This window comes from Argopecten irradians, chromosome 9 (assembly GCF_041381155.1).
Source record: "Argopecten irradians isolate NY chromosome 9, Ai_NY, whole genome shotgun sequence".
Lineage (NCBI taxonomy): Eukaryota > Metazoa > Mollusca > Bivalvia > Pectinida > Pectinidae > Argopecten > Argopecten irradians.
In genome coordinates, this window is record NC_091142.1 from 36,995,071 (window position 1) to 37,103,617 (window position 108,547).

A 108,547-nucleotide genomic window follows, 5' to 3' on the forward strand; every position below is an offset into this window, starting at 1 on the left:
AGACCCTGTATGTTGTATACCATATGTTACTTGTATAAGAGTTTCCTGTCCTAGACCCTGTATGTTGTATACCATATGTTACTTGTATGAGAGTTACCTGTACTAGACCCTGTATGTTGTATACCATATGTTACTTGTATGAGAGTTACCTGTCCTAGACCCTGTATGTTGTATACCATATGTTACTTGTATGAGAGTTACCTGTACTAGACCCTGTATGTTGTATTCAATAATGTGAATAAATTTCACATTACATAGTCATTTATATAAGGTCCTCTATATATCCTATTTCAGATCTATAGTTAAAAAGGATTCGTGATTTTGCCAATGGTTATCCAGTCTGTTTTTAAACGTTTCTATATTTGGTTCTAAAACAGTGATTTCTGGAGGCTTGTGTCATATTTTTACAATTCTTCCAGATGTGTACACACTTTAAATGGATGTCCCCTAACTCCATGTTTGTGTGATTAATTTGTCTATATCAATGTGTGTTACACAGTTATCATATACAATGCATATTGATTGTTCCATACTTATTTTGTTCTTTGTTTTTGTTCTAAATCTGGCTTTCTGATTGACCGAATCATTTTTTTTTCAAACCACTATGTAGGTTACAGTAGGTCACAGTAGAATGTATAGCCTTTCTCATTAAAATGTGTTCACATATTCCGTAATAACGAATTTTAAATTAAAAAAGTGTTATTCATAAAATAAAATATGTTATTCAAGATGTATTTGATTTGCATATGCTTACACTTTTCGAAGGCCTTTAAATTGATACGAGTCAGTGGGAATTCAGTTTAGAAACGTTTAGTTTCGAGGTGTTTGTAATCAAATGAGTTATAATACTGAATCTTGCTTTCCAATATTTTTTTGCATACACTATGAAAACAAATTCCAGGAAGGCGCGAAACTCCGACATTATCGTGACCTTACAATAGAGACATTGACGGTGCGTATTAATGCGGAAAAAGAATCCCTTGAAAAATCACTAGAATGGTACATTTAAGCATACTTCATATTATCAAATAGTTTAAAGAATTCATTATAAGCATATATGTCAGTATATTTTTATTATTTCAACGGGATATGAGAATATTCTATATTCTTACGTTCTAAACATCAGAAATCATATTTCATGAATATTATAGAGTCAGGGTTTGAAACATAGTGAACAGTTTTATCAAAAATTGATTATTATGACTGATCTTCCGAAACAATAATATCAGTGCTCACATTCCTTATTTGATAAAAAAAATACAAATTCTTATGACAGAGGCTGGTATGTCGTTATAAGCAAATTATTTAAAGAATATTCAAGCGTTTATACAATTACAATGATAATCAGGAACCATGCTATTAGTATCACTTGTTATGATTTTTTAATTAGATAATAAGTTTAGCAAATAAACATATATCGAACTTCATTTGAGGAGGAAGTAAAATAAGCCATTTTAGATACAACAGGATATCACGTAATTTTGTAGATAGAGTGCAAAACAATATTGTATTATGAGTAAACATGTACACTCTAAATAGGATGTGAATAAATTTCTTCCTGTGAATCCCCTGACGTCATAGCACATAGTCAATATTGTGTTTACAGTACTCACGATCCAGTTCATAGGTATACCTAAAACGTAGTTTATACACAACAGAGTGGCGTGAACACTCAGAGAGACGGTTGGTAGATTGAAATTGTATAAAAATAACAGCCAACTAATTCAACAAACACTGTTTAGATATATTCCAAATAGATTCAGAAACTTTCAGATCTTGTAGCGTAATTTTTATAATATGTTGCTATTTCAAAATTATTGACAATCTAACCTAGCTATAAGCTGAAAAAATATGCCATAAACTTGTTTAAATAATTCAAAATCGTATAGTTTTCTTCAATTTAGGGAAACTAAAACACTTTGAAAAGTCAGCAATATTGAATTTATATTTACATATAGGAGAGAGGGGGCAAATACTACATTTAATATAACAAAAATATCACAGCTCATTTGATAAGAAAATGTTATGCATGTATATGCCGTAATTATCATACCGGGTACTAACGAACCTTTGATAAGGTTTTCATACCACCACCACCAATTCAGAATTACAATACTTACAATGCATAGGGTTTAATTTTACGCCAAAATATCATCATGTTTTCGTGTATAATGGAGAGGAATGAGTACATACCATTAAAGTGATTTAAACAACAAACCTGTAAATGTTTTTAATAAAGTCTGAAGAAAAAATAAAACGTAAAACTTTTCGTCCAGTTTTGACATATTTAATTTGTATACGTCCGATATGATTTTCATTCATTAGAACAATCAGGAAACATACATTATCTGTTATATTACATATATTATCTGTTATATTACATATATTATCTGTTATATTTCGTTTTTTACATATATTATCTGTTATATTTCCGTTTTTTACGAAGTAGGCACCCCTGCATAGGAAGTAATTAATTAAACTATATGCATGTATCACAAGGAACAACAAAATATGATGTAATTTTGCACTGAGAAAGGATACACAGTTTTTCTTTTATTACTTTGATGGGGTATTGTCATATATGCAAACCCTTAAGAACTGGAATAAATAATCATAAACGATTTTATACTATACTTAGTACAGTAAAATAGTTAATGTGTGTATATGGAAAAAATACCTTGTGGGGAATCCCCTGACGTCATATATTTATACCAAATATAGGCTACACCCCAGTATTTCGATAATGTACAGTGTCATTTGAAGCATTGATTTGACGGGAGTGTATACCTAAAGAGTAGAAATCTTACGACGGCTTTTCGGAGACAAGACTTTTTACTTAAAAATGAAAGAATTGTGATAAGTCAGGTATGTATTCAGCGGTACCAATTTGAGATTTTAAACATCAATTCTCGTCTGTCGACAATGCATACAGTCAAATATTTCCACTCCCTACTGATAGAAAAGTTGTATCTATTCTTTTTATTTCATTTTTGTCGTCAATTTTGTGAGTATCTGCAACGAATTGTGGCATTTATAAGCTTTTCTAGACTGATAAATTTAACCGTCAATTAATAGCCTGATAAATTCAATAGTCCATTCTGGAACAGTCTAAATTTAGCTTTGGAAGTTTTTGCATTCTTGACCTACATTTATGTCAATACATCGATGTAGGCGAGCTATTGTAGCTTGAAATTAATTGTTGTATGAAAATTACGGCCAATTAATTGAACAAACACTGTTTAAAAATATGTCTAATAGTTTCAGAAACATTCATTTCTCGTTGTGAAATTTTATATAGAGTGTTTGTGATTTCAAAAATATTGCCAACATTACGTAGCTATATATTAGCTGAAAAAGATATGCCATGAACTTGTACATTTTATTCAGAATAGTTAAGTTTTCTTCAATTCAGGGACACTAAAGCACTCTGAAAAATAAACATTTATAAAATATGTATTTATAGAAACACAAATGTCACAGCTCAATGACTCATTTCCGCAGGGTTGTTGACATACATGATTTAATGCATAAAATACATAAAACAAGAATTTTAGAACAATCAGTAAACTTACTTAGCACAGTATATTATTTATTATATTTCCATTTATTACGAAATAGTTACCACGAGTTAGGAAGTAATGAAACTTCCGGAATTGAATCTGCTATCACAAGGAACAACAGAATACGATGTAATTTTGCACTGAGAAAGGATACATAGTTTTTCTTTTGTCACTTTGATGGCGTATTGTCATATACGCAAAACCTTTAAAAAATTGAAAAAATAATCAAAAACGATTTTATACTATACTTAGTACAGTAAAATAGTAAATGTGTGTATATGGAAAAATACGTTGTGGGGAATCCCCTGGCGTCATAGATATGTACCCAATATACATCCCAGCATTTCGATAATGTACAGTGTCATTTGAAGTATTGATTGATCGGGAGTGTAGAACTAAAGAGTAGGAATCTTACGCCGACACTTACACTTTTCGGAGACAAGAACTTTGTACTTGAACTTGTTCGATACACATGTTTAAAGTCAGGTATGTATTCAACGATGCCTATTAGAGGTTTTAACCATTAAATCTCGTGTGTCGATATCGCATACAGTCAAATATTGTCACTCCCTTCTGATATAAAAGTTGTGTCAAAAGTTTTATTTCATTTTTGTCGTCAATTTTGTGATTATAATATTCAACGAATTTGGCATTTATAAGCTATTCTCGACTGCCAGATTTAACCGTCAATTAATAGTCTGATGAATTCAATAGTCCATTCTGGAACAGTCTAGATATAGTGTTGGAAAGTCTCGTCATGGGTGACCTACATTTATGTTAACACACCCATGTAGGTGAGCTATTGTATGTTATGCATTTATGGCCCCGATGACAGTGAGACGTGAAGATTTATTTACCTGAAGGTTTTTCCTATTTCCTAAGCCCTATTTCCCAAGGGCTTGCCCGATAGAATTATTACATCTGCTTGCAGATCACATTGATATGTGAATTTAATAATCCACTAATCTGTCATATTTTCCTCTACAGGAAAACTCCGTGGAATATGAGGAGACAAATCTACTAAACTTTTTACATGATTCATTGCTATAGTTTATTTGTTGAAACATGGCAACTTCAAATTCCAAAAAAGGTAAGCATTTCTAGCACACGGGCTATTAACTAAACCAAATGCATAAAAACATCTTAGCAAATATGTATATCATAATTTCATGTTTATCAAAATTATTGGAAAATGTTTTAGAACAAAAATAAAAGATTTATAAGTATGTAATCAAAACTGGCCAGGCGCATGTTAAGAAATGAACAGATAAAAAATGAAATGTTCTATCAATGTGTCATTTAACCATGAAGAGACGGTCAGTAAAATAATAAAGGAGTACATGACTCAAAATCACATTGTATTTTGAAATTTAGGAAGAAGCTTATCTTAGAAATTAGAGTTTAAAGATGCTCCACCGCTGACAAATGGTATTTTTTCACTATCAAAAACAGGAGCTGACGATTTAGTATTTTTCTTCAGTTACAAACGTTACGTACTTTACACCATTACCACCATCGAAAAGTTTGAGCTTCTAATTTTACTTCAAGTTGAAAATATAAGAAATAATTAATTGCATCCCGAAAACAATCCGTGGCACTATATCCTATATGAAATGAAGTACTGATTGCGCATGCACAAAAGGCAAAATAAATTATCTTATATATTTTTTTGTGTTAATTAGACATAAATATTCAAGATTAAACATCAATTATTTTTCTAATGATGAATGCCATTTATGCTCCGTCGGCGGTGGAGCATCTTTAATAAAATAAAAATTACAAATAATGTTAATTTAAAAGTGGACACAAATGAGATATGCATTTGTTTTTTTGTACGGAATAATGCTTTAAGTTTTCTATTAGGAGGAGTGGTTTTCAATATCACAAACTATGGTCAGCAGGGAATTCAAATAGGAGACTCCAACACTATGCAGATATCTGAACTATTATCAGAACAAGCAGGTTTGTACTGACCATTGCATAAGTGAGTGGTTTATTGTCTACATGAGATATCCGAACTGTTATCAGAACAAGCAGATTTTTACTGACCACTGACCAGTATATTAGTTAATGGTTTATCGCCTGCATAGATATCAGAACTGTTATCAGAACAAGCAGATTTTTACTGACCACTGACCAGTATATTAGTTAATGGTTTATCGCCTGCATAGATATCAGAATCGTTATCAGAACAAGCAGGTTTGTACTGACCATTGCAATAGTTATTGGTTTATCGTCTACATGAAATATCTGAAATGTTAACAGAACAAGCAGATTTTTACTGACCAGTAAATTAGTTAACGGTTTATCGCCTACATGAGATATCTGAATTGTTATCAGAACAAGCAGGTTTGTACTGACCATTACATTAGTTAGTGGTTTATCGCCCACATGAGATATCTGAACTGTTATCAGAATAAGCAGGTATGTACTGTTAGTGGTTTATCGCCGAAGTGTCAGGATGACATATAGTCATAATGTTTATTCGTTGTCGTCCGCCGTGCGCCGACCGTAAACTTTCAAACTTTTCAATCTTCTTCTAAGTTCTACCAGTACGATTCGGCTGAAACATGGTCCCATCAAAGGGTTGTTATTTTTCGGGTAGATCCGAAATCCAAGATGGTCGCCACAGCCGTCATCTTGAAATCACATTTTGAACTTCTTCTCAAGTTCTACCTGTGCGATTTGGCTGAAACCTGCCTGAAATGATCCTAAAATTGTCTCAAGATTTTTGAGTCGATCCGAAATCTAAGATGGCCGCCACAGCTGCCATCTTGAAAACACTTTTTGAACTTCTCCTCAAGTTCTACCTGTGCGATTTGGCTGAAACCTGCCTGAAATGATCCTGACATGATCCAGACAAAGTGTTGCTATTTTTCGGGTCGATTCAAAGTCCAAGAAGGCCGCCACAATTAATTATCTGTACGACTATTGCCAAGGTAGTCAGATGACCGTTAAGGCCCTTGAGCATCTTGTTCCCGTTTCGAATCTTCTTTGTCAGTGTTTAATCATATCATTTCTTCATCAGTAATAATCTGCATAAGACAATACCTCGCTTCCTTAAGGTAGCAGGCTTCCTTATAAGAATTTTGAGCGATGGCGAGTCGTTGATATTGATGTGTTTTTATAAAGCTTTTGATACATATATTTCAGGGAAAACATTGAGTTTTTACAGATAAGCGTAGATTCATTTCCTTTATACAATTGATGTTGATAGATTGATTCTGCTCTGGATTTATTGAGTAAAGTCTGAAGGATTCTCCATTTTATTACTTACGTTAATCTCCTCTGTTCCGTGTTTCGTATTTATAGTTGGATGGAACAGCTGTCCGATATATCGCAGGTTACTCTCTATACGATGTATAAAGTCACATTGATTACTAGTATGATATTTATAGGTTGATAAATTTACATTTTCCAGATGTCAAAAAGGGAGGATTAGAGAAAGATGGAATTCTCAAGGGTGCACTCGGCATTATTCTAAATCCGAGACATACTCAGGCTCTGAACCCAATGCCATTGAAAATGTTAGAACAGAAATTTACAGAAACATTTGGAAACCATCTAACCGACGGGAAGAAAACATTTACGGATGCATCTGGCTTGTCCCTGTTGTCATTCCTACAAAACAATACTGACACGTACGAAATATTCACAACAGCAAAGGGGAGAGTTATGGTGAAGCAAAAACTAATTCGACCTGAGACAGACTGCATGCAAGGTCGCAGTTCCGAACCACAGACAAACGCCTCTGATGGTCAGAGCAGGGACACGCGCTGCAGCAATAAACAGAGGAGAAAGGTAACCGAAACAAATGAGAGAAAACCCAAGTCACCTATAGAGCATACACGTCAAGACGACAATGGTTCTGATGAGTGGACGGTTGTGTGTAGAGGCAAGAATAAAAAGACGAAAACAGTCAAAGAACAAAAGAGTGAAAATACTCAGGCTGATGAAAGGACAAGCCTCAGAACGCAGAAAAGCGGAAATGAAAATGAGGATGCAACATTTATAAGCACTCTTGTAAAGAGCAGAAACAGGCATGACTTAAAATGCTTGCAATCTGAATTGGTTTATGTAGGGAATTATCTGCTGTTTACCATAGATATCGTAAGTATGTGGAATACGCCGAAAGAGGCCTCTTCATTCATACTTCTTGGGGCGGTTGACAGCGGGACAGACAATTTACCTTCTATAACAGGAATAAAGAAAAGTTACACGCCTGCACACTTTAAAGGGTTCTTTCTTACCGAATGTGTAGTTGGCAGTATCCCAGACTTTTCGTACTCTGAAGTCACTGTAGGGTCTGATTTAGTGGGTGTGATTGAGATATTCAGATGCCAAGGTAATACATCGCCATCTGTTTTCAAATGCAACCGAGCAAACAGCACCATTGCAACACGTGAAGGAGATATGTGGATTCGAAAAGATAATGTGCCTGTCGTTTGCAAACCAACCGATGACAGATTTGCAGAAGTGTATAGTTGGTTTGCGAAAGATTATGGAGAAGATAACTGTCATGAACCGAACTCTGAAGCGAAGCAGTGCACAAGGCAAGGTATTTCTCTTCCACAACACCAAGAGCCTATTTTGAAGACGAAACGAAATGAAGCGACAGTATGCACAACCGTGAATCAAATGTTAGATGCGGTAAACTACTTTCGAAAGGGTCATTTCATTCTATTGGCAGGTGATGTACCAAGTGTGTCCACAAATATTGGGGCAATCGCATCTGTACCCTGGTTGACCGTCTTTGACTTTGATCCTTACAGCAGAGATTGTGGACTTCTAGACTCTAATGAAGAACTGATGTCCAAATCGACATCACTTCACATCACAACATGGAAGACTATCGATAAACCGGTATCGGAATACGGAACAAACTGGTGTTTCATATGCGGATCTAGGGATGATCCTGAAAGTCGGCCATGTACAGAAATTACAGAAGATGTGCGAAGTTGGAACCGAAAAATCAAACAGTTTGTTAATCCCTACCTGGGCGATATACAAGACTTTATTGCGGATTCCACCGTGCTGACCTCCATTGTGCTATGGCCAAATGACGAACGGATGGTACCTTACATCCTAAAGATGGTAAACAAGTTAGATGAAAATATTGATCCGCCCCCAAAACTTGTCATCGTTCTCGAGTCAGAACCCAAAACAGAAGAAGGAAAATCATGTTTCCGTTCATTGTGTCAAGAACAAAACGAAAACCTTAGTCTCGTTCAAATAAAAGTAACGGACTTTCTCGAGGGGTTAAACAAAACACTGCGGCAGCGTAATGATACCAACAAAAAGACATTTGATCTTCCAGCATTCGAGCAAAAAGATGCTTGTATACCAGAAAGAGATGCGTTGTGGCTCCGCGAGCATTTGAACGTATTATTTAAATTATGCCCATTCGAACAAGACGAAAACGAATTAGAGTTCCTACAAGAGGAAAGCGACAATTTTTATCGGGGCGGGACATTGCATTGGCGGACATGGTACACTTGTGAAGTGGGTCATTTTGATATAGAGAGAGACATTCACAAGAAAACGAAAGCTGTCATTGAGATGAAAATTCAAAAAAACCAAATCATGCATGGTGACATTATGTCATGCTCCGGGGGCTGGAGGTACCACACTTGCCCAACGTCTCGCCTGGGAATTTCACGAGAAACTTCCAACTGTACATGTACGAAACAGCATTTTCAACATTGTAGACGTTGTCCCCAGAATCGAGTATATATACACCAAAACTCACAGACCTGTTCTTCTTTTTATCGACGGGGAAGATGATCAGAAAGTATTCCATCTCCTACAATATCTGAAAAGCAGCGGCTGCTGTGCTATTATTCTGCACGTGAAGAGATGTCTTTCCAAACCTGACATTAACACAAATGACGACGATAGCGTGTGGCTAGGTGGTAACGTTTCGCCAAAAGAAGCCAAACAGTTGACTTTGAAGTTAACAGGTCATTGCGAAGATGATAGCGGAAGGAAAAGAGCCCTGCACAATTTGTGTGAGGAGACAGCCCAAGGAAATCGACATCATCTTATCAATTTCGGTCTAACTGTTTTTCTGCACGAGTTTAAGGGTATATCATCCTTCGTAAAAAGTTATTTGCCAGTGTCAGAACACGACGTAGTGACAATCGCGGACCAGAGCATACTCCTTTACTTAGCACTTGCCTACTATTATGGACATACATCGATCCCTTGCCAATTCTTCGCCGAACTTTTACACCTACCACCAAACTATTGCGTGGACATTGATGACTTTCCACTGTCGGTCCAATCATTTATAGTGGAAGATGGGACAGAAGGAAGAAAGTCGAACATTCGAATTTGTCATAATTTGGTTGGCAAAGAAATCCTGGAGCATCTTCTATCACGAGGGAAAACTTCAAAAGATAGGGCACAGATAGGATTATCCGATACTGCCCGACACCGACTCTCGTCACTTTGCTTGGAATTTATAAGCTACGCTAGTAGGAGGGAAAGAAGGGGTTACTCCTCATCAAACGTCATTGTGAACTGTTTAAGACGGATTTTCATTGTCCGGGACCCCATGGATATGTGTCATGGATCAGAAAATCTTAACAGAAAATCTCCTATCTCTAATGTTCTCAAGGACATAAAATCAGCACCGCCTATGTTTTGTGAACGGTTGGAGGTTTTGAAGAAACTTGTTGAGGTTTTCCCAAAGGATCCAAATTTCCTAGCACATCTTGGAAGATTTTACGCCAACTGCCTTCCACAACAAGAAAAAGAAGCTGAGAGATGTTTTATCATGTCTCTTGAGCTCTGTGAAGGTCCTGCCAAAGGAATGAGTGATGGGAAACTAAATGACAGATTTAAGCTTCCGCTCATGTACATATATCATATGTACGGCATGTTTCTGCTGAAGCGAATCAAACGCATGACCGGCATGGGAATCTTAGATGATGGCCACCAAAGTAGTTCAAAAACTGATTACTCGTCGTGCAATATAAATGACCTTCTTTCATTCGTACATCAAGCGTGCTTGTTGTTTGAAAAGTCCCGCATGTATACCCCCGTTGGCCATGAGAGTGGATATGGATACACCGGTGAGATCGAAGTACGTCTTCACTTTTGTGATTTCCTTCAGAAGGAAGAAAATGTCGCTTTTCTCAACAATACAGCCATCCGTGAGAAAACAAATGCGTTTGTCCGAAAAAGTATTCCAATCATAGATCAATTGATCCATGAATGCACAAAGGAATCTGTACACCAAAAGGAAATAAGCTATTTCCTTAACAAGTACAGTCGGTGGTATGATCTCCTGTTTAAAGGAAAAGACGTGGCGTTGGAACGTTTGGATGACTGTCAGGACGTCGACTCATGTCGGTTAGGAATAGCCATGGCAAAACTCAACAGCAAGTCTGGCTTCAGAAGTCCGTTTAACATTATCGACAACATAAAGGAAAAGGAGCAGATCCACGTCATAGTCAACTTGTATGAAAGGATTTTTGAAATGGTCGATGTCTGTGACAGCTACAGGGAAAAGAAGGCCTTGGAAACAAACTTGGTTGACTGGTTGAGAGCAATTCGGCACAAAGAGATGACCACGGAATATGGGCTAGAGCATGTTTTGGTACAGGTGGCCAAACTCAACAATCTTATTACATCCCCAATTTCTAAATTTTACATGTTCATCCTGAAAAGTCTTCTTGGTTTTGGTGTCGACTCAGCGTCCAGACAGGTGGATACGAGTTCCCTTTACGACGCGAAGCAACTGAAGCTGGAACTCAAGACATCTGGGAGATATGTGATGGAGTCCAAACAGCCAAGAGAATGGGTAGGCATTTCTCAAAATGGAATCAAGCGTTTGTTGCCTGGATCTCAGTGTTCATCCTTGCTGCCGGAAAACAGAGCTACCAGACATTTACCACAGTTGTATATCTTCAAGGGAACCATCTGTCATCCTAACAAGAAGAAATTGACAGGATTCATCAACCTTGACCTTGGAGAAAACACATGCCCGGTAGAAGCCTTCTTTATACCAGACGTTGCCAATATGTCTGGACCACAAAATGCTGGACGAAGGGTGGAGTTCACTCTCGCATTCACATTTGAAAATGGATACGAGGCTTTTAATGTGACTTCTCTTAAGAAATTCACATGCACGAATTACCCATGCGGCGCCAGCGTGGAAATAACTTCTGCTGAAGAGTTCGGTGTCTGTTGTGCTTGCAGAAAGACAGTATCCAGAAATGATCTTTATGAGGAAGATATCTAAGAGACAGGTACTGCATTTTATATAGATTGAAAAAATACATCGAACGATTCTTTAATACAAACTGATGTGTTATATTTGAGGATGACAGAGTCGAACCGGTCCACCTTTTGGTGCTTCTTGTTTCTGTTATTTTCATATGTTTTGCCAAAACTGTAGACTTTATGACACATTCGAGCCATTTTTTTTAAATTACAAAAACATGTATAATCATTACGAGCGACGTGGATGTATGGGACTAATAAGTATTAACACATCTTTGTAACATTCTGTAACAGAACTCGGGTGACCGTTAATGCCAGGGAGCCTCTTGTTACAGTATGATTTAAACTTACTCACTTGAGATAGTATGCATTGTTTTCATTTTAAAAGATATCTTTCCTACATGTAGTTTCAATGAGACACCACTGGTATTGATACGAAATATAGGGCTCAAATGTATTCACTCCATCTCACTGCATAAGGAAAACCATTACCTGTTTTATAGTGTTATCGCACTGAAACATACAATATGTAACAAAAACAAAACGATAGATAAGAGTAAACCAGTCATTCCACTTCCTATATGTTAAAGTTAAAGAGCAAAACCCATGTGTGCTATTCTGAAAAACTACATTGTCTAAATCAGGGGACAAACCCCAGTGCTCAACCATGACGTCTTTTTCAATAGGTGAATGCTTAATCCGATGTCAAAATTGAGATTCTGTTTATGAAAAAAAAGTAAGAATAGAAAGGCAAAGAATAAGAAAATAAAAAATAATGATTATTATTATCTTCTGAATTTATTTTTATAAATCATTTACTATTCACAATGATTACAAAAATGGAAACTTAAAAACAGGTAATCAATATATCTAAAGCATGAAATATACACAATGCACATTATCAAATTAATATTGAAATAAATATATACTTATAAATAAACATCTACTTGTATATATGTTAGCTGTATCATCAATGGGATTTTTGTTATTTTGTCATCCAAGATAAAACAGTGAACGGACAAGGCTCACCATTGAAAACAGCCTATATAATGTACAGAAAATGGTATTGAACCAGTCTTGATTTATAAGAAAACTGTCGTATCGACAACACTGTTTCTTTGTTCCATGATTAATAAGGTTTGTTTTAACAAAATACAGTTAAGATAGTTTTATATGTGACTTCAAATATAAAGCTATTTCTTTTTTTAGATGATAGATTTATTTATATATCATTTTCGAGGTGTGTCATTATAACCATAAAAAAGAGCTTTAAAGTTGAAGTTATAAGTCTTATTTTGTATTCAACATTGCTTACTTCAAGTAGAAATATATGCAATTTCAATTTGCAAAATTGCTAAGATATATGAAATAACAAAGGAAACACACAAAAAAAAAGTAAACAGTTATATCACAGAAATATTATTCCATATACAATGTGTATTTGTACTTAATGACATACAAAACAATTCTTGACAATAAAAGAACAAAACAATAACAAATACACCACACCTTAACAAAACAAAAGATATTCCAATGAAATCCAAATTGTTACACTAACCAAGCCGATTTGGCCTCACACTAGCATTGTGGACGGCTGATTAGTACAAACTTGTACTAGTATATTCCTCACACTAGCACTGTGGACGGCTGATAAGTACAAACTTGTACTCTATATTCCCAAATTTTAAAAGATGTATACACATATTTACATATAAAGTATAATATACATATGTACAACATGATGATAATAGGATGAGGAAGTTCATGAACACTTGATGAGATCAGTAATTTGGATCTTCTATTTGTGTTGTTGCCGTTCCAAATAAATATTCCTCAAATTTGGAAAGCTGATGGATGAACCCTCGATTTGGCCGAACTGTGGGGCAGCATTGTGTTAGGTGAGAATAAGCTTCCTGAAAACACAACACGTTTATATATAAAACCTTTATGGGTTTTTCTAGAATCATTTCTACAAGAGAAACTAGAGGGCCTAAATCCCCATTTGTTAAGTGTTCTCTATACAAAATATAGTCCTCGGAAAATGTCAACAACACTTCCAAATGGATGATTTTAGAAAGCAAATCATTTGTCACATGTTTCTTAAATTCTGTAATGATATTTTTCACATGGAAGTTTTATTACTTTTCCTCTTTCATTTCAATACATGTAATGGTTTTGTACAAGTGAAATATATGACCTTTATGATGCTCCGATGCAAAAACATTGTGATGTCACAATTTGAAGGCTTCGAAACAAAATGTCTTTTTTGTGGTTATTCATTTAAGCATTGATATCACTAATTTTAATTTCATAAGGTTATGAAAAATCGGTTTATAATTTTTTTGTTAGAACCTGCTACTTCAGAAGCTGTTTGTATATGCATGAGAGATTCTTGTAATGTTTGCAAACAATTTACTTAACGTTACGAAATTTAACAATAGTGATAACATGGCTTTGAGATTACTTAAAGATGCTCCACCGCTGACAAATGGTATTTTTTCACTATAAAAACAGGAGCAGACGATTTAGTATATTTCTTCAGTAACAAAAGTTACTTACTTTACACCATTACCACCATTGAAAAATTTGAGCTTCTAATTTTACTTCATGTTAAAAACATGAAAAATAATTTATTGCATCCCGAAAAAATTCCGTGACACTATATCCTATCTGGAATGAAGTAATGATTGCGCATGCACCAAAGGCGAAATAAATTATTTTATATTATTTTTTGTGTTAATTAGGCATATATATACACGATTAAACACCAATTATTGTTCAAATGATTAATATCATTTATGTTCTGTCGGCGGTGGAGCATCTTTAACAAAATGAATTGTTTTAATTCATCAATCCATTGATTTATAGAGGGATTTTTCCAAATCAATACACAACGTCCATCGCTCTACTTTGACATCACTATCATTTCACTTTTCTCATGTCATTATCAATTTTTTTCATCTGGACTATGTATGGAAGAAAAATACATTTTAGTACGAAAACAAGATGTTAATGATAACGTTGTGACTTTATACGGTTTATCGGAGATGAGAATGTGTATTATTGTTTAATCATTATATTGTATGAGATTTTATGTGTTTATCTTCACAAAATAAAAACTTTTCATATTTGATTTTTAAATCTCAGAGCAGCAAATTAAATCAGTAAAAGGTTTTAGACCAAGTATATGTATATTTAAGGCAAATTATGGCTATCACAATAACAAAACAACATACACATTTGTACATGTACTTTTATTATTAACAATGATGTCAGATGTTGAGGTAGACAAGAATCATCATTTAGCCTATTGACATTTAATTTCATTGTTTTATATTCATTAGCAGTGTCAAACACAGGAGTTGAGATTTATTATAAATCAACACTAAACTGCATTAAAACAATAAACTGCATTTACATACTTTTGATATCGTATGAAAAAGATGTGTATTTCTTTACAGAAAATTCGCTAAAATTATTGACTTGCCACTTAACAGGTTTTGACTTCTACAAATTTATGTGGCTTGCCAAAAACAGCAAGTGCCATAAATTTGAACTTGTTAAAACATCTTTTTACTAATAATTAAATCTCCATTATATTCAAATCATAGTTTTGTTGTAAATAATATGATTTAATACACAGGTATATTAACATTATAGTAAGAACTGTGTCTCCATATTCAATTAAAATCAATTCATTCACAAACATTATGTCATTAATACAGTTGTCCCCAATGAAAGCATTTGCTGAAAAAAGTAAACTGTGCATATTTTTCCCAATTGCTATTCTGGGACACCTATTTGCGATTAGCAAGTAATCTGAGGCCTGCTTAATTCAAATGAATTATGAAAACGATTCATGTATCAGAGATTTTTTGTTATAGTTATCCATAAATGTATGTATAAATTAAAATTGTTATTATAAATAAATATACTGTATAATTGACCATTGTTGTTAGTTTTAATGTATAAAGTATCACGTACCTTGAGAGCAAATTTGTAGTGATGCATTAGATAGGCCACCACCACGGTGGCACTACGACTGATTCCCAGACTAGAGAACACCAGTACAGCTTCATTCTTCTCCTTGTGGGTATCTGAAGTAACAACGATGGATTATATCCCCTTATGAATGATTTACTATTACATCAAGGTATAAATCGTGTTTACTTCCTTATTAATGATCTCAATACCAACACAATTATCTCCCCTTACTACTGGGTATCAGAAGGAACAGAGAGGACTTGATTTACTAGATTTACTCTCGAAACTAATATATCAACAAATGAAATACCGGTATCACAATGTAATCTCTCACCAGATTTGTATAAATAGGAGGAGTATCACGGGATTTTCCTGCCTTTCAGGTGGATTTCTATAACTTGTAATACATGTACAGTATCAGTGCATCTTCTTTCCTACTGGTTAGTTAAGTTAAATATCAGTTAAAACATTTTATTTGAATTATGATCTTACATATAGTGATTTACCTGACAAATCTTTCATATTTCATGAGAGAAGAAGAAAGAATAATATAAACAGCAGTTTGGCTCTTACCAATGAAGGCACATGCATTCTGTAGTTTACTGTAGAGATCAGCTTCCACTTCATCGTTTACCTGTAGGTGTAACAGGTGAGGCCCAGGCTCTGAAAAGCTGTACATGAAAGTAGGTTTACTATATATAGCCTTCAACATAAAACAGAATTGGTATTTGATATGGAATATGATAGCAATGTAAGCATAATATAATTAATCTTCTCAAACAAACCAGATATACAGAGTAAATAAATCATAAACTGCAGTTTTACATCACAGTCAGATCTTTTATCAAAAGGAGTGACATTATTAAAGGATCTGTATTATAATCATTTAGCTAGACCTCATTCGTACTCTCTGAGAAAGCGACAAAATCCAAGATGGCTGCTGTCTACAAAACACACTTTATACTTAACTTACAATGTTTTGAACTACAGTTTACAACATTTAATACTTAACTTACAATGTTTTGGACTACAGTTTACAACATTTTATACTTAACTTACAATGTTTTGGACTACAGTTTACAACATTTTATACTTAACTTACAATGTTTCGGACTACAGTTTACAACACTTTATACTTAACTTACAATGTTTTGGACTACAGTTTACGACATTTTATACTTAACTTACAATGTTTCAGACTACAGTTTACAACATTTTATACTTAACTTACAATGTTTCGGACTACAGTTTACAACATTTTATACTTAACTTACAATGTTTCGGACTACAGTTTACAACATTTTATACTTAACTTACAATGTTTCGGACTACAGTTTACAACATTTTATACTTAACTTACAATGTTTCGGACTACAGTTTACAACATTTTATACTTAACTTACAATGTTTCGGACTCCACACAACAGTTGACGTGGCCTTTTATTTTCAGGTCCTTCTGGATATATGATGCGTTGCCCTGTCGCCAGTTTCCAAGGTATAGAAAACCGTGTATGATTTCAATTGGATAGGATTTCATCTCATCCATTTCCTGTCAAACAGCAAACAAATGTATTAGTTCATCATTAACTGAATTCACATTTTTACGCCAAAGAATAAGTAAAATGGCAAAATAATATACAATTTGAGAAAATTTTCTGAAAATAATTTTTATAATATTGAAATAAATTGACAGAACATGAGCAGGTCTTAACTTCCATGTTATTAATTGGACTAATGATTTTTATGTGAATGGTGTCTGAACATTAATCGGTCATTAAAAAATATAAATATTCAAATTCAAAAGAACTTTTTTTCTCAGTCTGCCAAGATAAATCATTCCCAATTTACAATTTATTCTCTTGATAACTAAATTAAAAAAAACACCAGCAAAACTATAAATATCATATAAATTATATCTGTACATGAATCACATATTTTTTGATAACTTAATATTACTAATACAAACCTTTGGCATGAACATAATTTTCTGTGTTCTGAGGAAAGGATAAAGTGCTGAGAATTCCTCATAACCACCTGTTCAGTGGGAGAAAAGCATGCTACATGTCAGATGATTAGATATAAGATTCCACATCATGCATTGGTTTGTTATGTTTGTTGTCTTAAAATTAGATTATAATCTGTTAGCCTTATTAATCTAATATATTATAACTTGAAGATAGCTATAACAGGCTATTTAATGGTAATTTACCTGTAAATAAATCAGATACCGATCAATTGTGATTAAGGTTTTCCGAAATGATGATTTTTAATAATACCAATTATAAAAGATCCCCCAGTAGTAACAGAATATCATTTACATAATTTATTAACTGTAAAATGTTTTTGACAAGCAAGCTTCATATTTGGGTGAAATTGCAGATATATATGTGTGCTATAATATTGTCCAAGGATATTTGTTACATAAACAGTGAATGTTTCTGAAGTGATTGTGTAATGACTACTACCTTGATCAAACTAATCCTAGTTAGTCAACAAAATGTCAAATACAAAACATTCACTAGTTGTATAACAAATATCCCTACACAAACCACATACTTTGCAACCCCAAGAAAATGTTTAGAAAATATATAGGGGGGGGGAGTACTTGAGTACTTATTTCTAGACTAATTTAGAACAGGACACATCACATAACATTAAAATAGAGTTTAATGATTAATTAGCCTCAAAAGTAATTAAAAAAAAATATAAATCAATTATCTACACTTACTTAGTTAAGTCTACAGGATATTATATATATATATATATTTTTTTTATTTTTAATTGATATTTGTCAATATGTTATTGTTTAAAAAATTGTTTTAGTTTTTGCTCCAGTTAGAAATGAACACAGTAATGACTCACCTTTTAGTAATTTAACTCTGTTTCTACTTCCCTTTTCCCATAGCATCGTCCCGCAGTCTATAGCTAGACCTATAAAACATATGTATTCATGTAATGTATCTTTAATTTAATGTATTTTTGAAATAGATAAAATTTCATGTAAAATTGTGGTAAGAAAATCACTGTCATCACTATTTGCAGTGGGGTAGCGCCCGTGCATGCTTGCATGCTCGAGCATGCAAAAAATATATCTGACTAGCATTTTTGTATAGTCAGAAAAAAATACAACATTCGTATACACTTAACGCTGCAGAATATAAATGACGTAAAAATACACGTCATATGACCGGCTGTATGCCTAACATAACTTTGTGCACATTTGAAAGACTTAATGTATTGGCCATCAAGGACATTTATTAGAATAGTCAATATATTTCCCGTTACAAAGTTGTTAAATGTGGTTATCTTTGAATCGTGTCGAAGAAAATATTAGATCCCTCCAGCAAATGAGGATTTTGAATCGACAAACACTTATGATCACCAAAATAAACAACATCGCCTGAAAATTAGAAATATTCTAAAAACAAATAATTATATCAAATGATAGCAAAACATCTCAAAAATAGCACTAACATGTTTTTTTTGTCTTAATAATAAAAAAGTGGGTTTTTTTTTTTTCATTTTGGTTCACTTCCAGCCTGTTTAACGTGTGTTAACCAATGATTTCTGTGGTACGAAATAGTTGGCTTTGTTTTTTGTCGAATATGAAGTTCAGGTTGTGGATTTAGAGAGGTATTTTTTGATGTTGATTTTAAAAAGAAAAAAAAAATCTAAATAGACCAGAATAGGTAGAAATCTTGTCATAAATATAATGTTTCATTTTTTTATTGACGTGTTCAGGGACTGGTCTTATGCAATTTCCACCATTTTGACATTTGGTCTTTGACTTGCTATCGTAAACAAACCAAACACGCAAACTTAATCTTAATTTTGTTAAAATATTCGCCAAAATTTTTGTCCTAAGTTGAAATAATACAAAATTCAGCCATTGCTTACTATTTTCTTTTTCACAGCCAAAATCCGTGTTTTTTTGCTCGAGCACTGGTCAGGGGAGTCTAGTATAGTACGATTATACAGTGTAGACAATATAAAATTACCACTGTTCTAATTTTGTATATTATTTTCGCATAGTTATAAACCTTAATATCGTGACCTCCATTTAACCATTCATATATATACGTTTATAGAATTCGAAATGAGATTTTTTGGACAATGAGATCGCCAAAATGCCGATATTTTTTTTCATAAATCTGCCGTAGAACGGCATTTCAAAATATATATCTAGGTTTTCTTGTTATAATTTTGCAACTAGCATTGGCGATTTTGACATCTCTCTTGTTCACATCGTTTAACGACATGGAACTAGTCAATATATACCAAGTAAAGAGATACAAATGTAGTCAGTAGACATGAGAACTCGCTTAATTCGAACACTCGGATAACTCGAAGATTTATCTCGGTCCCTTCGAGTTCGTATTAACCGAGTTCCACTGTATACTTTTATAGAACTTCACCAAAGAGGTAAAATAGTTATTACATTATAACAGCTTCCCGTCAGCTTCTGGGGGGCTTCGCCCCCCCCCCCATACCCCCTACCAGGGCTTCGCCCCTGGACCCTGAAAATACTACTGGTAGTACAATAATCAGGTTTCATAGAAAGTCTTAAGCTTGAAATGCTTCAGACACCATCCTTATGATTCTGTAGCTGTAAATCCAGATTATAATTCTACTAACAGGAGATTTTTAAATAATTCAGACGTACATCAAAGTGCCAAGTGATTTTTGTATATATATAACTCGATCTTTACACTGATGCAATTGTGTTTTCTTTTTCTCTGTATACAGTTTGTGTGTGAGGGTGTGTGTGTGTTGTGTGTATGAATTTTTGACCGATATAAAAGACGCAATGTTTTGTTTTTTTTTAAATTGATGAGCTTCTTAGCTCAAGGTGATGAAGAACTTGGACATATTTTAATAAAATCAATAACCCACCTCCTTCTCGCAGAGTTTTGGTGTTACTGTCATAAACAACAACATTTTGTTTACATTCCAGCTCCGCATCATATGGTACTCCAAATGAACCCTCAGCATCCTAAAACAAACCAATACCTAGATATGTTTATGCAAATTATTTATGTAAATTATCTGTACATGCATTTCTTTTAGTCATCCAACTGACACCTTAACCTAAGGAATTTTTCGATAAATTTGTATGCAAGATACATAATAAAAATGACTTTGTAGCTGTACCTGTAGTTATTCTTGCTAAACTCTCAGAAGCATTTCAAAATGGGATCTTGGCGCCCACCAAAGAATGATCTATGTCTGACAATGGAAAGAGGGATCTTTTCCCTGCTTTTCAACTTTTTCAAACACGACTACACATAAAATTTGAGACAGATCGCTGCAGTACTTTCTAAGAAATAGTGGTAACAAACTTCAACAATGAAATCCAAGATTGCGGCCGTGCAGCCATCTTGTTGACCTATCAGTTACAAAATGCAATATGCACAACTAAGGCCCTAAGGGAACCTACAAATAAGATTTGAGAGACATCCTTTCAGTACTTTTTTTAGAAATAGCAATAACAAACTTTAACTATCAAAATCCAAGATGGCTGCCAGACGGCCATCTTGTTGACTGATTGGTCCCAAAACGCAATACATTTGTATGCATAACTAGGGCCCTAGGGCAACCTATGTATGGAATTTGCTTGAGATCCCTTCAATACTTTCTGAGAAATAGTGGTAACAAACTTCCACTACCAAAATCCAAGATGGCCGTCTGAATTGTTGACAAATCAGTATCAAAACACAATATGCACAACTAGGTCCCTAGGGGAACCTACATATGAAATTTGAGAAAGATCCCTTTTGTACTTTCTCAGAAATAGCGGTAACAAACTTTAACTATTAAAATACAAGATGGCCGCCTGGCAGCCATCTTGTTCACCGATCGGTCCCAAAATGCAATATGCACAACTAGGGCCCTAGGGGAACCTATATATGACATTTGAGATAGATCCCTTTAGTACTTTCTGAGAAATAGCAGTAACAAACTTTAACTATCAAAATCCAAGATGGTCGCCTGGCAGCCATCTTGTTGACCGATCGGTCCCAAAATGCAATATGCACAACTAGGGCCCTAGGGGAACCTACATATGAAATTTGAGAAAGATCCCTTCAATACTTTCTCAGAAATAGCGGTAACAAACTTTAATTATGAAAATCCAAGATGGCCGCGTGTCCGCCATCTTGTTGACCGATTGGTCCCAAAATGCACTATGCACAACTAGGGTCCTAGGGGAACCTGCATATGAAATTTGAGAAAGATCCCTTTAGTACTTTCTGAGAAATAGCGGTAACAAACTTTAACTATCAAAATCCAAGATGGCCGCCTGTCGGCCATCTTGTTAAGCGATCGGTCCCAAATTGCAATATGCACAACTAGGGTCCTAGGGGAACCTACATATGAAATGTGAGAAAGATCCCTTCAGTACTTTCTGAGAAATAGCGGTAACAAACTTTAACTATCAAAATCCAAGATGGCCGCCTGTCGGCCATCTTGTTGACCGATCGGTCCCAAAACGCAATATGCACAACTAGGGTCCTAGGAGAACCTGCATATGAAATTTAAGAAAGATCCCTTCAGCACTTTTTGAGAAATAGTGGTAACAAACTTTAACTACCAAAATCCAAGATGGCCGATCGGTCCCAAAATGCAATATGCACAACTAGGGCCATAGGGGAACCTACATATGAAATTTGAAAAAGATCCCTTTAGTACTTTCTGAGAAATAGCGGTAACAAGAATTGTTAACGGACGGACGGACGGACGGACGGAAGGACGGACGGACCACGGACCACGGACGAAAGGCGATTTGAATAGCCCTTTGTTTAACATTATACAACGTAAAAATATGTTAAATTAAAGTTATAGATCCTTGGAGCAACATCTGATTGTGCCAACACACAAACTATAAACACATAAATACCTTAGGAGCTTTTTTGGCAGTTACCACATGACTTTCATTGTATTCATTTTTATTCCGAGCATCTGAAATTAAAACGAAATTTGAGATATATGTGTTAAAAGATACATACATGTTTTAAGTGTGTATCATAAGTGTATTATAAAAAAGACAAATGCAAGATTATCAAAAAATGTCTGTGTCCTATACTGCACTAGGAACCAAGAATCTAATAGGTTGCAATTTCAATACCTGATTTTATGACTCATATTTAAGCATTAGACAATCTTCATAATGTGCGCTAGCGCATTATGAGATGATTGTCTGCAAAGCTCTGGCATCTATATAGACCAAAGATGCCATGTGAAGATAGTTCAATGCTTATATTTAACATTACCAACTCATTTTTGGGGTCTGTGTATTAACATTGTTTAGACCAGGGAAACCGTTTATCAACAATGATTTGATCCACGAGATGGAACAGCCATTTTGGCGGTGATCAGTTGACGTCACCATGTCAACATTTGTGACGTCATAATAGTCACGTTTTGGGTGTCGGTCATATCCACATATACTTGTACTTCACTTTTACTCGGCTAGTTTATATAGTAGAAGTGACAAGTAAATGTAAATATATAATGGTAGAACTGAATGTCATACAACAGATACATGTAATTGGTAAAAATTTGGTTTGTTCTGATTTGTGTAACAACTGTTCTCAGCAGCCAGGCCAAGGATTGAAACCTCAAGAAAAACAAGAAGAGTAGTGCAAAAGGAGAAGGTCAGTGTAGTTTGTACATAGCTACTTCCTGATGTATCGGAAAAGATAAAAGTCCGTCAGAAGGTATCGGAAAAGATAAAAGTCCGTCAGAAGGTGATATCTTTTCCGTTACAACAGTTGCTAGTTTGAACATATTGTTAAATATGTCTCTGTCACTTAGCTGACGGAGCATGCTTCTTTGACTCAGTCAGCAGAGCCATAATTTTTCACAATGGAGACCGTCAGGACAGGAATCATGTGTATTTTTCCCTGTTCTTCAACACATCTTAACCACTTGGCCATTACCTGCATGGGTACACTGTGACTGGTCGTAGCGCAGTACAAGTTAACATGTATACAGTATAAATGTAGAGCACTAAATGTTAAATTGTATAGTGCACTAGGGTGTAAATGTAAGCTTACAGTAACTTTTTTGAGTCAAAAGAAGCATATATATGCTCCCTCAAACAGTGACAATTAAAGGCCCACTTCCTATCCGAAACAACTTTAATTTTTAAATTGGGTAAGTAAAACGAGATTGATAATCCTGTAGAGCCCATAAGTTATTAAGTTACTGTTAAAACTACACTCATCATCATCTTCTGAAAAATTGATTAGAATAAATAAAATGTAAATTTTCAAAATGCGGGTCGTCTTATGTTCCTGTCGTTATCCTAAATACCATGCGGTAGTTGACTGCAAAACAGTGAAATGAATCTCCAGATATCATATATTACGCAGGAAATCTTGTATTTGGTGTTTAGTTTTGAACCGCTAACAATGGTGTCATGACAAAGGTAATGAAGGTAAAGTGTTGTTACCTCATCTTAGGTCATCAATATGTATTTTCTTATGTTAGATCTAGTAATGTTTAAAGAAACCTCCAAATAATGCTCATGAAATGTAGTGGGCCCATTGAGACACTCCTTTGACAATGAGCCCTATCAGCAAATAAGATAACGCTCTGCGCTGATGACATCCATTGAAAACGACTGCACTCACAGGAGTTTGATCTACCAAGTAACGTTAAGGTACAAAGTTAGTGCTTCAATTTTTCTTACCTATCAAAAGTAAATAATTTGGGTCACTTAAATTAGAATAAATAGTAGACTGCTGCAGCATATTATAAAGATCCGTTGGCTCTAAAATATCTAGCCCTTCCGCTTCCATTTTGGCAGATGTTCGGATTTGTTCAGAATGCAGTCTGTCTGTTTACTTCCAACATGTGCTGAAACCCAATAACAGTTATTGTAAACAAATATCATTACGCACCTAAAATATAGTTAGGTCAAAATAAACTCCAAAATAGGAAAAATAACATTCTAATGTTATCTTATTCAAATATTACAGAAACAAACTTTATTTTAGATACTTTCTGTTGATAAGCATCTCAATGAAGACATAAAATTACAAAAATAGTTTTAACGGTTGTCAAGTGCGTATGGATATGAAAATCTCAGCTGACGCATGCTAAATAAAAACTGTACGACTTCCGTTTTGTAGTACAGTATAATATTGAAAATTAATTCCGTTCCGGAATGGATAATACCATTAAAGTAAATATTTTATGAATTCTTATTTTCTTAGAAAAAATCTAATATTTTCAAATAAAAAAATAGTCATAAATTCGTATAAAAATTTAAAGAAAGTGTGCTACAATGTATTTTTTGTCCTAAGTCTCCACATTCCGGATTTAATGGTTAATTATTTAGACACCACCTGTCATTGAGGCCATCTTGAAACTTGGAAAGGACACCGGCACCTGCAACATACACACAAACATGTTTTCCAGACTTGCAAGACCTGCTCTTTCAAAATGCATGTCACAAAGGACATTCACAACATCATCAAAGGTATTTTTGATACATGACACCGTTAAAAATTGTTCAGATTTTGCTGCGGCGTTGAGAAGTCAACAAAGCAACAGCTGAAAAGCATGGTGTCATTTTATTTTCAGCGGTCAGTTGCAGACGTTGGCATTCAATTCAGAATATGTTTTTATTGCGTCTTTAGGACGAGTTATTGTTTTTCTGACTATTTTAAAATATGCGTTTGAGCCAATGCCATAAATCGAAAACCGACGCTCGCCCGGCTTATCCCAGGTCGACTTGATCAACAACGATCACGTTCTTGCCACATGTTACACCGGTCTAATATAAATATTATTGTAAGGTGTGCTTAAGTACACGTTATCCGTCTGATTTGTCTACAGAAATGACGGAAAGGCGTGTATTTCAATTTTTATTATTATAATTGATTTGATTGTTTTTGCTATACATCAAATCATAAAAATATATAATTAATTTGTAAGCTTATATATATATAAATGTGTATGGCCTTGACCTTGTATTATCACGGGTTTGTTAAAAAATTTATCAAATTTCATAACATTAATTGATGAAATGTATATGAGATATTTTACAGCACTTATGTGCCTGTGTATTATAAACATCAAAAGTAAATTGCACCAGCTTGGCTTTCAAGTTTATATTTTCAAAATACTAGTCTACTTCATTAGCTCCAAACATAGCTTTCAAGAAAACTTAGTGTCCATAGTTAATTTGAATTATTTTGGTTATTACACAGACCAATGCTAAAGTGGCAGTTCTTGGAGCCAGTGGAGGAATTGGACAACCTTTATCTCTTCTCCTTAAAACCTCACCAGCCATCACACAGTTGTCCCTGTATGATATCGCCCACACACCTGGAGTAGCAGCTGATCTCAGTCACATCGAAACACCTGCAAAGGTTTCTGGCCACATGGGACCAGATGAACTTGATGCATGTTTAGAAGGCGCCGATTTGGTGCTCATACCTGCCGGTGTACCAAGAAAGCCAGGTGAAAATCACAATTACCTCCCTTGAAAAGTCAGTAACGCATATAATCTTTCTTATCTAGCTACATTTTTTTACTGCAAAAGATGTTTGATTTGATCATTAAATGTAACATAACTGATATAAAGGCATAACATATAGCCTGTGTCCATCCTATTGACTAAACCTGTACATTGATACCAGTTCAGAATATTTGATAAATAATTTCAACCTTTTAACTAACTTGGCAGTGTCATTTTATAGCGTTAAAAAAATAATAAATATTGTTCAGAGAAAATGTCTATTCTGTCTGTGCATATTATAACCTCCCTTACAGGTAGGCATCCAATATGATGTCCTTATTTTGAAAGTTGTGTCATTTTCTCTGAAAGGATGACTTTACGCTCTCAAACAAGTGACGTCACAATCAATACTTATTCACAAAGGCAGATAACTCTGTAATATTTGTAGTATCAATGCTAAGTGACAGGTTCATGTATACTGCTTAAAAGGATTGGTTGACTAAATGCAAGTTGAAATATGCTAAAAGTGATTCCTTCTTTCACAGGTATGACAAGAGATGATTTATTCAACACAAATGCAAGCATTGTACTCAATCTAGCAAAAGCATGTGCTAAAAAATGCCCTCAGGCCATGGTTGGCATTATAACAAATCCGGTAAGATTGTCAGTTTTAAATGCTTTACAATATATTGGAGTATGACCTAATTATACTTATAATTAGATGTGCTGTAACCAACAAATCAGGAAGAACTTTTGATATATTTCCCAGCAACAAAAGTTATGCAACATTTTGAGAATTGATATACTTTTAATAGATAAATATGAGGTGTCACAATTGCCAAAAATCTTGATTCTTATATCAACTGCACATGTACATAATTTAGTATTGGAGTGTTTTATATAAAGATAGGGTTATGCCGTCTGAGGTGTCATTAAATCTACTTAATTAAGTGATGGCACGCTTATGGTGGAATATCCCTTTAATTCATGCCCATAAACAAAAACGTTTTCTCTTATATCGCAACATTAACACCATCAAAACTTATAAGCTGAAAATATTATAAGTATTTTCTGCTCCCTGTTTAGACCTTTGAAGTTGGTACACATTTTCAATGATGTCATTATTTACATGAAGTCTTATAGTCATTGTGACGTCACAATAAGTCTTTCTTTCCACAGGAAAGAGAGAAATTGACTACAATGGTCAAACCAAGAAGTCAAATAGTGGTCTATGATCTCATTTTTAGGGTTGGATACTGGTACTTGATACCAAATGTGAAGAGGTTACACAACAAATGTATTATTTTCTAAGGAAATCCACATGTAAAAAGTATGAAATTCAGTCAACAACCACAATTTCATTTTGTGTAATCAAAATTAGTTTGATAATGTGAAAATAATAATAATGATAATTTTGATAATTCATTTCATATTGATAGTTCTTTCTATGCATGTTTGTGGTATTCATGTAATGATGCCTTTTTTCAGGTTAACTCCACAGTTCCAATTGCAGCAGAGGTGTACAAAAGGGAAGGTGTACAAGGATGGGAGAAACGTCTGTTTGGAGTTACAACTTTAGATGCAGTGAGAGCAAACACCTTTATTGCAGAGGCCAGGGTTAGTATAAGAACATTGATGTTGACGATATTTAGATAGGATTTATCATCAAAGTATGTGATCAACATTGCTGTATATATTTAGTCTGACCTGAAATGCCAGAAGTTGTGATTCACATTTCTGTATTTATGTTGTCTGACATGAAATGTCAGAACTTGTGAAGGTGTATGTATGCATGTCTTACAGGTATTTCTAGTTTTATCAGCCTTTAATCTAACATGATGATATTTTCCATGACTTGGTGTACCAGCGATCAACACTAAGAATGTTTCCTTTGCTTCCAGGGACTTGAAGTAGCACACATGAGTGTACCAGTGATCGGAGGACACAGCGGTGTAACAATTATCCCACTCATTTCTCAGGCCACACCCGCAGTGTCTTTCCCTCCCGTAAGTTATTCTACACCTCAGCATTTAATTTCTTATAAATGAGTGGGCCATTACTGAATTATGGAATTACACAATAGAATTTCAGTGGAATATAAAGGTGAAGGCAACATTCAGAAATGTCATAAAGTTCTGTGTTCATTTAGAGTTTTTCTTTCTGACAAGTTAAGTATTGAATATTTTGCTTTTATTTGAAAAAAAAATATGTATTACATTTCATAATGTGAAAATAAAATATGACTGAATTGAAAAAAAATAGTATTGATGATCAGAATTACATAGGGCCATTTAATAGAGTCTTGATGCCTAAGGAAAAGAAAGTTTAAGTGTAGTTAAATAGTTGAATTAGAAGCTACAGGCCTATAGGTAAATTAATGATATTTATGAGCAGTTTTAGAAGAACATAAAGTTTACCTGTTTGACCTGAATTTTAGGAAGAGCGCAAAGCTTTAACTGTCAGGATACAGAATGCTGGTACTGAAGTTGTGGAAGCCAAGGCTGGAGCAGTAAGTTACCTGCCTTTGTGTAAAATAAAAGTTATAATTTCTATGTGTGTAATTAAGATGATTACAAATAACAAACATATTATACTGGTGATTTTAATTGGGAAAATTTAAAATTGGATAAAAAATGTTTTTGATTTCATTGTACTTAATTGAAGTTATACATACAGTAAAACAGGGTTATAATGAACCTCTGGGTATACATACAGTAAAACAGGGTTATAATGAACCTCTGGGTATACATACAGTAAAACAGGGTTATAATGAACCTCTGGGTATACATACAGTAAAACAGGGTTATAATGAACCTCTGGATATACATACAGTAAAACAGGGTGATAATGAACCTCTGGGGACCAATAAAATCACTTTATCAGCATAGTTCATTTATTTACATATTACAGACATATTATAAGAACATTGACCTGTGTTTGAGCTAAGGTTGCTTTAACTGGACTGTGATTTACGTGTGTTTAGACGTCCTGATTCTGTTTACATTGAACTTTTCACACTTTTGCCCTTTAGGGATCTGCTACCCTGTCCATGGCATTTGCTGCAGCCAGATTTGCAGGGAAGGTTCTGGAAGCTTTGGCTGGCGGAGAGGGACAAGTAGAATGTGCTTTTGTCAAGTCCAATGAAACAGACTCAAGCTATTTTGCCACTCCTATTCTCCTCGGGGTGAGAATGTTTGACATGTTATTATATTAATGATTCCTGTATTGGAAGAACAATGTTCTTACAGGAAAGCAACATGTAGTTTGGGTATCACCAATAGAATTAATATGGATCAAAGAAGTAATATACCAGTTTTTATCAGTGCTATGTCAATTATCCCGAAACAAAACAGCAGACTTAAAGTCAAAAGTTCTTCTCCTTATGTAACTTATATGAAAAAGTTTTACTGAGTCAATGTTTGATCTATTAAGTTAATTTTGAGAAATCAGGGCCTGTCCAGGTATCACTACAGTTGATATTAGTTTACTTGTAGAAGTGTAGCCTTTAGCTATTAATCACATCATGTTCATAGTGATTTTCATTTGGAAAAAAAATGACATTCAAACTGTGAATCTGGTCACAGGATCATGAAACAGACTTAGACTTAAGTTTTTGATTAGCCAATAAAAATGACATAACTTTTTGTAATGTCATCTGTAATGAGCTAAGTCTAAACTTGACTGTTTTAGACTTAAAATTGTTTCTTGGTCTTGGGGCTGGCCTAATCCTCGTTCTTTATATAAATCAATTTTATAATGATACATAGTCAAAGGATATTTATTTTTGATTACTTTATGCTTTATTTTTTTGGTATTGTTTTCAGAAAAATGGTGTTGAAGCCAACTTGGGAGTTGGTAAGATGATTGAATATGAAATTCAACTTGTCAGTGAAGCTAAAGAGGAACTACAGGCAAACATTAAAAAAGGAGAGGACTTTGTAGCACAAAACTGGTCTTAAGTCTCGATCAACAACTAACAGAGGGGCAGACTGCAAATATCGATGACAGTGAGGAAACCACACAAACAGAGCTATTACCTTCCGGTGGTGCAGATAGTGCTAGATTTATACAAAGAATTCTTTTCATATTTATATACAATGACCTAGGACTGAAATGGACTTACTCAAGTTTTATTTGATAATTTTCAAATAATAGTGTGGCATTCAGCATGAACTTGTTATCCAATTGGAAAATAAAAAGTAAGAAAAGAAAAAAATAACAAGAACAGATGTGAAATATACAATGACTTATCTTGAATGATGGCATTTTCATTATTTTATATTTTCCCCAATATCAGTGAATATTAGTTACCCTTGTTTTTGGTTGTTTGATTTCCAACTGAGTTTGGAAAGTTGTTGGCTACAGTTTAGATAGTGTGAGTATAGAATCTCCTTTCTGTTGGAAAGGAACTGTTTAACTGTTTGTAATATATGGGTAGATCTTATGATGACAGGTCAAATATTTACTGCCATGTGATAAAATAAAACATGTTTCCATGATAAAAAGAGTTACAGCTTTTGTATGACAATAGTAGACTCACCTGACCAATGCTCAAACAGGACAGTGCTCAAACACCTATTTTATTTTTCACTTCTCATTCATAAAATCAGTCAATTCTTTGGTCATGGTGCATGATAATTATGGCGTGTTGACACTTTTCTTCTGCCAATAAGAAAAGTTTGCTTACTAGTTCCGTAATTTGAATATGAGCAGACAACATCTGACGGCAAATAACAAAATTGATGATTGCCAAAATAAACAACATCGCATGAATAGTTAGAAATATTTCAAAAATAATTAATTATGTTAAAATGATAGCAAAACTTCTCTTCTTTAAGAAAAATAGTACATGTACTTGCAACAAGTTTTTGACATGAATAACGAAAAAAAATGTTTCACAAAATTCTGTACTACATTGTACATTTCAATGATGTTTCTACACTGGGGTTTCTCATAATCAAAATATAATTTACTCTTCCCACAACACAAGAAATTTACTTACGAATATAGAGACTAAAGGTTTTCTATAGACAAACAAAAATGTAACAGTTTTAATCGCAATACACTTGATAATGATCTTTTTTATATTGGCCCGTAAATGTCTCAGAAATCCATATTTAGAAATGTATGTTAACTGGTACTATATATTATGAGTGGTTTGTTAGCTGAAACCAGATGGTCTCGCTTTTCACACATGTGTGACTTTCAGAAAATCAGCAAAACTTTCGTAATTATGTTTTTTCAGCACATCATCATCATTGTTGTGGTCTGTCTGATAACAATTTTTGTTACAGCTATTTCTCAGAAAATACCAAAGGGATCTTTCTCAAATATCATATGTAGGTTCCTCTAGAGACCTAGTTGTGCATATTTCATTTTTGGAACCGATCAATTAACAAGATGGCCGACTAGCCGCCATCTTGGATTTTGGTAGTTAAAGTTTGTTACTGCTATTTTTAGCCCACCATCATCAGATGGTGGGCTATTCAAATCGCCCTGCGTCCGTCGTCCGTCGGAAAACAATGCTTGTTATCACTATTTCTTAAAAACTACGGCAGGGATTTTGTTCAAACTTCACATGGAGGGTCCCCTTGGTCCATATTTGTGCCATACAGATTTTGTTTTCTAATCGGAAAAACAAGATGGCCGCCAGGCAGCCATCTTTGATTTTGGCAGTTGAAGTTTGTTATCGATATTTCTTGAGAAATACTGAAGGGAATTTGTTCAAACTTCACATGGAGGTTACCCTTGGTCCCTAGTTGTGCCATACAGATTTTGAGGCTGATCGGAAAAATAAGATGGCCGCCAGGCAGCCATCTTTGATTTTGGCAGTTGAAGTTTATTATCGATATTTCTTGAGAACTACTGAAGGGATTTTGTTCAAACTTCACATGGAGGGTACCCTTGGTCTCTTGTTGTGCCATACAGATTTTGAGGCTAATAGGAAAAACAAGATGGCCGCCAGGCGACCATCTTGGATTTTGATAGTTAAGGTTTGATATCCCTATTTCTCAAAAAGTGCTGAAGGGATCTTTCTCAAATATAATATATAGGTTTCCCTAGGGCCCTAGTTGTGCATATTGCATTTTTGGACCAATCAGTGAACAAGATGGCCGCCAGGTCGCCATCTTGGATTTTGATAGTTAAAGTTTGTTACCGCTATTTCTCAGATAGTACTGAAGGGATCAGTCACAAATTTCATATGTAGGTTCCCCTAGGGACCTAGTTGTGCATATTGCATTTTGGGACCGATCGGTCAACAAGATGGCCACCAGGCAGACATCTTGGATTTTGTTATTCAAAGTTTGTTATTGCTATTTCTCAGAAAGTGTTGAATGGATCTTTCTCAAATTTCACATGTAGGTTCCTTTAGGGCCCTAGTTGTGCATATTGTGATTTGAGACCGATTGATCAACAAGATGGCCGCCAAGGAGTCATCTTGGATTTTGAAAGTTGAAGTTTGTTACCGCTATTTCTCAAAAGGTACTGAAGCGATCTGTCTCAAATTTTATATGTAGTATGTTTGAAAAAGTTTAAAAAGTAGAGAAAAGATCCATCTTTCCATTGTCAGATATAGATCATTTTTTGGTGGGCGCCAAGATCCCTCTGGGATCTCTTGTAAATGTGAAGGCTCGTCTGAAAACAATTTAAAATCAGGTCTATCATCAATTCTAAAACGAACAGCTATGACCTACCAGTCATACCGTATAAACTGAAAAGGCCCTAAATCTAAAGGGTTCGGTAAAATCACACACCTGCCCATCACTATTTTACAGATGAATAATTGGTCCCTATCTATTTTTCTTGATTAAAAGAAAATGGGTTGACCATGGATTTATAAGTTTATATAAATCCTTGGATTGACAAACAAACCTACGACCGTTTTTTACTTCTTTTCAATCTTTTAGCTCCGGGTAAATACAACCCTATCTCCTCTCAGAAGGAAACAAGAGATCCCAGAGGGATCTTGGCGCCCACCAAAGAATGATCTATGTCTGACAATGGAAAGAGGGATCTTTTTCCCTGCTTTTCAAACTTTTTCAAAGTAACATATTACATATGAAATTTAAGACAGATCGCTTCATTACTTTCTGAGAACCAGTGGTGAAATCCAAGATGGCGGCCGGTTGGCCATCTTGTTGACCGATCAGTCCCAAAGGTACTATGCATAACTAAAGCCCAAGGGGAACCTACGCATGGAATTTGAGAGATATCCTTTCAGTAATTTCTGACAAGTAGCGGTAACTCTCAAAATCAAAGATGGCTGCCAGGTGGCCATCTTGTTGACCGATAAGTACCAAAATGCAACATGCATAACTAGGGCCGTAGGGGAACCTACATGTGAAATTTACGAATGATCCCTTCAGTACTTTCTGAGAAATAGCGGTAATAAACTTTACTTATCTAAATCCAAGATCGCGAGCTGTCGGCCATCTTGTTGACCGGTCAGTCCCAAAATGCATTATGCACAACTAGGGGCTAAGGGGAACCTACGTATGGAATTTGAGAGAGATCCCTTCAGTTCTTTCTGAGAAATAGCGGTAACAAACTTTAATTATCTAAATCCAAGATGGCCGCCGGTCTGCCATCTTGTTGACAAATCGGTCTCAAAATGCAATATGCACAACTAGGGTCCTAGGAGAACCTATATATGAAATTTGAGAAAGATCCCTTCAGCACTTTCTGAGAAATAGCGGTAACAAACTTTAACTATGAAAATCCAAGATGGCTGCCTGGCGGCCATTTTGTTCAGTGATCGGTCCCAAAATGAAATATGCACAACTAGGGTCCTAGGGGAACCTACATGTGAAATTTGAGAATGATCCCTTCAGTACTTTCTGAGAAATAGCAGTAACAAACTTTACAATCAAATTCCAAGATGGCCGCCGGTCGGCCATCTTGTTGACCGATCAGTCCCAAAATGCAATATGCACAACTAGATTCCTAGGGGAACCTATATATGAAATTTGAAACAGGTCCCTTCAGTACTTTCTGAGAAGTAGCGGTAACAAATTTTAACTAGCAAAATCCAAGATGGCCGCCAGGTTGACCGATTAGTCCCAAAATGCAATATACATAACTAGAGCCTTAGGGGAACCTACATATGAAATTTGAAAAAAAAATCCCTTCAGTACTGTCTGAGAAATAGCGGTAACAAGAATTGTTAACGGATGGAAGGACGGACGACGGACCACGGACGAAAAGCGATTTGAATAGCCCACGCCCACCATCTGATGATGGTGTGCTAAAAATGAAAATCTAGATTTCAAATGGTGGCATTTGGTCGCTTTTGGCAGTTTTTGCGTGATCTAGCATTAAGTCCATTATGCATTCAAAATAATTTACACCAAATTAAATGGGTCATGATAACTAATACAAATGTATATCAAAATATCAAATATGTTTTAGTCTCGTGATGTCATAGCTAGGAAATTCATTCATTTTAAAACATGGACTCGTCATTTCTAGGCAGGAACGTTATCTTTAAGGATGTACTCCTCTGAGAAGTCAAAATTTTCTTGTATTCAACTTTTTTTCTCATATAGATTTTTGGAAATAGGAGTGCATACCGTGAAAGAAAATGGAAGAAAAAACATATGTCCGTGTGCTCGTTTTTGAGCTATTGTCACTCAAAGATACCAAAATGACAAAATAGTGGATTTTATTGGAATTTAGCCATTTGACCACATACACTAGAATTTAAAGCCACAATTCCCTAATGAGGTGTTTGATATGTATGGATGTTTGTAGAATTCATTTTCAAGTAGTCTTCATTAAAGATATACCAGTTATGATTAATAAGAGTCATATTTTTTCTCAAAATAACAACATATGCTACCCCTACCCCTTAATTTTGAGCTCCAAAATGCACCATTTTCAGCCATTTTTGTCAACTTTAACCCTTTCTAGAAAACGTTCTGGTATTAAACTTTTGTCAATAGTTTGCATATCAATAGGGAAAGGGTTGTTCTTTCTAAATCAGACAAATAAAAAGTGGATAACACCTTTATTTCTTACTTTCACCAGAGACCCATAATTATATGGTTCTATGATTTCATCTTTTTTTTCCACCAGAGAGACTTGTTTACGAAACGTACATATGTATGCGAGTACAAAATATATACGTAGAAAGAGAGCATATAACCACATCAAAGATCAAACATTTAAACACATCATCAGTAAATTATGGCTTTAATCTTTTGTGTATATGGTCAAAACGGCAAAATTCCCATAAAAAATCCAATTATTTGTCAGCTACATGTAGGTATCTTTGAGTGACAATAGCTCAAAAACGAGCACACGGACATGTTTTTCTTCCATTTTTTTATGGTATGAACTCTTATTTCCAAAAATCTATACGAGAAAAAGGTTTAATACAAGAAAATCTTGACTTCTCAGAGGATTAGGCCTACGTCCTAAGAGGACGTTGTAAATCTGGTAAACCAAAACTAAAAATCAGGGCCCAATTTCACATACATGTCCATGTTCATAGCTTTAGCGTTATAGAAAAATCATAAGATAAGGATTTTTTTTTATCTGTAATGCTTTTCTTTGGAGAATTTTCAGTTAAAAATCCTTATATTTAAGGAATCTTATGCAAACCGTCTAAAAAGTAATTAAACTGGACCCATTATTTCAACACTTGTACCTTTTAAACATGACTCTTGAAATTATCAAAGTAGATATCTAATTTAGACAGGCTACATGTATATACTTGATTAAAAAAAATAAAAAAAAGAATCAGGGACACAAAACGTCTATCGAAAAACAGCTATTAACTCAGTTTGGTTTAACTAAGATTGGGCACCAGACCCTAAGTTGCCGATAAGACTTTCGCAGTCAGCAGAGTTTTTTTTACTAGATTAGGCCTATCTCCCCCTAGGTTAGGATCGGAATCAGGACAAAAAGTAATCAAGCCAAATTTTAGTGATTTTTTTTTAATATTCTAGAGACTGGTGGCCAGTCTAGGTTTAACTATACTATAAGTAAGCAAATATATATATATCAAGCTACCGCTGTTAGTAGCATGGCCCTTCAAATTTTAGCGGGACGATCCATCTTAAACCGAAAGTGGAACTCTTCACCTGAGGAGATACGATAATGGCGGTCGCAGAAGAAAATGGCTGCGAAAACAGATATTGTTCGGATTTCTTACAATGAACTGGAAAATATTGTACATAGGAAAGCAGAAAAGTCATCCTCACACCACGGAAGACAAACGAAAGAAGGTAAATAGGTCGAAGCGTCAATATCCTTGACTTTTACTGAAATTCAAAACAAAAAATTAGCAACACTTTGTGTTTCAACTGATTTTCAAAATATTTTGAACATTTCCATAAATAGCATAACAGAGAACACTTTTCGCTTTTGATTTGTTGTTTTATTAGAAGACTGATGGTTTTTATGTCAATTGGCACATTTTGGCAATTGGTAAGGTTGAACGATGCATCTGTCGATCAAATTACTGGTACACAAAAATGACAAAATTAACTCAGTCTCACACGTGTATTCTTCAGTCTTCTGTTTACCTGTTTATTTCGTACATACACAGTATTGGACACTGCACCAGTATTTTTTATGATTAAATTTGGCTTATAACTATTTGAAAATATGAAAACACTTTTGAAATATTACTTTGTGTGATTTTATCATATATACATATGTATATCCATTCCATGTTTAATTATTAGGTCTAATATTATTGGTTAAGTGTTAAATAAGGACTCATACATATGTACTGACAGGTGACCAGTTCTCGCGAAGTACCTATTCTCGCCATTACATGTGTATGATCGTGTAACAGGAGAGGAGAGGATGTAGCGGCCAGACCGGGATTCAAACCCTGGACCCTACGAACACTAGCCAAGTGCTCTACCGACTGAGCTACCTGGTCACTGATAGTCTACCCTGTCCAATCCCGCTACACTCCTCCCTCCTTTCTCAAAGTCTTCGCCCTCGAAGACATACAAGACCCTTCCAAACACCACCACCGTGCATTATTTAGTTGGACACCAATTCTGTAAAAGGAGATGAGAAAATGTAGCGGCCAGACCGGGATTCGAACCCAGGACCGTACAAACAATAGCCGAGTGCTCTACCGACTGAGCTACCTGGTCATCGATGATCGACCCAGTCCAATCCTGCTATAATCGCACACAAATGTTCAGACAATTTTTTTGTTGAAATCAGCATGAAGGTATTTTCTATCAGATTAGAAGATGACTTTATTGGTGTAAAATTGCGTGAAAATCATACAAATATATATGCGATGGCTAGAATATTGGTACTGTGTCTCAGCAAGAACTGGTCTCCTGCCAGTAGTAGTAGTACTAATATATATGATGCTTTGCACAGATGTGACTAAAAACAACTATACCAGGGGTAGAATTTAATTTTTTAACTTATTAGTATAAGCCACTATCCATTTTCGAAAAGTTGGTAAAATTTCAACTCGCCAAAACAGAAATTTGTTACCAAACCAAATTCATTGACATTTTACTTTAGCATCCCTATATAGTATAGTGTAACAACAAATTATTTTCAGAATGTGGCACTTTGTGTAAATGAAAACTAGTTACATATGATTTAAGTATCACTCACATTTGTCTAAGCTCACATAATGAATAGCAGGATTGATTGTCTTTATAATAGTAGACTGAATGACATGAAATAAGTCAATGTCTCAAGGTCCGTATGGTACCGTGTTTGGAAGTCTGATTCTCTGACTGTCTATATATAATAACAACTGATGCACCCACTCGCCAAAAATTGCAAGTACAATATTTTTCAACTAGCCATTTCAAAAATCAAGTCGCATTTTGCTAGTTTGCGAGTGTTAATTTCGAACCCTGTATACATGTACAAAAAAAAAATGTACTTCTACCATAGAGATATTGATATACTGTCAACACAATATATGTATGAACATCAGTCATAACAAATAAAGTTATTTATTTCCAGTCAGGCAGTTATGAACTGTATATTTCTGAAGCAAAACACACCAATAATGTCAAAAGTATAAGTGACTGACTTAGTTCATATATCTCTTTTGGTTAAACATATACATACAAATGAACAATATAATGTTTGTATGTATCAAGTTAGAAATTTAAGGCTTGAATTGGGGGAATTATAGGCTTTAATTTGCCAATGGATATGAAGCTGAAATCTTGTAGAAAAAAAAAAGAAGAAAAAAACTGACTTGCCTGCACAGTGCCAGCTACGTGTACAGATCTAAATACAAATGTAGTTCAAATAATCTGATGATCTTATAATAGTTATATACAGCTGTAGACAAAGCAGATATTGCCAGTATAAATTTACTAGTGATGGGTCCATGATCGAAAAAAATTGAAAATTAGCCGACAAATTTTTTTAAACAGATCATTGATTAAGAAATTGTAAAACCAATTAATTTGAATTTTTTTGAAATTGGTCCTAAATCTTTAGATTTGTGTCATGAAACATTTGTTTAGATATCATAATTCAACTGATCATGAATCAATAATTAACCGACAGACATTGTTCCCATACAGTACACAACAGTATCCATCATGACGCATTAGTCCGTCGCAATGGACATGCTTTCTTACCACACTATTACCTAATTATATAATTATGATTCAAGTAATATTTGTAATTATTATTCGCCAGTTTATAAACATAGTTATACATCACAATAATCTCGGAATAGTGTTTATAATTCCAACAAATAGAGCAATTATTTCCAGAATTTTAAAACTGATTATAATCAATAATCGATCAATTTTGACATTCTGATTATTGATGATGAAAATGAAACCTATTCTCATCACTAGTATTTACATTAGATCCCTTTGGATTAACTGCATGAAAGCAGATTGCATAGGTAAGGACCTAATTTATAAGTAATGAATAGAAAGATTAAGAAAAATTCCAACATGTATACCCTTAGGTATCCAGTTGAGGAGTGCACACACCCATGAGTAACCGAGAAAATACAAACAGTGTTAGCTCTATTAATGTTTTCTTGTCTAATTTTTGTTTTATTTTACATCCCATAACACATATACATGTATGATGGTCAAGACTGAGGAATTGATGTGGTAAAGAAAGTTCCACATATATTTATTCATGTATCTTATTTATTTCTGCTCTCTTCAGATGACCCGTACAGTCGAACAGACAAAAAGAAGGAGAGACGTCAGAAACGCCCAACAAGGGGAGTGTACCAGCCACCGAGTATCTTAAGGCACAAGCAGCAGCAAGAACAGGGTGAGGGAGGGAATTGGAATGGCGAGCCAGAAGGAGAGGTACAGAGTGAGTGTTGGGAAGAAGAGCTGGATGTGCAGAGTCATGGATCAACGACCAACAGCAGCAAGGAGAACAGTGTGGAAAAAGAGGTAGTTATTATACTGTCTAATCCTGACTGGTGTATTTAGTCTCAGAGTTAACACATTGGTATCTTATATATAGCATGCTTTAAAATATCTGTTTCAAAAACTTTAAGTTTGAATAAATTTATCACAATTTTTACCTCAAAATAAATAGGATATTGTATGTGTCAGCTGTAGGATTTTACCAAAGAAAATATACATGATATTTATTATCTAGAAGATGTTTAATACTTTCATATTCTTCTTAAGCTTAGAATGTGTAATTAAACAGAAGATGTGTAACATATTTGAAAGTCTGAGATTAACTGAATTTTAGTAGATGATACCACTCTAGTTCCTATATTATATTACACAAACTGTGTAACTTTTTGTCTGTATTACAGATTGACGAGGTCCTTACAAATATAAGAAACTTACAAGTGCAGTCTGATGATGGGCTGACCAGTCCAGGCCTAGGAGATACCAAGAAGCGACCAAAGACAGGAAAAAGACCAGAGATCCAACGATATGTTCCAAAGGGAAAGCTGCTTGAACAAAGTCAGAAAGACTCAGAATCAGAGGAGGTTGAGGATGTGTCACGAACACAGCCAATGAATCAAGCTACTGATGATACAACCTCTCCACGTAAAATTGACTTTGGGAAATCCTCTCCCATGGATGTTAAAATTACAGTCATGAATCAGGCACCTTCCACTCAAGAATCAAAGTCTGATCAAGTTACTCCTCAGAGATCTGACAGTGAGTCAAGGTTAATTGGAGGTCAAAGTGAACCTCAAGTAAGTGGAGGTCAAAGGTTGAGGTCAGCTGGAAGTCAAGAAGATCACCAAATGCAAAACAGAAACAAAAGTGAGCACCATGGACAGAAGTTTCCCAGAGATAGATATCATGGTCAGAAAAGACAGGTCATGGCTGAAAGGGGAGGTAAGCGTGCAGGAGGTTTTGGAAGGGGACATAATCAAGAGGAAGGTTATGGTACATGGCCAAGAGAAAAGGGAGGAGGTAGAGGAGGAGGAAATGTACAGAAGGAGGATAGTCCACCTACTGAAAACTGGGATGTAGAATTAAGGATTGTAGAAAAAGGTGATACAGATGAAAAACAGGACAAACAGAATCAGAATACCTCACAAGCTAATGTTGTTTCTGGAGCAGAAACACCTAAACCACAGCGGATTAATCAACGGCGTCCTCGTGACCGCCCAGTCAAGCAAACAACTGTGTCAATCAACGATGCTCCAGATGAACCTGAAGAAGGTGGTGGCAATCCCATACCGACCATGATCTTTGAGCGACGGAACAGTAATTCATCATTGACTGGCAGTACACATGGTGGAAATGGAAACCTGAAACAAAAACCTCCAAAAGGTCAGATATCGGGCAAAGGTCCACCTAAAAGGTACTCCCTGTCAACGATGAGACGCCAGAGAACAGGAAGTGTCAGCAGTGATGTGAGTACTGCCAGTGATCTGAGTATTGACGATGAAACCACCACCAGAATTCTGGATTGGGATAAAGAAGTAGAGAGAGAGATGGCTAAGCAAGTCCAGGATGAAACTATGAAGCTGAAAGAATTTCTAGAGAGGCAAGGTGATTTTCCTGGAATGGACTTTGGAATGGGAAGTGATCAAAAACAGTCAGATAGAATGTCAGAATCTGGTAGTGAGTATAGTGTTTATCGCGATAAGACAAGTGAAAGACAATACAGACCTTCTCGAGCTAAAGACAATCAATATAGCGATAACAAAAATCGTAACTCAGGGTCTCGAGACAGACAGCATGATAACAGTGAGCATTGGTACAATGAGCTGCCCAGAAGTAGACGGAAAAACCGACGGAGTTCCCTCAACGGTCGACAGAGTAGAGATTCTAGTGTATCCAGTGTCCATAGTGTCCAGAGTTACCAAGGAGATGATGGAGAGAGAATGTACCATAGTCTGAGTCTTCCACGGAAAGGGAGGCGCCGCAGGAGGAGCAGCAATGCTAGTCTTAAAGATATGAGCTCTAGTCGGGAAGCTTTGAATAACCCTGAGAACCTCAGCCTCAAAATCACATTTGCTCAAGATCACAACGAGAAACGTCAGGTAACAATGCAAGGACCTGGTCAAGGTCACCAACAAGGTCATCAACAAGGTCATGGCCAGGGTCATCATCAAGGTAATCAACAAGTTTCTGGTCATCAGCAACAGCCAGGGCAGAAAAACCAAGCACAAAGTTCAGTTCCAAGGGGTAGAGGGCGAGGAAGGGCACGAAGTGCTGAAAGGAGCCGGGAAAAGCATGGTTCAGGGAGTCAGCATAATGAATACAGGGGGCAAAGTGGACAGGGCAAAGAATTTCATGACAGAGGGGGTATGGGGAGGGGACAAGACAGGAGAAGTGTAGGCCGGGGGCAGGACACAAGGGGTAGCCGGGGATCAGGACAAGATACTAGGGTTGGAAGTAGGGACAACAGAGGCCATGTTCATGATGCCAGAGGTCGAGGCCAGGACATTAGAGGTCAAGGTAATGACACGAGGGGTCAAGCTCATGATGCGAGGGGTCAAGGACAAGAAATACAGAATACTAATTCAAGAGGTTATCATGACACAAGAGGTCATGGGAAGGAGCAACATCATCGCCATGACAGGCGTGAACGTCGACACTCAGGACGTGATGAACCTATGCATGAGACGGGAACCTCACCTCGTGGAGGACTCATCAAGCTACCGTCAGGTGCTCTTCACTCTGATTCTCATAATTTACATGATGAAGCTCAAGGTCATGGCAGGAAAAATCTTGGTCCTCAGTCTTCTCACCCAGGTCTGTCCGCTAGCTCTGCTAGAGGTGGGTCTGGACAGAGGAGGCTGTTTGACCCCAATAATCCAAACAAACCCATCATGATACAGGAGGGTAACAAATTACATCAGGACGATACCAAACCTTTACACTTTCAGGATCAGGATAATCCTACAACACCTACCTCACCCCTCGGACAACACCCCCCTTTTCACCAGGGATACCCACCAATGGGTCCTGCTGCACCCTACTTCCAAAACTACGATCCTCGGTTTGTAGAGGCTGGTCGTGGCTTCCCACAGCGACATCCTGGTCCCCATTCAGTACCTCTCCCTGGCCACCCAGGGCCCCCAGGGGGCTACTATTTCCCCTACCCAGTTCCCTACAGAGACATGGCTATGTATCCAGAAGAGATGTTCCACAGAGATCCATACTCTCAAAGGTATGAGAGTATATTTGATCTTTTCCATCTTAGGTAGTCAGTTTTGGTTTCCTTTGACTTTTCAGTTTTCATTTGTTTCTTTTTAAGGACTTTTAGATGTTTCATGTACAACTGCTTAAATACTATACATAACATATCGATGTAAAAAAAAAACCATAATTTCATTTAAGTTGAAGTTAATCTTCACTTTTATGTGATCAGGGAAAAACACGAGGAAAATACTGAAGTTTTATTAAAACAGAATTATGATTTATTCTGAGAAGTTACTTCTGAATCCAAAGTCTATGTATGATGTATAATATGTGTATCGTGATGACTATCATCATGCTAATTGGAGTTGAATTTATGACGTGATGAAGAATGAATACCAAGGTTTGCGCTATTTATTCCCGTAAATAAACGTATAAAAATGATATTGTCTGTACCTTAGCGGAGACTTTGACCAGGATTTAGTGATGTCGGGACGATCTAGGAGTCAGTGTCGTGTCATGGCTGAGCGGATGATACAAGAGTCGCTCTCTTTGGATAGCCAGCTAAGTGAATTAGTGGCAAGACGGTTGTCAAGCAAGGACTTCACAACACTGACCCAAATCAGGTAATTATAGACAGAAAGAGGTCACTCTTGTCACTCACTATTACAATTGTAGCTGACCAATAGGAATTAAATAAAAGTAACAATTCAGTCTAAGAGAACATTAAAATGTGTACATATATCGGAAACAAACCAGTTCTAACGGAAATTAGATCAGTCTTTTTTCTGTGATATGCCAGAAAAGCCCATGGTTGTGAAATGCGTGTGAAATGTTCAAACTTGCTCGCTGTCCGCCATTACATATTGTGGGTCGAACTTCTTGTATGCCGAACCCTGTCCCTTGCTCGTAAAGTAATGCAAACTTTGGCTAGAACTGCTCAAATCGCTCTGACAGTAGTGTGTTTACCTTATTAGGTGAATTGTCTTGCCTAAAAATCATTTTATTACCTTCTCAGTGGTTATGTAGTTCATTTGTTTAACGTGCGTGACTTTGGCTCGGGTATGGGTACAGAGTTAATATTGTACCTGCTTAATCGTATTGATCAACGATTTTGATATTTCAACGATATTAATTAAAATACTTAACAATGTTGTGGAATTTGTCAATGTTTTACGTTATATATGTTTCATAAGAAATGTAGAACAATACATTTATGCTATAGTTTGCTTATTGGTTATGTAAAAGAATTTGCCTGAGTGAATTGTCTCTTTAAATAAAATTAACTATTTGTTAGATTATTGACAATTAATATTAAAGTTACTAAATCATTGGATTTACATAGATTTCTTAGGGATTTTGACTTCCTAAAAACGTTCTTATACCTGAAATTAGAAAGTTTTCAAAATTACAACATCTTATTTTAAATATTGGCAATGTGTATCAACGTTAAAATATCGCCAAACACAACAAGAAACTGTATCTGTCGGCATTGGCTGTTTATCACGGAAAGAACCAAGTGCAGCTTTGAGTTCAAAATCTGGATCGCTGAAATCTCATCCGGCTAATGGATATAGATGTAATAACACCTCTATAAGAGGCCACTTATATTTTATCGGTTATATTGGCCTGATTCAGTGAAACAGCTGATACATACATTGACAAGTAAATCAGCATACGTTCTATGAAGCTTTAGAGTATGTGATGAAAATATGACAAGAAGTGAAAGGTATTATCACCCGTTAATTATGTATATATTATACAGGTGTACATGTACTTTATTAAAGATGCTCCACCGCTGACAAATGGTATTTTTTCACTATCAAAAACAGAAGCAGACGATTTAGTATTTTTCTTCAGTTACAAAAGTTACTTACTTTACACTATTACCACCTTTGAAAAGTTTGAGCTTCTAATTTTACTTCAAGTTAAAAGTATGAAAAATAATTAATTGCATCCCGCAAAAAATTCCATGACACTATAATATATATAGAATGAAGTAATGACTGCGCATGCACCAAAGGCAAAATACATTATTTTATGTTATTTTTTGTTTTAATTAGTCATATATATACACGATTAAACACCAATTATTGTTCAAATGATGAATAAAATTTATGCTCTGTCGGCGGTGGAGCATCTTTAACGATTTAGTCCCTTTAAACTGACAGATATGAATCAAATAAAAACAACTATTTGTTAGATTATTGACAATTAATAATTATAACTTATAGTTAGTGGGGGTAGCAGGGGAGGGGGTTAATTTTTCCTGTCAATGAAAGATTGTAATTTAATTTATGTACATAAAAAATTAAATTGCGATAACTATTGAAAGTATTTCCACATTCACATTCACAAATGATAGATACTACTGTGGGGGGTAGGGGAAATATGGATCAATGCATTCACTGATGTAATGTAGTACGGTGTAGGTGTTGTATACATATTTATTTATCCTGTTGTATATGTTAGTTTTCTGTGATTTCTGTATTTAGACAAGACCTGCAGTCTAAGTGTGAACAGGTCATCCTACTTGACCTTGACGTTGCTAACAAACACAACGCTGAGCAGCTCCTGTGGAAATCAGTGTACTACCAAGTCATAGAGGTGCTCAGGAAAAACCTGTCTGAGGAGAAGGACGAGGAGACTAAGGCCCAGCTCACACAAATACTGAATCAGGTAAATATATAACAGGGCCCAGTTCACACAGATACTAAATCAGGTAAAAATATAACAGGGCTCAGCTCACACAGATACTAAATCAGGTAAATATATAACAGGGCCCAGCTCACACAAATACTGAATCAGGTAAATATATAACAGGGCTCAGCTCACACAGATACTAAATCAGGTAAATATATAACAGGGCCCAGCTCACACAAATACTGAATCAGGTAAATATATAACAGGCCAGCTCACACAAATTCTACACCAGGTAAATATATAACAGGGCCCAGTTCACACAGATACTAAATCAGGTAAATATATAACAGGGCTCAGCTCAACAGATACTAAACAGGTAAATACTAAATCAGGATACTAATATCAGGTAAATATATAACAGGGCCCAGCTCAAACAGATACTAAATCAGGTAAATATATATAACAGGGCCCAGCTCACACAGATACTAAATCAGGTAAATATATAACAGGGCCCAGCTCACACAGATACTAATCAGGTAAATATATAACAGGGCAGCAGTCTACACAATACTAAACCAGGTAAATATATAACAGGGCCCAGCTCACACAGATACTAAATCAGGTAAATATATAACAGGGCTCAGCTCACACAGATACTAAATCAGGTAAATATATATAACAGGGCCCAGCTCACACAGATACTAAATCAGGTAAATATATAACAGGGCCCAGCTCACACAGATACTAAATCAGGTAAATATATAACAGGGCCCAGCTCACACAGATACTAAATCAGGTAAATATATAACAGGGCCCAGCTCACACAGATACTAAATCAGGTAAATATATAACAGGGCCCAGCTCACACAGATACTAAATCAGGTAAATATATAACAGGCCCAGCTCACACAGATACTAAATCAGGTAAATATATAACAGGGCTCAGCTCACACAGATACTAAATCAGGTAAATATATAACAGGGCCCAGCTCACACAGATACTAAATCAGGTAAATATATAACAGGGCCCAGCTCACACAGATACTAAATCAGGTAAATATATAACAGGGCCCAGCTCACACAGATACTAAATCAGGTAAATATATAACAGGGCCAGCTCACACAGATACTAAATCAGGTAAATATATAACAGGGCCCAGCTCACACAGATACTAAATCAGGTAAATATATAACAGGCCAGCTCACACAGATCAACGTAATATAACACAGTCACAGATACTAATCAGGTAATATAACAGGGCCAGCTCACACAGATACTAAATCAGGTAAATATATAACAGGGCTCAGCTCACACAGATACTAAATCAGGTAAATATATAACAGGGCTCAGCTCACACAGATACTAAATCAGGTAAATATATAACAGGGCCCAGCTCACACAGATACTAAATCAGGTAAATATATAACAGGCCAGCTCACACAAAAACTAAATCAGGTAAATATATAACAGGGCCCAGCTCACACAGATACTAAACCAAGTAAATATATAACAGGCCAGCGCATACAGATACTACACCAGGTAAATATATAACAGGGCCCAGCTCACACAAATACTAAATCAGGTAAATATATAACAGGGCCCAGCTCACACAGATACTAAACCAAGTAAATATATAACAGGCCAGCGCACACAAATACTAAATCAAGTAAATATATAACAGTGCACAGCTCACACAGATACTAAATCAGGTAAACATATAACAGGGCCCAGCTCACACAGATACTAAATCAGGTAAATATATAACAGGCCAGCGCACACAGATACTACACCAAGTAAATATATAACAGGGCCCAGCTCACACAAATACTAAATCAGGTAAATATATAACAGGGCCCAGCTCACACAGATACTAAACCAGGTAAATATATAACAGGGCACAGCTCACACAGATACTAAATCAGGTAAATATATAACAGGCCAGCTCACACAGATACTAAATCAGGTAAATATATAACAGGGTCCAGCTCACACAGATACTAAACCAGGTAAATATATAACAGGGCGCAGCTCACACAGATACTAAATCAGGTAAATATATAACTGGGCTCAGCTCACACAGATACTACACCAGGTAAATATATAACTGGGCTCAGCTCACACAGATACTACACCAGGTAAATATATAACAGGCAAGCTCACACAGATACTAAATCAGGTAAATATATAACAGGCCAGCTCACACAGATACTAAATCAGGTAAATATATAACAGGCCAGCTCACACAGATACTAAATCAGGTAAATATATAACAGGGCCCAGCTCACACAAATACTAAATCAGGTAAATATATAACAGTGCACAGCTCACACAAATACTAAATCAGGTAAATATATAACAGTGCACAGCTCACACAAATACTAAATCAGGTAAATATATAACAGGGCCCAGCTCACACAGATACTAAATCAGGTAAATATATAACAGGGCCCAGCTCACACAGATACTAAACCAGGTAAATATATAACAGGGCCCAGCTCACACAGATACTACACCAGGTAAATATATAACAGGGCCCAGCTCACACAGATACTAAATCAGGTAAATATATAACAGGGCCCAGCTCACACAGATACTAAATCAGGTAAATATATAACAGGCCAGCTCACACAGATACTAAATCAGGTAAATATATAACAGGGCCCAGCTCACACAAATACTAAATCAGGTAAATATATAACAGGGCCCAGCTCACACAGATACTAAACCAAGTAAATATATAACAGGCCAGCGCACACAGATACTACACCAGGTAAATATATAACAGGGCTCAGCTCACACAGATACTAAACCAGGTAAATATATAACAGGGCTCAGCTCACACAGATACTAAATCAGGTAAATATATAACAGGCAAGCTCACACAGATACTAAATCAGGTAAATATATAACAGGCCAGCTCACACAGATACTAAATCAGGTAAATATATAACAGGCCAGCTCACACAGATACTAAATCAGGTAAATATATAACAGGGCCCAGCTCACACAAATACTAAATCAGGTAAATATATAACAGGGCCCAGCTCACACAGATACTAAACCAAGTAAATATATAACAGGCCAGCGCACACAAATACTAAATCAAGTAAATATATAACAGTGCACAGCTCACACAGATACTAAATCAGGTAAACATATAACAGGGCCCAGCTCACACAGATACTAAATCAGGTAAATATATAACAGGCCAGCGCACACAGATACTACACCAAGTAAATATATAACAGGGCCCAGCTCACACAAATACTAAATCAGGTAAATATATAACAGGGCCCAGCTCACACAGATACTAAACCAGGTAAATATATAACAGGGCACAGCTCACACAGATACTAAATCAGGTAAATATATAACAGGGCCCAGCTCACACAGATACTAAATCAGGTAAATATATAACAGGGCTCAGCTCACACAGATACTAAACCAGGTAAATATATAACAGGGCGCAGCTCACACAGATACTAAATCAGGTAAATATATAACAGGGCTCAGCTCACACAGATACTAAATCAGGTAAATATATAACAGGCCAGCTCACACAGATACTAAATCAGGTAAATATATAACAGGGCCCAGCTCACACAGATACTAAATCAGGTAAATATATAACAGGGCCCAGCTCACACAAATACTAAATCAGGTAAATATATAACAGTGCACAGCTCACACAAATACTAAATCAGGTAAATATATAACAGTGCACAGCTCACACAAATACTAAATCAGGTAAATATATAACAGGCCCAGCTCACACAGATACTAAATCCGGTAAATATATAACAGGGCCCAGCTCACACAGATACTACACCAGGTAAATATATAACAGGGCCCAGCTCACACAGATACTACACCAGGTAAATATAAACAGGGCTCAGCTCACACAGATACTAAATCAGGTAAATATATAACAGGGCCCAGCTCACACAGATACTACACCAGGTAAATATATAACAGGGCTCAGCTCACACAGATACTAAACCAGGTAAATATATAACAGGGCGCAGCTCACACAGATACTACACCAGGTAAATATATAACAGGGCTCAGCTCACACAGATACTAAGTCAGGTAAATATATAACAGGGCCCAGCTCACACAGATACTAAGTCAGGTAAATATATAACAGTGCACAGCTCACAAAGATACTAAACCAGGTAAATATATAACAGGTCAGCTCACACAAATACTCAATCAGGTAAATATATAACAGGGCTCAGCTCACACAAATACTAAATCCGGTAAATATATAACAGGGCTCAGCTCACACAGATACTAAACCAGGTAAATATATAACAGGCCAGCTCACACAAATACTGAATCAGGTAATATATAACAGGGCTCAGCTCACACAGATACTAAACCCGGTAAATATATAACAGGGCTCAGCTCACACAGATACTAAACCAAGTAAATATATAACAGGGCCCAGCTCACAAAGATACTAAACCAGGTAAATATATAACAGGGCCAAGCTCACACAGATACTAAACCAGGTAAATATATAACAGGGCTCAGCTCACACAGATACTAAATCAGGTAAATATATAACAGGGCCCAGCTCACACAGATACTACACCAGGTAAATATATAACAGGGCTCAGCTCACACACAGATACTACACCAGGTAAATATATAACAGGGCCCAGCTTGCATTTTGACTATAGCAGTATGCTGGATTTATACCAACTTTCTTTTCTGTTAACAGGGAACAGAATTTTATGAACGTCTTCTACAGAAACTTCAGCAGACATTTAACTTCCAATTGGAGGCATTTTTGGACTCCAGTGTCTTACCACCAGACAACATATCTCGAACTGTCAAACTCGCATTGTTAAGTACTCAGAGGACCCTGATCTGCCTTGGGGACATCGCTCGCTACCGAGAGCAGAGCAACGACACGGGGAAGGTCAACTATGGCAGGGCGAGAAAGTAAGACTTACCAATCTACCCCTCCTTCAACAAAAGTGTCTAATAGCAATGAAGTATTGAATAATTATAACTACCCCGGTGTTTTATAACAAAAACTGTGAATATATTTGTCATTATATATACTGGTCCACTTCACTTTTACAGAAACTTTCTTGACTTGATAAAAGTGAAAACTTACTAATAACTATTATTTTGATCATGGTTTTGGAATGCCTCGTTGAAAGCAGCTGTTAGTATTGTTAAGTGCAATACACATGATATTATATATGAAAAAGAATGTCCGTCCGTTTTTGTCTAGGAATTCATAACCACAAAAGATATTGAGAATAATGCTTATAATTTAATTAAGATAACTCACTCCGGTTCTAAACAGGTACAAATTTCCAAGGTTTTGCTTACTTTTACAATAAAACAAATTTGAGTTGTGGCGCAATGATATATTATCCAATTATTTAGTTTGGCCAATGACTGTGCCGCTTTTAAAATTCCCTGCAAAAGCTTTTTGTATATATGACATCATAATACTTGATGTACAATTTTTTTGGTCTATGGAAAAATAACCTCAAAGATCTAACCAATAGAAATTTCGAGTGTAACATATGCAATAATTTAATTAGATATACATATACAATTAAGGGTATTCCTTTTTCACATTTTCATACTGTTTATTTTGGAATGTTCATTTCATACTTGAATATGCCAAAGAAGCAATATAAGAAATATTAATTGAATTAATAGTACATTTACTATGTACACTCTGTCTGTTACAGTTGGTACTCCAAGGCTCAACAGATCGCCCCTAAAAATGGCCGTCCATACAACCAGCTGGCTATACTGGCTCTCTACACTGTAAGGCTTACTTAATTCATTAAAATACTTCCCCTTAATATCAAGTTTCCATGCCTAACTGGCTGTTCTCAGTGACTGAATTTAGTGATTTTGAGTCACATGATTTTACGTTATCTGTGCTCAAAGTATTTTTGCTGTAATTATTTTTCGTGGCTTCTGATTACAGGTATGCCCAAAATATGCATCTTTACAGTGTTTCAACCTTTTTGATGCATAAATGTTTAAGTGGTTTCTCAAGAACCAAGAAGTTTTAATATATAATTAACCAATACTTAAGCTGATCTGATATCAATTAGGAAGCAGTGTTGTTTCTCCTACACCATTGGAATTTGAATCTTCCAGTTGATTGTTGATGCAAGTGTGTCGAAAGTCCAAAGATATCTTCAGAAACAGATTAAACAAGCTTAAGCCATACTTAAATATTCACGTTAAAGTGAGCAATTAGATGTATCGTTCTGTATATTTGATATTTTCTGTTCTGATAGAGGAGAAAGCTGGATGCTGTGTACTATTATATGAGGAGTTTGGCAGCTAGTAATCCATTCTTAACAGCTCGGGAAAGTCTTATATCACTGTTTGATGAGGCGAGGAAGAAGGTAGGTTTTATAACCAATATATCATGTCTTAAATCTCATGCCTCTTGTCACATTCTGTAAATATTTATGCTTATTTGAACACATATATTCCAATTTTAGTGTGTGACCAAATTAAAAAATTAAATATTTAGAGATTCACATCTCTTTCAAAACATAATCATTGGAGGTTTAAGACAGAAATGTTATTTAGTATGACAAGATATATACACCATTAGAATAAAATTTGCTTAGACTATCTGTCAGCTGTTGATTTATGATTTTCACATTTTCCAACTACAACATTTCTGTGACGAAATGCACTTAAAAAACTTTTAATTCTTACATTTGTGAAATATAGAGTCCTGACTAAACATGTGTAGAGAAATCAGTGTCTGATATGAAATGTTTCTTTGTCAGGCCCAGAACTCTGAGAAAAAACGTGAACAAGAGAAAGAAAAGACGAGGCAGCTGAGACAACAAAAGCGTCAACAAGGGGAGAGAATCGAGGTGTGGGTGTCGTCGGACGGTACCAGTACTGAGAACAACGATGACGAGGGCACAGACCAGGACTTGTCTAAACTGGACGCTGTAGAGGTAAGAGTTGGTCTTAGATCTTCTAGCAAAACTGAATGCAGTAGAGGTAATTGTCATTCTCTGGTATAGGTAGTGTGGAAATTACTTAATAGAGGTAAAGAGGCAGTGTATTGTCTTGAAATTATTTTAGTTTTTTTTGTATTAATATTCTCTGAATAAATTGACTGAACATTTCTTTTCTCTGTAAAAAAAAATTGTTAATACATGTGTAGTAGACTTAATATTATGTGATGTATATGTGAATTTGTACTACATGAATTTATATCTTTTTCCAGCTGAATAAAAGATTTGTTCTAAGTTTTCTCAATGTACATGGAAAGCTTTTCACAAAAGTTGGGTAAGACAATTTCATTTTATCAAAATCTTTTTGAAAGAAAAAAAGTCAAACCTTTCCTGAGATATAAAGTAATAGCATGGTTGAATGTCTTTTAATTAACAGCCAGTGTCAGTTAGGGAGTTGCCTGGTTTATAAGAGGTAGAAGACAGAGAAAAACCTGTGGGCAGTATCTGGTAATATGTCGGGACATCTTAACCACCGCTACCTTCCGGATTCAATGATAACACAAAATTGTTCATGATTTGGTTGCGAAATGTTTTTTTCTTTATAAACATTCACCTTCAGTGTAAAAAAGAAACACTATAGTCTATATGTTTGTCTTCTTGGTTTCAGCAAAAATTATAAAATTTCGGCTTGTTCAGAACTGTAATATGTAATATAAAATTTGTTTCCAATAATCTTCTTTAATCAGACTGGCTTAGATATTCAAGAAAGTCACATATCAAAAAAATGATTTATGTGATATAAATCAGTTTTGAATTCAATGAAATTCCATTCTAGGAGAGAAACATTTCCTGAATGCTGCGCCCAGATGCTGAAGGAATTTGATGCATTGCTCAGACGAGGGGCAATAGGTCCGACACGACTGCTTCAGCTCATGGCTATCAACATGTTTGCCATTGACAACACAGCCTTGAAGACACCAGGTACGGATTGTTTTAATAAGTCGGACCTCGTTAATCATTCCCCTTGTCTTAGTAATTGTAAACTACACTTTCCTGTGAACTTTGTAATAAAAAAAAAATATATGGCCAATTTGATACCTTAAATCTAGATGTAACAAGCTTACATGATTCTTAGTACCACTCGCATGTAATGTATCACCCATGTTGGCCCCATTTCATACTTTTATGTATGATGGTAGGGACATTCTAGTGTTTAAAATTATGTACAATTATACTATGTTTCCATAGTATGCCCTCTGACCTGTAGATACTTTATATTTTATATTTCCATAGTATCGCCCTCTAACCTGTGAAAACTTGATGATATTTTATATTTCCATAGTATCGCCCTCTAACCTGTGAATACTTGATGATATTTTATATTTCCATAGTATCGCCCTCTGACCTATAAATACTTTATAATGTTTATGTTTCCATAGTATCGCCCTCTGACCTGTGAATAGTGAATACTTTTATTATATTTTATGTTTCCATAGTATCGCCCTCTGACCTGTAAATACTTTATGATTTTTTATGTTTCCATAGTATCGCCCTCTGACCTGTAAATACTATATGATATTTTATATTTCCATAGTATCGCCCTCTGACCTGTGAATACTTGATGATATTTTATATTTCCATAGTATCGCCCTCTGACCTATAAATACTTTATAATGTTTATGTTTCCATAGTATTGCCCTCTGACCTGTGAATAGTGAATACTTTATAATATTTTATGTTTCTATAGTATCGCCCTCTGACCTGTAAATACTTTATAATATTTTATGTTTCCATAGTATCGCCCTCTGACCCAGGCTCTGGCCTGTTGAGATCAGAGCTCCAGGAGCAGGCTGTACAGCTTGGTTTGGATATGTTTGGTATCCTAGTCCGTCGGTGTTCTGAGCAGCTGAAGGAACACCTGGTGTCTAATGATTACCCTGCCCACATGTTTAGTCGTGAACTAGAGGAACAGGTGCCTGGGATCAAGGTGTGGACCGATTGGATGTACTGTAACCCAACGTTATGGAATCCACCCCCAAATATACACGAGTTCACCCTCGGGTAAGTGCATGCATGTCAATCTTTTGGGGATGCTAAGATGTCTTTTATCTATAAAATTTCCCTAAGCCATTCACATGCAGACTTTCCTTGCCAAAAGTGCTTGGATTTAAATACTTTTAAGTTCTGAAGATCAAAGATTAAGATTATTGTTATTTATATTAGACAGCATTTTTTAAGCAATGGAATTGGGTTGAATTACAATTATAATAATTGTATTAAAAATCTATTGATTCTGAAGGATTTAGCTCAAAAGTTCAGCTATTATTTCTATGATATAAAATTTTGCCTGTATTAAATGCCATGTTAGATGATTTGATAGATTAAAGTACATGTATATTAATTTTACGTTTGATATACTTGGTGTTGTAGTCCTGATGTAGATGTGTGGCAGTCTTGTGCTGACCTGTGTAATATATTACGGAATGTGGACACATCGCACGTCAAACTCTACAGGGAGAAGAAAGAAGGTAGGCATCATAGATTGACATTAATTACTGTCTAATGGGCTGAATAAATCTTGCTTTAGAATCGTGTCACAAAAAGGAATTATAATGTACCTAATGTTAATGAGAAGTGTGATTGCTGACACACTTACTGTAAACCAACTTATATCTATGACAAATGAGTTGTGCGTTTCATGCTTAACCTTTCACAGTGATTTGTTTTCCGGATTTTGAGTTATATGGTTCTACAACTTTACCTGTGCTCAGAACTTTTTCGACGCAGTTAATATTTTGTGATTTCCTATAGCTTGCATATAATGCATATCTGATCACATGTGAAAATAAGCTAGTTAACAGTAATGGTAATAATGCTTTAATGACTATATTGTAATTCTTGCATTATTTTGATCCAGGTTGTGATCCTGTTATCCTACATGAAGATAACATGCTGGCCGGATTTGTACCGCTACTTAGTCTTCCAATCAAATTCCACTACGTTCACAGTACCGTTACCAAGGTAAGGGTCAGACTGTCGACCAAGTCCTGTCTGAACAATTGATATACTCTCTCTACGGCTGCCAGGATGGATCACTTGTAAGAAAGTCAGACTAAAACAATATGAAAGCATGATGCATATTTGAAAATTTTGTTCAGAACCTAAAGCTATGGCAGAAAGCTTTTCTCAGATAAACAAGTTTAATAGTGACTGGTATAATTGTGTTTTGGTTCCATATTGTTTGACTAGGTCCTTTACTGTCTGGGTGTGGCTGATTATGTATACCTTTATGTTGATTGATGATGTAGCCACCAGCTACTACAAGCCAATGCCAGCTTCATATGACTTTCTTTTCATTAAATATAGTGTTGGACTGATTCTCGATTTAGTTAATGATTGACTGATTATGATTTTCCCAAAGACTATCAATTTTGAAAATTAGTAATCGATTATTAAAATGGGAGATAACTTTATTTTTTACTGTTCTGAACCTTAATTATGTTTATATTTGTGCAAAAGTCCATTTCATAATTCCTTACACATATTAGATACACAATCATTTCAATTTAAAAATATTAATTCATTATACTGTTGGTTCATCTGATATCTTTCTAAAATTCTTCAGAGAAACTCAAAGGTTCAATATATTATTATTAGAGAGTTTTCTTTAAATGGTATCCGATTATAAAATCAATAATTAGTAGGTTGTCTAAAACCAATCATCAATTGTGATTTTACAACCAATTCCTTACACAAATTAAATATTGTTAAAATGATAACTGGCTAATTATAGTCTTTTAAATGCACAAGAAACTGAGTTGGTAAAATGAGATTTGCAATGTTTCAGGAGATAGCCCAGGACTGCTGTAGGATTGAGAAGCTCCAGGACTTTGGTGACTACTTGTGTGGTATCCCCACGCCTATGTTGTCATTTGATGTGGAGAAAAAACAATACTACTCTGTAGCACCACCTACTGGCTTCTCTGATGATGAGAAAGAGGACGTGAAATCTGAGGGTCATCTCTCAGGAGTAAGTTTGTAATTCTAGAAAAGTTTCATTTTAAATGTACTTGATTGTATAGAAAGCTTTAGCTTTGGATTAACAATTAACAAGATTTCACATATAGTTAATAAAAAAAGACAGGATCAATGTTTTATTCCAATGCTAATATTTGTTTTACTAAAAGATATTTCTAAATTGAATAACAAATGAAGCTTGTCTTGATGTTATTAAAGATTTAGTTTAATTTGCTCTTAACTGTTGTTATATGGTTGTTTACTAAATCATTGTTTCATGAATTGTATCTATTGAATTATTTTGTGTCCTTATAACACTATTAGGGGGATACTGCGTTTAAATCTAATCCTTCATCATTCCTATCTCCACATACTGCTCCATATTGAAGATTTCTTTTATGATTTTTCAAAGTCATATTTGGTGAAATGATAGAGAGAATATTAGGGCCACCACATGCACATCTCTGGTTTGTTCTGTAATAAGAATTCCTTTGGTTTTATTGTAAAATTACATTTTAAACGTCGTACATATTTCACCTGTTTAAGGAGGAAGATGTAATCGTGGAAAGTGAGTCAGAGGAGATAACAGGAGAGGACGACGAACACGTGAGACACTTACGTGAGAAAAAGGAGGAACTGAAACGCATCAAAGAGGAACAGAAGAAGCAGAAGGAGACCTTTCAGAAGATCATAGATAAGAACAGACACCACCTGATAGAGTTAGAGATCCATCCAATCTTCCTGGTACCCGACACCAACTGTTTTATAGACCATCTGAGTAGTATACAGAAACTCATACAACATCAGAAATATACAGTGACCATCCCACTTATAGGTAAGATGGACCAATAGTAGTCATACAACACCAGAAACATAGTCACTATCTCACTTATAGGTAAGATGGACCAATATTAGTCATACATCACCAGAAATATAGTCACTATCTCACTTATAGGTAAGATGGACCAATATTAGTCATACATCACCAGAAATATAGTCACCATCTCACTTATAGGTAAGATGGACCAATATTAGTCATACAACACCAGAAATATACTGTCACCATCTCACTTATAGGTAAGATGGACCAATATTAGTCATACATCACCAGAAATATACTGTCACCATCTCACTTATAGGTAAGATGGACCAATATTAGTCATACAACACCAGAAATATACTGTCACCATCTCACTTATAGGTAAGATGGACCAATATTAGTCATACATCACCAGAAATATACTGTCACCATCTCACTTATAGGTAAGATGGACCAATATTAGTCATACAACACCAGAAATATAGTCACTATCTCACTTATAGGTAAGATGGACCAATAGTAGTCATACAACACCAGAAATATACTGTCACCATCTCACTTATAGGTAAGATGGACCAATATTAGTCATACATCACCAGAAATATACTGTCACCATCTCACTTATAGGTAAGATGGACCAATATTAGTCATACATCACCAGAAATATACTGTCACCATCTCACTTATAGGTAAGATGGACCAATATTAGTCATACATCACCAGAAAATATACTGTCACCATCTCACTTATAGGTAAGATGGACCAATAGTAGTCATACATCACCAGAAATATACTGTCACTATCTCACTTATAGGTAAGATGGACCAATAGTAGTCATACATCACCAGAAATATACTGTCACCATCTCACTTATAGGTAAGATGGACCAATATTAGTCATACATCACCAGAAATATACTGTCACTATCTCACTTATAGGTAAGATGGACCAATAGTAGTCATACATCACCAGAAATATACTGTCACCATCTCACTTATAGGTAAGATGGACCAATATTAGTCATACATCACCAGAAATATACTGTCACCATCTCACTTATAGGTAAGATGGACCAATATTAGTCATACAACACCAGAAATATACTGTCACCATCTCACTTATAGGTAAGATGGACCAATATTAGTCATACATCACCAGAAATATACTGTCACCATCTCACTTATAGGTAAGATGGACCAATATTAGTCATACATCACCAGAAATATACTGTCACCATCTCACTTATAGGTAAGATGGACCAATATTAGTCATACAACACCAGAAATATACTGTCACCATCTCACTTATAGGTAAGATGGACCAATATTAGTCATACAACACCAGAAATATACAGTGACCATCCCACTTATAGGTAAGATGGACCAATATTAGTCATACATCACCAGAAATATACTGTCACCATCTCACTTATAGGTAAGATGGACCAATATTAGTCATACAACACCAGAAATATACTGTCACTATCTCACTTATAGGTAAGATGGACCAATATTAGTCATACAACACCAGAAATATACTGTCACCATCTCACTTATAGGTAAGATGGACCAATATTAGTCATACATCACCAGAAATATACTGTCACCATCTCACTTATAGGTAAGATGGACCAATATTAGTCATACATCACCAGAAATATACTGTCACCATCTCACTTATAGGTAAGATGGACCAATATTAGTCATACATCACCAGAAATATACTGTCACCATCTCACTTATAGGTAAGATGGACCAATATTAGTCATACAACACCAGAAATATACTGTCACCATCTCACTTATAGGTAAGATGGACCAATATTAGTCATACAACACCAGAAATATACTGTCACCATCTCACTTATAGGTAAGATGGACCAATATTAGTCATACAACACCAGAAATATACTGTCACCATCTCACTTATAGGTAAGATGGACCAATATTAGTCATACAACACCAGAAATATACTGTCACCATCTCACTTATAGGTAAGATGGACCAATATTAGTCATACAACACCAGAAATATACTGTCACCATCTCACTTATAGGTAAGATGGACCAATATTAGTCATACAACACCAGAAATATACTGTCACCATCTCACTTATAGGTAAGATGGACCAATATTAGTCATACATCACCAGAAATATACTGTCACCATCTCACTTATAGGTAAGATGGACCAATATTAGTCATACATCACCAGAAATATACTGTCACCATCTCACTTATAGGTAAGATGGACCAATATTAGTCATACATCACCAGAAATATACAGTCACCATCTCACTTATAGGTAAGATGGACCAATATTAGTCATACAACACCAGAAATATACTGTCACCATCTCACTTATAGGTAAGATGGACCAATATTAGTCATACATCACCAGAAATATACAGTCACCATCTCACTTATAGGTAAGATGGACCAATATTAGTCATACATCACCAGAAATATACTGTCACCATCTCACTTATAGGTAAGATGGACCAATATTAGTCATACATCACCAGAAATATACTGTCACCATCTCACTTATAGGTAAGATGGACCAATATTAGTCATACAACACCAGAAATATACTGTCACCATCTCACTTATAGGTAAGATGGACCAATATTAGTCATACAACACCAGAAATATACTGTCACTATCTCACTTATAGGTAAGATGGACCAATATTAGTCATACATCACCAGAAATATACTGTCACCATCTCACTTATAGGTAAGATGGACCAATATTAGTCATACATCACCAGAAATATACTGTCACCATCTCACTTATAGGTAAGATGGACCAATATTAGTCATACATCACCAGAAATATACTGTCACATCTCACTTATAGGTAAGATGGACCAATAGTAGTCATACAACACCAGAAATATACTGTCACTATCTCACTTATAGGTAAGATGGACCAATAGTAGTCATACATCACCAGAAATATACTGTCACCATCTCACTTATAGGTAATTATGGACCAATATTAGTCATACATCACCAGAAATATACTGTCACCATCTCACTTATAGGTAAGATGGACCAATATTAGTCATACATCACCAGAAATATACTGTCACCATCTCACTTATAGGTAAGATGGACCAATATTAGTCATACATCACCAGAAATATACTGTCACCATCTCACTTATAGGTAAGATGGACCAATATTAGTCATACATCACCAGAAATATACTGTCACCATCTCACTTATAGGTAAGATGGACCAATATTAGTCATAACAATCACCAGAAATATACTGTCACCATCTCACTTATAGGTAAAGATGGACCAATATTAGTATCATACAACACAGAAATATACTGTCACCATCTCACTTATAGGTAAGATGGACCAATATTAGTCATACATCACCAGAAATATACTGTCACCATCTCACTTATAGGTAAGATGGACCAATATTAGTCATACAACACCAGAAATATACTGTCACCATCTCACTTATAGGTAAGATGGACCAATATTAGTCATACATCACCAGAAATATAGTCACTATCTCACTTATAGGTAAGATGGACATATTAGTCATACTCACCAGAAATATACGTCACACTCACTTATAGGTAAGATGGACCAATATTAGTCATACATCACCAGAAATATACTGTCACCATCTCACTTATAGGTAAGATGGACCAATATTAGTCATACATCACCAGAAATATACTGTCACTATCTCACTTATAGGTAAGATGGACCAATATTAGTCATACAACACCAGAAATATACTGTCACCATCTCACTTATAGGTAAGATGGACCAATATTAGTCATACATCACCAGAAATATACTGTCACCATCTCACTTATAGGTAAGATGGACCAATATTAGTCATACATCACCAGAAATATACAGTCACCATCTCACTTATAGGTAAGATGGACCAATATTAGTCATACATCACCAGAAATATACTGTCACCATCTCCACTTATAGGTAAGATGGACCAATATTAGTCATACATCACCAGAAATATACTGTCACCATCTCACTTATAGGTAAGATGGACCAATATTAGTCATACATCACCAGAAATATACTGTCACCATCTCACTTATAGGTAAGATGGACCAATATTAGTCATACATCACCAGAAATATACTGTCACCATCTCACTTATAGGTAAGATGGACCAATATTAGTCATACATCACCAGAAATATACTGTCACCATCTCACTTATAGGTAAGATGGACCAATATTAGTCATACATCACCAGAAATATACTGTCACCATCTCACTTATAGGTAAGATGGACCAATATTAGTCATACATCACCAGAAATATACTGTCACTATCTCACTTATAGGTAAGATGGACCAATAGTAGTCATACAACACCAGAAATATACTGTCACCATCTCACTTATAGGTAAGATGGACCAATATTAGTCATACAACACCAGAAATATACAGTCACCATCTCACTTATAGGTAAGATGGACCAATATTAGTCATACAACACCAGAAATATACTGTCACCATCTCACTTATAGGTAAGATGGATGAAAAGTCATTTGATCAGTGAAAAAATAAAGTTTGACAGTATATCTGGTGTGAAGTTGCATGGCACTTAGTTAGAATGTATGCTACATAAATCAAATTTGAAATGAGTCTGATTTATTTTAAGAAATGATAGCCATATTGTTAATATTACCAGTATATTGCACAATAGTTATGGAAGCTGAAAATTTCAATCAGAAAGAGATATATGATCTATTGAACACATTGTTTCCCTGCATCGATATACCAAATGATTTCCTTGTTGAATTGATATATATCAAATTGGAGGAAAATAAGCAGTGGTTATACTTTTGTTATAGGATGTTAACTATTGTATGCCTGTTATATTCATAGTGATAAACGAGTTGGACGGTTTAGCTAAGGGCAGTAGGATGGGACAGTACGACAGCCAGGAACATGCTAATAAGGTGAAGAAAAGTGCGGAGGAAACCATCAAGTATCTGGAGGCAGAGTTCCAGAAGAAAAACAACAGCCTCCGAGCTCAAACCTCAAAGGGAAACATCATGGAAACCATCTCATTCAGAAGCGAAGAGACAGAAACAGATGCTGTAAGGAAATTCTTGTGTTTAATTTATTATTTATTTACCCCTGATATTGTTAGATGTTAGACTAACAGGGCACGGTTTTATGAATATATTTTAACCTAGAATTTCTATAGGAAGGCATAACACATTTTAAGGAAAAATTTCAAGTTAATGAGCTTTTGTTAAAATCTGTAATGCTTTCTTATGGAGACTTGAAACTTAAAGGATTCCTTAAAGTTAAGGAATATTCGTGAAACTAGGTCCAGACTTTGTAATTTTGAAAGGATGTTATAGTTACATGACACTGTGTTCATGCTGTATCATTGTTATTTCAACCATTTGGATGCCAATCTGTCGTTTAAGTCCAATTGATGTTTTATGTTTTGTCAGTCGTTGTCAATGATTATTGTTGTTACAGGGAAACAATGATGACCTGATATTATCCTGCTGTCTCCACTACTGTAAGGACAAGGCGCGAGACTTCATGACCAAAGATAAAGGTACTACTTTCTCTAACATCCAATAACAACACACTGATACATTTACATCTTTCTACAGTCAGTTACAACACATTGTTATTCTACACATCATCATATCTTCAACTTGATAGTTAGTTGATTTTAAATTTCCTTATATTCCTTTTGGTTTGGTAAGCATGTATATTATCTTTCGCGGTACTAGGTAGAGCCTAACATATTCACGAACTAAGTAAGCTACTCATTGTTTTTTCAACAGATGCACCGATCCGTCTCTACAGAGATGTTGTACTGCTAACAGATGATCGCAATCTACGTCTGAAGGCTCACACTTACAACGTACCTGTCAAAGATGTCCCTTCATTCATACAATGGAGCAAGGTCACTTGATGTTAAAGGTCACCTATGTGATGTCAGAGGTCATAGAGGTCAAGGTCATCAAACATGGCCTGCTAGCTCCCTCCCTCAGGCTGTGATGATGTGTGATGATAAAATGGAGAAGTCAGTCAGGCTTGACAGGAGGTAGAATTAAGCATGACCGAATCACTTTCCCCAAGTAGGCTGAGACCAGCTGCTGTGGTGTTGTTTCGCCTATGAATGGGGATGAAAAAAAAATGCTATGTGTGTACTTACCCTCAACAGTGAAAACGGTGTGTTTGTTACTTAAACATAGTCAACATTCATTCAAATAAAATGTCAGTGTACCTTAGAATAAGGAGAGTATCATACAGCAAGAAAATTTTTCCAGTCTGATTCGACCGAAGTAACGTCAACGTTTCCCGGCTTATCGACTGACGTTCTATGTCTTTCTCTGCCGTAATTTGGCATCTGAGAACACGCTGTGACATAACGATGTCGTATAAAAGAGGCTTTATCCTCGGTTCAACTTTGGAATGTTGGGAAACAAAAGTGTGGTAATTATGATAAATCCCTGTCAGCATTATAGCAGGGTCGATCTGGTGACAATAGTTTAGTGTGACATTCTGCATCAGATTGTGTGATATATATATATATATAACCAAAGTGTTTTTACTATTACATTGGACTGATATGGACAGTGAGGTTTACTATTTAAATGTTCATGTGACTTCTATAGATTATCTTTTATGAAATGTGACCATGTCTGAGTGGTAAAACAAGGAAAAATTATACAATACATATATAATGATGGTATTTTTTGAAAAGGAAAACCAAAGTTATTTTGTGGATATCATCGGGGATGTGTTTATGAAGTATTTATGAAACAGGATGCGTTTGTGTCAGTTTTAAATTTCATGAATCGTTTTTGATATTGAAGGAAATGCAAGTTATTGAATTCGAGTGGAAAAAAGAGACACAAACACAGAAAAATATGCAACTTCTGAACATCTGAAATATTAAGTGTTATTCCAAAGAAGGATTTCAAAGTGCTAAAAGACTTATAAGTAACGGAGCTGTATTGTGATTATGGAGCTCACAGAATAAGATGAGTAAATGGAGATAAAAAACTCCATTTAATATGTAAGAGAAGTTCAGCTACAAACTTTGAAAAAAAATTGCTGTAGAAGATTTTAGATATGTGTCTTCCAGCCAGCAATTTAGAAAGTGAAAAGATATAAAAGGGAAAATGTACAACTTGTCATAATATTGTCATAATGTGTGGCAGCAAGTCATATTTTGACATGCATTTGAACATGTTTGTTGAGTGTGAAATTTCGTTGAAATTTCATTTTTGATAAATTGATTTAATCCCTAATTTCTTGGGCACTATCCTGTTTAGCTAGGATTGCCTGTATGAGAGGTTTCTCTCCAGAGAAAAGGTTGTAACAAAACCCCTGATCCTTCCACTAAAGAGTAGCTCAGAGATGTTACACTGATAATTACAGCAGTACGGTACTGTAAAATTACAGCATTACAAGTTGTTTTTATGTTACTGTAACGCCCAGAGTATGTATTACCGAATCCAACTTAATTTTGTGCCAATTTAATTTTGCATTTATTTTGCGAAAAAGCAAAATTTTATCACACATGAAAATCAGTTGGTTTATAGTAACCGTAATAGCGCAAAGTATGTAAAGTATTCAACACCAAGTTAAGCCTTGTTCACTCTGGAGTTGGCAGGCTAAAATTAAAACTCTGCCCTGGAGTTAACATAGAGTACATGTAAAGAGTAGAACTAGAGTTTGGTTAGGGCCAACTAAATACATGTGTATCAAACAGGGTCTTTGAGTACAATGATCGAGTTAAGAGTTAGCTAGTTTTTAATGTTTGTACAGTGTATCTAGTATTCTCTATATTTTATCATATTTTATATCATAAATAGAATTCACAATTTGTAGTTTTGATCAATTATAGAAAAAAATGATGTAGTTTCTTCTTAGTATTTCTATATATAAAATTATGTGCATTTTGACAGTGTACACAATTTAAATACTTTGAAGAATATGTTGAAACATATATTTAGCAACATATCACTCGCTTGTTAGCAAAATTAGATTAATCTATTAAAACTTTTATTAAAACAAAAAGTTTAGATTAATTTTAAATGAACAAAAGTTTGTAAAAAGAAAAAGATGAATTTTTTGTTTAAACCAAAATGTGTTTTTCTAAATTAAAAACAAAATTACAATGCACAATTAACTAATATATTAAATATGAATATTGAAAATTTTTGTCCAATAACTAACTGGCTATTATAAGGAAAGTTTTCAGGGTTGTTGGCATCTCATATTCTTTCATTAAGAATGTTGTGTTTTATCATTGCTAATTATTGTAGTGAATCTCATTCCTGCCTTCCTCTGTCCCTTTTGTGATTTTTATATAATTATATTTATATTATCAAGTTGTAACTATTGTTGTGTTAATATATGTACAAATGTACAGGATCATACCATATAGACCCTCATGTATATATTTTATGTAAAATCTTTAAGAGCCCGATATTTAATAGTCTTCTCTCAAATAAGTCCGAATTTAGTAACGCAGCTGCACAGGATTGTTCAGATTGGACTATATGCAGTTTTTATAGATATACAATGTATAAAAATTCTAATGCAGTGCAGTACCCTGTACCAATTAAATAGTAAGTGCTTTTTAACTTGGGATAGACGAAAGAAAGTTTGACTCAATAACTGTTTTACGTTATTAAATTTTATGCTTTTCAATTATTTAAAGTTTTTAAAACTTAATTTTTGACTTGATTTTATATGCCATATGTAATCACAGAGACCTGGCACAAATTTCTAATCAACAGTATTTATAATAAACTCTGTATATACATGAACTGTTGGTTAGAAATGTGTGCCATGTCTTTGTGTTTCTATAATAAGAATGTATGAGAGTGAGCAGCAGTCATTATATTGTTGAAATTTGACATGGGGATATAGATTTCTAGTAATAGAAGATTTCAGAAAAGATGGCGTGACGTCACAGAAAGTTTACATCTGGGTCCTCAAAGGTACAAACACAGTATGGCGACTAATAAAAACAATAACAGATACGTACATCCCTGCTACACAATCGATACTTTGACAAAAGTATACACATTCATACTTGCAAATTCCGATTTTAAAATTGTTTCTTATTGTTTCAGACGTTACAGACATTTATATTTTTGCATTTACAATTGTTTATTGCTAAATATATTTGTGTAAATTTAGTGTTCAAGCCAGCTTGCCAAGCGGTGTCGGGCTGTCACAGTACCCGTTTTTTTTCTTCACAGGTAGAAATCCATGTTGTGAAAAAGTTATGAATAGATCATTGATTTTATTGAGTAACTTTCTGTTATGCATGAAAAAGCTGTTCACAACACTATTAAATATAACGAAATGTATAAACCATCTTGCCAGACCACGGCCGCTCATGCATGGTTTCGCTGGTAGATCACCTCATACCACATCTTATAGTTGGGAATTTAATAATATGAATACGTAATTACAAACACATATCTCAATAAGTACTTGTAAAAGATATATATTTCGTTCTTTTCCATGTATATTTTGCTTTAAAGGAATGCTATAAACCACTGTGTTACACTTATACAATGTGTGCAGATCTACGCAATGTACATGTTTACATAACGTAAGGCTGCCGATATCTCGAAAAAAAAAATGGTGAAATCGTTCAGTTTTAATGCTGTAGAGTTCATTTTTTTAATTTCATGTGCTTTTATTCCATGAGTTTCTAAGTGAAGTCTCAAATTGAAGTAATATTACTTTAAAATAATTTGAATACATGTTAGATAGACTACATTTAGATTTTTATGAATACAAATCGTAATACTGTAAATGCCGACCAGGACACATTGTGCACGGCTTCAAAAAAGTTTTGTTTAAAAATATGATAAAAAGTAACTATAAACTGACTCATTTGTATGCCATAAACTAAAATCCAAAATTTGAAGAAAAAAATTACCAAGAATACGTAATTATGTGACTCTGAAAAAGGATGAAATTCAAGATCTCGGCAGTACTGTACGTAATGGCTGCCGTGCGCTTGGGGTGATCTACAAAAGCAAACTTTAATTTGGTGATAATCACACATCTTAAGGTGTTTTACAAAGTAAGACTAAGAAAACAGTAATCGCTTATTAAAATTTCAGTACGATATTTGCATAACTTGGAATTTAATTTGTAATTTCAAGCTGATATTTGCAATATTCTGTCAAAATAATGCATAATAAAAAAATACATAATGGCGACCATGTTTTTTCTCGTGGCGGTCGAAAATGGAGTATAAACATCGTAAAATATATGAATACCATATGTTTTTATCTATATATTATTGTTACATATTTTTATTTACACCTTTTGAAATTAAGATAAAGAAACAATTGTCGGATTGCCGTTCTATTTATTACAATAAAATGTAAACAAACATTGAAGCGGCTGTGTTCCCACCATGTTAATGTGTACAGATATACGGAGTTGTACCTTTGAGCGCCTGGATGTACCTTTGTGTGACGTCATCGCCATCTTTTCTGAAATCTCCTATAAGAAGAAAGGGGGTAAATTTAACGCAGTAGGTAGAGAGAAGGGAAAATATTCCCCCAAGCCAAAATTAGTAAGTCAACATGTGGGGGAGTGCCTTCATGGTCCTATCTTCCTATTGGATATAGCCTGTTTGTGGTGATTGAAGTGCTGGTGTACCATAGTTATAGTTAATGATACATATGATCTGTTATATCAATGGTATTCTTATACTCTATATAATGTGGTTGCTAATATATATTCTGCTGTTGTTTTAATTTCACTAAATTGAGAGATATTCCACAAAGTTTAATCCCTCACAGAATTTTTTTCAAAGGTCATGGATATACATACTGTAGTACACTTTGCCACTTAATGACACTTTCAAAGGCTACAATTTGAATTGCGAAGATAAACCGTTGCAAATCAATTCTAAAAAGTAAATTGTGAAATTTTACACCTGCTAAGTATAACAACTATACACATATACGTGAGTGAATAAGAAACACTGTTTCCCTATAAATATATATATATATAACTACTTAACCCTTCTACTTATATTACCACCAGCCTGCTGTCTGCTTATTGATGGTCATTAGTTAGACTGGCCACCAGACCCTAAGTTGCTGATAAAAAAACTTTCTCAGCACAGTTCTTTACTAGATTATCTCCCCCTAGTTTAAAACTTAGGAACTACAATCAGGTTTGTAATAGAGACAAAAATATTCAAGCCAAATTTTATTGATTTTTTTAATATTCAAGAAACTTGTAGCCAGTCTAGTCAGAAGGTAACCGTTTTATAATTTGCCCGTTGGTTGATTTCTGTGTCCTGTGAACAGTACTTGCTTTTCTTAGATTATGCATATCCTTTGGTCATTTTCAGACATGTTTAAAATGAAGGAGCCTTGCTATATGATATTGTTTTCTTTAATGGAGTAACTGCATGGTGCAATGACATCAGAATAATGCATACTTTTGAGAAAAAAATACGAAACAAGGAAATTATAAAACAAAAACAAAACATATTTGTAGTCAAAATAAGGGAGATAACTGGGGACATATTTATTTTTCAAATCAAATAAATGTAATCTACTTTATATTATATGTTTGTGTTTTTCGAAAGTTCTTTTAGAAGAGTTACAAATAAAGTTGCCGGATTTATATTCTAGAAGTAGAATAGGGCAAATCAAGTTACACTCTGAGTATATAGATATGTACATGTACATTAGACAGGTGGTCGTTATGCACAGTGTCATTATATAGTAAAAATGCACGGGGAGTCTAAAAACTGGTTATTACAGGCAGTCGTTATAGACAGGCAGTCGTTATAGACAGGCGGTCATTATAGACAGGCGGTAATTATAGACAGGCAGTCGTTAAAGCAGGTTTGACTGTATTCACAAAGTAATCTCACCCAATCTAGAGTTCCATAACCTCTTTTCCAAGATTTATTAAATTATAAAACAATTTTTAAGACTTTTAAAAAAAATAATTTTATTAGAAGTAGAAATATGAATTGAATTGAATTTGTTGATTAATATTAAAGATTCTGCCATATATGGGCAGATCTCTGATCAATTGTGCAGAAGCAAGATAAAAGTTATTTCACTTGCAAAAATGGGTTGTAATTTTGAAACTGAAATCTTGAGGTTAGAGTCCTGCAAGTCCTCTGTATACTGAGGCATTTGTAACTTTTTAACAGAATGTTGTAGATATTTCAGTTAGCCTTTCAAAGATTTAGATTTATTTAGATTTAGTTATTTTTATTAACAGAGCTTTGGATTTTGAAAGTACATAAAAACCCATATAGTCAAAATATGAACATGCTTTCTGAAAATCTTGATGCTCCACCCGCTGACAAATGGTATTTTGTCTCTTAATTATCAAAAAAAGGAAAAGACCATTAATTTTTTTCAGCTACAAAACTATGTAGTTACTTACTTTACACCATTGCTAGTATTTAGCTTATAATTTTTCTTCAAGATAAAAATAATTAATTATATCCTGAAAAAATTCTGTGGTGCTATGTCCTATAAGGAATGATAATTGGGGTGCATGCACCGGAAGCAAAATAAACTAGATTTTATATTATTTTTTGTGTTAATTAAATTATTGTTCAAATGATGAGTATCTTTTATGCTCTGTCAGTGATGGAGCATCTTAAGAAAGATTATAAAGGTGTTGTGCCAATATATATTTGACTAATAGTATTTTCCTGGCCTTTTAAAATGTTGATTTATACATGTAATAAATGTAGTAAACTACTAAAAAAACTCTTCAAATTGAAATCTACATGTCAAAATTGAAGTAGTAAAGAGATTTAAGTCCAATGGACCTTTTCCTTACTCTGACAATAGATAATTAACATCTTGCAGACTGTGGTTACAAAGATTATTAAGTGATACAGAAGAGTTTTGCGACTTGATACTGTTATGGCTATAGAGCAGCTCCATTGTATATATAATCATTTACTGGAAGTTTTTCCTAATTTTATTTTAATGTGTGTTGGCATTGCTGTAAATTACAAAAACTATTTGATTCTTATTCTGAACACAGAGTTTCTAATAAAATCATTACAAATACATTGAAATACATGTTTGTGTGTGTGTATTCATTTAAAAGAGTGAAAAAGTCTCAATGAACACATGTTCTTTTGTTTTGTATTGTATAACAGGGGTGGGTAAAATGTATAGTGCCTAGTTGGGGTTTTAAACCATGGCGGTCTGAACACTAGTTGGCTGCTCTAGCAATCAAACTGACTGGTTATAGTAATGAACAACCCAGTTCAATCCTGCTTCAGCCTTTTCTCTGCTTTGTCAAAGTCTTTGTTCCCAAAGACACTCATGACCCTATACCAACCACCATTGGTATTTAGTGGTGCACCATGTCAATAGTATAGCAGATGAAAATGTTGTGGCCAAATCAGATCTGAACCTGAGATCAGCTGCACAAATGCTCTACTGATTGATCTACACATGTGAGTTTCCTGTTTGGTATATAACATGTACAGTATATATACACTAGACTGGCTGCCAGTCCCCACCCTAAGAAACCACAGTGTCTAAACTTCACTACTCCCAGTTATTAGACCACAACATAGTGTACAATCTATACTTGTAGACTGATTACGGTTACACAATGCCAGTCCCTAGATGCCAGAGTATTAAAATTGTCACTCAAAATTTGCTTGATCATTTTTATATCTGGACATGTCAAAAGTTTCAAAGTTAAATAATTCAGTAATAAGATTTAACTGACAAATTACATTCTACAGCTTAGGGTCTGCTGTTCAGTCTACATGCATAGGTACATGAATTAAAATCTTTTACCCTGAAAAATGAGACGACAATTATAGCCATCCTGAGTAATAATCTGCCAAGGTTGGCATTAGTTATGTATAAATATTTTATGAAAAATAGAAAGTATAAACAGAGAAGTTTTAATAAAATTATAGTTATTTCTGGTATCTAGATTTTGTTTTTGTGTTTTAGTTTACTTAAGAAAGGGTGTAAGGGAAATATTTCATTTGAACACTCAATTATCACCCTATTTCTCTGATTTGAAAATTAGAAATCAACCTGAAAGTATCTTTAATTAATTCTTTAAACACATTTCAAGAATGAAAAAGAAAAAAGAAAATTCAGAAGAGAAAATTTAAGATGAAATCTGCAAAATTTAATGGAACTGACTGTATTTATATCCGGATTATTTTCTCCGATATCCGGTTCAGTTTTTATCATTTCAAGATGGCGGCTTCCATGAAAAGTCACCGTGAGTCAAATGGGAGAATACATACATGTCTTTGCCTTTATCAGCATTTGCGATCTAGCATTTTCATATATATTCCTGTCCATATATCATTAATCATATTTATTTTTATAGATAAAGGAAATTATATCAATTGGACAAACTGAACGTACATTCTGTTCAGTTTTTGACAACTGGCTGTTGTCCGTCAAAACAGGTTACATCATATGAAAAAGTTGTATTTTTTTTAGAATTTCTGTGTGAATTTATTTTTAGAAAAAAAATATTAATTATAAAAAATTATCAGTAGTAACTGAATTTAAATAGATAAAATTAAAAAGAAATTTACTTTTTTTCTCTCTCAGATTAAATTACATTTTGAATACTACTGTAACGATTCTGTTTTTTTTAATTCAGTGCTTGTAAGAACTTTATCTAAGTTAATTATCCGTTATTGTGAAAGATTATTAAAAAGCCCAGTCTAATATTTCGAATAATAAAACTGCTCCAGAACTGGGTGTATATAGGGATATGACTACTTTTGCAAAACCACACATTCCTTTATTTCAGTAAAATTCAATATGAATGCAGAATTTCATCATAAAAAAGCAGATATTTAATTTATTCATATATGTCGCGCGTATCTCTATACCTCCCTCTTTTGAGACCAAAATCAGAAAATGAGTATCAAAATGGTTATCATCAGTTAAACTTTTTGATAGTGATATTCTGTGATATTCTTCATCATTTTAATGATTAGCTTTAGTTAGCTACTGTTGTAGCGGAAAAGATATCACTTTCTGAGTGAAAAGTCAGTCAGAAGGTGTTTTCCGCTACAACAGTAGCTAAGCTTTAGTTTGATCAGTTGATCATTAACACCTTAACGGTTTTTTATATTAGACTCAATTTTGTTATAAATAATTATAACCATCACTCAAAGAGTAATATACTACTCCAAAATTTATGGTGACTGTGTTAAAAAGCAAAGAAAGAAATTAGCAAATGACTTTTATTTATCTGTGTATGTAGTCGGGTAATAGGAGAGGAGAAAATGTAGGAGCCAGAGGGAGGTTTGAATCAAGGACCTGGATCAGAACATTAGCTAGCTACTGTTGTAGCAGAAAAGATATTGTCTTCTGACTGACTTTTCAATCAGAAGGTGATATCTTTTCTAGGGCTGTCACTGGTACTAAATTTTGTCCCCGGGTACCCAAATTTTAGTACCCGACCCGTACCCGGGTACTTGACACAAATCTACTGCTTTTGTAACAAATTGGGTTACGTTGTGTTTGCTGTTTGGAAAGATTGGTTGATCAACGGTAATTCGATGAAATCATATGTGAGTTCAGTAAAGATAGCTTCAGTCGTTAAGTGTCTTCTTCTTTTCTATTTGACATTCATAATTGCTAATGAGCTGCCATAAAGTGGCAGTCTAGCCAGCGTGTCTGTAGCTATACCAGTCCCAGAAGAAATGTTTTTGCACATGCGCAACAGGGAGTACTACATTCGGACGGTCTCTTGTGTTATCGGATATGACTATAGTGTGACCAATTTAAGTGCACATGTCCGTCAAGTAGATTGTTCTCGCATCAAATGACGGTCATGAGAATTAAAATGTATTGAAAAGATAAGGTTTCATCCTTGGTGAGTGAAAACAAAATAAATGAGTTGGATTTTGTAATACTTTTAATATAAGTTCTAGACTTGTTTACGTACATCCAGACGAATTGTCCTATTTTGACGGGTAAACCGGGTACACATTTTTTGACCCGGTTACATCCCCAACCCGACCCGTAACCGGGTACTCAGGTACTCGTAACAGCCCTAATCTTTTCTGCTACAACAGTAGCTAAACATTAGCTGAATCATTACTCTACTGATGATTGATCCAGCCCAGTCCCGCTTCACTTGTGTGATTAAGAATTTAGCAAGGATCCCTATCTGGATGAAATAAGACAGTATGTATACAGTACCAAGTCAATATGTTCAGTTACTGTTGTTACTAGTAAATACATATATAATCTTGCTGTTAATAGGACGTTAAAACTAATAAAACCAAAATTTAATGTAATAGGCATTGTTTTATTTTAATTTTACTTATGGAAAGGGGTTTACCAAAGGGAAATATTTCATTTAAAACCTCACTCAACTTTACCTCTCACCCTGCCTGTGAATCAGCCGATGCTGTCCATTATGATGTCATTGTGTTCTGATTTGAAAATTAGAAATCAACCTGAAAGTATCTTTAATTAATTCTTTAAACACATTTCAAGAATGAAAAAGAAAAAAGAAAATTCAGAAGAGAAAATTTAAGATGAAATCTGCAAAATTTAATGGAACTGACTGTATTTATATCCGGATTATTTTCTCCGATATCCGGTTCAGTTTTTATCATTTCAAGATGGCGGCTTCCATGAAAAGTCACCGTGAGTCAAATGGGAGAATACATACATGTCTTTGCCTTTATCAGCATTTGCGATCTAGCATTTTCATATATATTCCTGTCCATATATCATTAATCATATTTATTTTTATAGATAAAGGAAATTATATCAATTGGACAAACTGAACGTACATTCTGTTCAGTTTTTGACAACTGGCTGTTGTCCGTCAAAACAGGTTACATCATATGAAAAAGTTGTATTTTTTTTAGAATTTCTGTGTGAATTTATTTTTAGAAAAAAAATATTAATTATAAAAAATTATCAGTAGTAACTGAATTTAAATAGATAAAATTAAAAAGAAATTTACTTTTTTTCTCTCTCAGATTAAATTACATTTTGAATACTACTGTAACGATTCTGTTTTTTTTAATTCAGTGCTTGTAAGAACTTTATCTAAGTTAATTATCCGTTATTGTGAAAGATTATTAAAAAGCCCAGTCTAATATTTCGAATAATAAAACTGCTCCAGAACTGGGTGTATATAGGGATATGACTACTTTTGCAAAACCACACATTCCTTTATTTCAGTAAAATTCAATATGAATGCAGAATTTCATCATAAAAAAGCAGATATTTAATTTATTCATATATGTCGCGCGTATACCTCCCTCTTTTGAGACCAAAATCCCTCAAAATGGTTATCATCAGTTAAAGTTGATAGTGATATTCTGTTCTTCATCATTTTAATGATTAGCTTTAGTTAGCTACTGTTGTAGCGGAAAAGATATCACTTTCTGAGTGAAAAGTCAGTCAGAAGGTGTTTTCCGCTACAACAGTAGCTAAGCTTTAGTTTGATCAGTTGATCATTAACACCTTAACGGTTTTTTATATTAGACTCAATTTTGTTATAAATAATTATAACCATCACTCAAAGAGTAATATACTACTCCAAAATTTATGGTGACTGTGTTAAAAAGCAAAGAAAGAAATTAGCAAATGACTTTTATTTATCTGTGTATGTAGTCGGGTAATAGGAGAGGAGAAAATGTAGGAGCCAGAGGGAGGTTTGAATCGAGGACCTGGATCAGAACATTAGCTAGGTACTGTTGTAGCAGAAAAGATATTGTCTTCTGACTGACTTTTCAATCAGAAGGTGATATCTTTTCTAGGGCTGTCACTGGTACTAAATTTTGTCCCCGGGTACCCGAATTTTAGTACCCAACCCGTACCCGGGTACTTGACACAGATCTACTGCTTTTGTGACAAATTGGGTTACGTTGTGTTTGCTGTTTGGAAAGATTGGTTGATCAACGGTAATTCGATGAAATCATATGTGAGTTCAGTAAAGATAGCTTCAGTCGTTAAGTGTCTTCTTCTTTTCTATTTGACATTCATAATTGCTAATGAGCTGCCATAAAGTGGCAGTCTAGCCAGCGTGTCTGTAGCTATACCAGTCCCAGAAGAAATGTTTTTGCACATGCGCAACAGGGAGTACTACATTCGGACGGTCTCTTGTGTTATCGGATATGACTATAGTGTGACCAATTTAAGTGCACATGTCCGTCAAGTAGATTGTTCTCGCATCAAATGACGGTCATGAGAATTAAAATGTATTGAAAAGATAAGGTTTCATCCTTGGTGAGTGAAAACCAAAATAAATGAGTTGGATTTTGTAATACTTTTAATATAAGTTCTAGACTTGTTTACGTACATCCAGACGAATTGTCCTATTTTGACGGGTAACCGGGTACACATTTTTTGACCCGGTTACATCCCCAACCCGACCCGTAACCGGGTACTCAGGTACTCGTAACAGCCCTAATCTTTTCTGCTACAACAGTAGCTAAACATTAGCTGAATCATTACTCTACTGATGATTGATCCAGCCCAGTCCCGCTTCACTTGTGTGATTAAGAATTTAGCAAGGATCCTATCTGGATGAAATAAGACAGTATGTATACAGTACCAAGTCAATATGTTCAGTTACTGTTGTTACTAGTAAATACATAATATAATCTTGCTGTTAATAGGACGTTAAAACTAATAAAACCAAAACATAATGTAATAGGCATTGTTTTATTTTAATTTTCTTATGGTCTAGGTTTACCAATGACCTTCCAACGTTGGCGTTGGCTTTGGAGTAAAACCTCTCTGCGAACTTTGACCTCTCACTCCTCTGCCTGTGAATCAGCCGATGCTGTCCATTATGATGTCATTGTGGTGGGAGGTGGCCATGCTGGGGCGGAGGCGGCTTGTGCTTCAGCGAGAATCGGAAGTCGGACGTTACTGGTCACTCACAAGATTGAGACAATAGGTACAGTACTAAAAAAGTACTGGAATGTACATCAGTACAGTATTTGATAGTGCTGTAACACTTGTAGCTAAAGATATGTTAATAGTTTTGTTTAGCTCAGCCCAAGAGTAAAGCAAGTTTGATGATAATAGAAACTTATGTGCCTCCCTATAGACCTTACCATAAAACCGTCTGTCTAATAATCAAGTCTGTTCTGCAGTCTTTATCAGATTGTATAGTTGTAACCTCTTTATGTTCCTTGTTGAACTTTCTCGAAAATAGAATATAATAAAAAAAGGAAATACATTATTATGTATCATGATATGATTAATAGGTGTATACACATGTACAAGAAACAATTTCAAGATATATTGGACACTATATTTAATGTTAAGTTTGCTAATATTTAACCTAAGCTCCAAAGAGCTTGTATTTCGACACAAATAAAAATGTGGTTTTCACATGTAATTTAGGTCTAGTTTAATGTTGATCTTGTAAACCTTTGAATTGGATGGTTCCCTTGAAAACATTTTAAAATCAGAAAAAAACTTATTTCCTCTCTGATTTCATTTCATAGTGAGTTCTATATTTTGTTAAATAATATTTAACATGTGTTTACTGCACAGGTGAGATGTCGTGTAATCCGTCGTTCGGAGGGATAGGGAAAGGCCATCTGATGACAGAAGTGGATGCCCTTGGAGGAGTGTGTGCTCGAATTTGTGGTAAATATTCATGTGCAAATGGATGGCATTTTGTAGATTCAATGAAAATGTAACAGTAACAGCTATATTTGTATTTTCCTTTATATGTTAGTTCTTCAGAACTTGACTTAATGACAAATATAGAAGAAAATAAAATAATATTTCAAACTTAATTTAAAAATCATGAAATTCATTGTCAAAGTTTTGAATTCTGTATGTAGATATATCCTCAATCCATTACAAAATTTTGTATTTTGTTCATAGATATATCTGGAATTCACTACAAAGTCTTGAACAGAAGCAAGGGGCCAGCTGTTTGGGTAAGGTACCAACAATGTAACATTTGAGCTGCTTTCCTGCATACCATGTATAACCTGTCTATAAAGATTATACCCTGGAGGCAAAGAAAAATATGGTTGTCAATTAAACTACTGACAAGTGATAGTTTTACTAAGGTGACATTTGTGTAAAAATGGGCCATTGCAGACCCTAAGAAAGTGGTTTTAATATTAAGACATTTAACATAACATTCTCTATAGAAAATCAACTAGCTAATAGGGCTTAATTAACTTCTGTAATGCTTAAATTGTCAATGGCAAATTTTAAAGTAAAAGAATTCCTTAAATTAAGAAATGTTGATGAAACTTAGCCCAAATGGTCTTTCCACAGAGGTGTCACCATGGCAAGCTTTACTGAGTACATGTATATCAGTCAAGATATGATTGTATTTCAATACTAGTTAGGCACATCTAACTTAAAATGCATGACTGTTGTATAACACTTTAATGTTATTGAAATAGTTCAGAATCAGAACTAATCATTGTCCTTACAGGGTTTACGTGCCCAGATAGACCGAGACTTGTACAAGAAAAATTTACAAGCCGACGTCCTGGCCACTAAGAACTTGACTGTAGTTGCCTCCCCTGTCGAGGACCTAATCCTTGGGGAGCCTAGTGACCCTCAGCATCAACTCACCAAGCAGGCTTGTGTGGGGGTCATACTGGGTAAGGTTAAAGGTCACAGTGGTAGATTTTGCCTGAATAACAGCTTTTGTTTAAAACTGTGTTAAATAAAAACAAGTAGATAATCAAATGCGATGATTTAGTAAATTCAATGAAATGAAAGAGGTAATATGTTCACATAATATTTTTACAAAACTTTTTATTCCATTAACATTATGGATGCTGAAAGGAACTATATTGCTATGTGTTCTGTTCTTGGAATCCAAGAAGTTTATGCCATGCTTTATTGAAATGTTTGAGACAGATCAGTGAGTAGAATAACTATTATATATATAGTCTGTCACCCCAGCAAACTTATGTCAATGTTTCATGCAGAACTGTTTATAGGATAATCATACAAGTCTACAGTCGCCCACAAATTCTTTGACCTACATGTACCAGACATTGCAAAATTTGCCGGTCTAACGGACATGTCCTGCAAAATTTGACTCCGACCGCCTATTTTAAAATCTGGTCTTGACCGACCGTCCGGCAATTATTGAGTACTGGAAGTTGGTAGAAATGGTGTCTCTGAAGTATTATGCAGGTGCCGAACCTGGCAAATATGTAAACTACATAAGATAAATTAGATAATCATGAAAACAGCTGCCCGGATACTTATAGCAGGAAGTTATGTTTACTTCAAAGCTTCACATTTATGTTCGGTCTGGCAAAATCTTGTTTGGTCCGGCTTAATCACTGTCCTTGCTGGTCCAAATGTGTGGCCATTTTTTTCAACTTTGCGATGTCTGATGTACTCTACATAGACTTTATAAAAATTATTATTTGATATTTGAACAAAGGTAATGGTGAGAAGGTCTATAGTAAGGCCGTAGTGCTGACCACTGGGACATTTTTAAGGGGCAGTATCAACATTGGACTGACCACATGGGCTGCAGGACGCATGGGAGACCGACCGTCTGTTGGACTGGCCAAGAGTATAGAAAACGCTGGCTTCACGATTGGCAGACTGAAAACCGGTTAGTCAAATGTGATTAGAAATATGTTGCTTTCATCTGGAAAAGTAAAATTATGACATGATTTAAAATAATGTGGTGTATATTGTTGACATCAGAAACACATTTTTCGAAAAAAATCGTACAATATCAAAAGTTACACTGTTAATAGAAAAATACTTTATATATACACAAATTTCTAGATGACCAATGGACTTATTTCCAATTTAGTGCGAGTGTCTGAGTTTGTAAGTCGACTTACTGTAATGTAAAATGAATATGAATGCCAGTCGAGAGTGAATAGAGTGAGCTTATTGAGTTTTTCCATTTGGTTAATAATATATACCACATAGATTACTCGTGTAAAGAGTTCTAAACTGTATTTACCCAGGAACACCACTCAGACTGGACGTTATAATATATACCACATAGATTACTCGTGTAAAGAGTTCTAAACTGTATTTACCCAGGAACACCACTCAGACTGGACGTTAATAATATATACCACATAGATTACTCGTGTAAAGAGTTCTAAACTGTATTTACCCAGGAACACCACTCAGACTGGACGTTAATAATATATACCACATAGATTACTCGTGTAAAGAGTTCTAAACTGTATTTACCCAGGAACACCACTCAGACTGGACGTTATAATATATACTACATAGATTACTCGTGTAAAGAGTTCTAAACTGTATTTACCCAGGAACACCACTCAGACTGGACGTTAATAATATATACCACATAGATTACTCGTGTAAAGAGTTCTAAACTGTATTTACCCAGGAACACCACTCAGACTGGACGTTAATAATATATACCACATAGATTACTCGTGTAAAGAGTTCTAAACTGTATTTACCCAGGAACACCACTCAGACTGGACGTTAATAATAAATACCACATAGATATACAAGAGTCCTCTATTGTATTTACCCAGGAACACCTCCCAGACTGGACGCTAGAACTGTTGACTTCACTAAAACTGAAGTCAAGAAACCAGACGACCACCCACGACCGTTCTCCTTCATCAACGACAGAGTCAGCATCTCAGTAAGTCTCTCAATATGGTTTCAGTGCTCAGCTAATATCTTATAGAGAACATACGAGGTATCACATATACAAAGAAACTGGGGATTTGTTGAATGCTTTGGACTACTGTGAGTGCTTTGGATGTAGAATATGTTCTGGTATAAAGTATCAATTCCTAGTAACTTAACAACATTTGCTATCACACACACATCACATCCTAGTTTCACCACACTACAGATTGTGTCATATGATCCCACAACTTATGTAAAAAAAACTATACAAAAGTGTCATATTTTATATCTTGACAGCCTGATGAACAAATTGATTGTCACATGACCCACACCAATCCAGAGGTAGACAAAATCGTTATGGAAACCATGGACAAGAATCGCCATGTCAGGGAAGAGATCAATGGTCCAAGGTAGGGCAAAATGTTTTATTTTATTAATTAGGTCTTTATCTCAAATCACGCATTTCATGTTAAAGGACCCTACAAAAGGTGTCATTTCAAATGTATGAATTTGTAACATATTATTTAAATATTAAATACAGGTTTATGTTTAAAACATTTTCAAATAATATAATTGTATAAAAATATGGATGTTACACAAAGAATAGAATAATCTTAATTTAAACAAATGCTATTCATTAAAGTATGCAAGACAGTTATCATTCTCTTGCAATATTCCCGAATTAGATGACATTTTGGCTTAAACATATTTATATTTAATTTCTAGATATTGTCCATCATTGGAGTCGAAAGTCATAAGGTTCAAAGGTCGCTCACACCAAATATGGCTGGAGCCTGAAGGTTTGTAAAAAATAAAGCTTTCATTGAATTATCACAGTAACTGGTAAAATATCAAAAAAATATCATATGATAATTTTAACATAATACAGTTATAAACATTGATAAATATTCATATGAAAATTATGTCTTCTGATATTGCCCAGGATGTGTTTGATTATGCATTCACAAAGAATAGATTTTTAGTGAATTTGTTTGCATTTCAGAAACTGTGTAGTGTTGAACTCATTTTGCTTTGAACGGCCACTATGAGCTGATTGCATTTACCCTGTAGCACATAGTGAATGTGGAATAAAAGTCATTCTATGGGGAATTTATGATACATTGTGTCTACTGAAATCATGGAACATTAGCTGCATCATGCTGAGCCATCCTTTTGAAGAATAGTTAATTGACGATTGTTGACATACAATGTAGCCTTACTTTTTGTATCTATACTTGTGGCAGGGATTGACAATGAGCTAATACTGTACTGTATCTGTACTTGTGGCAGGGTTTGACAATGAGCTAATACTGTACTGTATCTGTACTTGTGGCAGGGATTGACAATGAGCTAATACTGTACTGTATCTGTACTTGTGGCAGAGTTTGACAATGAGCTAATACTGTACTGTATCTATACTTGTGGCAGGGATTGACAATGAGCTAATACTGTACTGTATCTGTACTTGTGGCAGAGTTTGACAATGAGCTTATACTGTACTGTATCTATACTTGTGGCAGGGATTGACAATGAGCTAATACTGTACCGTATCTGTACTTGTGGCAGGGATTGACAATGAGCTAATACTGTACTGTATCTGTACTTGTGGCAGAGTTTGACAATGAGCTAATACTGTACTGTATCTGTACTTGTGGCAGAGTTTGACAATGAGCTAATACTGTACTGTATCTGTACTTGTGGCAGGGTTTGACAATGAGCTAATACTGTACTGTATCTGTACTTGTGGCAGGGTTTGACAATGAGCTAATACTGTACTGTATCTGTAATTGTGGCAGAGTTTGACAATGAGCTAATACTGTACTGTATCTATACTTATGGCAGGGATTGACAATGAGCTAATACTGTACTGTATCTGTACTTGTGGCAGGGATTGACAATGAGCTAATACTGTACTGTATCTGTACTTGTGGCAGAGTTTGACAATGAGCTAATACTGTACTGTATCTATACTTGTGGCAGGGATTAACAATGAGCTAATACTGTACTGTATCTGTACTTGTGGCAGAGTTTGACAATGAGCTTATACTGTACTGTATCTATACTTGTGGCAGGGATTGACAATGAGCTAATACTGTACCGTATCTGTACTTGTGGCAGGGATTGACAATGAGCTAATACTGTACTGTATCTGTACTTGTGGCAGGGTTTGACAATGAGCTAATACTGTACTGTATCTGTACTTGTGGCAGAGTTTGACAATGAGCTAATACTGTACTGTATCTGTACTTGTGGCAGGGTTTGACAATGAGCTAATACTGTACTGTATCTGTACTTGTGGCAGGGTTTGACAATGAGCTAATACTGTACTGTATCTGTACTTGTGGCAGAGTTTGACAATGAGCTAATACTGTACTGTATCTATACTTGTGGCAGGGATTGACAATGAGCTAATACTGTACTGTATCTGTACTTGTGGCAGGGTTTGACAATGAGCTAATACTGTACTGTATCTGTACTTGTGGCAGGGTTTGACAATGAGCTAATACTGTACTGTATCTGTACTTGTGGCAGAGTTTGACAATGAGCTAATACTATACTGTATCTGTACTTGTGGCAGGGATTGACAATGAGCTAATACTGTACTGTATCCGTACTTGTGGCAGAGTTTGACAATGAGCTAATACTGTACTGTATCTATACTTGTGGCAGGGATTGACAATGAGCTAATACTGTACTGTATCTGTACTTGTGGCAGGGATTGACAATGAGCTAATACTGTACTGTATCTGTACTTGTGGCAGAGTTTGACAATGAGCTAATACTGTACTGTATCTGTACTTGTGGCAGAGTTTGACAATGAGCTAATACTGTACTGTATCTGTACTTGTGGCAGGGATTGACAATGAGCTAATACTGTACTGTATCTGTACTTGTGGCAGAGTTTGACAATGAGCTAATACTGTACTGTATCTATACTTGTGGCAGGGATTGACAATGAGCTAATACTGTACTGTATCTGTACTTGTGGCAGGGATTGACAATGAGCTAATACTGTACTGTATCTGTACTTGTGGCAGAGTTTGACAATGAGCTAATACTGTACTGTATCTGTACTTGTGGCAGAGTTTGACAATGAGCTAATACTGTACTGTATCTATACTTGTGGCAGGGATTGACAATGAGCTAATACTGTACTGTATCTATACTTGTGGCAGGGATTGACAATGAGCTAATACTGTACTGTATCTGTACTTGTCGCAGGGTTTGACAATGAGCTAGTTTACCCAGCCGGTCTAGGCTGTACCATGCCAGAAGAGGATCAGCTCAGAATTGTACGGAGTATGAAGGGACTGGAGAGGGCAGTTCTGGTAAAGCCGGGTAAGTATTGATGAACATTTTGCTCTTTTGTATAAATCTACATGTTTAACCATTTTGCATTCTTTAGGGGAAATCTAAGGTTTGTAAAGATATTTAACACTAGAAAAAAATACTGGAGGTTGTTTTCATACTCTTTGGAGACCATAAATAACTTAAGATTATAGAAAGTTTGGTTTACAGGAGGTACATGTGTGGCATGAATGTAAGATTAGTTGTCTAGGTGATGTATGAGATTGTGATATTGAATGCAGGTGTCTACAATATGTTATGGTATTAAATATGTTAGATGTCTTGATAATGATATTGGTGTGGTGAGTGGCGATGGTCGAGTGGTTAAGATGTTCCAACATATTACCTCAAGCCCTCCACCTCTGTGTCGCGAGTTTGAATCCCATGTGGGGCAGTTGTCAGGTACTGACCACTTGTTGGTGGTTTTAAGTTCATCAGGCTGTTCACCTGGCCAGAAGGGCTAGTGAGCTTATGTCATGGGGCGTCATCCATCCATCTGTCCGTCTATCCGTCTGTCCGTAGAGGTAAATCATTAGATTCCTTCAGAAAAGAAACAATGATCCTGTAATCAAAACATTATTTGGCATTACAAACCAGGTGAGTGATACAGGCCCTCCTGGCCTTTTGTTTTCAGGGTACTACCGGACCAGCTTTCTTCCACTATCTAAACCTGTCACATTCAGGATATTAAACTTAAGTTATTGCATTGAATTTGTATGGGTCTATACTCTATAAGTCATGAATAGTGTTAAATAGTTATTAATGTAGAGGTCTTGGTTATGTTGATAAATGTATGTTGCCTGTCTATTTTTTGTGATAACCTATCTGGTATATTGCCTGTCTATTTTTTGTGATCTAACCTATCTGGTATATTGCCTGTCTATTTTTTGTGATCTAACCTATCTGGTATGTTGCCTGTCTATTTTTGTGATCTAACCTATCTGTGCTTCTATTTTTTGTGATCTACCTATCTGGTATGTTGCCTGTGTATTTTTTGTGATCTAACCTATCTGGTATATTGCCTGTCTATTTTTTATGATCTGACCTATCTGGTATGTTGCCTGTCTATTTTTTGTGATCTAACCTATCTGGTATGTTGCCCTATTTTTTGTGATCTAACCTATTTGGTATGTTCCTGTCTATTTTTTGTGATCTAACCTATCTGGTATGTTGCCTGTCTATTTTTTGTGATCTAACCTATCTGGTATATCGGTATGTTGCCTGTGTATTTTTTGTGATCTAACCTATCTGGTATGTTGCCTGTCTATTTTTTGTGATCTAACCTATCTGGTATGTTGCCTGTCTATTTTTTGTGATCTAACCTATCTGGTATATTGCCTGTCTATTTTTTGTGATCTGACCTATCTGGTGTATTGCCTGTCTTTTTTTTGTGATCTAACCTATCTGGTATGTTGCCTGTCTATTTTTTGTGATCTAACCTATCTGGTATATTGCCTGTCTATTTTTTTGATCTAACCTATCTGGATTGCTGTCTATTTTTTATATCTAACCTATCTGGTATATTGCCTGTCTATTTTTTGTGATCTAACCTATCTGGTATGTTGCCTGTCTTTTTGTATTTTTTTTGTGATCTAACCTATCTGGTATGTTGCCTGTCTATTTTTTGTGATCTAACCTATCTGGTATATTGCCTGTTCTATTTTTTGTGATCTAACCTATCTGGTATATTGCCTGTCTATTTTTTGTGATCTAACCTATCTGGTATGTTGCCTGTCTATTTTTTGTGATCTAACCTATCTGGTATATTGCCTGTCTATTTTTTTGTGATCTAACCTATCTGGTAATTTGCCTGTCTATTTTTTATGATCTAACCTATCTGGTATATTGCCTGTCTATTTTTTGTGATCTAACCTATCTGGTATATTGCCTGTCTATTTTTTGTGATCTAACCTATCTGGTATGTTGCCTGTCTATTTTTTGTGATCTGACCTATCTGGTATATTGCCTGTCTATTTTTTGTGATCTGACCTATCTGGTATGTTGCCTGTGTATTTTTTGTGATCTAACCTATCTGGTAATTTGCCTGTCTATTTTTTGTGATCTAACCTATCTGGTATATTGCCTGTCTATTTTTTGTGATCTAACCTATCTGGTATATTGCCTGTCTATTTTTTATGATCTAACCTATCTGGTATATTGCCTGTCTATTTTTTGTGATCTAACCTATCTGGTATATTGCCTGTCTATTTTTTGTGATCTAACCTATCTGGTATATTGCCTGTCTATTTTTTGTGATCTAACCTATCTGGTATATTGCCTGTCTATTTTTTGTGATCTAACCTATCTGGTATATTGCCTGTCTAGGCTATGGTGTAGAGTATGACTACATTGACCCCAGACAGCTTAGTACAACACTAGAGACTCTCAGGATCCAGAATCTGTTTTTTGCTGGTCAGATCAACGGAACTACTGGATATGAGGAGGCAGCAGCACAGGTAATATTATAGCACAGGTAATATTATAAAGTCATCACGGAAATACTGTTATATTTCTGTTATATGGTTATCACGAAAATATTGTAATATTTCTTAAAATGTACCAATGCAGTACAGGTAAAATGATATATGATCTTCACCAAAATTCAAAAACATTTCCTAAAGATATTCTGTTAGGCATACTCTCGATATATTTTCAAAATTGTACTTTACCAACATGTAAAATGACTTGTTCTTTTGTAGTATACAAATTTTGCTTCCAAAGTGTAATGTTTTTAGTATGATTTTTAACAGCAAAACTATGACATTTATTTGTGACTCTAATTGTATGACGCACCATCGAAATGTGACTGTTTTTACCTGGTAAATTAAATGCAAATGATACTGTACAGGTATAAATTCACTAGAGTATAGATCAGGACTGATTAAATCTTTCAGGGTATACTGGCAGGAATCAATGCTGCTCTCAAAGTACAGAAGAAACCTAGTTTAACGGTTGATCGAACAGAGGGCTACATTGGTGTTCTAGTGGATGATTTGACAACTCTTGGAACCAATGAACCATATCGTATGTTCACCAGTCGTGCTGAGTACAGACTGAGTTTACGACCAGATAATGCTGATCAGCGCCTCACAGGGAAAGGTTAGTTATATTATAAACGAAGCACCACACCAGTACCAATCAAGTTTGTCCATCACTAGAACTTCATACAGTAGTTTGATGTCTTCTGAAAATTCAGTCAGTGACCTTCATTTTGACCTTTATCTTTCTCCAAAGAAAGACTTTCCAGTATGACTTTTCTAACTTCGGAATAAAATCATAAGTCCGTACATAGCAAAATATCTAGAAAAATATCAACAACATTCTGAAGTTAAAGTGCCATGAAATGTCTACCTGTCTCCGTATTGGTGATGTTATACAAAAGACATAGTATGCTTAAATTTATTTCTTGTTATTCCTGCATACCTTTCAGAATTTTGATTGTGTTCAATGAATGACAATGTTATGTTGAGTATAAGTCAATGATAAATTGTCAGGATTGCTTATTAAGAAATGGGAAATAACTCTTACTTGATCAATGGTAATAATTCAGTAGTGTGTAATGAAATGCTTGTGCCTGTAGCGACATATTACAGATAATGTTGCATTCTTCGTCTATAGGGTATGTCGCCGGTTGTGTAGATGAATCAAGGTATAAACGAATGATGGGTATGTATACAGACTTGGATCACACAATAGACTTACTCAAGTCCAAAGTACGACCATCATCACAGTGGAACAGACAATTTGGTTATCCTGAACCAAAGAATGATTTACCTAGAAGGTAGGCATCACTAGACAAGGAATGGTGTCTGTGTTGATGCTTTATGTCTTTGTATAAGGTGCTTAGTGTTATTGCTGTTTATATAACAATATGGAATTGGATGTTGAAAAATTGATATTGTATGTAATCCTTATAGAGAAATTTTATACCTTTGTAAATACTAACAGTAATGAAGGATGAAAAATGAAAAGCTTTGCATGTTTATCTACAGAATTATTGGTGTTCATCTACTTTATATATGTTATCATAATCTCATCTTATTTTTAGCCCACCATCATTAGATGGTGGGCTATTCAAATCGCCCTGCGTCCGTGGTCCGTCGTCCGTCTTCCGTCGTCCGTCGTCCGTGGTCCGTCGTCCGTCCGTAAACAATGTTTGTTATCACTATTTTTTAAAAACTACTGCAGGGATTTTGTTCAAACTTCACATGGAGGGTCCCCTTGATCCATATTTGTGCCATACAGATTTTGAGGCTGATCGGGAAAACAAGATGGCCGCCAGGCAGCCATCTTTGATTTTGGCAGTTGAAGTTTGTTATCGATATTTCTTGAGAACCACTGAAGGGATTTTTTTCAAACTTCACATGAAGGTTACCCTTGGTCCTTAGTTGTGCCATACAGATTTTGAGGCTGATCGGAAAAACAAGATGGCCGCCAGGCAGCCATCTTTGATTTTGGCAGTTGAAGTTTGTTATTGATATTTCTTGAGAACTACTGAAGGGATTTTGTTCAAACTTCACATGGAGGGTACCCTTGGTCCCTATTTGTGCCATACAGATTTTGAGGCTGATCGGAAAAACAAGATGGCCGCCAGGCAGCCATCTTTGATTTTGGCAGTTGAAGTTTGTTATCGATATTTCTTAAGAACCACTGAAGGAATTTTGTTCAAACTTCACATGGAGGTTACCCTTGGTCCCTAGTTGTGCCATACAGATTTTGAGGCTGATCGGAAAAACAAGATGGCCGCCAGGCAGCCATCTTTGATTTTGGCAGTTGAAATTTGTTATTGATATTTGTTGAGAACCACTGAAGGAATTTTGTTCAAACTTCACATGGAGGTTACCCTTGGTCCCTAGTTGTGCCATACAGATTTTGAGGCTGATCGGAAAAACAAGATGGCCGCCAGGCAGCCATCTTTGATTTTGGCAGTTGAAGTTTGTTATCGATATTTCTTAAGAACCACTGAAGGAATTTTGTTCAAACTTTACATGGAGGTTACCCTTGGTCCCTATTTGTGCCATACAGATTTTGAGGCTGATAGGAAAAACAAGATGGCCGCCAGGCGGCCATCTTGGATTTTGATTAGTTAAGGTTTGATATCCCTATTTCTCAAAAAGTGCTGAAGGGTTCTTTCTCAAATTTAATATGTAGGTTCCCCTAGGGCCCTTGTTGTGCATATTGCAATTTTTGACCAATCGATGAACAAAGATTGTTATCACTATTTCTCAGAAAGTGCTGAAGGGATCTGTCTCAAAATTCCTATGTAGGTTCCCCTACGGCCCTAGTTGTGCATATTGTGATTTGGGACCGATCGGTCAACAAAATTGCTGCCAGGCAGCCATCTTGGATTTTTATATTCAAAGTTTGTTATCGCTATTTCTCAGAAAGTATTGAATGGATCTTTCTCAAATTTCACATGTAGGTTCCGATCCCCTAGGGCCCTAGTTGTGCATATTGTGATTTGGGACCGATTGATCAACAAGATGGCCGCCAAGGAGTCATCTTGGATTTTGATAGTTGAAGTTTGTTACCGCTATTTCTCAAAAGGTACTGAAGCGATCTGTCTCAAATTTTATATGTAGTATGTTTGAAAAAGTTTAAAAAGTAGAGAAAAGATCCATCTTTCCTTTGTCAGATATAGATCATTCTTTGGTGGGTGCCAAGATCCCTCTGGGATCTCTTGTTCTATGTATAACCAATAATGAGAATTATTGATAAACACTGTGATTTATATAATACTATGATACTTAATAGTCCTCCAACTTCTTTTTTCATTCTTCAGTTTATGGGAGATGCTAAAGCAGGGTATACCCATACAGAGGTTGATCGATGGTGAACCCAAATTACTGGAACATTTACGGTACAATTGGAGGCTAGCTGAAAATCTGTTTAATCAAGGTGAGTACTGAAGGTTACAAGAATCCTTGGTTTCTCTGTGAAAGAGTCTGTAATTTATATACAGTATTCGACCGAATAGGCGTCCACACACATAAAAATTGGAAATAGTAAGGAGATGCTTATAGAACCAAATTTTGACTAGCCTTTCATAAATTATTCATAAATTATTGCCCATAAAGTAAGCCACAAATGAAATCTGATAGTTTTCATATTTTCATTCTGCAATTAATTTGAGGTAAGTGAAATCAAGACCACAAAAAGGGGGAGGTGTGCTTATAGGGAAAAGGACACTTCTTATGTCAAATACGGTAAATAAATCATCGCATTTCTGTGTAGGTACCTGTAATTACCTCCGAACCAATCTCAGGGCTTAAATCTTCACTATTGTTGCTATACTTTTCCTGTATGTTCCCTATGGTGGGAAATATAGTAGCATACACTTATCTTTGGTAAACTATAGAAGTGTAGATTAAGCTATTGTGTAGAACTGCAGTAATAACAGGTACTGAATATAAAATATATAAAGTTGAATGTTGTATAATTAAATTTTTCTTTACATTTTAAAAGGATAACAATTTTATTTTACTCAAATCGAAGAGAATGCATTAATTTCGACTGAAAGCTTTCAATTGAACTTCTGTTGCTGAGATCAACTTTCAAGAAAAAATATGTTAAAGATACAAGTTATACAAGTAAATGAATTAGTTAGCAGACATAATGATAATATGTATTTGTGTTTCGAGTTTGACTTTTACTTTTCAGCTATATATGAAAGTGTGTTGGTTAACCAGCAAGCAGCAATAGAGGAAGTGAGAAAAGATGAGCGATTACAACTCCCTGAAGATATAGATTACATGAGGTAAATGATACAAAAATCATGATATTTACAATTAGTATACATAGTTAATAGATGTCTGATTGTTCAGGATATGTGATACATTGTGAGTGTAAACAATCATAAAGTTTGTAATTTTATGAACCACCTCTTTTACAACAGTAAAAACATCTTAACAATTTTATGGTTATAACATAGTAATTTTCTTTCCCACTAATATTTTTATAAGCTGTTTGTAGTATGAGTATAACTAATTATGCTTATAATGAAATAATTATGGTTGTCCCCAGAGGTTTGTTATAACCATAATTGTATACATTTTATATACAATTGCATATCTTATGAGAATTTGAATTCTAAAATTCTAAAATCAGTGTAAGTTCAAGACATATTCAGACCTATTCACAAAGAGTAGTATTTCTATTTGTTTTGCAATGCATTCTGCTACAACAAAGTTATTGACTATTTGTGACATTGGGTCTTTTCAGCGTAAATTCACTGCCAAATAGCTCCAAAGATCTTCTAGCTCAAGCAAGACCTTCGACGGTAGGTTTTCTTTAATATTGAAACTTTATCTTGTGTTTTCGGATTTGTCATCACTGGAAGTTTTTCCAGAAGTAGGAATATAATAAAAATGGCCATTGGTTTCCAATAAAGATAACTCATATGATAGGATAATAAATGGTTCAAACAAAAGGTTCAATATACGATACAGTAAATTGCTTGAAGTTGTGATTTATGTTAACCAAGTCTTGCAAAATAGAATTAAAAAATCTCTCAAAGACATTTTTCATAAAGTCTTAAATCATTAAGACACAAATTTGTGGTTACTTATTTTTTTTTAATTTTTTTTATTTACAGATAGCAGCAGCTAGTCGAATACCCGGTCTAACGCCTTCAGATATTGTTTATTTATTGAGGAAGGTGAAAGCAGATCATGGAAAGGCTTCATCAGTTAAAGAAAGATAGAGAATCATGTAGGAGTTAAAATGATATAGATGATACATTTAAAAGGTATGGAATATTTGGCTGATACCTGTATAAATCAGGTGAAGTTTTCGATTATTAAGTTTTTCTAGAATCAAAAAGCGAGAAGAACTGTAATCTGGACGATTCAAAAAATGAATTCGTGTTTTGACTTGAGATATGAAAGTGAACATACAAATTATAAGTCCTCAAAATGTTTGCAGATTTGTATATAATAAAATTTATTTATTTTCCATATTCAATTGTATTCTTATATCTATCATATTTCATTTTGTAGTTTAAACAAATGACTCTCGCTGCTCTCATTTATTTCAATTGATATTTTTTTCTTATCATTAATTCTTGAAACTTGTACGACTTACAGGTTGTTAAATACATGGTGTTTTACTATCATGAAATAAAGAGAAGGAAGTCAAAACATGGTTATAGACAATTTATTATGTATCAGTTACATTCTATCAAGAGCTATGACAATGTCTAGAGATGTTGATGTGTGCACCATACGTTTTACTGTTTGACGAATGGACTGTTATTCACTAAAGCAAGGTAGATTGTTCTAAAGCACACTAACGTACAATCTACTTTCAGATAGATGATAACAATATATGAACTGTATATAAATAATAGTGTCGAAAATATATATGAAGATTATCTGAATGTGAATGGCAGACTTAGAACTTAGAATAAGAAAGGCAAATGAATGCAATATTTCAGAGATTTGAAAATGATATGATCGAAAAGACATTAACATACCTGATTTAATGCTCAAAGATTAACTTATTAAGTTGAAAAGAGTCTACATGAATTTGTAAGAATCTTATCTGTTAGAATAATCAATGGAAAAATAAATATTGTTTTATTGTATTGAACTAATTGTACATTAGGCAAATAATATACATAGATCTCTCCCATTCTTGGTTACATTATACATACATTACACATTTAGCATTATCCTCACTTAATGCTATCAATAAGTTAATCGTTCATCTCCAGCCCAATATCAACTCTTCCAGTAGCTTCAGCGAAAAGTCTATTGATATCGAAATGTGAAGAGTTGAATGACTTGCAAAGTCAGTGTTTCATCGTAACTGAATGGTTTAGTCGTAAAGCTGTTAAACTACGTACAATTGTTATGGATACTGTTACTTATCACCGATCTGTATCTTAGATTTATTCACAGCTCGCTCTCCGACAGGTAAAAATGTACCTTAAATTGTAATTACCTGTAGTGTTATTATATACAGTACACTTTCTTAAATTACATTGTTTGTTATTCTGTCATACACCATTCACTTGAACTATTTGCCTGTATTTCAGCACTTTTTGAAACGTATTCAAAAAAATAAAATTTAGGCTAGTCTTTAACCATGCTGATTACAAATTACTGTACAGTAATTGCATTTGAATATTAGACCGCCTACGTAAGCTCGACCAGAATTTCCCAGACACGTACAAGATTGACACTTCCAATTATTTATCACAGTTTGCTTGTAACGAAGGTAAAACGTCATGTTGGAAATATATATACAACAGCAATACATGTGTACAACCCTGGATAATAAGTCTTCAGTGAAAAATGCAGATTTCTTTTTTTTTGCGTCTGTTGCATTAAAATGTCATCTAGCTTACATTTGTGAAGCCATGGTTACGATAACATTTGGTCTCTGTTCTACTTGACGAAATGGTCCTATCGATTTTACAGTTATGTGTCCTGATCACAATTATGATATCATGTAGTCTCTCCATGACGAAAGTGTTCCTTCTGTTATCAATTTAAGTCACAAAGTCTGCTGCTATTCTTCTGATGGATCCACCATGATAAGTATAGCATTGCTGACGCCGTTCCTAGTGTTTAGATCTACATTGTATACTATAGTTAAATGGGCAAAATCGTAGTATTCACATTGTTAGAGTCATGTCTTACACATTTGTAAAGATTAATTGTTTTCGGGAAATCGTTTCCGCTGCGTTTTAACCCGATACATAAACAAAAACGGATGTCACTTTTGATGATAACGTACTCCTACATGAATATTAACATATACATGTTTAGCTATGTCTTCTCCAATGTAGTTTATATTACTGTTCTGCGAAAATGTAGCAATACTCTCATGAATCGATAGTCATGTGCTTTCACTTTTGGTATTATAAAGACTAGTAAATATATCACAATGCAGCTTTTGGTTACAAATGTAACTTCTCATATTTTGGCGTTGCTTTTGTTCAATCCACGAAACAAATCAGTATAAACCGTTGAGCAATAACCCCTGATATTCAGCACTAGTCTCTGAGTGATTTGTGAAATAGAGCATCCTTGCATTCAGTCTTTTTTACTCCATCGAAGCAAGTTTTGTCGAGAAACAAAGTATGTGATCTATAATTTGATTTCGACAAGATTTCCTTACTCCGTGCTAGGTTTAATTGTATTTCACTCTAAGTTCAATCTTTTCCCACGAAAACTTCCACCGTAATTAATACAATTATGTGACGATGATCATTCGACGCACATTTTCAGCCATCGTCTGCTTCTCCAGACTTTCGCGCGCTCTCTCCAGCGACCTATTCGAGGCTCCGTAACTAAGGCGTTGCCACTTGTCCCACGACTGCATGTTAGATGTTTTGGGAGAGTCCAGGGATGTCGGTCTGTAGGTTTGACCTGTAAAATATAACAACAGATTGATTAATCATAGTTGAAATGGTTGCTTTTTTAATGAAGATTTTGTTTGATCTGACGAAGTACAGTTTATTTGAAAATTTTATTGTATTTCTGGAATACCAATGTTAGTGGAAATTGTTTTACCTTAAAATATACTTTAAAAGTTCTTCCTTGTGATTCACAAAAGACATAAGATTGTACAAATGTTACTAATGTTCTTTGAAGATTCGCTTTATTTGCGGTCAAGTTGATTACCGCAAGCATATTAAACCGTGAATAAAAAGGAACAAATGTTATCGAAGATAAATTGATTAGAGTTATAGTTGTCTTCACGACGTTATGTCAATTCTAATATGACATATTAATCTTCTCAAAATCAAACAAGTAATGATAATATAGTAGCCTTTCAGTTATTAGAGGTTTCATACCGTTTGACAACACCAGAGAATTATTTTTATAACACGAAAACAGCATTTCTCGGTATAAGTTTTTTTTTAAAATAAGATAGGCATCTACATGTTCATACACGATAAAAGGTAACGAGTTTATTTCAATAGCGATACTATGGGATGTAATGAGGTATAAAATCTAATGGACTCGGAAGTATGAAATATTTTATTAGGGTTTAATTATAATGTAAAATTGTAACAAGAAATGAGATAATTTATTACTCTAATGGAATCGGTTCAAAGTTTTAACAGTTTTCTGATATATATAACACACGCCCTTTAATAAACATACACAATTAAAAATAACATTAATCAGATATGGATTGACACGAGTGATTTAAATGGCTGTCAATATTTATTAAAAAGGAAGACAGATATCGTATATCTTACGGTATTACTGAGACACGCTTCACTAAACTCTTCACTAAAACCAATACTTTTGGTGTCCAAAACGGCACCGTCCTTTTAATCGATATGTTCACGAAATATTTAAATGTAACTCAGACTGACGTGTTAAAAGCTCTTAACGGTTTTCTTTCACGTTACCTTTAAGATTTTTTTTATTACAACGTAATTCAATGTCCAAATAATTTTATGGGATAATTAGTTGCCCTCTTTCATATTTGAAGTGTCTTAATTCAAACACTGATTTATTAATGCATTGGTTCAGATAACATGGAAGGTTTCTTTATCAAATGTCAAATAAAACCATTTTACAATTGAAATACGTTCAGGTACTGTACACCTCTAATTGGAGTATAAAAAGGGAAAGAGTTTCACTATTACATGGAGACACAATTACATGGAGACACAACACGAATACATTTGTATACCGCAGCCTTCCAAAACACACACACCGCAACACACTGCACAAATGTAAGACCGTCCTTAAATGACCCTCACCAGATCAATCTATGGAATATAATGATAATTAAGTAAATGAGCTTTCTACGTTATCGTTTATTATGATTATTATTTTTATGTTTAATGATTGTTTTAAGCCTATAACAGATAAAGTATTGTTATAAACACAAGGTATATGAAGGGGAAGATAACAGAAACAACACACATAATACCGACTTTATAATTAGACGCTCCTGAGAATAATGTGCAGTACATGCCTGTCAAAAGTTTTGAGTGTGTGTTTTGAAGTGTTTACCACGAAACTTGCAGATAAATGATAAAAAACGTTAATAAATACATGCGAACGACATGATATTAGCAGTGTTATTACGAAAATACAAGCGTGACTTGGCAAACTGACAGAAATCTATTGTCAACAAAGTATTTAATATATTACTTTATGTAAATCTGCTATACGTTACTCATTTAGGGAATGACTTCCTTCTAGTTAAACGGTGATATTAACATACATTAACCTATACGAAATGGCGCACACCGATAAAATACATATTGGTATTGGTAAATCTTGTCGGTTGCAATATTAGAGAGTCGCCATTCACAGCAGAACCAGGTATACTAATATCCGTATTTGATTAATTTATTTATACTAAACGGTTTTTGAAATCTTATTTTATGTTATGACATTATTTACTTGTAGTTAAGAATATATTTTTAAAACTAGTAATTTCATAAACCAATTTTATGATTTTTGCCACCACTTTAAACAGGTATTAAATTTCACATTGGGCTCGAAACAAATAAATAAGAAATTAATCTCCTAAATCCTATTCAGACAATTAACATGATACTATAATGAAACGATATTGAGTGAAATATGAAATGTAAATAAGACATGCTGATACCAATGTAATTCTCTCAAAAGTAAGATAATATTACTCAACTCAATTAAAACTGTTACTCTCAAGTTTTTAACTGTACGTGAAGATTAGATGTTATTTCAAAACGGTAAATCATTATTGAAACATGAGTTAGTTTGATTGCTTGTCACGTTCATGGCTGGCACTTTCATTTTAAAAGTCAAAACATAATTACTCTAGGACTTATATTGATAGCAGGTGCATTCATTGCAAATAAAAGACTCTACCGTCTTAGTCTACTTCAACGAAGTCGCTCAAACAAAACAGTATAATATGATACTTCCTACTTCAAGGTTTATACTGCATTGCTTCGCATTAAAACAGTATTTGTTTAGTAAATTGGTAAAAAGAGAAGGATAATTGAGAATAGTTTTGTGTATTTAGAAGGGCAAGTTTTTCAGAGAGAAGCCACACTGGCACGCGATCAATTATCTATACTAGAGTACAAGGTTATCCTACTTAATAACTACCTGGTCTGTGCATTGGGTATCTGTGTCAGGGACAATGAGACCGTCTGGTGGTCAGTAGGACTGGATTCGAACGTATTGGGTTTATAACGGGTGGATTGAAACACGTAAGAAATATGAAACAGCAACGAACTATTTGTTGATTGGCGAGTTAAGCGTCCAAATAACAGCCAGGGTCATTTAAGGATGGACTATATTGTATGTGGTATGTTAAGTGCGTGTTTTGGGAGACTGCAGTATGTTCATGGTATGCCTGTGTTTAAAAGAGGAAGACTTTCCCGTTTACAGTGCTATCCCACTGAAGTAAACCACCAAATGCAACAAACGAGCACAACATAACCGGTCACACTATACTGACGACAGGCTTACCAGTCGGGCACTCACTTTAAATCATTTAAATTAGCAAAAGATAGATCAGCACGAATAAGTTATTATTCCCTGATCTGAAGTATATGATGAGTTTCGAAATAAATACACGACCTTTTAGCAGCTTCGAAGTATTTTCAATGCAAACATCTGACATACTATACAAATACTTTGACCATTTATTTGTCTGACAGAGACATTTGGCTGCTAGGTAATTGAGTTAGTTTATCGCTTGGAGCAAGAACAGTTATTTATTAAGTAAGGGTTCAAAATGTGATCGGTCTTCTAGACCATTTTATGACCATTAACATCTATGTCAAATAAGCATGCCTAATGAGGTTTAGAGACTAAATATGTTTATAGTCAAATAAGCATGCCTAATGAGGTTTAGAGACTAAATATGTTTATAGTCAAATAAGCATGCCTAATGAGGTTTAGAGACTAAATATGTTTATAGTCAAATAAGCATGCCTAATGAGGTTTAGAGACTAAATATGTTTATAGTCAAATAAGCATGCCTAATGAGGTTTAGAGACTAAATATGTTTATAGTCAAATAAGCATGCCTAATGAGGTTTAGAGACTAAATATGTTTATAGTCAAATAAGCATGCCTAATGAGGTTTAGAGACTAAATATGTTTATAGTCAAATAAGCATGCCTAATGAGGTTTAGAGACTAAATATGTTTATAGTCAAATAAGCATGCCTAATGAGGTTTAGAGACTAAATATGTTTATAAAAATCTTACAACAATACTGGGTAGCAGAGTAGAAGCATTAGGTTAGATCATGAGATAAAATGTCAAGACGGGAGTCAATGATTTATTAATGTGTGGATGTAAACTTGTACAAATCCAAATATCATATGTTTAGTTACTTTAAACAAGCTTTTTTCGCGGTTACTAAATTTCGCGATTTCAATTTCAAAGTATTTTCGCGGCAATTAAGTTTCAAGGAATAAAATTTGAATGGGATTTCCTATGAACCTAATTGTGCAAAAATATGGAGGATGATTATATGCGGATATAAACTTTCGATATATAATTAACCTTGATCGCGAAAATAGGACGGACGCAAAAGAAAGTTGGTTCACAGTAGTCATGGGCCTAGTTTCATCAGAATTTCTTAACTCTAAGGAATCCCTTAACTTAAATTTAGCCATTTGAAAAACATCACAAAAATCTTAAGTTAGGATCATTCCTTAAATCCTGTAATGCTTTCCTATGGAGAATTTTAAGTTAAGGAATTCATTAAATTTAAGGAATGTTAATGAAGCTGGGCCCTGACTGCCATTTTAGGTATCCACTTCGTGTTTTACTGAATATGATTGATTTTTTTCTGCTTTTATTTGAATTTTAATTCAGTCGGTACGTAGTGATATACGCTAATATTGAATAATATAATGCTCATCCTTTCTTGGGGATTGTATTCAAAGGTTTTAATAGACGTGGATATGTTTAAAATAATTTCATTAAGGAAAATCACGAATAAATATTACAATATCGTTGGTTCAGATTTAAATCACGCTTAATCTAGTACAATTGCTATCGTCTACACTCCGAACTTAAATTTAAGGAATGTTAATGAAGCTGGGCCCTGACTGCCATTTTAGGTATCCACTTCGTGTTTTACTGAATATGATTGCATTTTTTTCTGCTTTTATTTGAATTTTAATTCAGTCGGTACGTAGTGATATACGCTAATATTGAATAATATAATGCTCATCCTTTCTTGGGGATTGTATTCAAAGGTTTTAATAGACGTGGATATGTTTAAAATAATTTCATTAAGGAAAATCACGAATAAATTATACAATATCGTTGGTTCAGATTTAAATCACGCTTAATCTAGTACAATTGCTATCGTCTACACTCCGAACTTGTTGATCCTGAACGAGGCATATACAAGATTAATTCGTATCAAACAACGCTGACATGTCTGCTATCAGTAGATAGGTAAGTTTACACGTCCCTGATTTTAGATAGGCTTATCATCATAGAAATCTTCAACTTCAACACAGGGTGTCAAATCACTTTGTCCCCTGATAAACAAGCTGTGTAGCGTGAATGGCATGTACTCTTAACATAACTTGTAGTTCAATATTATATGATTTTACATCTATAGTCAAACCTGTCTATAAAGGAAACCAAAGGAACACTACAAAAAGGTTCTTTATAGACAGGTGTCATATAGACATATAGGTCAGTTATATACTAGTACATTGTACCAAATGAGGTCTGTCCTTGTAGACAGGTGTCCTTTATAGGCGGGTTTGACTGTATATTGTGATATAAATGTACATTTTACAATGATTATGATGTATGTTTTCTCTTTTTTGACAACAGGATAATATTGTTAAGTTGAGATTGGTTGTACATGGATATTCAACGTTTTCGAGATCAAAAGGCAAAACTATTTCACAGAAAATGCCTTTAAGACATAAATACATGTACTTCTATTTTACCACAAAATTTAAAAACATACATGTATATTCACTAATAATTTAATCTAAATTCAATCATTATTTATAGGGAAAATGGTACATTGATGTTGGACTCCTCGAAGATTCAAGGAGTAATGCAATGAGAAGAAATCCATTCTGGTAGTATTGGCGTGTTTTATTTTATCAACTGAATGGATTATATATTCTAGGTCAGATCCGGGTTTAGACATTTTCATTTTCCGCTAAACTTTAAAACTAATTTCAACGGGCAATAAAACCTACAATAATGAACTTCGTATTGTGATATTACATCTGTATTACATTTGTACTATGTATGTTTTGTTTCATGTGAATTGCTGTTCATATTCAAGCAATGTATTCTACCTATTTTGTCATCATGCACCGTCCGTCGTCGTCCGCCGTCCGTCGTGCGCCGTCCGCCGTCCGTCGTGCGCCGTCCGCCTAGCGTAAACGTTTTATTCAAACGACTTCTTCTCAATAACCGAAAGAACAAGGACACTAATGTTTGGCCTGTAGCATCCTGGGATGAAGGCTACCAAGTTTGTTAAAATGAATGACCTTGCCCTTCATTCAAGGTCACAAGGGTCAATAAGGCTAAAATCTTTAAATGACTTCTTATGAATAACTTAGAGGCCTAGAGACCTGTTATTGGACCTGTGACATGCTGGGGTGAAGGGCTACCAAGTTTGTTCAAATGAATGACCTTGCCCTTCATTCAAGGTTACAAGGGCCAATTAGGCTAAAATCTTTAAACAGCTTCTGAATATCTAAGAGGCCTAGAGACCTGATATTGGGCCTGTGACATGCTGGGATGAAGAGCTACCAAGTTTGTTCAAATGAATGACCTTGACCTTCATTTAAGATTATAGGGTTAAAAATGGCTAAAATATTTAAATGACCCCTTGTGAATTACTAAGAGGCCTAGAGACCTGTTATTGAGCCTGTGACATGCTGGAGTGAAGGACTACCAAGTTTGTTCAAATGAATGACCTTGACCTTCATTCAAGGTCACATGGGTCAAATAGGCTAAAACGACTATGCTCTATTGTGCTAATAGTCAGATGACTGTTGCCTCTTGTTTATATACACACAAATAAGATCAATACATAAGCAAATGTCTACGGACCTACCGTAGAGCCATTCTTTTCGCGGATTAAGGTTTTCGCAATTTGGTCTAAAAACAAGAAAATTAACTTTTGGAGATTTTAAATGTTCATATATATGATTCATACATTAATTACTATTTACGCGAATCAAATTTTCGTGATCATAGAAATTCCAGCGATAATAACCGGCTATACGGTATTCTATAGGACATACTGTATTTACAGTTGTATAAGGTTGGTTTTCCTTTCCCACTAGCGCGCTTAATGGAAATTGCCTCTATCTGTCCACATGACTTTCTTAGTGGCTATGCATACCAACTAGAAGACGTTCAGTGCTTAAATAACCGATAACACATCATATGATACGTGTATTTCCTTACATAACGACATCAAATCTTCATAAACCTATTTTACTGTTCACAAAACATCTGATTTGTGATGAATTTAAAGTAAATACATTATATTGATATATTGACACAAGTAGCGGTCGATAAACTACAAACACAAATATACGAACCAAAGTTCTGCTAAAGTAACAATAACACTTTGTTGTCCCCGGTATTCTTTCCTTAAACATATTATAAGAATAAACAAGTAGACAAACTAGCCCGCGTTAAGCCTTTAACGAGTTGCATATTTGCACGACACAAACATATATTTAGTTTGAATAAGAGATCAGACTGTTTATAGGAAGTTAATTGAAAGTTCCAACACTTCAAACACTAATGATTTAATGTCGTTTTGTATGGAAACACACTGCCATTGATTTGTATTAATTTCGTTTCGTTTTATATTTAGATTATTGATTTTGTATAACACATTGTGTGGACGTGTCTTTAAGAGAACGAGTTTTTAAGCCCCTGATTATATGGACACAAAGATATATTTGTCGCCACGGTGCTAGACAGGGGACATTTTGGTATACTTATTGATTTAGTTGATTATCTATAAAATAGAACTGTTCCTCTGTGTATTGACCAAGTCCTACATTTGGAGAAATATTGACCTAAGAGTCCAGTTGGGTCAATACAACTTTACGGTAATGTGTTTATATAGCACCTGGAGAAGAGATTACAGAAACATTACCAAACAAAATACACCTCAACCTTCATATTGTTATTATTGACCGCTGGTTTAATTTAAGAATTCAATAATTTGACTTTCGAAAAGTTTTCCGACAAAGATATGGACTAAAACATATTTCTACTGTTGACAGTTTCTTGAAACTGAGTCATTTGTAATTAAGGTTGGTGTAAAATTCAACAAATTGCGTAAAGAGAATATTTTTCCCGCAAAGTTTGATCCGCCAACAACATTCGTCATTTCATTAATGATTAGGATTCGAGTGTCGTTATTAAATGATACTAGCAGTGAAATGATTATCTGATATTGCATTTAAGTAGCTGCCCTTTGTTGACAGAAGCTAGACCTTTCTATAAAGACCATTCAGGGAACCAAGAAAACAATGTATTTAAATGGTCTTTATATGCAGGACATGTTATTTTGAAAATGATGAATTGGACCACCGAGAAAGTGATCTTATTAAGCAGGTGGTCTTTGCACAAAGGTGTTGGTTGTATTGTTATTGCGAAAATTACATGCAGTATATATGCGATAACTTCAACTTCCTTCTTATGGTACAGTATCCTAAACAAAAAAAAGTTCATGTAAGAAAATAATCAAATTTGTGATCGTCCAATACACGTACTTACCTCCGTTATCGATATCCTGCAGCAAGCCCGGTGAATATCCGTAGGCATGTACCATTTTCACGGTCATGGGGTTCAACTTGACGTCCCTGATCTTTTTGGCGGCGTTAATTTTGACAATCAGTTTCTTTTGAACGTCCTCGAGTTCATGCGTGTCGCGTTCATCCCTGTTGAACGCATTATACATGCGCGATGTCACTTTCACACTTCCTTCATACACCTTCTTAAGTTTGTGAACCTCTTTCTGGACTTCGTACCTCTCCTTTTTGATGTCCATCATCTTTTTTGTTATCATTTTAGCACGTTTTTCCAGTTGTTTAATGTCTTGTCTGATGAGGTCCGCCTTTTCCATGATCACATCCACAGCTCTCTGTGACGTTGTGTCTTTATGATGTAGCATTTCGAGAGTCTCAGCCAAGTCATCCTTATGCATCTCGATTTCATCATTGATGTACCCAAGAGTATCCGAATAAGCCATTTCCTGTTTCCGACACACTCTTCTGTCCGTAAGAGCGTGCTGTAGCTTCCCGTTGATTAGTTTTGAATTGAAACCAGCCCTTTTCACTTTCCCTTTCCGTTCCTCCGCGTTCATGTGTCGTCTGCGGATGGTCTCGGTGATTTCAAGCTTCTGCTGTATGTACTTGTTTGCCTCATCAAGAAGTTTCCTCGGATAGGCCTCGTCGGCTGTAACCCAGTCCTTGATCGGGGTGGTGATCCGGGGAAACACCTCGATCACTTCAGACATTAAGTGCAGCAACCTGCCGTAGTGTTTAACATATTCTTCAAAGTTGGACGCTTCGAATTCGCGGTAGTCTCGATACCGGTTTTCCAGCAACTGGATGCCGTTGAGAATGTCTTGTGTCCATCTCCCAGTCTGGTTCTCGTAATCTTGGGCTGCCGCGATTTCTGTGAATCAAATGGAAGGATTTGAGAAATGCATATGTAACTGTAAATAACGTGGTAAAACGAGTATGAAGATTATCTTTTGAATACAACAAGTAAGCGGTGATGCATATATTTTGTTACCCTCACTACGAAAATGATAGTCCTCTTCAAGATCGATGTAATTTCGCAATCGGAATTCAAGTTAACGTGATATGACTCGATACGTTTTCACAGACGTTATCAAAGACGTTTTCATTGAACGTTTCACGAGTATAAATCAAAGCCACAATGTTAACGAAATTTTACAAATTATATCCACTTTCTCGTTATACTGTTACTTTAAAACTAATGCTGGGAGTATTTGGCCTAGTAAAAAATCACAGGTATCGTGAAAATCAAGAATTTATTAAGCCCATCATGTCTGCTTTATTACAAAAAGAATGAATGTCCATTTGTTCTTGTTGCTTTTTGTATGTCATTTTTTGATACAAATTAAAAGAGAATCAGTTCCAAATGAGTAGTATCGATAGGATTACCGAAACAAAAGTTTACATTCAGAAAATTTCTCGACATCAGCAGCAATAACAATCAATGTCCAATACGGAAGTTACTGAAGTATAAACGAAATCTAATATGTAACCGACAATAGATTAGTAGTAGATCTAAATGGATTTAATAGTGCTTAATGTTGGCAAAAATATCTTTAAAAGTTGTATGTTTGAAATATCTAAGATCACAGACGATTGGTCTAATTAAAAGAATGTTCAAAATTTCATTTTATTGAAATCCAATCTGAAACACAGAGTCGAACAACCGACGTAGATAAATGGCCCCGAAAGGTTGTTTGCCGGCTCTTTAACGCATGCTATTCAAAGGCATACACACCGATGCTATGCTGCTTATTGTGGATCTTTTAAAAATTTAACTGTTGTTAAAAAGTTTTATTTTGTCAAATGGTCCATGGTCATTGAGGCAAAGACAACTAAACTAGGTGTTACCATGCTGGACAATTAAAATTCTAACTAACTGTGGTTTAGAATCACTGTATAATCAGGCAAGAAATAGGTAAGCTAAATGTACTTCGTTACATCTGCCTAAATTCGAGTGTGTCTAGGTAAAACAAGAATAACGAAAAAAGGCCTAAACAATTGAAACAGTTAATGATCCTGAATATAGGAAGTCTCGACAAAGACATTCCACCTTAATCTCCGCTTCCGACAACCTAAGACCGAACGGTATTTCTATTTGAAAAGTCAGCAGAATTCTCGAATCGGATGATCCTGTATAAGTTGAAACATCACTATACGAACAATTAAAATTGATAACTTTACGACTTTAGTCTACATACCTGTACAAGTCGTTTCCTGACAATAACTAAGACAATATTTCTGCACATGATCATTAAGAGCACATTGTAACCTTCTTCTGCCATGAAGAACCATCGTCTCGAATGCTTTGGCACGATTTACGACCCTTTTCAGCTCCCAGTACATCTTCTTGTTGTCATTAGCGACCGATTGCTGCTTCACTTTCTCCATGTGGAAAGCATATTCTTTATAGTTTGACCACTGTTTAATACCAATTTTGGTTTTCACTGCTGCGAGGTAAACTAGCCAATCGTCAACATGATCATCGTTTGCAGATTTTAACCATTTGTTGTAGAAGACCTCCAGTTCCCTTTCCACAGCATACACCAAGCTCATAGCCTTTCTCCTCTCAGACTCCAAAGACAACGGGTGACCGTCTGCAGAGGAGTAAGACGCTATCCTAAACATGATGTAAGTTGTGTGTCGAAAACCTCTCTAAATCATGTCCAATAGAAAATTATTTTGAATTTATCCCAAGCGAAAGTTTCTTCCCATAAATGATTTTCCGTTGCTAAAGCTTAGAAAACATTTAAATAAGTCCACCGCCTCCTCTACATCTATGTTGAAAACTAAAACTGTCCTTGTGTAATTTATCTGAAGCTAAAGTTTCATTTAAAATCTTCCACGGGAAAAAATCTGTTGTTTCTCCACGAAATTCCGATTCCAAGAGTAGGTTGTGTTGTGATTGGTTTAACCTCCTGGTTTAGCGTATTTATCTTAGCGCGATAGCACTTGTTCCAACAGTTAAATGTCAGAAAACATCAATATCCAATAGTCGGCTCTCTGTGCTCGACACACAGAGCCGATCTAACGGCACTTTTATCAAATAAAAATATGTAAATGTTCGTTGATGTGTTTACATCCGCAAGTGTGAAAATATTGTCCGTGTTTTATATCCGACCGTTTGATCGTTGTAATAGGTTCACCTCTTCTGAGTATTATCCCCCGGGGATAAGTAGAGTCCCCACACCTCACATGTACAGGTAAATATTCCTATCGTAGTACATATATACAGGTATGTTTACTGATACACCTGCCGATTAGACCCGTATGGTATTTCTTATGCTATAGACAAATAATCGTCCAACCTCCTTACACTATCTCGTTCTGTGTCATCTGGCTTATGTTCGATAGAGTTGTGTATTTAAAAATGTCCCTTTAAGTGTAGGCCTATATTATTCCACTACGAGTAAAGAAGGTTTATAACGTAAGTATCAATCGGTGTTCTATCGATAGGCTCTTGAAAACATGTTCCACGTTATACTCGTTGATCGTGTGTTTTCGAGAAGACGTGCTTTTGCCTTGGTACTGTAATCCCTGTACTTGGAATTTTATGTAATGATTATGTGAAAAGCCATTCACTTATTTTAAAGGACCAATTACCCGATTAACAAGATCAGATAAATAAACTGCGGTTTTCTCACGAGTGTTATCACATGTTTCCATTTTGGTTTTATTTTTATTTCGTCTCCAAAAATATCATTTCTGTTCACTCCAACCCCATCAGACAAATACAACAGGTTTCATTCTTGAAAAAACCCAACAAGACAGACCGTTAATGAGTATCATATGACCGTAAACAATGCAGCACTAATCAGACTTCTGCCTGTAACGATATACTTGCCGATATATAAGTATAAGTCAGTGTCCACTATTTTACTAAAGAGATAACTACACTACACTGTATTTCTTTTCTGTAACTCGATGATATTTAAATTTTATCATTTCAGTCTATGATATAGTTTGTAAATGTTATGAATATTTTTTGTTAGCAATTCGAACTTAAGTAAATAAAAACATGCCCAAAAGAAGCACGAAAGTGTAATAAACAGTACAATACTATTGATATCAATTTGATTTTTCACCCAGTGAAAAAGATGACAAGACATTCCATAAGAGTAAAATAAGTGCAAGTGTAAAGGTCTTCACGTTATTGTAATGTTTTTGTAACGTTATTGTAATGTTTTTGTAACGTTATTGTAATGTTTTTGTAACGTTATTGTAATGTTTTTGTAACGTTATTGTAATGTTTTTGTAACGTTATTGTAATGTTTTTGTAACGTTATTGTAATGTTTTTGTAACGTTATTGTAATGTTTTTGTAACGTTATTGTAATGTTTTTGTAACGTTATTGTAATGTTTTTGTAACGTTATTGTAATGTTTTTGTAACGTTATTGTTTTGTTTTTGTAACGTTATTGTAATGTTTTTGTAACGTTATTGTAATGTTTTTGTAACGTTATTGTAATGTTTTTGTAACGTTATTGTAATGTTTTTGTAACGTTATTGTAATGTTTTTGTAACGTTATTGTAATGTTTTTGTAACGTTATTGTAATGTTTTTGTAACGTTATTGTAATGTTTTTGTAACGTTATTGTAATGTTTTTGTAACGTTATTGTAATGTTTTTGTAACGTTATTGTAATGTTTTTGTATTGTTTTGTTTTGAATGCATGACATTTTTATGTTTCGTGTTTTTTGTTTAGCAATTTAAACCTAAAGCAGAAGATACATAAACACCAAAATAGTTTGAAAAGTGTTTTAAACAACATACCATGAATATCTTTTCTCAGATGAAAAAGCCAGTCATTGCCATAATTAGTGTGAAACAAGTGCAAGCATAATAATAACAAAAAGTCATTAGCTAAAGGTATTCTCAGTCAGTTAAGAAATTTTACGCAGGAACAAATTTTTGGCGTGATTTACATACACTGATAACAATACAGAACTTAAAACTGTTAGTATATAAACCATACACACGATACTCATCACGGTTGAATCCATCTAACCGTCTACACTTTTGTTATATAAGAAGGAACAATATTCAAATTAGGCCACTTATATGGCCACACACAATACAATCGTTCACAAAGGAATAAAAGCATTAGGTTCAAAGACATGTTATTGAGTGTACATGTACATAGGGTTGTCTAACGTTATCCATATTTAATGTATGTCCGGTTAGTCTTGTCTAAAAGATTATACTAATGTGTACCCATAAAATAACTTGAAGACAAAAGTTTAGAATTGTTATGAAAAAGGTCAAACGACTTTCCAATGAATTTAACTCTTGCAATAGACGAAATTAAAAAAAAAATATGTATAATATTTAAAACGGTCATTTTGTGTGATATGAGCATATGTAATTATAGTTTATTTCTGTTTTCCAATATATTATGTAAAATAGTAAGACTTTTTAATATGTAAGATATATACCTATTGCAAATACCTAATTTAACACGACAACAATGTAAGAAAAACTTTAAAAATCATTTGCATTTTTTAAGGCTTTTATATTTCAACAATGAAATTGTTAGTTGTACTGAATTGGATGTCCAGTAAAGACATATCAACTTATAATAACTTAAAAAAAAAAACTTCGACTTCGGATAAACACCAAGTTGTAGCTAAATTTAGAGTCAGGTCCCAGTCGAATTATTTCTATAAATACCTAATCCACCACCGCTGACGTCGTATATAATGTTATGACACTAAGTGATCGGTAAGTACACTTCATGTCACGTTGTTTATGTGAACCTGATTGTATAAATACCTAGTAGTAAGGTCATTACGACAGTAAACCATAGTGTACCTATTTTAATGTGATACATATTTATGCCATTGTTAACGATTTTAAATCCTTGGTGGAATAATATGTTTTCTTTTTAATGTGTTATTGATATTGAAATATTCCAAATGACCAAACAGTGACGTATTTAAGATTTTTTTGTCAGTGTCAGAATCGTAGTTATGTCAAAACTAAGCATAATTTGTGTAATCCATGTTATCCTTTAAAGTTACCTTAAATATGTATAAAGCGGACAAGGAATTTAAGGCTCAACATCTTTGCCGGTCTGATCTTCCTCCGATTACCACTCGTGTCATCGTAATGTTCTCTATAGCGGAGTTTTGTCCATCGGCCTTTACCCTTCGAGTAGCATTGGTTGAAAAGAATAAATAATGTGACATTGAAAGTCACTTTATTGTCAAACACTACATACATGTACGTATAGACATAGAATCTAAGTTTCAATAACTAATGTATTTGTAATATTAGCTGTCATTAAACTAGGTTAATTAGCATTGCCCATTGTCTTTTATTGCCCTTGTATTACCGATGCAGTGCTAATTCCACGAGTGTATATGAATATATACTTCTTTCGGGGGTTCATATTTTGTGTAAAGTTTGTTAAAAAGATCATTCCTTTACCAAAGTATTTTCACCTGAACTTAAAACCTGAATACGTGTTGACCTTAATATTAGACACAGAGTTCATATGTTGACCATTTTCTTTTAACCTGACTGATATGATGAATGCTTCCTATGTACATTTAATGTTATAAATTTAC

General features: G+C 34.8%; 6 protein-coding genes across 7 annotated transcripts; 4 read left to right on the forward strand and 2 right to left on the reverse strand.

Annotated features, from left to right (window-relative positions):
* Window positions 1-2,949: 2,949 nt before the first annotated feature.
* Window positions 2,950-15,736, forward strand: LOC138332228 (uncharacterized). The gene is given in 5 exon segments (XM_069280231.1): window positions 2,950-4,046; window positions 4,548-4,650; window positions 5,424-5,522; window positions 6,982-9,137; window positions 9,139-15,736. Coding segments are annotated over 4 exon segments (4,950 nt in total). The 5' UTR covers window positions 2,950-4,046; window positions 4,548-4,625; the 3' UTR covers window positions 11,809-15,736.
* On the reverse strand, window positions 13,188-24,643 carry LOC138332231 (serine/threonine/tyrosine-interacting-like protein 1). The gene is made up of 9 exons (XM_069280233.1): window positions 24,466-24,643; window positions 22,669-22,730; window positions 20,667-20,766; window positions 18,636-18,704; window positions 17,740-17,807; window positions 17,177-17,322; window positions 16,347-16,444; window positions 15,774-15,886; window positions 13,188-13,702 (listed from the first exon to the last, which is right to left on the reverse strand). Exons 1-9 carry the CDS (start codon window positions 24,572-24,574, stop codon window positions 13,571-13,573), a joined length of 897 nt encoding a protein of 298 aa, XP_069136334.1. The 5' UTR covers window positions 24,575-24,643; the 3' UTR covers window positions 13,188-13,570.
* Window positions 24,644-25,098: 455 nt separating this feature from the next.
* On the forward strand, window positions 25,099-30,746 carry LOC138332230 (malate dehydrogenase, mitochondrial-like). The gene is made up of 8 exons (XM_069280232.1): window positions 25,099-25,257; window positions 25,991-26,243; window positions 26,787-26,896; window positions 27,730-27,858; window positions 28,143-28,247; window positions 28,679-28,750; window positions 29,273-29,425; window positions 30,066-30,746. The coding sequence occupies exons 1-8, from the start codon at window positions 25,186-25,188 to the stop codon at window positions 30,198-30,200; spliced, it is 1,029 nt and encodes a 342-aa protein (XP_069136333.1). The 5' UTR covers window positions 25,099-25,185; the 3' UTR covers window positions 30,201-30,746.
* Window positions 30,747-36,334: 5,588 nt separating this feature from the next.
* LOC138332232 (telomerase-binding protein EST1A-like) lies at window positions 36,335-70,348 on the forward strand. Its single transcript, XM_069280234.1, has 19 exons — window positions 36,335-36,470; window positions 39,385-39,623; window positions 40,001-42,828; window positions 43,259-43,423; window positions 45,293-45,476; window positions 50,168-50,391; window positions 51,162-51,240; window positions 51,726-51,836; window positions 52,233-52,409; window positions 52,685-52,746; window positions 53,248-53,393; window positions 54,209-54,473; window positions 54,843-54,940; window positions 55,330-55,433; window positions 56,260-56,442; window positions 56,976-57,264; window positions 62,142-62,356; window positions 62,751-62,832; window positions 63,068-70,348. Exons 1-19 carry the CDS (start codon window positions 36,362-36,364, stop codon window positions 63,196-63,198), a joined length of 5,691 nt encoding a protein of 1,896 aa, XP_069136335.1. The 5' UTR covers window positions 36,335-36,361; the 3' UTR covers window positions 63,199-70,348.
* A 3,560-nt stretch (window positions 70,349-73,908) lies between these two features.
* Window positions 73,909-91,187, forward strand: LOC138332233 (protein MTO1 homolog, mitochondrial-like). Of its 2 annotated transcripts, none has more exons than XM_069280236.1 (17): window positions 73,909-73,927; window positions 75,987-76,199; window positions 76,805-76,900; window positions 77,144-77,199; window positions 77,712-77,883; window positions 78,684-78,860; window positions 79,780-79,892; window positions 80,180-80,292; window positions 80,609-80,682; window positions 83,105-83,221; window positions 85,556-85,686; window positions 86,125-86,329; window positions 86,849-87,011; window positions 89,013-89,128; window positions 89,891-89,987; window positions 90,452-90,509; window positions 90,825-91,187. In XM_069280236.1, the coding sequence occupies exons 1-17, from the start codon at window positions 73,915-73,917 to the stop codon at window positions 90,930-90,932; spliced, it is 2,022 nt and encodes a 673-aa protein (XP_069136337.1). In that variant the 5' UTR covers window positions 73,909-73,914; the 3' UTR covers window positions 90,933-91,187. The 2 variants fall into 2 exon arrangements, with proteins under 2 accessions (XP_069136337.1, XP_069136338.1); XM_069280237.1 differs by lacking the exon at window positions 73,909-73,927 and adding an exon at window positions 75,162-75,836.
* Window positions 91,188-91,368: 181 nt separating this feature from the next.
* On the reverse strand, window positions 91,369-105,440 carry LOC138332234 (uncharacterized). The gene is made up of 3 exons (XM_069280238.1): window positions 104,181-105,440; window positions 101,951-102,853; window positions 91,369-93,606 (listed from the first exon to the last, which is right to left on the reverse strand). Exons 1-3 carry the CDS (start codon window positions 104,605-104,607, stop codon window positions 93,431-93,433), a joined length of 1,506 nt encoding a protein of 501 aa, XP_069136339.1. The 5' UTR covers window positions 104,608-105,440; the 3' UTR covers window positions 91,369-93,430.
* Between the last annotated feature and the right edge of the window lie 3,107 nt (window positions 105,441-108,547).

Bases quoted from the DNA above. Each gene is read 5' to 3' on its own strand.
- LOC138332231 (XM_069280233.1), bottom strand. From the start codon at position 24,574: ATGGAAGCGGAAGGGCTAGATATTTTAGAGCCAACGGATCTTTATAAT. The intron at 22,731-24,465 runs GTAAGAAAAATT...TTTTAATTTCAG, and splicing joins AAATTATTTACTTTTGATAG to ATGCTCGGAATAAAAATGAA. The intron at 18,705-20,666 runs GTGGGTTATTGA...TATGTTTTATAG, and splicing joins CAAAACTCTGCGAGAAGGAG to GTCTAGCTATAGACTGCGGG.
- LOC138332230 (XM_069280232.1), top strand. From the start codon at position 25,186: ATGTTTTCCAGACTTGCAAGACCTGCTCTTTCAAAATGCATGTCACAA. The intron at 28,248-28,678 runs GTAAGTTATTCT...CCTGAATTTTAG, and splicing joins CCGCAGTGTCTTTCCCTCCC to GAAGAGCGCAAAGCTTTAAC. The intron at 29,426-30,065 runs GTGAGAATGTTT...TATTGTTTTCAG, and splicing joins CCACTCCTATTCTCCTCGGG to AAAAATGGTGTTGAAGCCAA.
- LOC138332232 (XM_069280234.1), top strand. From the start codon at position 36,362: ATGGCTGCGAAAACAGATATTGTTCGGATTTCTTACAATGAACTGGAA. The intron at 52,410-52,684 runs GTAAGAGTTGGT...ATCTTTTTCCAG, and splicing joins CTAAACTGGACGCTGTAGAG to CTGAATAAAAGATTTGTTCT. The intron at 53,394-54,208 runs GTACGGATTGTT...ATGTTTCCATAG, and splicing joins CACAGCCTTGAAGACACCAG to TATCGCCCTCTGACCCAGGC.
- LOC138332233 (XM_069280236.1), top strand. The intron at 77,884-78,683 runs GTAAGGTTAAAG...ATTTGAACAAAG, and splicing joins TTGTGTGGGGGTCATACTGG to GTAATGGTGAGAAGGTCTAT. The intron at 87,012-89,012 runs GTAGGCATCACT...TTCATTCTTCAG, and splicing joins AAGAATGATTTACCTAGAAG to TTTATGGGAGATGCTAAAGC.
- LOC138332234 (XM_069280238.1), bottom strand. From the start codon at position 104,607: ATGTTTAGGATAGCGTCTTACTCCTCTGCAGACGGTCACCCGTTGTCT. The intron at 102,854-104,180 runs GTATGTAGACTA...TTTGATTCACAG, and splicing joins TCAGGAAACGACTTGTACAG to AAATCGCGGCAGCCCAAGAT. The intron at 93,607-101,950 runs GTAAGTACGTGT...TATATTTTACAG, and splicing joins GCAGGATATCGATAACGGAG to GTCAAACCTACAGACCGACA.